Raw genomic sequence first — 144,179 nt, 5'->3', positions numbered from 1 at the left:
TATACAATGGATGTCAAAATGTTTACTGGGAAAGATCTTCACAACAATTAACAAAATTAAAATTTGTTCAGAATGCAATGAAACTAGCTCAGATGCTCACAAATTGACAGTAAAACGTGATCTGTGCTTTATACGGAATATTCCGCGAGCGGTGATAAAAGAAAATCGCGGCTCGCGGAATATTCCGCGCTCGGTGATAGAAGACGATCGTCATGCGCGAAATATTCCGCTTATGGGTGCAAATGGGTTAATAGCTTACAACTAGTAACCCATCTTATACCGATTTCGCTAGAGTACTATCTTACTACTACTACTTCCTGTTTACAAGGGCTACTCAGCATAGCAGTCTCCTTAAAAATCTGTCGTTCCACAGCTTAGACTTCCCATACGGTGATTGTTCGGAATACCTTTTTTCTTACATAGTACACAACAGGCCATCCTGTTGCAATCCTTAGCCAAGTGTTTGGCTTCTCCGCACTTATAACAGTAGCCTGTCCTATCAGTTTTCGAGGCACACGCACTACTGATGTGGACAAAGTGCCAGCATCTGTAGCATTGAGTGGGCCTGTCAATGATCTCTGCACTTACCAGTGTCCAGCCTATTTTGATCTTGCCTTTCCTGGTAATTTTATCTGCCGCGATATATGGGCAATTTACATAGGCTGTGAACTTACCAGTCTTCGATTGCCTTATCCCATTGATTTTGATATCCTCTTGGAGGCACCTTCCGCTATCCGCCAAGACCTTCGCAACATCCAAGGAGCCAGCAGACACGTCGAGGCCAGAAACCCACATTTCTGAGCAGAGTTGCGGTCTGGATATAGTCGCTGCTTCACCGAGTACTCGCATCATCTCTTCTTGTAGGCGGTCAGCCTTCTTCTTGTTATCGGAGCCCATAACTTCAATAATGTACGCTCCGTTAGTCATCACTTTAACCTTGGTGTTGTCGATTCCAAGCTCCTAAATTTTCGAATCTTCTCTTGCGCTTTGCAGCGCCTCAGCGTACGACGTTCTCTTGGTATCGATTTTGATCAGTACCACAGATGTTTTTGCTAGGTGAGCCTTCTTTCTCTGTTGAGGAGATCTCGTGTCCTCGCTTTTCTTCAGCGATAAATTCCTTCCAGACGTAGTGTTTGATTCATCTGTTTCGACTTCCTTCGTTGCATGTTCCTTAGGTATCCTTTTAGGGGTCCTCTTGACCATCCTTTTAGGTGTCCTCCACTCATCAAGCTCTGGCGCGCTATTACTTCCTTTTTCTATACTCGGTTGAATTTTGAGTTCTTGTTGGGACTGATCCAACAGTACCCCAGAATCGGGAATAAATTTCCCTCTTTCCGATGCTTCACTGTTAATGGGAGACTCCTTGCACTCAATAGAATGGGGTTTCTTCCTCAAACTCGCTACAACTCCCTTTAGGCTTTCTACTTCCGTCTTAAGTTACTTAATCTCGTCCTCGTATTTGTCAGTCCTTTCTATGTACTCAATGTTTCTCTGTTCCATCCTCTTAAGAGTATCCTCCGTAGTCTTGTTAAAACTTTGAGAAAAATTCTTCGAATTCTCTCCTTAAGTACTTTATTTCATTCAGGATTGCTTCCTTATAATCCTTCTGTTCTTCTTTTTTGGCTTCCTTAGTTCCTCTAAGCTCAGCTCTCTTCTCTCCCTTAAGCTTGAGAATCCTAGAACGAAGTTTCTTATTTTCTTCGCGCAACGACTCAACCTCGCGAGACACGGCCTCGTATTTTTCCTCATTGCGCGTTACTTCCTCTACCAATTTTATTCCCCTTAGATGAAGGTTCTCAAATTTAAGACTTAAGTCTCCATCAGGGCAATCTCTCTCGTATAGAACTGCGAGTGCATTTATCATGTTATACACCGCATGACATCTTGTATTCATCCATGCCTGGTCTTTCTTGCTTACGTCCTTTCATCTTTTCATGAAGCGTGCAATCTCCTTGACCCAGAATTTCCCAGATCTCATCAAAACATCATAATCGTAAATGGCCATCTGTTCCAGCTCTACCGCATCCTTCTCACTAATGTACCTACTTAGTTCTAGGAGGACGACATCATTGTCCTTGTTCCTAACCTCGTAGATCATTTCGTCATCTTCTTCATAGCATGATGCTGCATCCTCCTCAGGAGGGGGACTTACCTTTACTTCGGCCATCTTACTGATGACAACTATGTTCTAACCTATAAATAAACTAATTCTAGGTGCTCACAACCCGATGCAACAGTGCACAAGGAGCTATATTGTGTGTCCACTCTACAATTGCGCTGCTGCCACCCAGCACTCTCCATTCAACGCACATGCGCACGGACAGGTAGTTGGCTCAAAGTCGAGGTTTTTAGGAAAACCACCGATCTGACTGGATTAATGCCTTCAAAGGGGGGCCCAGATAACGTCTATTCCAACGCGCATGCGATTTAATAACTCAAAATTTACTGCGCATCGACGGAGGAATTCCGACACCGGCAGCGCGTAGGGAGGGGGATCTATAAGGATCAGAAAACCCAAACGCGCATTCGCGGAAGTCCACCCAGTGCTACTGCGCAGCCACCAAAGTCTGCGCCAATGCTAAGCAATTTTAAACTCGCTATGCATTGGTGAACATTATCCCATAGTATAACTAATAGGGGCACTCCGAGCTTTTTCGGGGTTTGCGTCGATCCGTTCTGCGCATCTGCCATGTTTTTGGGAGGAACCAATCAGACAATTGTTGTGGTAATATGAAGTCTGTGAGAGTGCATTAGAGGTTATAAACTTGTGAACATAAAACGTCGAAAAATAATATAATATTTAAAATGAGTAAAACCAGAGGGTACAGAAATTGCAGTGTTAAAAATTGCAAAAATACAACTGCAAACTCAAAGTGTCATTTCTTTCGTTTCCTTAAGGATAATGAAAGGTATCTATATTCTAAAATATTTTTACGTACACGTGCTAAGAATTTTTTTGATAAATATTATAATAAAAAATAATTTCTAAATAATTTTAGGGCAAGGAAGTGGATAATATTTTGTAATCGTCCGGATTTGATGCTGAAGACTGCAGAATATTTATACGCTATCAACAGAGTTTGCAGCGATCATTTCGAGGATCGAACGTATGCAAACGATTTAAAAAATCGTTTGCTTCCTTCAGCTTATCCGACTCTAAATACGGACTCTGAAAATACAGAAAATGAAAATATTGCTGTAAGTAACGTAATAATGAATCAAAGAATAAATTAATATATATAAATAAGAAACATAATCTTTAAGTAAAAAATCATTTCAAAATCTTATTTTTTAGAATGCAGACCCTAATAATAATGCAGACTCTAGTGCAAAAACATATTTGTGAAAGTGATATATCTAAAGTTTGTCTATTTATCTAAATTAAGTGCTGTAAAGCCTGTATTAGACTACGCATTGAAGATTAAGATTCAAGATTGAAGATTCAAATTTGACCAACCAGGACAAAGAAATTTTTATTCCTTTTGTTTTAATTTGTCAAATTCTAATCTTTAATCTTAAATTTTCAATGCGTAATCTGATACAGGCTTTAGATATTAAAATATAAATAGATTTAAAATATTTTATTTTTTTATTTTACAGATTGCTCCCAACACTGGACAAAAAGTAGAAACAGAAATTGCAGTAGTTGAACCGACCAATCAGGTACAAATCTTTTGTCTTTTTTTTATTACTTGAAAGACAATATAATATAGTAAGAAATTATTGCTTATATATTCTCTAATTTTATTATTTTTTTTTCAGAGCGAAGCTAACTTTCATATAAAAACTGCAACAATACCTGATGAATTTGCACAAACTTATCCTTCAACATCATTCGCCAAATTGGTGAGTTACTTGCATAATTAGAAAATTTGTTTTATTTATTTTGATTTATCTCTTGATTTATATTAAATATTGATTTTTTATGATTGTGAATTTATGGCTGATATTCATATTGGCTTATTCCTATTTATACTTGAATTTAAAATAAAAAGTGTCTTTAATTATTTAATGTTACTTATTTTTATAATTATTTCAGAATTGTGAAAATATGCAAATACAAAAGAAGAAAGAAGAGTTTTCTATGAAGCAAAATAAGGTTCTTACGTCTCCTGTTCATCTCCAAAATATTGTCTGTCTGTCTCCAGTGAAGATTTCAAGTAATTTACAACACGAAGTATCAACGAAATTTCATAAAGCAGTTCAAACAACGAAAAATTTATCCGCTGATACTCCGAGAAAAATAAAACTGCAAAAAGAAAATATTTAAGCATTTAAAAAAAGAGAATGCTGCTTTGCGAAAAAAATTGAAAAAGCAATGAATGTAAGTAAAGATCAATTCTTAAAATGCGATAAATACACACCTCAGGAAATAGCACTGTTCGTAAAAGAACAAGTTTTTAATAAAAATAAAAGAATCAAAGGTCGGAGATATTCTTTACAATATAAAGGATTATGCTTAAATCTGTTTTTCAAGGGTCCAAAAATATACAGAGCTTTGTCATCTGTATTTTGTTTGCCCTCCAGAAGGACTTTAAATAGAATGACAACCAATGTCTTTTTTACGAGCGGTATAAATAAGAGTATATTTGATTTACTCAGTATTAAAGTTGCAAATATGCAAGAGGCTGAAAAATACTGCACAGTTATGTTTGATGAAATGTCGCTAAAATGTCATTTGTATTATGATACAAAGACTGATGAAATCATTGGCTTTAGCGACAATGGAAAAGAAAAACAATTTCAACCAGCAAAATTTTCATGTGTCTTTGTTGCAAGAAGCATTTCTGGCACTTGGAAACAACCTTTTGCATATGTACTTTCAAATACAGCTTGTTCAAATACAGTTTTACAACAATTACTTAAACAATGTATTATTGAATTGAAAAACATTGGTCTTAAAGTTGTAACTGTAGTGTGTGATATGGGCTCTACCAACATAAAACTTACAAAAGATCTGGAAATTACGTATAAAATCCCATATTTTACTTTAAACAATCAACAAATTTTTTTCATATTTGATATTCCACATTTGTTAAAAACAATTCGAAATATGTTTTTAAAATATATTTTTATATTTAATGAATTTTTAGCTAAGATGGAATATGTTAGAAAATTTTATGAGATGGATAAAAATCTACGTTTTAAGTTAGCGCCAAAATTAACTAGCTCACATATTAATCCAGGCCCATTTGAAAAAATGAAAACTCGACGAGCTACTCAACTTTTGAGTCAGTCCGTAGTAGCAGGCATAAACACATATATTCATTTTGGAAAAATATCGGATGAAGCAATTGGAACGATAACTTTCATTGACAAAATGGATAAACTTTTTGATATGTTAAATTCTACCGAGAAATACAAGGGAGAAAAATTATATGCCCATATTTTCAAAGGAGATGATTTTCAATTGGCATTTTTACAAGAATGTCTAATGTTTTTCGAGAAATTGAAAGTTATCAATTACAATAATCAAAATGTAACAAATCAGATAAAATTTATTGATGGTTGGAAAATTAGCATTTCTGCTGTACTGCAAATATGGAACTATCTTAAACAAAGGGTTTCCTTCTTTGCAAACGCGAAGATTAAACCAAGATGTTGTCGAAAATTTATTCGGGAAAATTCGTTTGAAAGGAGGAAATTGCTTAAATCCTCCAATCATCGCATTTGTTAGGGCGTTCAAAAAATTGCTGTTTTACAATTTTTTCAACAGTGAAAACGAAAACTGCGAAGAAGATTTTGATAACATTTTACTGGATTTAAACAAATTGAATGAACACGATTTCGTGGAAGTTGAGGAAAATAAAAAACGGATAAACGGGCTTATACCGGACTTCCCTAGGAATTGCCAGGGTGCTTTTCAGGTCCACCAATCCCCTTTCATCCTTCTCTACTCCTCCTTCCAAAAACCCTTTCTGTTCCCTCTAGCATATGACCGCAGAGAGCGTCTTATCTGCGGTCATAGGGACCTACTGTTTTATGCCGGTTCCGAGCGGCCTAGATAGAAGGAGTTCTCTTTCTGTGGCAAGATATACTCTCGGTGCCATTGCCTTCCGAGAGGTGGCGATCAAATAACATCAAATAAAAATTCGATGGTTCTGTTCGGATTTGAACCCGAGATCTTAGGCATAGTGAGCAGACGCTCAACTCACTGCGCCAGAACCGCACACAAGTTGAGGAAAATGTTGAAACAGAATTTTTTCATGACTTTACTCCGAACGATGTGGAATATCAAAAACTTGATTTGATTGAAAAAAAATTTGATTCGTTATGTATGCGGTCATTTAATTCGCAAATGTTTAAATAAACATTCCTGCACAGATTGCGAACAATATAGCATAGCACATGTAGAATTGATGGACTCAACAATTTCTTGTTTTTTTAAAGCATATCAAAGTGAAAGTTCCATTTTTGGCAACTTGAAAATGCCACATAACAATTTTATTTTTTACATATGGTCTTTAGAAGCGATTTTTAATGATAATTTTGAAAGCGTTATTTTACAGACAAATGTTATTAAAACATTTTTGACATAAGCTGAATTAATTACGTTTCAGTATCCGTGTAAAAATTTTCCACATTTATTTAAAAAAAAAAAAATTATTTTTTAGGATGCGTTTGTATTATACTTTAAAATTTATAAATCGTAATTTTAAATCTAATTCAAATAAATATAATTCAAATAAAATGATTATTTGGAGACATAACTAAAAAATTGTAATTGTATGTATATCTCTATATGTATGATGGTATATAATTAATAAATGATTGCGTGTAATAATTTGTTATTGCCTAATTCTTATCTTTATGTAATAATTATAATAATGATAGTACATAAATATAACAATTAATTTTCAAATAATAAAATATACAAACCATTTTATATTTTGTTTTTTATTTATGTATAAAATTGTTTCTAATTTGTATAAATTTGTTTAGATATATTTCTATTTTTGATCAATCTTAACTTATATATTATTTTATTCCTAATAAATTTTTATTAGGAATAAAAATCGCCGTTTATTCAGCTTTTTTTATTTAATTTTAATTTATTGATAAAAAACAGCTTTTATTTCTTCTATTTTTACATAATTTTTTAATTTAAAAAAATTTTTTTTAATTTATAAAATTTTTATACATCCCTTTTGCAATATTAATATAATGCTGGTTCCTTGAACAATTGATACGTCACTGGATGTTAGTCCAAAAACATGGCGGAATACCACGTGATCAAAGACAAAAAGATCAAAGTGCCGACAAAGAGTGCCCCTACTAGTTATACTATGATTATCCTGTATCGCGCTTCGTGATCCAAGCTTTAGTTCACGGAGTTTTCAGAAAAAACACTATGTTACTATACAGGGTGTCCCAGAACAACCTTCCGTCCGTAAAATGACGTATTTCTGACACAATTCTAAGACAATTTTTCCTTTAGCAAAATTTGATTTGAAACGTAGTTTTTGTGTTGTAAGCAAAAGTAGTTAGCAAATCACGCGTCGAGTATAGAAGGCAGGCAAGAGCGGCGCGGCGCACCGTCCGACGGGTGATTACCGCCGCATGAGTCGCTAACTATTTTACCTTATAGCATAAAATTATGCTTTAAATAAAATTTTGGTAAAAAAGAAAATGTTTTATAATTATGTCAGGAGTATTCCTTAAAATAACATTACTTTAATGACCAAAAGTTGTTCCGGATCGCCAACCGTCGGACGCTGCGATCAGCTGATTGCTACACGCGATGTGTGTATGTCTGAGTGTGTGCGTAAAAGGAAGGGACAGAGTGAGTGAAAGAAAGAGAGAGAGAAATAACCGCTTCCGCGACGGCGACGCTCTTTCGATTGTCATCGACATTGTCGTCAACGACTTCAGACTGATCGATATATTGATTTTCCGGCTCAGCTGAGAGACACATCGCGTGTAGCAATCAGCTGATTGCAGCGTCCAACGTTATTTTAAGGAACACTTATTCCTGACGTAATTATAAGACATTTTCTTCTTTACCAAAATTTTATTTAAAGCATAATTTTATGTTATAAGATAAAATAGTTAGCGGCTCATGCGGCGGTAATTACTCGTCGAACGGTCAGCTGCGCCCGCGCTCGCGATGTGCCGCGCCGTTCCTATCTGCCTTCTGTACTCGACGTGTGATTTGCTAACTATTTTTGCTTATAACTCAAAAACTAAGCTTCAAATCAAATTTTGGTAAAGGAAAAATTGTCTTAAAATTGTGTCAGAAATATGTTATTTTACGGACGGAAGGTTGTTCTGGGACACCCTGTATAGTTGTTTCTGCATGTAGATACAACATATTCTCGTTGGCGATAACCTCTCTATAATTATTTCTTGATTTGGGTCTAAACTCTCGGATAATTATCGAAAACACCAGATCCGCATGAACGCACCGTAAACAGGAGTGTCATACGAACCGACCGTTAAGGGACAATGTTTTCGGCCTTCTTGATACTACCGGTATCAAAGATGTTCGCCAATATTGGGCGCATTCAGCGCACAAAACAGTTGCGGATTTACGCGCTGAATGGTCTATGATCTGAAGCGCTCCCACAACATGTTGCGGTAGCGGACGCCATTTTTTCGAGCGAAAAATTTTATGCTACATTAACGCAACTGTTGAGTGCCCGTTGTTACATGTGACATCAAGTCATAATAGAGCAATGATGGATACCTATTATGAAAATCTATATATTTATAATGGACTAACTTATAATATCGTGGATTTGTTGGAGGTGCATAAAAGATTAAAAAATGGTATATAAAATTAAAGTATTATTTTAAATAAAGTAATTATATTAACTTTATTTTTAATAAAGTTATATAGTTATATAACCTTAAATAATAAATTTCACGTGTAATTTAATTGTGTATATCATACAAACGCACGAGTTTAAGGAATATTTATAAGAATAATTATATATTTCAGACCATATTTTTTTCCAAACTTATATGAAAAATAATATAAGCTGTTTGGAAGTTACCGGTTCCAATGATCTTTCAGCTCTGCCAGAAAGTGAACAAGCAAGCAGTGAGTAAAATATTTATGATATATTATTTTAAATTAAATTTAAATGATTAAAATAATTAAGTTTTGAATCACGCAATAAATTTAAACTGACATCAATCATCCGCATCTTTTATGCACACCCTTAAATATATATATAATAAATTAATTATTAATATTTGATTACACTAGTAGAATATGTTTTATTATGCAGATTCAACAGAAGAAGACAATAAATATTCATGGACAATAAACAGTACAAAACTATTGTTAGAACTATACAAAGAAAGAAAAAATAAGTTTCGTGACCCCAAAATTAAGAAAAGAAACTTGTGGACTGAAATTCTAAGAGAAATGAGCAAAAATGGCTATACAAATTTGACGGAAGACGCACTAGATCGAAAATTGCGAAATTTGAAAAAAACTTTCAGGACAATTAAGGATAATAATCGAAAAAGTTCGACGGGACGAGGACGAATTTCATGGGAGTATTACGACACATTCAAAGATATATTTTCAGATGATCAAACAATAAACTTTGGACCAACGATTTCTTCCATTAATTCTACTGCAGCTTCTACAACTCCATTATCATTATCTACATCAACAGAGTCTTCTGCATTAACATCCACCACATCTGTGCCTTCGATGAATACTACTGTTACACTGCCTTTAAGAACACCATCTCCTGTATCGGCAAGGTATGTGTATAATTCAACACCGATAAGGACATCCACGGCTTCAGCACTGACGAGGACTTTGACAAATTCTTCATCAGATTCTTTCGATTCGTTTATTGAGAATCCATTCGACGAAAATATTAACTTTCCTTACAGTGTAGCAGCAAGACATTCCAGTGAATCTGAATCTGCTTTTGGATTTTTTCCGGCTTCTGAATCTACTTCAAAAACTCCACGAAAGAAAGTAACTCAAAAGGAGACATATGATTTGCGAAAAAAATTGTTTTCTGTGGAAAATGAACGAATCGAAATTCTAAAAGATTTAAAAAAAAGCATAGACGACAATAACAAAATTCAGCAAGAAAGAAACGATCTTTTAAAAAAATTAATAGAAAAAATGTAAAATTACCTAAGAGAAACAGAAAAATCAAAATAATGTTTAAAACATTTTTTTTTTATTAAACTCACTGCGTAATAGAAAAGCTGTGATATGTACCGCAAACGTACAAAGATAAAAGAATATATATATATATATATATATATATATATATATATATATATATATATATGTATATAACTTATATTGACTAATATAATTAATGTTAAAAAATTTGAATTAATTTAAGAAATATTTATTAGAAAATAAGATTTTATATTTAATAAAAATAAACAATTTATGTAGAAATTATTTGTTTACAAATTATTTACAAATGGCATTCCTTCTTTCTATTGCTTGCTGCATTTGAGTTCTATTCTGAACTGCATTTTGCTCATTAACTTCAATTGCAGAAGCATCATCATTGTCAATTAATTTTTCATTGTAGTCTTCTATTTCTCCATTGTCAATAATAAAGTTGTGTAGCATACATGTAGCTGCTATTATCGTATTTCCAAATTCTGCATTGGAAATGTCTAAATATTTCAGGCGTCTAAATTTGACTTTTAATAGTCCAAATGCTCGTTCGATGATTGAGCGAATGGAACTGAGTCTGTTGTTGTAACGAACATGAGCTACAGGAAGATGTCCATTATCTCGAAATGGAGTCATTAAATTTAACATTAATGGATATGCGCAGTCTCCGATTAAATATTCTTCTCGAAGAAGTGGATTCTCTTGATCTGACAACATTTGAAAAAGTCTACTGTTTCTAAACACACGTGCATCGTGCATGCGCCCTGGCATACCTATGAACACATCTATGAATCGCGCAGAATGATCACAAACCCCTGGAAGAAATTTTATTTTCAATTTAATGATGTCTTTTAGTGGATTGCACAAAATTTTCAAATAATACCTTACCTTGTAATATTATGGAATGAAATTGTTTTCTATTAAAATAATCATTTGCATTTTGAATTGGCTGCTTTATTGGTATATGGCAGCCATCAATTGCTCCCACAACATTTTGAATGCCGCGTGAACGTTCTGCAAAAACCTGTAATATGTATATAAAGATTATAGAATACGTAAAAAAATTAAACTTATAAAACACACATTGAAATTCTCACCTGCGATGAAATAGCTTGACGTGCAGCGTCTGGCCATTGAACATATTGTGGCATTAATTCTGCCAAAGCACATATTATTGATTTGAATATACCATGTCCTGTGCTTGTTGGTATATCAAACCGATCTCCAACTGCCAGGAAAGACTCTGGCTTACTTAGTAACTAGATAGTAAATAATATTTTTTTATCCATGGAGATATTGGCATTTGACTTATCGCCTTGCATATGATTTCCAACTACATTCAACAATACCTGTTACAGATAAATATCTGTTAATGATGAATTTTTTTTCATATAAAATTACATATGTATATATTTCACAGTAAATTATAAATTTATTAAGAATTTTGTATATACCTCAAAAGTTAATCGAGTCATTCGAAAATGCTTCTTGAATTGATCGTCTGTATATGTCGGAACCGTCAATTCAAAATATTCTGCATTTCGCGCTTTTGCAGCTCGATGTTGTCTAGGGCGTATGCAATTCTCATCATTAGGTTGGATGAGATTATCAACAATATGTCGTACAATATTCATATTTAGCCTATCATCAGCCACAAATTGTAAAAATATATTTTCATGCATATCTGTCACTAAACTTTTATATGTCCTATCAGATGTAGTATTGAGCGCTCACTCAACAAAACATTCAGCGAAATTAAACGCTGAAAAATAGAGCGATGTCACAACTGTTTTGTGCGCTGAATGCGGCCATTATTATCACGAAGTTTGCACGTGTCAATGCGAGTTCCTTCGATATTCGTGATAAGTCCTACAGTGCATACCATATTTCCTCCGTTGCGAAAGATCAACCAGTACGCTCCCCCGTACCCTCGGTCACGCCCAGTAACCACAAACGTCTATTTACAGTAAGTGCGCGACCAACGTGTTATAATGTATATAACTAACATAACAAGTTGCTGTGCTAGTATTTCATGATTACACTATGTTTCTAGCAAATAATTTATAACAATCAGTCACTGTGACACTGCGTACATATCAAATGCACCAGGAGGGTGCATTGACGACGCTATTGCACCATCAACAGCAGCTGCATGTTCGCCTCAACTATGTAATTACAGTAAATATTACTATTTTATTATTCGTCTATATCTTGCTAATACTAATTATAGTTCTAATTGTTTTCTTTATGAATTCTATTTTTCAGCACTATCAACACTCATTGTCGCCTTTTTGTACCTAGTGCCGGAGAGACCATAAGCTCATCAACAGCACCAGGTTTTTAACGCCACTTATTTTATTATATTTCTCTATTGTTTTCTATTCTATAATATGTTCCACAGGTTAGCTACACACATCGCATCTGAAGAATCCACATATACAATCTGCAGATGCCTTTCATATTACTAACAGCTTATAGATAAGTATTGTTGCCTATCTGAGGATATATTTTTATATTTTCATCCCTGTATTACAGTATTTGCTAATTATGCTAATTATGTTTTCAGCGATGCGATGACATGCGGACATCTTGTTTAGTGAGCAATGGTCCGTTTCATCTGTCACTTCTCGTCTTCAGCATCATAACCTCGGAGATACGTGATTCCTAGATATTGTTTATCTGATATTTAATATTCTACTTTGTATAAAATATTCTTATGTATTATTGTTAAATGAATAAGTAATACGTCTATGATACAGTTTCCTATATTAGTTTAACGTTATTTCACTGTTTTCAGGTATCCCAGCAGAACCAGCACCGGAGAAATTCGATTCGTCGACGAAATCAAGTAAGTATTCCACGATACAAAGGTAATACCACTATATTTTCACTATTTACAGATTTTATAGCCATTTTGTTTCAATTTATACCTCAGGATCGGGTTTCCGTCAGTTCTTTGAAGATTTCTAACCTCACATCTGTCATTACAAGACTACACATACTTTAACGATATGTATTGCTTGATTATCGGCTTTTAGCTCTTTATAACTAATACTAATGACTAAAATGCTTGTTTCAGATAACTATTGGCCTTTTATACAAATGTACGTATACATCCTCTCGACGACTGCGAGCTATTTGTTCATCCAGCAGCGGAGACGAATAATACGATTTCAAAAGTATTCACACTAAGTCTATAATATTATCCTATTTGATAAGGTTTATTATTAATTAGTAACTAATTAACGTCTATTCATATCGCATGTCTTAAAATGTTTTTTATTTTCCAGTTCTCGAAGTCGGCAGAGGAGAAGGATGCTACGAGGGACACCACCACGATGAGCCGAACATACGTCCGTCGAGACAATCTCCGCACATCTACCGGATCTTCATGCGGCTTCCAAAGAAGAGACCGGGCGCGTACGATCCTCCAAATGGTAAGTTTCAGACGATCACGGTCGCGCTGTCATTCACAGTCGGACGTTTTACGCCGATCTGTAATATAAACCTCTATTACATCCACTTTTTCTCTTACAAGATACAATCAGCTTCAACCGAAGGAGGTGCGCTAATTTAACAGCACCAATTTCATCAAGAGGTATGCGATATTATACTATAATGCACATCAGAGTTGACAAGTTTTATAACCTAGACACTGGTTTTTATTTTCTAGGTTACTGTCGCCACAGAGTAAAAAAGAAAAACAACGTTCGCTTCCAGAAGAACACTTCAACTAATATTAAGTTCTATTGTAAATAAAATATTATAATCTGTTTTATTTCGTTCATTCCGTTTTGCTAAAATAATGGAATTATAAGAGATCATTGCACAACGGTCTCACGTCAATCACTATCACACCGTTATTCATCTAACATCCTAATAGTTCCTAGATCCTTAATTGGTAAAAAGTGTCATCCAATCAAACATCTATCCGTTATTTCACTCTGTGTCTAGTTGCCTACTGTTTTATGTCCTTAAAAATACTTTGTTTATTAACATTATCATTATGTAACATTTGTCGTCTGTCACCACCATCCATTTTTGTGAACATATCCGTGTTAAATGTTGTGTGCTCTCTGTCCATGTTACCATTATGTGGCGTGTTACCTTCTTACTACCAACCACCACATGTAATTTTCAGAGCACCTCTACCTACCAATTGTATTTCACACACTTCTGTTCCATCTGTACTATTTGCACTTGTGATTCGCATGAATGTAATTGCGAATATAGATGTTTAATAAATTTAACTCATAAGTCAATTCCTGCTAGTTATTAATATTGTTAGATTGTACACTCACTAACTAGTTAGCACTTCGTGCATTTCGTACATAATAATAACATGCTACCCTGTAACATTCTTCTACACTTATTCATGTGTGAGTGTCACTTCATGCACTCACCACTGTCGCCAGTTTTTAATGTTCTTTATTTAATAAAGATTAACAAATCGTCTTTTTCAATAAATCGTCTAGAATCATTCATTGTCGTAATGCTAAAGGCGCTGTTACCGTGGATGTACAGACACGTCACACCCTGACGTCATCACGACACTCTCACTTCCTTTTTAAGCCAGATTTAGCGGCATATGAATGTTTCCAGAGGCAAAACACACACTGTCACCAAGTCTTGACACGTATCCTCTCACCAAAGACCGAATTTAGCCATATTATTATTAAAATAACGGCACAAGCTATTAAGTAAGGTGACGTGGACGTGACGTCACCCGTCTTTCACGTACGCGACCGTCACCTTTTACGTTGAAAAACACACAAAGGAGAAACTTTACGCGCACTAGACCGCACCACTTCAGTTTTTGTAGCTTTACAACTTCACCTAGAGTAGTTTTTTCAGGCTGAAAGCCAGAAATAAGACTGCTGTTCTCTTAATCACAGCCAGCGTGTCCGTGACGTCACGTCACCGGCCCGCGGCAGTTTTTCGTTAATTAACACTGATTAATGAGGTACACTTCCGCAAAAAGTATATTATTTTGACAGCAGAAACACTCTAGAGCATAATTCGATCACCGAAAAGCACTTTATACCATCTTTTCTTTTGGTTCTTGGTGGAGCGATTTCCGATACGTCTGCTCTTGACGCCAGACACCACCGAACTTAACTTAACTTAACTTAACCTACTTAATTCCTATACGTCTTATATCTACTTAAACCTAAGCCTTATCTCCTAACCCTGCCTATACACACACACACACACACACACACACACACACACACACACACACACACACACGCTCTTTCTACCTTTCCTAATGGGTTTCCGTTTCCGTTTATAATCTCCTAATCTCATTCACTCCTCTCTCTTATTCCTTCCTCCCTTCCCCTCCCTGATCTCCAATTCCCTCAATCACTCCTCCCCCTGCCCCTCCTCCCCCAACACCTCCTTTACTGCCTCCTCCCATCCCCTCTCGTCCCCCCATCCTCCACATTCCTCCCAAACATGCTCCCATGTCTCCTTTCCCCATCCACATACTCTACATTTACACCCCAACTCATCCTCCCAATATCTGCCCCCCATCATTTCATTTCCCAGCCTAAATCTTGCCACCCTCCTCCACCTATTTTCCCTCCAATCTTTCTTTAAATTCTCCGGTACACCTCCCCCCTTCACCACCCTATACCATTTATTGAATTTTGACTCCCTAATTCTATCCCAGTTTTCTTCTCTTTGCATCTTCTTTTCCCTCTCACATATGTCCTCCCCTCTTACTCCTCCCTCGTCTCTTAAACCTTCTAACTCCTCCAATCTCCATCCCTTTCCTTCCCAAAATTCTTTTCTCTCTTCCTCCCATCCATTCCCCGTTTTTCCCTTCCTAGCCCTCTGCCTCATCTCCCTCGGACATTCTCCTGCCAGAACCTTCCTTCCCTTCTTCTACCCTTCTCTCGTACTTCCACGCTCTCATCCCTGCCCTCTCAACATATCCCTCTGAAACTTCTCTCTTATCATGTATCTCGGTACACTCCTTCCCCTACCATCCACCTCAAGTACCTATCTTGTATTCTTTCTATTTCCTTCCTTTCTCTCCACCTCCAAATCTCAATCCCGTAACTCACCACCGGCCATACCAACTTATCAAATAACCATAACCTCTTACTCCAGTCTTTCTCAAATTTCCTTTTCCCCAGCCTCCAAACTTACCCTAATATTGCTGCCCCCTTCTTCACTCTCTCCCTCACCTGTCTATCCTGCTTCCCATTACCCTTTATTACATATCCTAGATAGCTAAACTCCCTCATCTCTTCTATCTCCCTCCCCTTCTACTTCCATTCCACTTTTCTTCACTTTCCTCCTCCCTTCCTACACCTCATAACCTTTGTCTTCCCCATGTTTAATACCAAACCCTTCCTATCCAGATATTTTTCCAACTTCTTCATCATTCCTTTCATTTTTTCTTCACTCTCTGCCAGCAACGCAATGTCATCCACATAAGCCAACGTACACACCCTCCTCTTTCCCAACCTCATCTCTTCTTTCCTAACTCCTCATCTAAGTCCGCCAACAGTATCGTAAACAGCAACGGACTTATTGGATATCCTTGCCTTACTTCCCTAATCGTCCAAAATCTATCCCCTTCTTTGTCTCCCACCCTTACCTTGCTTATAGTTTCTCTCAATACTTCTTCACACCTCTCTATTAAACCCTCCGTTACTCCCCTTCTTCTCATCATATCCACTAATACTCCTCTGTCTACCGAATCAAAAGCTGCCTTCATATCTACAAACAATATCACCAAATCACCCACCTGCCCTATCTGTCTATTTATTAAATAATTCAATACATAAATATTGTCCACCGTCCCCATCCCTCTTCTAAACCCTGTTTGACTCGGCGGCAACATATTCCTGTCCTCCATCTCCCCTCTCAACCTCTCCGCCAACACCGCTACATATATCTTATACGTCGTCTGCGTTAACGTTATTCCCCTATACTCTTCCACCCTTTCCCGCTCTCCTTTCTTCACTATCGGAATTACTACTCTTCCCTCCACTCTCCCGGCCATCCCTCCCCCCTCCATACTCTCCTACATATCTCGAATATCCATTCTTCTATTTCCTCCCCTCCGTATCTCCATACCTCATTTGGTATCCCATCTCCCCCTGTCGCCTTCCCATCCTTCAGTCTTTTAATCATCCTCCTTACTTCCTCCCTATTCATTTCTTCCTCCACCCCCTTTTCTCCCCTTCCCCCTATCCCTCTCACTACCCTCCATTCCACACCTCCTAGTAACTCTCTGAAGTACCTGTCCCACTCTCCTATCTCTATGCTCTCATTCACCCTCACTCTTCTTTTTCTTTCTCTATTTAATATTTTCCAAACCTGTCCCTCCGATCTCACCTCCTCTATCTCCTTCATCCACCTTTCTCTCTCTTCCCTTTTCTTTTCCTCACATAACACTGCATACTTCTTCTTTTCCTCTCTATACCTCCCTCCATCCCCCTCCTCTTTTCTCCATCTCCTCAGCTCCTTCCATACCCTTCTCTTTCCTTTTCTACATTCCTCATCCCACTAACCTCCTTTCTGTTTCTCTTTTCCCATTTTCTCCAATGCCTCTTCTACCCTTTCTTTCAATTCCTCCCAACTTTCCTGCACCCCTTTCCCCTACCCTCCTTTTTCTCGAAATATTCTCCTAAACTCCTTCGTCCCCTCTTCTGTCCATACTCCTCTACCTTCTCTCTTTCTCCTGTCTTCCTTTCTTCTTTCCTCTATCTTTCTTCCCTTTTCTATCCACACCACTATTGGCTGATGGTCGGAGTCTACTTTCTTTTCCACTACCAACCTTCTCACCTCCTCCCTCATCCTCTCATCTCCAATAACGTAGTCAATAACCGATTCCTCTCTAAAAAAACTCATATATACATATATATATAATTGAAACATTTTATGTATATTTCATTCATTATATACATTTTATATACGTGTCTTGCATAAAATTAGAATAAATATTACATATTCTTATTCCTAAAATATTTTTCCTTTTCTTTCAATTTATATGTATAGTGGGAGGTTTCTTCGTACCGCGCGCTCCTGTCGGGCGCCGATTAGCTGATCTCTTATAATTAATATCTCATTAACTATTGCGAAAATTGCGAAATGGTACATAACTTTTTTACTCAGTTTAACCTACTTTACCTACACCTGGCGGGTGGTCCGCGAGTTATGGGACACCCTGTATATATATATATATATATATATATATATCAGGCTGTCCAATAATAATCGCCCCACCTCTCTAGGATAGATAGAACAGGTCAAACTGAACATAAAAGTTCTTTACCATTTTGGGATCTTCGTAATAATTATCGAGAAATTAATTAACAAAGATTGACAAATCCGCGCGAGTATAAGCGCGCGGCGAGAAGGCCCATCCCATTGCTACGCGGTTACTAGGCACGCTACTCATACACATCCATTGCCAGTCGTAGATCGCTCCTCCTATCATTCAATGAGCGCCTAGTAACCGCGTAACAGTAGGATGGGCCTTCTCGCCGCCCGCTTGTACTCGCCCGGATTTGTTAATCTTTGTTAATTAATTTCTCGATAATTATTATGAAGATCGCAAAATGGTAAAGGACTTTTATGTTCAGTTTGACCTGCTCCATCTGCCCTAGGGAGGTGGAGCGATTATTACCGGACACCCTGTATATACAGGGTGTCCCATTTTTTTAAATAACGACCTCAAATATCTCCCAAATAATACGTTTTACAGAAAAATGTTTCAGACAAAAGTTGTATGGTTTCGAGGAGGCCATAAGATGGTACCATTGGTTTGATCTTGAAAAGTCATTTGAAGGTCACTTCAAGTTTTTTAAATGGAACACCTTATATATTTTTGCATATTCTTGTAGCTCATCTCGAGAGCTTTCTAAAACACTTATGACAAAGTATTTTTCATTAAATATTTTTTGAGTTATAAGGCTTCAAAGTTGCAGTATTTTGACATAAAATACAAGATATCTCGTAAAATATTCATTTTTTAATTATCTTGCTCTAATACTTTTATGCACAGAATAATGAGACGAATCAATTGGTGTAAAGAAAACACAATTATGTTAAAGTAAAAATGTGTAACTTAGTTGCAAATTCAGATTTTTACTTTAACATAATTATGTGTTTTAATTATACCAATTGATTCGTCTTGTTATTCTGTGCATAAAAGTACTAGAGTAAGATAATCAAAAAATGATTATTTTATGAGATATCTTGTATTTTATGTCAAAATACTGCAACTTTGAAGCCTTATAACTTAAAAAATACTTAATGAAAAATACTTTGTCATAAGTGTTTTGGAAAGCTCTCGAGATGAGCTACAAGAATATGTAAAAATATGTAGGGTGTTCCATTTAAAAAACTTGAAGTGACCTTCAAATGACTTTTCAAGGTCAAACCAATGGTACCATCTTATGGCCCCCTCGAAACCATACTTTTGTCTGAAATATTTTTCTGTAAAACGTATTATTCGGGAGATATTTGAAGTCGTTATTTAAAATGCGGCACCCTGTATATATACAGGGTATCCCCGAATTGACGGATCAACTCTCGTGAGTAGATAAAACGTATTAAACTAAAGAGAAAAATCTTATATTATTTTGCTAAATTCACAATAATTAATGAGATATAAATTAATAAAAATCGTCCAATACGTGCCAGGATAAGCGCGCGGCGCGAAGAAGCCTCCTACTTGTTACTTAATACTAGACGCGCGGCGAGACAGTAGGCGGAGCGCTCTGCAAAGGACGTACAAAAAACATACAAAGGGCGTACTGAAAGAGACACATACAGTGCGCTCTGCGTTTATGTCTTACCGCGCGCCTAGTATCAAGTAACAACTGGGAGGTTTCTTCGCGCCGCGCGCTTATACTGGCACGGATTGGCCGATCTTTATTAATTTATATTTCATTAATTATTGCGAATTTAGCAAAATAATATAAGATTTTTTTCTTCAATTTAACACGCTCTATCTACCCACGAGAGTTGATCCGCCAATTCGGAGACATCCTGTATACATAGTTTTACTTAATTTATATATATAAGATATGTCAAAAAAGTATTATGTAAAGAGAAAAGTATTCTCGTTTATTAAGAATATATCTATAAGGAGAGTTTATAAAAGTCTATATTTTGAGAATATAATTTTTTCGGTATATACATGATTATATTATCTTTTGCAACTTTAAACGACTGAATGACGTACAATGCGTCTAGAAAACGATTATATAATATCGTACGATCCTAAACAAATATATGTCGTCTTATTTGCCAGTGATAATAATTAACCGGCAATAGGAAAGAATTATTTTTCTTCTTTGATCTCTGGCTAAAAATCGAGTCAGAATGAATATGGCCAGGAGCAACAAAGGTAGGTCCAACTGGCTAGGAAAGTACGTGGTCAAATACTGGCCATAATCACAAACTTCTATATATAACTAGACTGCTAACTCCGGCAAAATACATAACCCCGAAAAGTATGTACAAAACTTATGTGTATACGTCATCATTAGTAGGATGATAGTCACGCTGATTGGTTGAATTTAAAGCAATGTCACTCACATACGAGTTTTCTATAGTAGCCATATTACATATCTATCCCCTCCTTTTCTCTATCATACTAATGTTGTACATATTTTTCGGGGTCACTTTTTAGGTCTAATATATAAGGAAGTTAGCGGTCTAGTTATAGTATAGAAGTCTGTGACCATAATGCGCGTAACGAAACCACTCCGTGCCCTCGTTACCCGACCAACACCCGCCGGAAGCTGTTATCCGGCGAACACCAGCCGGACAATGGGCAGAGCACCCATTTTTAATCATATCCAAGCACTCTACGAGTCTCGAGCAATGACTAAGTCCTTTCCGCTCCCGGCCATCTTGTCGGCCACTCGAACGAACCGACGAAACCGCACCCAGCAAGAAACTGCCAACCGCGATGCACCCGCGGATCCATACCCGAATCGATACGCGCCGACATAGATCGATCGGTCGAGGTGTCGCGCCTACCAAAGTCGCACAACCCTGCGACACCGATAGCCCGCTCCGTTAATGAACCACGATCAGCGATACACACAACACCCACACGCACACGCACCCGACTACTCTGTAAAGCGACAACCGTACGCTCACACCGGGCTCACACACGTTCACACACACCAACACACACGACACTTGTAGTATATCATAGGCATTTATAATAAATTAATTTAACACACGAACTACCGCTCTTGTCTCGAAGCCAACCCTGTGATCCTGGCTGCCCGCTATCCGCGCTCGCAAGAACGCGTTACGAGCGTAAAAGGTATATGTAATCGTGAATTATCAAATCTCGCGTTATCGCGAATTCCTGATTAAGACTTCTCAAATTTGGTTTTATCAAGTTTTTGCTTGCATAATCAACAAGAAATAAAAAAATAAAATAAAGTAAAAAAAACAAAATTATAATAAAATTAAATAAAATTAAAAATTAAATTATAATAACATAAAATTTTATAAGTAAAATTATAATAAAATTAAATAAAATTTAAAATTAATTTAAATTAAATTTTAATATAAAATCAAATTAATTTTTAAAAAAAGAAATTACTGTAAAATTAAATAAATTGAATTAATATAAAAAATTGAGAAAAAAATTGTAAAAAAATGATTAGAAAATGAAAATTAAAAATTTAATTATAAAAATGTAAAAAAGTACTTAATTGTATAAAGTACATTAAAGGTAGATTATATAATATATGTATAATATTTATACCTCTTGTACATCTGTTATATAAAAATCTTTTGTACCTATATATACATATTCTATATTTATTGTAAATCTATAATAAAATAATCTATTGTAAGTTGCGCGAAATTGAACAAACATACACAATAATACGAAATTTATTGAATTAACATGATTCAATAAAAATTCAATTTCGATGATGAAGTAACCCTTAATATTAATAACAGTTATAATTATTAAATATTAACCTTTTATTCTCAAAATTTGTCAGTCGCGCTTTTGATATTGATATCGATCGCACAAAAAATATGAGTATATTCTAAAGTAAAATATTACAAAGTTTAGAATTAAATATTACTAATCGCGTACAACTATGTCAATTGCATAATCGGTATTAATTAACATTAATTAATAAAGTTTCTTTTCCCGAAATTAATATATCAAACGTCCTGCTCTTAAAATTATAAATTCAAAGCGACAAATAGATGAATTAAATGAGTCTAATGACTGATGAATAGAATTACAGTAATTAAATAAAATAAAATTATATTATAAATATGTATTCATATATTATATACAGAGTGTTTGGTAATAACCGCTTCAACGCTCATACAGGTAGAGCAGGTCAAACTGAGTAGAAAAGTTCTCTACCATTTTTCGATTTTCGAAATAATTATCGAGAAATTAATTAACAAAGATTGACAAATCTGGGCGATTACAAGCGCGCGGCGAGAAAGCCCATCCTACTGCTACGCGGTTACTAGGCGCTCATTGAATAATAGGAGGAGCGGTCTACGATTGGAAATGGATGCGTATGAGTAGCGTGCCTAGTAACCGCGTAACGGTGGGACGGCCTTCTCGCCGCGCGCGCTTTACTCGCGCGGATTCGCCGATCTTTTTTAATTAATTTCTCGATAATTATTTCGAAAATCGAAAAATGGTAGAGGACTTTTCTACTCAGTTTGACTTGCTCTACCTGTATATGAGCGGTTATTACCGGACACCCTGTATGTATATATATATTTGATCTTTATTTCATTTAATTGAATCTATCGATATCTAAAAGTTTATTATTGTATTTGTAGAACAATAATAATACTCTAAATTATTGAAAAAAAATTTTTTTTTCATATAAAATAAATTTTAATTTATAAAATGTAGAATGTAAAAATAGCGTTTAATAAAAGAAAAAGAATTACAAAAAAAATCAAGATGTTATTGGCAAAATTAGAATATTGGGTAATTATCCAGAAGAACTGCCTCACCTCAGATTTTGATCAAAATAGGCTTATTCGACGCGTTTTGACTCGATACGAACGAATCTGGCAGAGATAATCGTCGCTCTGTCCCGCGAACCGAGATATTAATTGTTAAAAATGACAGATTTCACGGTTAGGAAATCTGTCATACTGACTGAATCTAGCGATATGAGCATGCGCTGCGGTCACGCGCGCATGCGTTTTAGTAACTTAACAGCACTGCACGAAATTTTAATATGTAAATCCTTTTTAATAATGTAGTTATGTATGTTGCAAACCCATGTGGAATTGTATATGCATTGCAAAGTACATGCTTAGATAGGAGTGCATAGGGGGACGGAGCGAAACCCCGGGGCTTCGCCCCGTCCCCATAAAAAAATGACGAAACTTGAGAGCGTAGAAACTACTAAAATGCTATTTTTTTAAGCAAATTGCTATTTGAAGCGCTGCTAGGAAAATGGCTCAATGAATCGTGCATCGATGCATTCAGTATTTATTTTGTAAGATTATGAATAAAAAATTATAAATATAGTGTAAGAATTCGGACATAGGTTGAATTAAAATTTTACATTGAAACTTCCACACAGTACTGTCAGCCTTGGTAGTTTCTACGTTCTCAAGTTTTGTTAAATTTTTTTATGGGGACGAGGCGAAGCCTCTTTGCAATGCATATACACATGGGTTTGCAACTTGCATTGCAACATAAAAAAATTTACATATTAAAATTAAAAAGGATTTATTTAAAATTTTATGTAAGTTACTAAAACGCATGCGCGCGTGACCGCAGCGTTTCCCGTGACCGCAGCATATCCCTATAATCCGCGGGAAGAGCGATACCTTCTTTGCGAAATATGTTCTACTAATAACTCAAAAGCGAATTTTCGGGCATTTTAAGATATATTACTGCTCGTCAAGTACATTGCCGATATTTATGTAAAATATTTATTTAAAATATTTATGTAAAATATTTTATTAACAAAAATTCATATTTTAATCGAATAAATTAAATAGAATAAGCTATAATAAAAACAGGTACATCTAATAAAAAACTTTTTTTATAATAAACAAATATTAAAATATTAATAATTGTATTTAATAAATTAATTTTTATTGATATAATTAAGTGATAGAATATCTGTTCTTTTCTCTCTTTCTTTTTCTTTTTCTGATAGAAAAAAACAAACATACGTAATATATATGAATAATTAAATAGTTACGACGTAAGAGAGAATATGTATTTAATATATTATGACAAATTTCTATAATAACATAAAGTTATAAATATTTAATAAATGTATTTATACGCAGTAAATTTCTATTTTAATATTTTTCGATTTACGTTTAGTTATGTCTAATAAATAAATTTATGCGTGTGTCCGTAACTCCGCCAGTGGGAATAGTTTATCTAGGACCACTGCCAGTCCCAAGCCTGGATAAAGGAGGAAGGTTTGTGCTGATTCCTCATCCACAGTAAAAAAAACTCTTGTCGCGAATAAATAATAGAATATCTGTTCTTTTCTTTCTTCCTTCTTCTTTTTCTGATAAAATAAAACAAACATACGTAATATATATAGTAGATATAATAAGAGTTCTAATACTGGGATTGGAGGAGGGGTGAGGTAAGCGGGGCGAGGTAACCTCGGGGTGGGGTACCCAAGAATCTGGGGGGGGTGACATTAGGTCCACCCCCTACCCATTCACCCCCTCAATCAGGGGGGGGTTGGTACCCCCGCCCCATAGATATGGGTGCAAGAGAAAGAATAGAGAGGAAGGAGAGCACGCATGGTGAGAGAAAGAATAGAGAGGAAGGAGAGCGCGCATGGTGAGAAAAGGACAGCGCTATAGACGTAGGACAAGGAGAGTATGATGTGTAAGGAAAGAAGAAAGCATGATGGTAAGGAAAGAAGGTGACAGAAAAAGAAATATAAATGCATAAAAATTCTAAATTTATTTAAAATTAAAAAAATACAATTACAGAATATAGAAAATAATACTTAAACTATAGTTTTTAATGTAAATATGGGTTGTTTGAACCTTCATGATGATGATTCGACCACCAATTAAATATTTTAAATACATTTTGTAAAGCGCAATTTCGTACATGTCTATCGCAACGCAGAGTAGCATCTAATTTATCTAAAGCAGAAACGTCATCATAGTCGTTATCCAATGTCTCGATAATAAGACCGATTCTCGCATCGTCTTCCAGTAAATTTGCCAACTATTCTCGTTATTCATGTCCTTTGACATACATTCAAGAAGATGCATCTTTCAACGTCACAGCCTCAGTGATTAAACGTTTAGCCATGTAGTATGGAACGTTTCCATCTTCCCATTGCAGATTGTGATGTTTTCCAACCAACCATGCAACCTGAAATCTCTCAGACCTCGTGAGCAAATGGAATGGTGTAAGACTCGTAAAAATATAATGAGACAGTACAGATCCTTTAGTCAGAATCGCAATTTCTTTCACGATAAATTTTTTATCGATAATAAATCCTTGAAGATCCACAAACATTGGCACAACCATAATGAAAAGATATTGGCGAGAACTACGACAACGAATGACTGACGTTAATCATCGAGTATCGCTAGTTTTTATGTTATATGATCCAGTATGCGATTCTCCAATTTCCATTTACAGAAGATTTGAACGTTGGTTGGTTGTGTTGTGCCTCCAGGAGGGGGGCACAGGATTTTTCGGGATCCGTTCAGGGAAGGCCGGGGATACGGCGGGCAGTGGCTTCTTTTTATTTTAATATTTTTAATTGCTTACTTTCTTTGTTTTATTATAATAAATAACAGTTTAAAAGAAATCAATGGTTTGGTATTTTGTCACTGCTCCCAGCGTACGTATTTACACTCGTGTGTATTATCGGTTAAAGGGAGAGAGCGGTATCTCTCGTATACTCTGTCGTACAGGTAGTCTGATACGCGTCGGCTTATCTCAGGCGCGCGTATATCTCTTAGTTATTCGTGTATCTCGTTCTATTTAATAACTGTCCGTGACGATTATTCCTCGTTAGGATCTGATCAACGACTGCCCGTCGCTTCATCGCGGCGGGTGCTGAGCTTCCCTCCGAACTGCATGGTTTTTCGGAGAGGGTCCCTTAGCAACATGACCAAATATGGTTATGTTGCTGAATTCGCGTTTTAGTGCAGGCGAGGAAGTTCAAAGTCGAATTTCCTCGCTTGTACTTTTAGCAATTCGGCGACACCTTTCCGGTTTCGTGTTCGCGCTCGGTCTCGGGCGCGCGTGGCTCGCTGCGTCAGCGGCTCGCGCGATTATCGCTTCGCTCGCGATACATTCCTGCATCAATATAATTATATGTATATATATATATATATATATATATATATATATATATATATTCATTAAATCTGTAGCCTTTTCTGGGGCTATAACAGTTGATAAGACGAGCGTTCCTGCTCGTGCTGATTCATGTAATTTTACTACGTTTGTTAGAGGATTGTATTCGACAACGCGATCATGCAAAATGAGACAATAAGCGGTAGTGTTTGCCGGCACATTTTCCTTACAATCAAATTCTATTCTTACGTCTACGGTAGCATTTTTCATCGATTCGTTTTGTCGAGAACAATCGATGATTACAAACGGACCGTAAAGTAGAAACAGTGAGACAGTAGAGACAGTGAGACTCGGTTCGAAGTACTCGTATCCGTAATAGTTTTTGCAGAAACGCGCGTACGTGTCGTATAGAATCGACCATCTGTTTTTATCGAAATCAGATTCACGTCGTCGTACGGATAACATTCCGAGTTCAGATAAAGCTTCACGTTCGTTAATTTGCAGTCGTCGAATTTACTCATATCCTCGAGCAAATATTTTTCCGGCCTGTCTGCAGAGCAAAAATAACATATCGTGGTTTCTCCAGCTGAGTCGCGGTCTTAATGGCCCACGAATGCTTGGTTGTACGCTACAACAGCGGAAACTCGTACAGATCCTACGAGCGAAAACCCATGCTGAGGTAGCGTCCGCTTTCCAGAGCACGCAGCATAGACAGCTTCTTAATTTTATTCAACAGCACATGTATCGTTGCATTCGCCATTGTATCTTGAATATGTTGATCACAGGCTCCACCGTCGAAGCTCCAACCAGACAATTGTCATTGCGCGACTGTATTAAGATCAACTCGTGACGAGCGTTAATTACTATGCGTCTGTAATCCTCGCAAAATCCCAATAACATGTAGAGCGGTACGCAAAAATTAAAGTGCTCATTCACAGTAGTTGGATCAATCCAGCCAGCATTTCTCATAATCACGCTTCAATCAGATGATATTGTCACATAGTTTTTGAGCATACTTGTTATTCCCACGTTTCTGTTGCGATCAATCTCCACGCCATTAAATTCGTATCGAATCTCATCAAACATGAATGCGACGCAATTATTTTACAGTGCCACATTAGATCCGGCAGTTGGATTGTTTATCTTCAATTCTTCCTCGATGTATAAGAAACTCTTGTATGGCAATGTATACAGATCCTGTTGTTGTATGGGTATTCTTATCTCGTCACTATGTCCGAACGTTGTGTTGGCGAATGGGTTGTAGACGTGAGTCTCAATCTTGACGATGCGATCGTTAAAGATCGGTTCATCCGCGATGTGGAGAATGTCAGTCATCGTTCAAATGTTTTGCACGTTCACGTTGATAATGTTAATCGGCACGTCCGACTCGTACCATTTTCGCGGCTGTAGTATACGGTTCGAGAATCCTAGCAGCGATCCAATGTTGTTAGGCTTGCTAAAATTTATTCTGTAGGCGTATTTGATCTCGCTCCTCATCGTATTGTAATTAGCGCGGAGCACTATCGGCCATTCTCCATCCTCAAAGTCATCGTCGTCAGTTTGTTTTTTATCACCATCACGAACTGTGTGTTGCGAACGTTTTCGTGAAATTGTTTTTTTCAAAAATTCATGTATCACTTGCAGCTCGTACGATCACTCGGGAATCGTAATTTTCGCATCGTCTTTACCAAAGTAAAATTTATTATTCGAAGAATTCACGTTCGATATCGTGTGATAACTCTCAAAATCCCCTAGACTGAGCTCGTATTCACCATCGCTTAAAGCTACGGTGAGCGAGTAATTTGCCGCGAGAACGCTGCTGTTCCCAGTTAGCGTGAATGTCATAGACATGTGAACAAACTGTTTAACGAATACTAAATTAAATAGCGCAATGTATGTCTTTAAATTCGCGTGCATCGACTGCTCGGAGAAACTGCAAGCACAATAGAGCGTAGGACAAGGAGAGTACGATGTGGTGTAAGAAGGAAGGCGCTATAGGCGTAGGACAAGGAGAGCATGATGGTGGGAAAAGGGCAGCGCTATAGGCGTAAGACAAGGAGAGTATGATGTGTAAGGAAAGGAGAGAGCAAAGGAGAAGGCTGCAGTAAAAGAAATATAAACGTAACTTATTAAGATATTAAAAGTATTCTTGACACATTTCCAATATAATAGCTTAGATTAACTACGCATTTCGATTAAAAAATATATATAAATGTAACTTATTATTATTATATATATATATATATATATATATATATATATATATATATATAGGCTCGGGTACTCACTGAGTAGCGTATGCAAAGAGAGGGAATCGCTATATATTTTGACAGTTTTGGCAATCTTATATATATATATATATATATATATAGGAAGATATATGTATAGGAAGAAGGATAGGATTTTATGAAGAAGATACATAGCGATATATATGTTTAATATATATAATTTTTATTCAAAAATGTGTTTTCATACATATAATGTGTGTGTTAAAATTTAAATTTGCGTGCATCGACCGTTCGGAGAAACTGTAAGCACAATTGTCCGCAGATGCTTTGATTATAAGTTTGATAGGATGTGGATTATAATCTATTTTTGACACATTTAAATATCGTATCAATTCATTCGGCGGACGAAGATTGCCAAAACTGTCAAAATATATAGCGATTCCCTCTCTTTGCATTCGCTACCCAGTGAGTACCCGAGCCTTTAGCGTTATCCAAATTTATGATGCCGCTCTCGTTTCGATATATACCGCCGATCGGTAATGAGTCACGCATAAAAACACCTCTAAAATACGGAATGCGCATACGTTTTGCTAGTTGCAGCAGTTGTACGTTGATAGTTGCACCCTCTGGCATTTTTAGTGTCTCTTTGACGTTTTTTTTTTTTTTCTTCTTTCTCATTGAGACTCCTCGTCCGTATTTGTATGGCGCAAGATACAATCCGCGACCTTCCATGGCGCGATTGTGACGTAGCATCTCTTGAAACTGACGTTGCGTAGCTTTTCCATCGTTTACCATCTTTGCTACACCAGCCGCTCCACCAATCAGAGATCTGAGAGCACCCAACACTGGTAGAATCGGTAATACGCCCCCGCGTTTCGCTACCGGAAATATTCGTTTTTTCGTAATCTTTTTCTTCGTCGACGACTTTTTCATCCCCATACCCATTTTCGTCTTTGCTTTCATGACCGTCCAAACGGCCGTGGCGGCTGCTCTTTCACCAAAATTCGAATCTTTCGCGGTAATACGTTCTCGCGCCCTCGCAGCTAGTATACGATCCGCTACGTGTCGTTCGCCGAGGTCGTTGCTTCGCGAGTAAGCTAAATCGTGTTCACGACACGCGACGTCCAATGGGTTGATGCTTCGATCGCCTCTAGCCAATCGTTCTTGTAAACGAATTCCCAGTCCGCAAAACTGATATCCAGGAATATGTAATTCGATAGGGAGTACGTTTATCGCGCAATTCAACAGACTACAGCCTCTTACGGTTTTTGCTGACATTCGTAACAATCTTTTATCATCGGCGTTGGACCGTCAATGTGCGTTCGTTGCCATGGTCGATTGTAATGTTCGAAACAGCGACAATAGGTCTGAACATCCGAATCCGCCTTTATGTATTCCGGAAGTTTGTCCCACAGACGTTCCACGTAACGACCAAACTGTTTCAATAAAATAATCTTCGGTATATATTGCAACTGTTTTGAGGTAACGTTGAGAATATCACAGTCATCCGACAGTGAAAGAAACATGTTTGATACTGAGCGGTTTCGATTTGATGCGCATCTAAAAATAGGCTCTCCTCCCCCTCCTTCTCCTCAGAAAGTATCATTAAGTCTGATTAGACAAGTCATGCGATTCGTGCTACAACCAACGGTAATTAAAGTAACAAATTTTGACAATAGGCTAATGCCTGAAAAAGAAATACACAAACATGGAAAAATGTTACCGAATACAATACGCGGTCTCATTTGCGGCCCTTCGAATTGTGGTAAAACTAACTTGTTGATAAACTTGATAGAAAGTCCAAACGGCATACGCTTTGAAAATTTATACATATATTCAAAATCACTTCAACAACCAAAATATCAATATTTGGAAAATTTACTATCATCGATAGATGAAATTGGTTACTTTACGTTCTCTAATAACAGCGATGTCATTCCATCGAGAGAGGCGCTTCCAAATTCTGTTTTTATCTTTGATGACGTGGCATGTAACAAGCAAGATACGATAAGAGAGTACTTCTCAATGGGTCGACACTCAAGCGTCGATTGTTTCTATCTCTGTCAAACGTATGCCAAGATACCCAAGCATCTTATACGCGACAATGCTAATCTATTGATTTTATTTAAACAAGACGGTATAAACTTGCGACATGTGTACAACGATCATGTAAATACTGATTTGTCGTACGATGATTTTAGCGCGTTATGTCAAAAATGTTGGCAGCACAAGTATGGATTTCTAGTAATTGACAAAGACAGTTCAATGAGCAATGGACGTTACAGAAGAGATTTTAATGAATTTGCGGTACCGTAAAATGATCAGTTGCTATCGAAACATTGACAGAGCAACGTCTACATAAAAAACTTGAGTGATAACAGTGATCGTGAAAAGATTGCGCGAAAAATTGCACAGACGATCGAGTCAATTCGCAAAAAATATCGCGCGTTAAAAACTGGTAAAATTGAGGAAGATGTAGCGTTGGAGAAAGTTTAAGCCGATTTAAGGAACGAACTTAAAGAACGAACTAAGCCGAACTTAAAGAACGGTTATTAAAGGATGATAAACGCAAATGAGTGATAAAAAAGCAAACAACAAATGACCATCGAGAAAAACTGACAAAACAAACAACATAGTTTGGAGAGACAGCAGTTGGTAAACGAACTGCACGCGCCAGCGAGAAAAAATTTTCCCCGAAGACACGTCATAGTGCGGGGATACGATGATCTGTGACAAGCCGACATCGTCGAGATGCGTCTGTATGCTCGAGTCAACAAGGGATACAATTACATACCCACTGTTATCGATGTGTTGAGCAAGTATGCGTGGGTCGTACCGCTCAAGAGTAAAGGTGGAAGCGAGACGGCCGATGCGATTGCAGAGATAATTCGAGACGATGCGAGATGCCCAAAAAGTTTTCAAACCGATCAAGGAAAAGAATTTTACAATGCAAATGTACAAAACCTCATGAAGAAACACAATATTAATCATTATTCGACATATTCCGTCATGAAAGCCTCGATCGTGGAACGCTTCAATCGTACTTTGAAGAATAAAATGTGGAAAATGTTTACGCTCAATGGAAACTACAAGTGGATCGACGAACTATCGAGATTCGTTGAAGAGTACAACACGCAAAAACATCGCACTATTGGTATGAGACCTATCGATGTTACTCCAGCCGTCGCGGAGAAACTTTTAAATACGGTGTACAGCAACGTAAGATTGCGGTGCCGGCGAAATTTAAAATAGGCGATTCGGTGCGCGTGAGTAAATTCAAGACTTTATTCGAAAAAGGCTACACACCAGATTGGACCACCGAAGTGTTTGAAATTGTTAAGATACGGAAAACTAATCCCGTGACATATGTATTAAAAAATTCGCGCGGAAATTCCGTCGCCGGTGGATTTTACGAATACGAACTACAACGTGTTGCTAATCCCGATATATATCTTGTGGAAAAGATTTTGAAGAAGAGGGGGGATGAAGTTTTTGTGAAATGGTTGGGATTCGATAGTTCACGGAATTCTTGGATACATAAAAATAATGTATTGTAAAAATATAACAAATATTATATAAAGTTTACATATATATGACAAGCCACCCGGTAAGCGAAAGAACAAGTTGCTCGCAACCTTATACGATAAGAAATGATATGTAATACACTACCGTAATCTGCAGCAATGTACGCGACACGGTCTCCGCGTTACAAAAATTCATTGCATATTACAATTCGCGCAATCTCCATGGTTACGTACATATAAAAAGTGTATATATTTGAATATTATATATATAAATATATATAATATTCAAATATATACACTTTTTTCTTTTTACAACGGTATTCTGTAATGCCCCCATGGTAGCGTATCGATACTTTTAGGTATTATATACCGTTTATCATCATGTGGACTTAGAGTAATTTTTTTCTGCCGCATGGTATATACTTTATGCATTTTTGATCTTATAGTCGATTGCTGTCGCGTCATTTCAATTCCTTCGTTCAAACACTGCATATAATCGTCAAATGTTATCGTTTTCGCGACGCTATTCTTGACACCTTTTACCTTTTTTGTATTCTTTTTACCATCTACTTTTAGCGCATACATTTTTGCTCTAAGCCCAACAAATTCTGTCATTATCATACCGTTGTTTTCATCCTTCATTAGACCCGGTACCTTTTTATTCACGAGCGATATACCGTACGCATTGTCTATCGCATAGTCACTTGTGTCGAACTTGCCGATGTCGTGCTTCATATTCTCGTACACGTCTTCGCACTCAATGCGATATATGAGACTATCTGTGTCAGTGTACATGACTTTACATTTTTCTTTATAGATTGGAATCATGTAATCGTGATGAAATTCGTACAAACACATCTTGGATACATCAAGTATACACATACCTACATAGATTAGTTTGTAAAATTTCACCTCGAGTCTACGCAATTCCACAGCGATTAAATTTTCCGAAAAAACGCTCCTGCTATGAAAATTTGGTTTCGCGATCATTGCCTCTGCGCCGTACTTATCGTCCCATTTTGTTATAAGTTTAATATCTACGCGATTGCGCACATTTTCCATCGTTTTGCCGAAAACTGCATTATTCATTAATTTGTATAAATTCTTTTCAAAATCATTTTTCGCCATTGTTCTGAATTGCGTGTTTAATTCAATATATGTACGTAACCATGGAGATTGCGCGAATTGTAATATGCGATGAATTTTTGTAACGCGGAGACCGTGTCGCGTACATTGCTGCAGATTACGGTAGTGTATTACATATCATTTCTTATCGTATAAGGTTGCGAGCAACTTGTTCTCTCGCTTGCCGGGTGGCTTGTCACGTGTCGGACAAAACGATAAGTCAGTATGTGCGTCGTGAAGATGTTGCGGGTACTCGAGATCGACTTCGAGGATATAGCCTGTAGACGAATCGGACGCGATCGATGATAGATCAAAATTGCATATATTGTCGACCCATTGAAAACTAGCGTAAGGCAAAGGTTGACACATTGCCCATCCGTATAAATTATTTACATCGAAATACATTAGATACGATGACGGTTTCAATGGGCCGTATGACTGCATGTACTTGTTATTAGCATGCGCGTATCTGTTGGAACATTGACTCAAACCACCGCGTATACCTCGTTCTATAAACATTACCATATCGATGAGTGAGCAATTCAAACTTAATGTTTGTATACTTCAACATGGCATCCCACGTGTATCCGGGAAGAGTACAGTAATGCACAGGATCGAGCCCGTAACTCTTGATACAATTGTCACGAAAATTTTCAAAAACATCGGCTAATAACAAGACATCAATTTTTAAATATAGATCGCTATATTCGCCTAGCGTTCTAATGGAGAATCGGTTCCAAACATTCTCGGCGTGCGCGTAATCGCTCCCGGATACTGTGTCATCGGTCAAGGAACTGTAAAATAATTCGCGCGGAGGTAAACATGTATCGTGCAATTTATCTACACAATCGATATATTCGTACGGAAAGACACCTTTTCGCGTTAACAAATCAAAGTTTTCTACACGCAAATTTTGATATTCAGATTGTAAAATTTTTAATTTATCTTTACTGAGAAAAGATGCTAATTTGTTGAGACTTGTTGTGAGAAATTTAAAAGAATCGATGAAACGTAATTTAATGTAATTTCGTGATTTGTCTTCCGTAAGTTTAACATCTTTCGTAAATGAAATGTATTTTTCTTTAGTTATCGGAAGTAGATCGATTCTTCCTTCAAACGCTGTGGCTATTTCCTCGATTATAAAATGTGAATCATAACCGGATAAATTGTGGAAAATAATTAGAATATAAAAGGATTCCTTATAATTTAGATTGCAATTTGAATGCGCGGGTACCTCTGTACCGCCCAGTGAGGTGGCAATGATCGTGTACGCGCGTATCGTCTTCCACGAATGGTTTCTCACATATGACATTGAGTAGCGCTGTTAAACTTTTTCAATTCTTCACGCGTCAAATTTATCATGGGAAGATTTGTAGATAAAATTATTTTCACGCGCGTTGCTAAATTTTTTAATTCTTCAGCAAACCATGCAACGCAATTGGCTTCGCGACGAGAATGATACGCGGATAACGAATTATCGTACGAGCAATGTACATAATAAGCGATATTAAATACTTGATGATACTGGTATACATTTTTTTCTGCTTCTTCTTTGACCGTCTTTCTCAAAACACATTCCAGGTCGGCATATACGACGAAAGGAACCTGCTCCTTCCTGTTATAGTTGTTAAAAGCGAGCCACTTATCTTTATCGCTCGGTAATCGAATAACACAGTCATTCATCTTCCCGCAGTCTACAGTATGTGACTGTAGTTTCTCATTCAAATAAAAATAATGTAGACATCTATAAAAAAAGAAATAATAATTATATATATTTTAACATCTATAAAATAAGAATAATAATTATATATTTTGAAAAAAAATCAATAATATTAAATATACATACCGATCGCAGATATGTTTTTGTCCATTGTGTTTATTGAGTTGCGAACTCATGAGCCGGGATAAATTCTTGATCCACGCGAAATGTCCGATATCTTGCGCATCTTGAATGTAGAGCAAATTGGCGTGCTTGTCCCTCTTTTGCTCCGAAAGACGAACAGGAACAATATTTTCGTTTTCGATGATAAACACATTGATTGAAATATTGTTGTTAATTTCTTAATAATTTCTTCTAACTTTTTAATTTGATTAAGAGTCACTGGAAACTCAATGTCTCGAAGATTTAGCACATCTGTATAACGCGGGTACGATAATTCTCGTTCAACGCTTTTTTCAGCGGGATACATAGCAGCAGTCACTGCCCATGCAAAACATGCATTGTCTTTAGATCGCACGTTAACTACCGCTCGTTTCATCATTATCTTTCGCGGTAATATAATATGACATCCCGCACGCATAGGATTATATTTATTTATATTTACAGTCAAATTAAGTATACGCAATAATGCCCACCCACTATCACGTTCTTGAAATTCTTCGAGAGATGCTAAGGTGAGCTCGATAACACGTTGCTTGTACCATTCGCGTAAATCAGATGTACGATATAGTTCACAGTTTTTTGTACTTACACTTTTATTGTCGTACTTTTCACCCGCCACAAACTCACCGTTAAACACAGTATTCACTTTCACACTGCAGTGTGTTTTGATAGCGTCTCGCACATGTTCGAGCACGATATCACTCGCGTCTTCGAGAAACTGGCGAGGTTCGATATAATTGATATTGATTATCGCACCAGTCGATATACGATTCTCGAACGCTGTATCAATTTCTCGCCAAAATAGTGTAGCTTGATGCGCGCTGTGTCCGGTACCCGCGTGTACGAAACGTTTGCGCAACGCATTTTTCAGTCCTTCGTGTCTTTGCGATCAACAATTGTTGATATCCGATTGATATTCGCGATCGTTTAATTCGATTCTGCTCTTCCAACGACTTGATATATTCATCGCATCGTACCTCCCACGCAAAGTACTCCTTTACCGAATTTATCAAGGTGGATTGATGTGTTAAAACCTGCTCCATTTTTTATATATAAGGTACACTCGCGCAAGCTTCGACAATAATGGCAAAATGTGACTCTCTGTTCTGATTTATATCTAATCGTTATATTCTTTTCGCGTTGCGAAACGTTATTCTTTCGTGTAAACATCCGTCATTTCTATAATATCACGTCTCTTTATCTCACACATATTTCGAGGTAATGTAATATAATATGACATCCTCTGCGCATAGGATTATATTTATTATTTATAATCAAATTAAATATACATGATAATGCCCACCCACTATGCGAAACGTTATTCTTTAGCGCAAACATCCGTACTGTCGGCGCGTTATTCTTTAGCGCAAACATTCATACTGTCGGCGCGTTATTCTTTAGCGCAAACATTTGTACTGTCGACGTTCTGTTTATGTTATCATTTAGCAACAATTTTATCTCACGCTTTGTCGTATACATTTGTAACCGAATATTTCAATCATCGTATACATTTGAATCGATTTCATCATACGGCAGCCACACACGGCGCTCGAGAAAGCACGTGGGGACGCGATTTTTAATAATTTTTAGCAGCCTTACATTGGCGCTTGCAAAATTACGTCAGAAATACTCCCCTCCTCATTACGTTTTGCGATATTACAAATTGCTCGCAGTACTTTCAATAGTTTAATATCGCATCAGTTGTCCGTGCATAAGGTTGTGCTAAAAATGTGCTCCACAAAAAAAACCAGCAAGATAAATTTTTACATTCCGATTGAGAACGGTGAAATTCAATCAAAGAAAATCTAAGTTTCAATTATTTTTTAAATATTATTTTCTAAATATTATTTTCTAAATATTATTTTCTAAATATTATTTTTTAATATATTTTAATATTTTATATAGCGTTTCATCTCGTCGTGCGGTTTGCATATTTGGGAGAAGGTATATCTTGTTGTGCCCGTGTCGTGAGGATAGGGTCTTCCGGGATATTCGCCCAAAGGGTTGGAACTCAGGCAGCAAGTAAACGCACTCCGTACTTGTTTAGTAAAAGAATATATTTCGGTCGTACTGTTACACTATTCTCACACTACTGTTAACTCGCGTATTCGGTCGTCGTGTAGACGAACCGTGTCGATAGGTCGATAACTTATTTACGTGCGGCTCTCTTATTAGCTACTTTCTTACGAGCGACCGCGATGGGTCTCGCGATCGGTTTATATATCACTTTAATTTCGAGGGTGGAAGGATGAGATTTTCCGGGTCGGAGCGCGGGACGTGCTCCGTGCTCGGGTGTTGTAATGCTTATTCAGCTTGACCATGACTTGCTTTTTTTTTGGTCACGTCTTATTTTTCTTTCTTAATCTTTCTATTTAATTCTTATTTAATTTTCTTGTTTAATTCTTTTAATACTTTGCTTTGCTTGCTTGATTTAATTTCTTATTTCTTAATTTTATGTATTTACTTTTCCTTTCCAGGTAAGTGTCTCGGGTTACGACATCCTTCCCCCTTTAGGAAAAGAAAATTTACTAGCGGTCAATTTTCGTTACCTTATTTTCGCTTCTTAATCTATGTTCTTACAGTCTGTCTTATTAATATAACATGGCTGTGTTGTTTCCGTCATCTAGTGTTATGTCGGGTTGGTAAGGTCTGTCATAAATTTTTTCTCTTTGTACTCGTGGTATGCTTATTTGAATTGTGCTTATTTTGTCCTGTTGTTCTTTTTTCGTTTGCTTCCTTCTTCTTACTAGGTGAGTTAACACTACAATGCTGAGTATAATTATTGTTCCTGTGATACCTGATATCACGGGATATATTACATGTTCTCGTATCAGTAGACTGTCTTTATTTATCTGTCTGTCTGTCTCGGTCAGTGTGTTACTCAGTTTCATTAATTCGGATGGGTTCCGTATTATTTTTCGTAATTTTATGCTTTCTATCTTGTCTTTTGGTTCGTTCGTCTGTTTTTTCAATATATTTGTTAAGTTGTAGTCGGGTATCTTTGTATTTATATACGTTGTTATGGCGGGTTTGCTCGCTTTTATTATTATATCGGGCGTTACTAATTTACATTTTTCTTTTATTGTTATTCGCCCTGACCTTTTGATTTCGGTTTTCTTTGTTACTCCGTTACTACATGTTATTTCTATTGGCTGTCTTTTCCTAGCGGAGTATATCCACAAGTTCGCGTCATTCGGCGTTATCCATATCGTTGAGTTGGCGTGAATGTGTATTGCAGCTGTTTGTATGTGTGTCTGTTCGTACGTATGACTGTACCTCGTATAACGCTTGGCTGCTATGTGATGTGTCGGATGACTTCTTTCGCATACATATTGGTTGTCGTTTCGCATACATTTTTCTAATTCGCTTTCCGTGGTTGTAAATACGTTCGACTATTGATGTCTATCGCTATTATCGGTTGACTTACTTCTATACATATAAATGTGTCGTCTTGTTTATGGACGGGTAGAGGAATTGCTTTTATTATCTCGTATGTAGGGTACATTATTAATGGAAATCTTACTATCGTAATTATTCCTATACTATCGTAGTATGCGCTTATTTTTATAAGTTTCTCAATCTCCCCAATTTTCTGGTGCAATGTTGAACGGAAAGTGCGTTCCTTGCGGTATTTGTGCCGCGATTTCCTTAAGATTATTTATTATGGTTTCGATCGGTAGTATTCTTATGTTTATTATTCCGCTTTTCGCGCTATTTAAATGCGTTACGATATCGGTAATATCCGTTATTAATCTTCTGATGATCGCGTTTCATACGATGAAATGTTCGTCCATCTCTTCTCTGCGTCCGAATCCTGTTTTCATTTGTATCCAGCTTTGTCGCATTTTCTCTGTCACATTTAAAAACTTGTTTTCATTATCCTGTATTATTTTCTCTGATTCTTCTACGTGTGCAATGGTTGCGTTTATCACTTTAATTTGATTCTTCAACGCATGCTGTAGTGTTTGTTGATTTCCTTCTAGCATTTTCAATTGTTCGTTGATTACTTTTTCGTCGTCGGCAGCCATCGTGCCGAATAGCGTTTTGGTTATGGTTCCTAGTCCATCTACGAGTCCTCTCCTTGTTTTCTTTGCTAACTGATAGGTCGTTCTTAAACGTGTTAATAGAGTTACTGATTTTTCGTATTCTTGTTCTGTCAGTTGCAGTAAGAGGCTGCAAGTTCTTTTCATTTTTTCTTCCAGAGGTTTGTCATAGCATAACGCTCTCGTTTGCGCCATGTATCCTGCTAACTGCTCTTGTCGGTGCTCTATTGCGGAAATGTCCGTTTTGATTACCATTTTCCATGTGGACTCTACTTGATTGATTTTTCCTATCTTCTCGAAATATATGCCTGGTTCCTGAGAATCTTTCTATCTCCCAGGCTTCATCGGTGTCAACTTTTTCTGTCCTGACTGTGCTCCAAGTAATTAGACTCCTGTAATATAAATAGTATCATATTATATCACTGCGCTTTCTTAGAATGTTTCGTGCATTCTTTATTCGCGTTGCGCTTTTGTATATGTGGCTGCGTTCGCTGTTCTTTCCTTGCTCTTAGTTAGTCTTCAGTCGCGATCCCGTGCAGTTTATCCGCGTTGTCTTCCTTCTGTTCGGTTGTATTCATGGCTCCTAACGCAGGTGAAGTACACTTTTCGAGTGACCAGCAGGTTGTGCGTGACAGTGGTGATCTTATTTCTCGCGAAGAGCCCGCAGAAGACCACTTTTCCCGCAGTTTTGTTCCGCGACTGGTGTCTAGTATTTCTGAGGTGGTGTTTGAGCCTATCCCGAACGCGCCGTTTTCCTCAGTGCCTCCTCACCGGTGGTGGCTGTCAAGGCGCGGTCGCCACATTTGGGACCGGGGTGCCTTCAGGTATTACGGGAGACTTTATCGTCCCGTTCGCAGCCGTGGCCACGCTCGTCCCTTTTAAGGTAGGATTTATTTTATTTACATTTACTCTTCTTCGCTTCTCTATCGCCTTCCTCTACGCGCGTCGCCGTCTACTATCCTAGTTTTCGATGAACGCTTTCAATCGGTTTACGTATACGCATATCGTTCTTCTTCCCATTTTTATCGTATAGTTTACGTTCGAATTCTTCTCAATAATTAGATAGGGTCCGAGCCATAAGGAATCTAACTTTTTTGATCGCCCTCTACGAACCGTTTCGTCGTGTAGCAGGACTTTCTCTCCTACTTTGAATGTAGTTTCGCGTTCTTCTTGTCGTAATTTTCCTTCGCTTTTATTTTTTCGTTGCGTAGGTGTTCCTTTGCGACTTGTTGCATTGCGCGTAACTTTTCTCGCAGTTCGCTTGCGTAGTCTTCGTACGTATATGTAGATTTTGACGGCTGCGATAGAGTTGTCGGTAGGGTTGCTCTGTGTCCATAAATTAGTTCGAACGGTGTGAATCCTGTCGCTGTATGTGGGGTAGTATTATACGTGAACATTGCGTGTGGGATCCATTCGTCCCAGTCGGTTTGATTTGCGTTGATATAGTGTCGTAAATACTCGGCTAGTGTACGATGTGATCTTTCTAGCGCTCCGTTGCTCTCTGGATGATACGCTCTTGTTTGTATCTTTTCGATTTTTAACAATTTGCAAGTATTCTTAAACATCTCGCTTAGAAAATTTGTTCCTTGGTCGGTTAGTATTTTTTCTGGAATACCGTGCTCGAATATTATTTTCGTTGTAAATTCTTTTGCGATTGTTGCGGCTTCTTGGTTCGCTATTGGTATCGCTTTACTAAATTTTGTTAAATTATTTTAGAAGGTTAAGATATACTTGTTTCCAGTATTTGTAGTTGTTAGTGGTCTGACTATATCTAGTGCACATTTTCCGAATGGCTTATTGGCAGTATCCGTGATTATTAACGGTGCCTTATTTTTTCTTAACAGTTTATTTCGTTGGCATAGTTCGCATTTCGTTATATAATTTTCGACGTTTTTTGTTATTCCTTTCCAATTATGCATTAGTCGAATTCGATTTATCGCTCGTTCGATTCCTTAATGTCCTCCTAGGGGGGCGTCATGGTATTCGTATAATATCTTTTGTTTCTCATCTTCCGTGTATTCTTGCCTTGTTCTCGTGTCGCGTGCCTCTTCCTCTTTAATCGCATTGATATCCGCTACGTGTCGACTCAGCGCGTCAGCATTTCTATTCGCTGTTCCGGCTTTATGTATTATTACATAATCGTATTCTTCTAATTTAAGTCTCTATCGGGTCAATCGAGATCCGAGGTCAGTGACATTAAATAACCACACTAACGATTTGTGGTCCGTCACGACCATGAATTTGGTTCTATATAAGTATGGTCGAAAATGTTTAACGGCCCATACTATAGCGAGTAACTCTTTCTCTGTCGTACTGTAATTCTGTTCTGCCTTTGTTAGTACTCGACTCGCGTACGCTACGGGTCGATCTTGTCCTATCTGTCCTTGCGATAATATGACTCCAATTGCATAGTCGGATGCATTTGTCGTCACTATAAATTCTTTCGTAAAATATGGGTACTTCAGTACCGATGCTGTCGTTAGTTTTTCTTTTAGTAATTCAAAGGCGTTCTGTTGCGCTTGCGTCCACTCGAATCTGTTTTCTTTCTTGGTTAATTTTGTGAGTGGTTTCGCTATCTTGGAAAAATTTTCAATAAATTTCCAATAATATCCGGCCAATCCTGTAAATGCTTGTACATCCTTGACCTTTTTTGGCGTCGAAAAATTTTTTACAGCTTTTAATTTGGTTGGGTCGGGTGATATTCCGTTCTCCGTAATTATGTGTCCGAGATATGTTACTTCCTTTCTCAGAAATTCACATTTGTCGGGCTGTAATTTTAGTCGATTTTCCCGTAATCTTTTTAATACTTTGATTAATCTTTTATTGTGTTCCTTTAGACTAGTTCCAAAAATTACAATATCGTCTAAATAAACTAGACACTTTATTCCTTACAATCCGCTTAACACGGCGTTCATTAATCGCTGGAATGTGGCGGGGGCGTTTTTCAATCCAAACGGCATTCTGTTAAATTCGTAGTGTCCGTATAGCGTGGAAAACGCTGTTTTACTTTTGTCACTTTCTTTCATCTCGATCTGGTGATATCCTGATGCCAGGTCGAGGGTAGTAAAATATTTTGCGTTCTCTAATTGATCCAATATGTCCATAATATTCGGTAAAGGGAATGAGTCGCCTATTGTTAGGTCGTTCAATTTTCGAAAGTCTACCACCACTCTAAATTTTTGTTTTCCGGATGCATCTAATTTCTTCGGAACGACTATTAAAGGTGTGTTCCATTGACTCACGCTTGCCCTAATTATTCCATTATTCAGTATCTCTTGCATTTGTCGATTGACTTCCGTCTTTTGTTTTTCTGGGAGTCGATATGGTCGTACGTTAGCCGGTGCGCTATCTGCTCGTGTTGCAATTTGATGTGTCACCGCGTTCGTACATGTGAGTGGCTCTCCGTCGGTGTGGAACACGTCGCTGTATTCCTCGCAAATATCTCTTATCGCTTTTTCCTCTTCCTTATTTAGATGTCCGGTACGGAGCTCTTCTAATATTTTCTCGGTCCGTCGCAGGCTTTTCTCCGCCGTTGTCAACTGTGCGAGATTTATCTCCATTGCGTCTTCGGCTTCAATTTTCTCAACTGTTATCTGTGGCATTGTAATTTCGACTTCGTTTTCGCTTGTATTCATTACGCTCGCAGGGCATAAAAATTTTTCGGGTTTGACTAGGCAATTCCCTATAAATACACCTGGTATTATTTCCTCTGCTCGGGTTACTCCCATCATGTTGATTGTCGTTGCCACTTGTATTATCGTCTCGCTCCGAGGCTGTAATGTGATCTTTTGATAAGGGTATAGTCTCAGGATATTTCGTCCGATTTTTAGCTGTTTCGTTGAGTAATAGCATATCGCTTCTTGTTTTTTGAGAAAATCTATTCCTATTATCCCTTCATACTCAATCGGAAAATCGTCTTTTACGACATAAAATCTATGTTTTATTTTTTTATCTCGCAACTTTATCGTCGCATTTATTCGTCCAATGGTATATACCTGGTGTCCTGTCACGCCGTGAGAGTTATTTTATCTTCAGTTATCATTGTTTCTCCTTTTAGATTTCTCACTTTGATAAGAGAAATGGCTGCTCCCGTATCGCATAATAAATTTATTTTTCCTTCTTTTGCCTCTCGCATGGGTAATGCAACTAAGTCTAGGCCTGTGTGTGAGTGAGGCGTTCGTCTTACGTGTGATACGTGATACTCGGCGGCAGGTCGACGTTGCTTCTTATCTTCTTTCTCCTCCTCGTCGCTACTTCGAGCGGAATCAGATCTCTTTTTTCTTCTTTTATCGTCGTACCGATTTTTAATTTCCCGTGGCGGTTGATTTCGTTTTGTACGATTAGGCTGGTCCTTATACAGTCGTCCGTGTAATATCCAGCATTCTTCTTGCCTATGTCCGGTCCTTTTGCAATGGTTGCAATATTTATCCACGGTATTCACGCGCGAGGGTCGCTCCGGTTTTGATAATGAAAATCGCGTCGCATATCTACTCGTCCGGCATTCTCGTCCGTAATGCCCCATTCTTCCGCATTTCTGGCATTGTGCAGCTCCTTTTTCCTATCATCATGCACTCCTTGTCATACACATAGAGCGCTTTCCTTCTCACACCATGTCATACTCTCCTTGTCCTACGCTATATAGAACGCCTATAGCACCGTCTCCCTCTAACGCATTGCGAACGCCTATAACACCGTCTCCCTCTACCGCGTTGTGAACGCCTATAGCACCGTCTCCCTCTACCGCGTTGCGAACGCCTATAGCACCTTTTCCCTCTACCGCGTTGCCAACGTCTATCGCACCGTCTCCCTCTACCGCGTTGCGAACGTAATTATTTATTGCAAATATACATTATGGATAAATAGTAGGATGATTATTTTATCTATAACAGTTGACATTCCTCTTTCTCACCATCAGACCTCCGCAGTCAGTCGAAAAGGACACTCCCTCCACGTGCGAAACCATATGTATGCCCCCCCTCAATCAGGGGAGTTTTTGGTACCACCCTACCCTCTCAATCTGGGGGGACATTTGGTACCCCCCTTCCCCTTAAATCTGGGGGGATATTTGGTACCCCCCTCATATCAGTACCGGAGGCTGAGGTAATCAGTTCCCCGCTTACCTCACCCCCCTCAGATCCCTGTATTAGAACTTTCTTATTATATCTACTATATATAAATGAATAATTAAATAGTTACGATGAAAGAGAGAATATTTGGTAAATATCCTGTTTAGGGGAGGATGCTCCGATGTCTTTGATCTTGACATATGTTGTCAAGGTCATCACCCTCAGTAACGCTTAAAAGGTTTTAGCCGTCGCTCGTTGTTTACTAAAAAGTTACATACAAAAATTTACATTTTTTGCAATTATTTTATCAAATACTGAAAATTTTAAAAAATGTTTTAAATAAAAATTATAAGTCTCTTCAAAATACACGTTTTATATCCTATCCATTTTTATTATACGAGTGATAGTTTTCGAGAAAAACAACGATAAAGACTATAAACCTCATACAATATTAATTATAATATCATACATAATATAGTCCCACTGTATCCGCACATACACTTTCCTACCCACACAACAAATAGGTTGGGTTAGATTATTTTTTTTGGAAGTGGAGCCCCCCCGTAGGGGAGCGGAACCCTCTGTATCCACGCATACACTTTTCACGCATAGAAAGTCTACGCGCGGGCACAGTGGGTTCCACCCCCCTGCGGGGGGCTTCACTTTCAAAAAAAATAACCTAACCCAACCCATTTGTTGGGTGGATAGGAAAGTATATGTGTAGAAAGTATGCGCAGATACAGTGGGTTCCGCCCCCCTGCGGGGGGCTCCACTTCCAGAAAAAATAACCTAACCCAACCCATTTGTTGTGTAGGTAGGAAAGTGTACGCCCAGATACAGTGGGACTATATTATATATTATGTTATAATTAATATTGTATAAGGTTTAAAGTCTTTATTGTTGTTTTTCTCGAAAACTATCACTCGTATAATAAAAATGGATACGATATAAAATGTGTATTTTGAAAAGACCTATAACTTTTATTTGAAACATTTTTTTAAATTTTCAACATTTGATAAAATAATTGCAAAAAATGTCAATTTTAAAAAATTTTTGTAACTTTTTAGTAAACAACGAGTGACGGCTAGAACCTTTTAAGCGTTACTCAGGGTGATGACCTTGACAACATATGTCAAGATCAAGGACATTGGAGCATCCTCCCCTAAACAGGATATTTACCGAATATTTATTTAATATAATATGACAAATTTCTATAATTACATAGAGTTATACATATTTAGAAAATGTAATAAGTATAGGCAGTAAAAAAAAATTTGTACATATTTTTCATTATTAATTTATATTTAATTATTATATGTCTATAAATATATGCGGGTATTTATAATATAAATTTCTATCATTTTTACAAATAATTGTTCACATTATTGATATAATTTTCAACAAATATAAAGAAATTGTTATACAGTTATACAATAAGTCATAAGTTTGGTTTCGTTAAAGTATTCTACATATTTCGTAATCGCATTTCATGTATTTTAAATGTATCGCATTAAATCGGATAATAATATCATTTTAGTTAAGAAATTTTACAAATATTTTAGAATCATTTGATTGTACATATTTTAACGCGTTAAATTGTGTCACATAGTATAGTGCGTATTTGTTATTGTTTGGCGCGAGAAGAAAGAGAGAGAGAGAAAGAGCATATTCGACCTTGTCTTTGACGTCACGCATTCCTTAGTAAGAAAGGGGAGCCCGGTACGTACGGCGTATGTGACTAGTGACAGCCATGAGTCATTCATCTTACTCCGGCTGTCGTAGTGTGCGCACGTGTTTTTACTCCGATGTCGACGCCGGCGCCGGCACGTGCGCCTCGCGTTCGGTCACCTCGAGGTCGAGCGCGCCGTACACGTTTCTCGCGACGATAATATACGTAATAATAATACGAATAATATGCAATAATATTACGATAAATCTTAACGTGTTAAAATACGTCTAAAATGATTTCGAAATAAAATAATAACATTCGACCTTGATGACATATAGCGCGCTATTGTTTTTGACATTCGTCTCGGCTCTCGGCTCTCGGTTCTCGGCTTCATCGCGATCGCGGTCGTGTTTTCGTTCATATTTCCTGATTTCGATCACGAAATTATGTTGTTGGGGATCATATTTGATGCCGACTAACTGGGATTCTCTCAGTGTTGCTTTCCAGTGAAAAATGATTGATTGAGGAAGATGTTGTCAAATGGATGTCGATTATCGGCGTTTAATTTGCATTTTTTCAATCGTCATTTCTTACTGGGCAACAACATTTACACGCCTCAGTATCGCGGCTGAGGCAAATGCCGGCCGCGTAAGACGTATGTTCAGTATAGAGAGATACTTGAACGCGCGGTTAATATTGAGCTAACGCTCGATAATCGGTTGTTGAGAGCACGGTCTGTGCTTCGGCAACGGGTTTCAGTCCTAGTCGATTAGAGGTCGGTCGATTGTTGGAATAAATCGTTGATGGGCCCCTTTCCTTGTACCGTTTATCAGCAATACGACGTATCGCATTGAGGACGTCGACTGGAGGATTTAGGTCATGATTTACGCTCAGTAAAGAAGTTCGATCCAGTTGATAAATGTTCAGATTGTTGAACATTCATGAAATGGGTGTTCCTCTTGATCCGTCTACCAGCCCTGTGAGGTATCATGTGGACTGTCTGTATGATAGACACATATGCTCATCCGAAATCGTGTCTAATGAGTTTGAGTCGGTCTGAGATGCGGTGCTGCACGAACAAGAATCGAGCGTACCCCATTCGCGATCGATTTCCTCGATCTTCCGTCCTCTTCCGATTCGGACTTAACTCTTGCTTGGAGTTTGATCGCGCCCGACTTGTCGACTTCAAGTATGATTCTCGTGCGTGATGAAATGGGATTTTCGATCGTTCCGAAATTCGGAAGTGCCGTCAAAGTATCGCGCGTTTTTACTTTTGTACGGTTTAAAATATTGCACGATTTTATTTTTGTGCCGTTTCAACAAATTAAAAAAAGTATATCGCGCGTATAAAACAATAGTTCCTGACGTCCCTTACAATCTGAAAGGAGGAGGAGGCCTAGGAGAGACATCTTGCATCGGCGGAGCAGCCCCAGGGTAAATATAATTTATATATTATTATTTGTAGATTAATTATTATAAATCACGTATATGATTTAACTCAGTTTATTCAGTTGATTGATTTCAACAAGAGAAACTCAGAGATAAAGACTTTTACATAAATCTTATAAAAGTCTGTTTATTTAAAAAATAGTTTTTTTTTTAATTATATAATTATTCGATATTTATATATCTGCTTATTATTGTACGCATTAAATATAAAATTTGATGAATACATAATAATAATTTGATGAGTATATATAATAATAAATTCTTGAATATTAATTATTTTAAGCGCTGTTATAATTTATATTTTATATTTGTATGTTACAGACAACATATAGATTCAATATCAACAATTCCGCTGTTGCACATCAGTGTCGGTGAGTGATAAAAAGCTTTTATTATACTTTAAAGCAACGGATTTATGTAGAAATTTGTAGATGTAGATTAATAGACTTGTAGATAAAGATGTAGATTGTAGATAAATTCGTTGCTTTAACCCTTGGACGGCGGAATGCATGCATGCCGTACTCTGGGTCAATTTTAAATTATAAAAAAATTTTTTTTGTACGTATTCCAAGAGAAAATTTTATATTACATTTTTCATTTACTTTTTTTTAACTTTTGTTAAAATAGATATACCATTTGTATATTAAAATTGAAAGAAAAAGAAAAATATTAAAAAAAATTAAAATATATGATTTATTCCAGTTTTATGCAAGACATACATGAAATATTTATTTTAATTATATATATTAGATTTTTATAAAACAATTTTAAAGATACAAATGTTTAATGACCCGCCAACAGAGGGATTGATATGCATGCTAATATATTTTACATACACCGAAAAAATTATATTCTCAGCTTAAGAATATTTCATTCAACTTTATAATATATTTCTTTAAAATAAACATTAAGAAGATCTTCTTACAATTAGTTTAAGAGAGAAATCTTCTAAAGAGTACTTTCAGATATTCTTAGCAGATAAGAATATATATACTGAATAGAATATTTTCTTATCATTATATTATTTAATATTTGAGATTATGGATCCCAATAACAAAAAAAAAAAAGCAATTTTACAAATGGACATTTGCTATTTATTAAAATTTTGACAAGTTAAATATATATAATATATTAATATATACAATAGTTTTAATTTCATTATAAATAAGGTGTTTTAAAATATATCACGGTAAAAAATTATTCTCATTTATTAAGAATATTAAGAAGGCTTATAAAGTCTACATTTAGAGTACAATTTTTTCGGTATATACATGATTATATTTGTTATATATCTTTTGCAACTTTCGACGACTAATGATACGCATTTACAAAACGATTGTATTATAATATCATACGATCCTAAATGAATATAAGTCGTCTTATTTGCCGGTGATAATTATTACCGGCAGTAGAAGAAGTTATTTTTCTTCCTCAATTCTTGGTTCGTAGAAATCGAATTAAAATAACTATAGCCAGGAGTAATAAAGGTCCAACTGGCTGGAAAAATATAATACGTGGTCAAAATGGTAAACTGGCGAAAAGGCGTAAAAAATATATATGATCGTGATTTCCTAAATCTTACTGCGAATTCCCAATTAGGATCTCCAAATCGCTTTATCATGTATTTTTGCTAGTGTAACCAGCAAGTAGAGTGAGGTCTGCTATGACTATTAGGATATTGGAAAAGAAAATAAAATTTAATAAAATTAAATCTAAAGCTATAAAATTAAAGCTCTAAAATTAAATTTAAATTTAAGGGAAAAAATATAAAAATAATGTAATATTTTTTCAGAGAAATAAAAAATCATTAAATATAAATTATATATAAATCATAAAATATAATATATAAAAAAAGAAAAAGAAAATAATTATAAAAAAGATTATTGGATAAATTAAATTTATATTTATAATAAAATTTAATTTAATTATGTACACATTATATATTTATTAAGATTGTATAAGATATTATTGTATAAAATTACGTTTGCATTATATTTATGTATTGTATATGTATTGTAAAAAAATTCAATTGTAAATTACACAAAATTGAAAGACCACGTACAATAACACAAAATTTCATTAAAATTCTAGATTCTCTTAATTGAGAGAAACGTAATCGAAATTTATTAATAATTCTTTTGGTCGTGATAGACTATCAGCTACGTTTGATCTAAAAGCTTCTAATAAATTTTATATTGGACGTAGGTATATTGAACATTTTCGTGTAATAAATTATTTTGTACACTATTAAATTTCAAATTATATATTGTAATAAATTGTGTATCCTATTTTGTAAAATATATTTGTAAATATATTTGTAAATATATTGTAAAATATATAATTAATTTTATGTGTAGTATAAAATTACTTATATAATATGTATTTTGTAACACATTTTATAATATACTCTCTTGTTAAATGTTTTATATTAAATTTTATATCATACTTTGTAATATATACTTATGACATAATTAATTCTATGTGTAACACACATATAATACATATTTGTGTATATAAATGTATTACAAAATATAAGGTTTCTCCTCAGAAAATGCACTTTGAGAAACATAAGGGTTTTTAGTGGGTATACCACTTTTTATAGACGGGGGGGGGGGAGTCTCACACTCCCTCGCTAGACTGATCGACGAGAAGTGCGTAAATGCATTTTCCTCTTAAAAAGAAACCAAACTGCAATAAAATATAAATAATAATCTAATAATAATTTTATAATAATCTGAGAACTCAAAGAAAAATGTGTTGAACACATAAACGTCTAAATACATTTAATATGCTGCTATGAAAACTGTAGTAAAAAATTTATGACTAGAATGGAACATAAATTTTTCTTATTTTATAATGCTAATTATATATTATTTATAGATATAAAGAAAATTATCTACATTAATAAAATCTTTTTCTATGATTTTTTCTACTGTGAAAAATTAACTTCGCGATGAGAATTGTTCTCTCTGATAAATTCGGTTTTCCCCTTTCTCTGACTTATTTTTTTTTTTTTTTAGGATATATCTTTGTCTTTGTGTTATTTAAGCTTAAGTATCATTCATGGTACTGACCGTTTAAAAACGTTATTACATCATTACATTCACAATTTTTTTTCGGTCGCTTCTTTTCATAAAACTATTATGACGCTAAGTATCTAATATCTAATTTTATAAAAATGTACAAATGGATTATTCATTCGAGACTTAAGGTTTTTGACACTGATGAGAGTCCAAACAAAGACGTTTGTTATTTGCTTTTTTTCAAAATTTTTCTAAAATCTGATGTCTCTTACTACTTTTATATAATAATTAAAGTTGTTGCACATTAAAAATTTTTAAAATACTAACTCCATTTGTCTTGTTCCTTAAGCCTTTTCTTTATATTTAATTAAATATTTTATTAAACTATAACCAAAATCAAATTATAATTTTATATTAAAGACCGATGGATCTTACAGAATGTAGCGTGACTGAAAAAAATCTGGCTGCGCGCTATTGTAAATATATAAATCTCATTCAACTATTGTTTTATTTTAAAAAATATATAGATCTTTTATGTAGTAAGAACAACAAAATAATTGTTTTATTGTACTAATATTTGTCGTACATTGTTGATAACAAACCTGTAATTTGATATAATAAAACATTTATTATTTTTTTGAGCATTTTTTTATTTTACGTTTGTAATTTATTAATTTTTTATTAATTTTTGTACATCCGAGTTTATTTTATGTGTGATTGTTTTGTTTCATTTCTAACTATTCATTATTTTTAATTTTTGACATTGATGAGAGTCCAAACAAAGACAACGTTTGTTATTTGCTCTTTTTAAAAATTTTTCTAAAATCTTATGTCTCCTATTACTTGACAGTCATGAAATTTACCTAAGATTAACGATCTTTAATAATATCTTATCGATGCTAAGAATAAGTTGCCCGTATAATTATAGCCTCAGGTTTCTTTCTGTACTAATATTGCTATACGATTCCGTCATGGAGAAAGGAAAGACAATAGGAGCACAAAGTGTAAAGAACGCAAATAATTCAAATTTTTTTAAATAAAAGAACGCATTTATTTGAATGTTTCGGTCCATCTTCAACAACTCAACGTAAGAATATATAACACATTAAAACACTTAAAAGTACGCAGACACACAAAATGTAATAAGTTTCTTACCAAACACACAAAATACTGTACAAAAATGCACTTTCCAATATAACGTCGGGACAAAATTGCTGTACTATTATTATCTGATCAGCTTTTCCCAAAAGTTATTAACATGAATCGCATATTAGTAAACGCAAATAAATGCATTTACAGTGCAAATAAGGTATCGCTCTTCCCACGGATTTTAGCGATACCTTCTTTGCGAAATATGTTTTTCTAATCATTCAGGAGCGAATTTTCGAGCGTTTTAAGATACATTATTGGTCGTGAAGTACCTACATTGCCGATATTTATGTAAAATATTTTATTAATAAAAATTGAACTTTCGAGGATACTTGAAGACACGTATTACTAATCGTGCACGAGTAAGTCAATTGCATAATCGGTATTAATTAACAGTAATTAATAAAGTTTCTAATTGCGGAATTCAACAACGTGTCTTAAATAAGTATAACACAAAATGTATTTCAAATGTAAAATCTGCCTAATTATAGGTTTATGCGATTAACGAAAATAAACACAGAATAAATTTAGAAATTTAGAAAATAAGATAAAATAATTTACAGATATCATTATAATAAAATGACATTGTAATAAATATTCAAAGATTAAATAGAACAAAACTAGAATAAAACAAGTTAGCATTATTTTATTTATTCTTCCTATTCCTCTCTTTCTTTCCCCTAACCCTCCACTGTCACCCCTCAAAATAAGTGTGTAGACAAAGGAGGGTTAAAGGAAGAAAAAAGAGGAATAGGAAAAATTAATTCACTATTTATTAAAAGCAATAGTGCAGAAAATAATAAAATATAATTTTACGTGCTTTAATAAGGCAGAGTACATTATTGCAATATATCGAAGTAAAATTGATTTATCGATGACGCGTCAAAAATTTGGAGAAGAGATAGATAGTCTCCACAATGAAAAATATTAAATTTTAAAATAAAATAGTACAGAAAATAAAATATAATTCTAAATGCTTTAGTAAGGCAGAGTACATTATTACAATATATCGAAGTGATTTATCGATGACGCGTCAAAAATTTGGAGAGCAGATAGATAGAATCTCCACAACGAAAAAATACAATAAAATAAAATAAAATAATATACAGACATCATTATAATAGAATGACGTAATAAATATTCAAAGACTATAAGAACAAAACTAGAATAAAAATAAGATTTTTATGCTTGAGACAGATTTTTCAAATTAATTCCTAGTTTATGATAAAGTGTGCGATATCTTAATTAAATAGCTCTGTTTATTACACAGCAATTTTTTATTCTTTGTCTAGCAATTAAAATATGCTTATAAATTTAATATATAATACATACGCATACGCACACGTACAAATTTGTACATAGAATTCAACTATAAACGGACAGTTTGATTGTTTATTCGCTTAACAGCATTTCTTTACGGTTATAGAGTAAATAAAATTATTAATAATGCTAAAATAACTGATACATTTTTTTAGGTTAAATGCTCGATCTAATTATTATATTTAATAATCGATAATCAGATTTTCCAATGGAATCTTAATATGTATAATAAATTTTAGCTCATAAATAAAAACATCATTATATTAATGCAAAAGGAAAGTTCTATAGTTAAAGATAATCATTAAGCGTTGCAAGGCTGATTATTTTAATGAAAAAAAGATATCTTACACATATCAAAACATTAATGTTTTGAAAAATGAGATATTTTAAAAAATTTTCTAAACAAAAAAAGTAATATTACAATTGAAATGAACAAAAAATTAAGAAGCACATGCAAAACTAATATTGTTTAACTAATTCAACTGAATAATTAATAGCAACAAAATAGTTCAACCATTATGTTCTCATCGCATCTTTATAATTTTTATATCCACTCACAACATTTATTGTTATACAAGTATAAAAGCAATTAAAATACAGTAAATGTTACTTAAATTTTCGATGTAAGATAAAAAAACTTTGAAACATTGAAAATCTATTAAAATATATATTTTCTTTATTCTAATAAAATATATTCGTGACAATACGTGTTACGATACCTCTCAATACATGTAACATTTTTAAGGAGTTTTGTAACGTCCTAAGCAATATTTGCATCTCAAAACTGTATAGCTGATTGACTATAGGAACATTAATAAACGAGCGTCGTGTAAAATCCTTACACATATCATACATAAATCAATCAATCATAATAATCATAAATAAAGTGCGCTTTGTATATTTCATGCAATGCTCTTCATATTATATGTAGCATAGGTAATATGAAACGTCTACGAAAAATTATTAAGAACAAATATTTAACCTTCACTGAACATCAATCTTTACTTTATTCGCTTGCCACACTTTATGTTCCATGTAATTTATCCTTGCTACTTTTTACGTCATTTTATTTGCAATGTTAGAAAATGAAGATGAAAGAAATTGCAAATATATCAGACAATAATGAAAACATTTTGTTTGAAAAATTAGTTGACGATTACTTATCGTTTATTAGCAATTTCAATAATAGGAAACTTAATCAATAATATCATCATAATATAATTAATTTATATTATGCAAAACGTCAGCTCTGTACTTATACTTATCGATCGTTAAACTTAAAATTTATACTATATATATATATATATATATATATATATATATTGCATATGCGGATACAGTGGGACTATATTATATATGATATTATAATTAATATTGTATGAGGTTTGTAGTCTTATTTTTGTTTTTCTCGAAAACTATCACTCGTATAATAAAAATGAATAGGATATAAAACGTGTATTTTGAAAAGACTTACAACTTTTATTTGAAACATTTTTTTAAATTTCCAGTATTTGATAAAATAATTGGAAAAAACGTTAATTTTTAACAATTTTTGTATGTAACTTTTAGTAAACAACGAGCGACGGCTAAAACCTTTTAAGCGTCACTGAGGGTGATGATCTTGACAACATATATCAAGGTCATTGACTTCTGAAAGGGGTGACCTTATGTGAATATTTACCAAATACTTTCATTGAAATCATTAAAACATTAAATTTTATGTGAAATAAAATGAGCATTTTTTTATATATATATTGTACATATATATATACATATATATATTATATATATTACTTCATAATATATGTTAAAGTGAAAAAAGATCACGCGCAGTTGCAATTAATAATATGTAATAAAATATTAATGAATGTATATGTTTCGTACTTTTGAGATCCACAGTTATGGATCTAGCACGGACGCGAACCGCTGGAAAGTCGATCCACGAGCTACGTAGTTCCACCGGCTTTAAAATCGATCCAGTTAGCGCCACTGTACCGCGGTGAAACTGGATTCCCTCAAAAACGACTTTATGGCGTCTCTCAGGCTTCTCTCTGCCAAAACTGTGCATGTTATACGTTATCCATTGAGAACATTCGTGGACATTGGCTGTGTAATTCAATGTCCACGTTTTTATGTCCACAGAGGGCGTATCGCTTTCAGGGATCACGTAAAACCGAGCCGTGGCGTCTCTCAGGCTTCTCTCTGTCTAGCAACACTATTCTACGAGTAGGATTTCTGAACACATCCGAAAGCTGTACATGTGTACTATCATGTATGTATGTCGTCATATATAATACGTGATTGTACCAAGGAACACGGAACTGTCATGTGTGGTCATGCGGACGTGTCCGTCGCCGTCGTTGCCGCTTGCAATCTGTTGACGTATAACTGCACCTGGTAGTAAGGATCCTCGGGACGCGCGTGCACGTGGAGCAAGCTGAGAGGATGCTGCGATGTTAGCACGCAGACGTCACGTCGCAGGAAACGTGGTAGATCGCGACCTCGCAATTGCGAGCTCGAGTAACTCGCGATATCATTACGATGGAGACAAAGTGAACGACGAGCTGTTGAGCGAGGAGACTGTCAATTCAGCGGAGCAATCTACGACGACGACGACGATGACGTCTCGTGACAGGACCAATGAATTCGTCAACGCGATCCGCTCCATGCAGAGCAGAACCGTCGCGCGGACCACTGCGAACCTGCAGAATCCGCGTCGAGCGCGCCAGATACAGAGCTACTCAAACTTCATGATGATAGCAAAGAACATTGGCAAAAATATTGCTAGCACATACACCAAGTTAGAGAAGCTTGCCCTATGTAAGAATCTAATATATAAGAATCTGGTACCGCTTATATTGCGATTTTATTCAGTCGCAATATGTTATATCAAAGGAAAGATATTACAAACAGAAAAATCATATTTTTGTTACAAAAAAAACCTCTATTGTTATTTGTTTTGGAACAAGCCTCTTATATGCAAATCTTATATGGAAATTAATAAAATTTAACTGTAGATCACACCAAATTATATCGAGAAAACTATAAAAAGAAATTTTGTTCAGAAATATCAATTACAATTGAGATTATCAATGATAGTTGCTGTTAAGTTAAACCTTATCATTTGAGTTAATATACACAAATTAAATATAAATAATAAATTTAGATTAAAATATAAATATTTAGATTAAGCAATATATACTGGAATTATTTTACAATAATTGGTTTTCTTACATTACAGTGGCCAAGAAGAAATCCATATTTAATGATAGACAAGTTGAAATCGAAGAGCTTACAAATATCATTAAAACAGATCTAAAAAGCTTGAATGTTCAAATTGGAAAATTGCAAGAGCTTGGAAAGTCCCAAAGAGAAAGTTTTGGTTCCTCTCAGAGCCATCATATTGCTTCGCATTCTTCCTCAATTGTGATGGCACTACAATCTAAATTGGCAGACATGTCAAATAATTTCAAAAGTGTTTTGGAAGTTCGGTCTGAGGTAAGCTAAAGTAAATGATATTCTTTTATATTAAAAGGTCATAAAATATTTTATACTATAAATTCTTTATATTTTTCTAAAATTTCTTAAAAATAAATAAAATACATAGTGTAGATATACAATCAGATCATTATTTTATTTAAATTTCTTTACATGTATATTAATATTGTTGCAAATGAATTAAATATTTTAAGAGAGAAAAAGAATATCAAGTTATAAATTTTGTGAAAAATTAGAGAAAAAAAAGGATACATTTGATATACATAATATGAAAATATGTATTGATGCATAAATATGAAAATGTATACAGAACATGAGAGAGGAACAACACAGAAGACAACAATTTAGTCAAGGATCTGTATCTACTATGCTCCCCCCAAGTGTTGTTTCAGGAAGACAAGGTTCTTTATTACTACAGGAAGAGGTTTCTAGTAATTCAGTTGCGATAGACCTAGAACCAGTGATGAATCATCAGTTAATGCAACAAGTTATGCAAGATGATACTGTAAGTGAGCTAGTACATGTATAAAGAAATTTAATATGATATGAAATAGCACAATTACATATAATTGCTTTTTATAGGATGCATATGTTCAGTCAAGAGCTGAGACTATGCAAAACATAGAATCCACTATAGTTGAATTAGGTGGCATTTTTCAGCAATTGGCACATATGGTTAAGGAACAAGAAGAAATGGTTGAAAGGTAAAAAAAAATATAATTCTTGTCTATATTTCATGACAAACAAAAAATTGTCTGAAAATATTTTACCATTATTAAAACTTTATAAATAGAAATTCTTAATTGCAAAAAAGAATTTATTTACAGAATAGACAGCAATATAGAAGATACCGAGCTAAATGTGGAAGCTGCACATACTGAAATATTGAAGTATTTTCAGTCTGTAACAAGCAATAGATGGTTAATGATAAAGATATTCGCGGTCTTGATATTTTTCTTTATATTTTTTGTAGTGTTTTTAGCATAACACTCGGCACTATCAATTTATTATATGTATTTATATCATTACATTTTATCATCCATATCTACTATTTGTGATATAAAAAAAAACAGTTGCAAAATGATTTTTACAGAGCTAGAATCTTCATATATAGGTTAAATGAAAAAGATATTCTGTGCATTCCTCCACCCTTTTCCTAAATTGTGAATATTGTACATTTAAACACTTACCATTGTAAGTATTTAAATATTACGTTACTTGTACAATATATCTTACTGAACATAAAATGTAAAAAGAGAATATTTCTATAGATAATAAATATATAAATTTCATCTTATATATATATATAAAAAGGCAAACATTCAAATAAATTGAACGAGTAACGTTTTACAAAAAATATATACATTTAAAATAAAAAATTTGGTTATTTTATATATACTTATACTATTTATATCACTATGGCTGCGTTTGAGGAGTTGCTACTAGCATGTCCTTGTTCAACTTTCATTAACAAACGACATTTATTTTCAGTACGAAGCGTTTCCCCGAATGCACCCTTTATGTGTGTATAAAATATCTTTTAATTTAAATTTTAATTAGGTTATTTTCATATAAAAATAGAAGAATCATAATTTTCACACGTATATAATTTCTTTTTACCTAAAATATTAAATCTGCAATAATTCTGATAACACACAGCCATAATAAATTACAATTTATTTCAATATTTAAAACCATATATATAACAATTGTATCTTCTATTCTACATGGATTATATAAGAACTTTATTACAATATTTTATTTACTAAGTCGAACACCTAGAATATGCACGTCATTATTAGAAATGTAAATATAATTTAATTATAAATACTTTTTATTTTCACTATTTTGTTGCTTTTACAATGCAATCAAAATGTATAAGTATTTTCAACAATTTTTACAAATAATTAATTCACTATACATGTGTTTTCAGAATCATTAAATAAAAAAAGTCGTAATATTAATTTTCCAAATAATTGATAAGAAAAATTGTTTTCTTAACAAAATAATATAGGACAATTTATCATATAATAATCACAAATATAACAACACTATTGCCAGATAGTATTATTTAGTATTTAGTGATTTGATGATATTAATGTTTATCTTGTTAACGGAAAAGTACATTTTTGTTACATATTTATTTGAAATTGTTATACAATAGACTGTCACTGATACAGTGATTAGATTTGGCCTTTATACAAGTGTATTAAGAATAACAAGATACAAAACTTAGACTTTTCCATGTGCTTTATCTAGTGATTCTCCCGAAGAATGTAAGGAACCTGAAATTTAAAAACACATTTTAATAATAAAGTTTTAATAAATATTTTTTTATAACTTACATTTTTATTCATATTTTTCAATTACATTAATGTATATAAGTAAAAAAAGAATACATTTATGCTATAATTCAAAAAAAGCAGGGAGATTTCGTTAAAATAAAAAATTACATAAAAATAAAGAAATTTTATGAAAATTTCGAACTAATAATGCAATAAAGGAGTATCATAAAACATTAAAAAATACACATACATTGCATGTGTTAGCCATAAATAAAAATTAAAATCTTTAACCTGACGTGGCATCTATTTGGGATTATTTCCTTCCATAGTACTCCAAAACTGTCTTACTTTAGAGAAACGTTTGCGTCCTTGCATGCATAACAATAAAAAAAAGAAGAACAAATGATAGTAACCAAAATACTTCCCGAAAGGACAGGAAAGAAGAAATGAATCTGACTAATATTATAATATCCCAATGAATGTGTCGTCGCTCTGTGTCACAGTTACTATTTTCACAAACCTTTATGATTGCGCGCACGTTGCTCTCGTTGATGAGGATGGAAACCAGAACTGCGTGGGAGCGGCAGTGATTCTTCCCCCCAAGGATGCGTCGTTCCGAGAGGTGGAGGAAAACCAGGTGGAGGAAGAGGCGGAATGCGATCACCACCGAATGGAAGAGGTGGTGGAGATCTATGATGATTAAACGATGAAAGTAAATGCGGGGGGGACATCGGTGGTGGTGGAGAACTGGCGTTTTCGTACCTGCCGCCAGAAGGGAGTTGAGGATGTAACGGTGGCGGTGGCATCGGCGGAGGTGACGATAATCTGCCACCGAGAGGTGGAGGACGTTGACTGATATCATATGGAGGTAGACCGGAGGTAGTGGGCGGCAAGGGTGGTAAATATGGTGGGAAACAGTGAAGATAAGAAGGCGGTGGAGGTGGAGGGACGCCCGAGGAACCGCTAAACATTACTGGAGAGCTGGATGATTCTGTTCCTATGAACAATGGCGGCGAAGTCACTGTTTCTCCATTTGCTTCCAACCCTGTTTGAAAATCAGTTTACGAAAATAAAATATTCGAACAGAAACATACGAACTTGCAGTCGTTTCGACGCGTAATATCTTGCGTGATCCACCGTCTGTAGATGAACCTGAATACATTTCTGACGCGCTAATTATATCTCTATGATATTATTACATTGATTTTAATTACTACTTTTGCTAAAAAACTAGATAATCTTATTCTACAGATTGCAACATTATTCTACACAATTGTTTCTACAAAATCTTTATAATAGATTATTATTTGCTTACGAAAAGTAATGTTTATGGATACATGTGTGAATACACATGTAAAAAGAATTAAAAAATTATTATTATAATAATAATCAAAGATAAATTTTATAATAAATATCCAAGCTAAAAATTATTGAGTTTTAAACTTTTTGCTAAATATATAATACTGTATATAATACATATCTTGTAATAAAAATACTTACGATGTAGCTTTACTTCAGGATCGGTATCGTTTAGGTTTAGATTTTTTTCTACGAGAGTAAGACGATTACGCAATTGACCGGCTTCGGCTTTCGATTCTTCTAAACGACGCTCATTTTGACGGGCAGCAACCTTATAAGATATAGTATATGTATATTTATATTGTTTATATATATATATATATGTGTGCGTGTGCGTGTGTATTTATATATATATATTACCCATTGTTCATGTGCTTTCATTTCTAGAGCAGATATTTGATTTTTATATTCTCTTTCCTGATCTACGATCTCTCGTTTTAAGATTTCTATTTGTTGCCTGAAATAAAATTTTCTGTGATGAATTAATTATAGTTTAAAAATTTATTAAACGAGAATTTTTATAATCAACGATATATTTAAGAATATTTTAACTTGTTCTAAATAATAGTGTAAATGATATAAATTTTAATAAATCAGATTTATTTCTTTACATTGTTGAGTAATCTATTAAATTTATCAAATCGTATACTTACTTATAATTTTGTATTTCATTTTGCATTGTATGTATCCTTTCAACCGTCGATACAACTTCTCCTTGTTTTTGTAGCCACATAGCTTCGTCCCTAAAATAATTACAGTATTAATAATTTATCTAATAATAAGTGTAAGTAGAGTACATTTTTATTGAAATTAGTCATTCCTTACTTCTGACGTTCAGCTTCTTTTTCTTTGAAAAACTTCGACAATACCTCAAGCCGCGTTTCTGCATCTTTCTTCTCCTTTTCAGCTATTTTACACTGATCACTTAGTGCAGTTACCTCTTCCTTAACAAGTTTCATATGTTCTGCAATAATAAATTTTGTTATTAATTAAATTTAGTTAAAGAAATGTTATGATAGGGTAGATTAATTCAAGATTTCTTATTTTGATAAAACACCTTCTAATAATTGATGAGCGCCTTCAACATCACTTAATCGTATCTTTAATTCGTCTCTTTCTTCACGTAGTTGCAATGCATCAATTTTAATATGAGATACATCATACAACTTTTCCAAGTCCAAATTATTTGATTTAACCTGATTGATGACTTCCATCAATTCCTTAACTTCTATTTCTTTGCCTTTTAACTCTTTATATAATGATGATTTTTCAACAAACAACTAAAAAAAGTAAGAATTATGTATATATATTTCTCTATAATTAAAATTAGTGTATATATATATATACATATATATATATACATATATATATATACATATATATATACATATATATATATACATATATATATATACATATATATATATACATATATATATATATATACATATATATATATACATATATATATATATACATATATATATATACATATATATATATACATATATATATATATATATATATATATATTAAATCTTATTAATTATTAAGCAGATTTCATACACATATGTAATTTTCATTGAGGTATGCAATTGCAAACTTACTTCATCTAATTGTTCTTCTAAATTATGTATTTTATCTGTTAATGTTTCTTCTATATTATTCTTAAGATTTCTTAGAGTCGCCAGCTCGTCTTGAGTTTGTGAAAATTCTATTTCAAGTTCCTCACATTTTTTTTTAGCAGAACCAAGCTCTGCTGATAAAGTCTCAATCTATAATAAAATATAAATCTTTCTTAAGTCTTATTGTTAGTTAAATATTATATACTTGTATGTAAAAATTATCTGACAAAAACTGATAAAATAATAAATAAATACAAATAAAAGATATACATATAAAATAAATATAAAATAAAATAAAAAAAGATAAATGTATATATTAATATAAATAACATTTTTAAAACATATATTCACACATTAAAACATGTGTTAACAAAGCTCAATTTTATCAAACTCATGCTGCATAAAAAAACAAAACAGAAAAATTAAAGCTATTCTACATAAAAAATCAAATCCAATAAAAATTAATTTAACATCAGAAGGACTGTTTTTAACATTAACATGTAAACAAATTATTTTCACCTCTTGAGCTTTAAGATTTAATGCGTTCGTCAAGGATTCGTTTGCGGTTTGTTGAGCGTCTAATCTTGCTTGAAGGTCTTCCACTGATTGAGCTAGCGGATTAATTTCATTATTCGACGATAGAACTTCTCTTAGCATACGTTCGAGTTCTAATCCAGCCTCTGTTGCATTTTCTAAATCTTTTTCCAACACAGATACCTGTTCTTCCAATCTTGTCTTTTCGTGCTGTAACAGAGAAACATAGATAGAATGTGCAATTTTCAATTCATACAGACATATAATAAAAATGAAAGGTACTTATGGACATATACCTGTGATGATACTAAATCAGCTTTTAACGATGTAGCTATGTCTTCAGAATGAAATGAATCATTTTGCGTAGAAAGTAACTAAAATGTTTATATATTTATATTTTAGTAAACATAAAATTGCATTTAAATAATGGAAAAAGAAAATATAGCAACAAGTACGCAGAGCATAAATTTGTATATACACTGTTTACCTTTTGTTGGATAGATTCTATGTAGAAAGTTAAGTCTGACTGCTCTTTCTCAAGCGTATTAATTCTCGCTATGAGTTGCCCATCTCTTTTAATATTCTAAAGAGAAATAAAACACAATTAAAACCTGTATTCAATATTGTTAAATGCTTTGCATGATTTGATATGTACAAGCAAATATTAATTTAGAGCATAAATTATTATATACAATTAATAAGATTTTAAAAACAATTTCTCTTATACTTGGAATAAATTTTTTAAATTATAAATTTGTGTTTTTGAGCACGACAAAGCTTAAAAATAAGCAGTATATATTATTACCTCAATATAATAATATCCAAGAGTAAATACGAGTACTGTAACAGCTGTTACACATAAAAACATCAGTGTTTTCCAATAATTATGGTCCAATTTTATTACGTCAACTAAATTTTCTTCTTCACTTTCTAATTCTTCTTCCTATTGCAGAACATTATGGTATATATGACAAAAAATATATAAATAATTATTATAAAAATATTTTCTGCAAGACTTACTTGTTCCAGAAATTCAGTTGTGGCCTCAATTATGCATTCATCAAGTGAGCAAACTTTATCTGCACAAAAATTACATGATTATATTTTGAAAACGTTAAGTACTAAATATTAGTAGAATAAAAATTGTAAAATAGTAAAATTAGTAAAATAAAAATTAATACCTTCTATTTCATCTGGTATAGGCTTTGATTCTGACTTCAAGTTGTTTTCTTCTTTGTTATATTCATTTTTGTACAAAACCTTGTCTTCACTGTTTATATAATCATCATATTCAGGTAAGGTTTCGTCTTCTTTTACGGAACTGACAAACTGATCTTTTTTATGTTCCAATTCTCCATTTGATAAATCTTGATTCTGCAGAACTTCATTGAAATTTGTTATTTGATTTGTGATTTCTTTCTGATTAAAATCTAGTGATTGCTCTGGATCAAGAATCTCAGGTGTAACATTATTAGAAAATTCGTTAGGTTCTATAGGAACATTGTCCGAGCTAGCATCTTTAACTGAATTATCATTTTTATTTACACTGCTATGTACAATGAATTTTTCAGTAAGTGGAATATCTGCAGTATTGTGATTTAATGCCTCATCTATAATCACTATATTTTCTCTAACAGTATGGCTCTCAGAGAATGGTTCTTTTGTGATATTTTCTGTAATAGTTGTTTCCATAATGGGTGATAAGTGAATAATTTTATTATCAATAACTTGGACAAATGTTTCCTTATAACTAACATCTTCTGTATTTTCTGAATACGTTTTATCATTTCCTGACAATTTCTGTTCAATATTACTACTGCTTTGAGTAGAAGTGCTTTTTGTGGCTGCAGTTTCTTTCAAATCAAAGATTGATTCTTTTCTAAAAGACTTAACTATATCTTTAATATTTTCTGTAACTTTTTCTTCTTTACTTGTTTCTTGTATTTGAATATTTTCGACAAGGCTAATATCAATTTTTGCAGAAATGGAACTATCATCCACTACAGTTGAAGGTATTGTTGGCAATTCTTTGGCAGCATCTTCATGTACAAAATTATTGGATAAAGGCACGTCACTAGGAGATGTAGCGTTTTCCAAAGGAATAACGGGTACTTCTTCTGTCTTTATCTCTTCATTCAAAACCTTTACATTGTCAATACTATCATGTATAATTTCTTGCTGTATTTCTATCTTTTCTTTATTTATAAGACTTGGATCGATGTTTGAATCCAATTCTATCTGAATAGTTGGAACATGTTCCTCAACTACAGTATTTTTAACTTCAAAATTTTCTGAAATTTGTAAGTTATTCTCAGCTGTGGCAACAAATATATCATTATCATTTTGAATAGTGGTGCTCTCTGTTGTTGTAATGTCTCGTGAACTAGATAAAATATTAAATGTTTTTGTAAGTGAGGCAAATATACCTTCGCTTTCAACATTTTCTTCTTCTTTCTTATCGTCTTCTATGTTTTCTCCAACGTTATTATGTACCTCAACTTTATTTTCCAATTTTTCTTTGCGTTCTAAATTTTTAGATGCTTCATCTTCAGATTTAATACTTCCATCAAGTATTAAAGTGTCCTCTTTATTCACTGTATCTAAAGTTGAATTGATTAATGCTTCTGAACTCTCTAACAGTATCTCAACGTTTGCCTCTTTGTGATTATCTAGAAATAATTTAATTTCTTCAAGTTTACTACCTGCATCATTTGCATCTGGTTGTATTTCTAATTTCTTATTGTTGATAAATATATTTTTGTCAGATAATTCTTTATGATCAGAATTTATTTTAGAATGAATAGAATCTTTTTGTTCATTTAGCAATGTAGTAGCATGCGCAACTTCAGACACAAAGCTAGGCTGTATAGATGGCTCATTGTCAGAATAAAATGTAGTGCCATCTATCACTTCGTAAGGAGATGTTATGCTATCTACATTGATCACTTGAGATTCCTGTACAATACTTTCATCTATAGAATTTCCTGATCTTGGTGATGCTTCATTATCATTATGAGGCAACTTATTTTTCAATAGAGGATGTGTTTTATGTATTTCATCTGTTGTTGACTCAAGTTTCTTGGGTTCAACTTTACGAACTTCACCAGTAAACTTATAAACAGGCACTTCATACTGCAAGTTACGTTGCAGGATTTTATATTCATTTAGAAATGACTTAGGTGCAAATCCACGTTTACCATTTATCTGAAATAGAAATAAGTATATAAAAAAAATATATTCTTATGAAAAATAAAGTAAAAATCTAAACAGCAATAGTGAATAGTTAACAAACAGTATATCTAAAAAAAATCTCGAAACATAAAAATATTACTTTTCAATAACATTCAATAATTTTTCAATTGACTCAATAATATTCAATATGAAAAAGATGTACCTCAACACCCCATAAATCAGTTCTCTTTCCAGCACCTTTACTGAAAACCTTGACATCTGCATTAATACCAAATGACATTACCTCATGATCATTTGCTCTGTAAGCAAGTACTGTTCTGGCTAACGAAATCGGTTCTAAATAAAAAAAAAATAAAACGCAAGTTATAATAAATATGCGATTGAGTAAAATATAGAAAAATGTGTTATGGTTTTAAGGCTAAAGTATGGCTTCAATTACCCGAACAATCTGGGTCGTAACATAATTGTTTGTCAGATAGGGCGGCTAAACATTGCGATATGATAGAGAAGATTATCACGACCAGAGGAAATAAAAGATTCGTAAAGGACTTGATTTCCGTCATATTTTCACTATTGCAAAGCTCCACATCACTACCACTAGCTCACGCAATGACACTACACCCACCACTTTGGACTTCGAATGAGCAACGTGACACGTGACCACGAACTATATATATATATATATATATATATATATATATATATACACATACAGTCGGATCTCTTATCCTACGACATTTTCGGTCCGGAATCTTCTCCTTAAACCTCTGATCCTACGACAAAAATTTAAGAGTGGGGATATAATTTCCCTTTCGCGGTCGTAGCATGAGAGGATTTTTTGCACAGACTTCTATATATAACTAGACTGCTAACTCCGGCAAAATACATAACACCGAAAAGTATGTACAAAACTTATGTGTATACGTCATCATTAGTAGGATGACAGTCATGCTGATTGATTGAATTTAAAGCAATGTCACTCACACACGAATTTTCTATAGTAGCCATATTATATATCTATCCTCTCCTTTTCTCTATCCTACTAATGTACATATTTTTCGAGGTCACTTTTTAGGTCTAATATATAAGGAAGTTAGTGGTCTAGTTATAGTATAGAAGTCTGTGACTTTTTGTCGTAGAATAAGAGCATAGACTTACTAGAATAGACTGCTCATGAAGATAGTGGGGGTATCCATCACTGAGAAAAGGACAGTTGTCGTTAATATGAGTTTCTATCTCTTTCTAACGCAGAGTAGTGGGAGAAGTATAGCGACCAATAACCGGTGTCAGAGCGTGTTGTCATAGTATGCGTGTTGTTGATGTGAGTGTGTTCCATGCAGCGCGCATGCTTTGCTACGTAAGTCACGCCCACTAGAAAGAGATAGAGACTCATATTAACAAAGAGTAAAAAGAAACAGAAGGAAATGTATCGATGGTAGGGGCTAGCCAAATCGCTGATGGAAGCCGCCATCTTGAGTGTCTACTTTTTTGACGCTTATTAGTATCGTCTGCTGCTGTTGTCAGAGAGACACGCATGCGCGTATTATTTTGCACAATTATTAATTCTAAAAAAAATAGTGAAATAAAATTATGGTGCATTGTCAGGCCTGTGGCATAACAACAGCGCGAAATTATGGGATAACATTTTATCGGTTAATAATTGTTATCAATATAATAACAAGAATTTAATGTTTTATTTAGACATACTATTTAAAAGACAGTAAACAATGTATTAAAATTTCAATATTATTAATATATATTATTTTATTTGTTGCATATTAAAATTATATATTTCAATTTAATCTTATTAAGTTGATTTTATTAAAAATATTAAGTATATTCCATATTTATATTTAAAACTTTATTCTTCCAAAATAGCATCTCCGAAAAGCCATTCAATTTTGGCGCCCATAAGCAGCCATTTTGAGTATTCACTTTTATGCTGGTATATATACATATATGTAATACTACTATATTGCTAACACCTATAAGAGGAAAACAGAAAAAAGATATGCTGAAAAGAGACAAGTATAGCAGGAATTTCTGCCGTGCTGCACATGCGTGACGTCTATAGAGGCGTGGCTTATTATACGCGGCTTGTCGAGAGATATGAATAGACACATATATATATATATCAGCACATGCGCAGATTGCACAATACTCCTTGCTAGAGCGAGACACAGCTCCGTAAAGTTAGCCGAACCACTTTGATTTTTTTATAATTAAAATTAACTAACCGTTTGGAAATTGTGTGGAGATGATCAGAAGTCTAATTAAAACGTTTGGAGATTCATCGCTTTTTTTAAATTAAATAATTAAAATTTCGATGTATAGTTTGCCGAACAATTTTATTTTTCGTCCAATGGAGTTAAACAAGAGTTTATTCGATGCAGAATCGTTAGGTGGTCACGAATAAATTCTTCACAACGTTTGGAGGTCCATAGTTTATCCGAAAAATGAAAAAAATCATGTGCGGTAAAATTCCAAATTCTTTTAAGGCTCATTCACACTTTGGCAGAAAAACAGAAAGCAAAAGTCAATCAAAACTCGCATTGGCAACTGGCTGTTGAGTAAAAAATTTCTAATAATTACAAAATTTTATTTTAAGGGTCGAGAGGACCCACGGTGGAGACCTCATGCGGAGACTTCGGAACTACAAATTCTTTTTGACGATATTTCGGCTATAATTAAGAAAGAATCATATATTTAACAATGATATTCTTATTCAGGAGGATTTTTCGCAGCCCGCTAAAGAGCGATTTTTTGGAAAAAAGGCTTAAAATAAAATTTCATAAAATTGACATGAATAAGGTATACTGATCGTGAATGAAGTATATAGACCAGGTGCACCGATTGTAGTTATTATAAATTTTTTAAAAGCCAAAATGCAAAATTCGACTCTTTAGCGGAGTAATAAACTTTACAAGGAATGTAGCAAAAAAAGTTTTATAAAGAAATACAACTTCTTCGAGGCAAAATATTACCGAATAGAATATTGTATCTATACCTAAAGTGCAAGTACAGCTAATTGTAAGAAATTGAATTGACAGCACCGCTTGCTAAGGAGAAACAATGAAAGACAATAATGTCGTCTTCGTCTTCCTTAAAATGCAATGATGTTTGTACGTATGCAGACATACACCAATCATTGAATAAGAATTCATTTCTCAATGTTGGTGACAGTGACGTTGGAATTTTCTCGTCGGTCCTGTCGTCCCTTAAGCCCTTTTTCCAAAAAGTCGCTCTTTAGCGGGCTGCGAGAAATCCTCCTGAATAAGAATATCATTGTTAAATATGATTCTTTCTTAATTTATAGCCGAAATATTGTCGAAAAGAATTTGTAGTTCCGAAGTCTCCGCATGAGGTCTCCACCGTGGGTCCTTTCGACCCTTAACTTTTGTTGTTTCAGGACATCTATTGTAGACCCGGCCTTACGTTTTCCAATATTGCCGATAATATAGAATACATGCAATACTCTTGAAAGATCATAGAAATTATTAGAATATATTTCGGTAAGATGTAGAGCGCGATAAATTAAAACAATTTATGAATTTAGATTTCACGATTGAATGTATGATATTAAAGATAAAGAGGTTATTCGAACACTTCTTATCTCTTTCGTATCATGTTCTCCTAATATCGAAATGTTGACCGCAAAATTCAGATTCTCATGTTCGTGAAAGATGCTAGCAGCATAATTTCCTTCAATTCATATTCTCCGCTTCAATTACCCTCTTATCGAAATATATTTTCCTATTAGTAACTTGGATGATTTTTTAAAAATAAAAGCTGCATCTTTTATTTTTCCTTACCAGTGAACTGTATTCTTTTCACGGATTTTGACAGCGAATAGCAGTAAACAAATTAATAAAACAAGTCGAATCGATGAAAAGGATTGTAATTTATATTATTAAATACACTTTTCTTGTGTTTATCGGCTCTTGTTAATAAACACTTTCTGCAAAGGCTGATATAAATCTAGTAGCTATAGGTATGTATTATTAATTTGTTATAAAATATGTAACTACTTTTATTATTTTTTTATTACATTCATTATTTTAAGGTATTATTTGTTCTACGATATTTCAAATGATTATGTTTGAGCAATGTAACATGTATCTCAATTTTATTCCAGGCTAAAGATGTAATAATGGCTATACAGGCTGTATATAATTACATGAAGATGGAAAATAAACCTCACAGTTTGACTGATATACTTACAAATTTAGATAACAAGTATAGTAAAACTGTGGTTCAAAAGGCTGTCGATGAACTAGTGACAGATCAAAAGCTGTTTGAAAAGGTATAATAAATAATGCACATAAAAGGATATAAAATATTTTTAAAAAATAATTGATTCTTATTTTACCTTTAGGTCTATGGCAAATATAAAGTCTACTGTATTGTCCAAGATTCAACTTATGATACCGATGAGTCATTGAGGATTGATAAAGAAGCACAATGTTGTGCCAAGGAGAATAAATATCAAGAGATTTTGAAAGAGATGAAAGAACAGGAGGCACTTTTATTTTCTCTAAAATCGAGTTTAACATTGGAAGATGCACAAAAAGAAAAGGTTACATTACAACAAAATATAAAAGAGTTAACGCATAAATTAGATGAATTGATAGAAAACAGCAGTACTGTAGACTTACACGATCACACAACAGCTAAACGAAAGGCACAAGAGACTTTGGACGAATGCTCACGTGCATATTTGAAAAGGAAGAGGATAGTCACTGAGATAATAGATTGTATTTTAGATAATTATCCTGGTAATAAAGACAAACTGTATGACGAAATAGGCATAGATCCAACGACATAATAAGTCAATGATAAGAGTTATTAGTTTTTCTGGGTATTATTTTGTCTTTAATTATTTTTTTACATTTTGTTACGTTCTCTTACATAAAGTAACATTTCTATATAATGCAACAAGAATGAAGTAAGTATTTTATGTTAATAATGATTAAAGTTTGTTTCTAAGTGTCAAGTTAGATATTAAGTATTCTTAATTACATATTTAAACAATGAATACACATGAATACACTATTTATTTATGCCAAGAGATTATATGTCAATATTTATGCTATTATTTAAATAGAATTTAAGTTGCTAAATATTGTACATTGTCAGTATTATTTAAACATCCAATTTGTACAATAGATAAGTCAACTTTTATTTTGTGTGCATTACATTTTACTTTATATACTTTTTTTTATTTTTGATTTAAGTGTGCATATTATACCTATATAAGGTATTCCAGAACTATTACATTCTTTGTATTTGTAGAAATAAAAGCATAATAGTCGTTACGTAAAATTAAAAAAAATTGTATTTTTTTTTTTTTTTTAAGAAAATATTAAAATCTTCACATTTTTTTTAAACAGAATTTTTCAACTTCTTGTTCGGCCAAACTTTGGTTTACGATTTTATGATACTTTGATTACGATTTGAAAATATCAAGATATTTAATGTAGAGAATATACAAAATCTGGATCAAGTATGATTAAATATATATACTAGTGAGAAATAAAAATTTGTTTAACAACGTGAAAATTGAAGGAGAATATGGAATAGTTGCTGGATCCTTGATATATATTCTGATAATTATATGCGAATTATGCGTACATACATAATTCCTCCGACGTATTTACAAACGTAAACTACTATGTACAAAATTTTAACCAGAATAGAATATAATAATATTCTTAAGAATATGTGTCTTGAACATTAAATTTTTGTTCGTATCTTTTTTTATAAAGCATTATTAAAACAGCAGCAACGTAAAATACGACGATATATCAGCATATATAATGTCCTGTAAAACACATAATACTCATTTTATAAACTGTTTATCAAAATCTTACTTTCTGCTGTAAAATTACAATTACGTCAAGTACATATTACATGTAAGAATGAAAATAAAATGAAAAGTTTCTTTCGACTTTGAAAGTATAATTATTTTAAATAATCTTTTAAGTACATATTCACGCTTCTTTCTTGATACAAAATCAATAAATTGAACTTTAATTTACCTTAATTTTTTCTTATTCTTAGTTTCTTTAGTTTTTTCAGCAAATTGGAAATCCACGGAATTTCCTTGATCTTTTGAAGATTGAATTTCGGTATATACTTCTTCTTTGGTTTCTTGACCATGGTTCCTTCGAATACACACTTGCCATTCAAACAAAACTAAAAAAAATATCGAATACAATATTAGTAAGCATATTATAGTTAATAATCATTTTTTTAACAATTAGCAGCGGATTATATAACAGCAATTTGCGTAATGAATTAAAAGTAAAAATAATTAGAATTATGATTATAGTCTCACCAAACCATCTCCGCATGGTGATCCTTCTGCTGCTGGAGACGTTGCTCTACAATAGCCTTCATGCTGAGGATATTCACACTCCAAACGAGTGCAGACTGTTGCACCTCTCTGTAAAAAAAAATAAAAATATGAACTATAAACTCGTACAAACAATTCACATATTAGAACATTTTGCGCTTACATTGCACGCCGATGTTCCAAAGATCCTTTTACATTGTTCGTCCAGAGACATCAGTTTCCCGGGTAAAGTCCGCGACACCTGTTTACCCCAAGCATAAGGTTCGTTGTAAAGACACTTGGCTCTGTCCTCGCTGAAACAAATCATTAAATTAATATCTACACATCTTTCATACACATTCATTTCAAAACTAAATAAATGCATCAATCATTTAATGTATGCATACTTGATAAAATTGTAGAATGAGTTTATGCTGCACGGGGACCATTCGAAGCCTTTTTCGTCTAACATAAGTCCACTGCTCATAATAAAACCATCCAAAGCCGGACAATTTTTAGTATCCTGGGCCATGCCGTCATGACGTGCTCCTATTCTGCAATTCAAAAAAAATTCATCAAATGATTTTAAATTAATAATTGAGCATATATATTCAATGGCAAAAAATATGTTTTTTATTTATGTTTATATGTTTTACACAATGCAATTTATAATACCAAAAACAAGCGTGCCAATTAATCTTTTTGATAATTCAAATTTTGAATTTATATATATATATATATATATATATATATAATTATATTGACAGAATTAAATTACCCAGTAAACACAAAGCAACGCAGTAATGTAACATCAATGTTATAATTTCCCACTCAACAATATAAATGTTATATTATATAATAATATAACAAAGCATGTTATATTGCTATTATATTGTTGAGTGGGAAATTATAACATTGATGTTACATTACTGTTGCTTTGTGTTTACTGGGTAATAATTTTTCTCTACTTAATCTCAACAACCCCTATAGCACGATATATTGATGAAATATCGTTTTGCAAGATTGGAATATTGCATTCAATATTCCTGAAAGCTCATCACAATATAGATATATCCACTTCCAAATTATATTGTGTAATATTTTTATAATGATGCTGATATATTTCAAATAGTATCGCATATATATTTCTGCAACGTGAATACAATATTTACAAGATATTGCAGAATATTTCTTATTTGCAATAATACTTTTTTCTGAATTCCCTGTATTAGGATTGTACATATCAGAAATTAAGTTGATAGAAAAATATATTTAATGTTACTAATTGTATTTGTAGGTTTTAGATAATTACATGAAAAAACTTGAATATGGAATAAATAACGCAATAGTGCATCATAAGCGGTAAGCAAACGAATTAGAGAAAGATGTGTGATTGCATTATAATATAACAATATTTTGCAATATCCAATAAAATATTAAATTTATAATATTTGGAGAATATTGCTGCAATATTTCTAATACATCGCAATATTGAAATGTTCATGCCATATTTTAACAATATTTCGTGCTGCAGAGGATCGTCAATTCTCTATCAGCATTATCTTTCATCATTTCCATCAATAATTAAAAAATGATTCATTATTGTGAGCAAAAGTGAACTATAAAAGATGTGAACATTGACTCACAAATGAGCAATTTCATGAGCCGTGGGGATGATCCCATTATATCCTCCATGGTCCTCGGCGATTCCTACAGCCTCGGACGAGTTTTTCGTTGCGTTTCTGTCGCATGCACCAGCTACGTACGCGAATCCTGCATTATACAAAATATTTTTTTACCTTTGTAAACAATTAAAATTAATGTGTTATACACTACGCAAAAAATTAAAGGGTCACTTTATTTCATATAAAAAAAGAGTAATTTTCAAGTAGTTACAACTTCCTTAAAAATAATCGGAATAAGATCAATAAAAAACATTTTAAAGCTTGAAGTTTCTAATTTTAGAATCTTCAAATGAATTTTAATTCTTTCTATTCGTTACAAAATTACATTGTAAGAAAGCGACGTCCGTCGATTAAACAAATTATTCAAAAGTTTGTCCAAGAATACCGAAAAAAAAATCCTAGCATGATTTTATTAATTGGGTGTTACAAGAGCAGAGTTTTAGCTTTAATTTTTTTTTTTTTAACGAATGTTCCATGATTTTTTTTCGCCGAGATATTCGTTATTAAAGCAAAATCGAGCTATTGAACTTTGAACGCTTATAACTAATAAAAAAATGATCGTTAAATAATCATTAATTTAAGTTTTTTAAATGTACATAAAAAAACACTTCGGCTACGAGTAACTGCAATGCTTTTTACTTGTAAATGTTGAATTTGTAGAATTCATAAAAATTTTAGCGTTTTTGCGTTAACTTTCATTGATTTAAATAAAAAAAGATAAAAGTGCAATTTTTACTTAAGTTTTAAGTAACAATTATTTTTTCTGTACATTTGAAAAACTTAAATTAATGATTATTGTACGATCATTTTTTTATTAGTTATAAGCATTCAAAGTTCAATAACTCAATTTTGTCTTAATAATGAATATCTCGGCAAAAAGTCATAGAACATTCGTTAAAAAACAAAATTAAAGCTAAAACTCTGCTCTTTAATATCAAATTAATGAAATCGTGTTAGAATTTTATTTTAATTTGGTATTCTTGGGTAAACTTTTGAAAAATTTGTTCAATCGGCGGACGTCACTTTCTTACAATGTAATTTTATAACGAATAAAAAGAATTGAAACATTTAAAGATTCTAAAACTAGAAACTCCAAGCTTTAAAACGCTTTTTTATTGATCTTATTCCAATTATTTTTAAGGAAGTTGCAACTACTTGCAAACTGGCCTTTTTTATATGGAAGGAAGTGGCCCTTTAATTTTTTTTGCGTAGTGTATATGACAAATAGGAATAGAATGTTCAATAATAATTCGCTCACCCAAAGTTGACTCGTCGCACCACTCGGGGACGATTATATTGCACATATCCAGTCTGCAATTATGAATTGTGTATTATTGTTTTTATCGCACATTGTACGATTTTTTAATATAAAACTTTAAGAAAGGAAAAAATACATACGCCGTCAAAGCAATCGCCATGTCGTAGAAATCTGTTGGAAACCGACTCTCGCGATAAAAATAATCTGCCATACCGCGTAGAGCGAGATCCGCATTTACTAACGTTTTGTTGTAAATATTATTTTGTAAATACGGAGTTGCATCGTCATCCTAGAATGAAAAGATTATGTTAAAAAGAAAATATTGTATATATACGTATATAATTTTCTTATATTTTTTTCAACATATATCTATATATATATATATATATATATAAATATTAAAAACGTTAAATCTCACATATACATACATACTTGATTAAAAAATTATTTTTTTTTGTTTTTGATGCACAATAACTAAAGAAAAAATTTATGTAAAATTATAAATGAATATGAGAATGTGATAAAATGTGTACACCACGTTAAAACGTACCAAGGCTATAATTATTCCTGCAATGTTACATCGAATTCTAGGCATGGTCAACAAACGGTATCTCAAGTCAACACCGTTCCAAAATGAGACCAGATATTTTACGGCCTTCTCAATACTTTCACCAAGTAATCTACAATATTATAATATAATAATTAAAATATGTAAAACAAACTCTGTAATTACTAATCATAGAAGGGAGCTTAACCATGATTTTGACTGGGATAACGTCAAAATACTTGATGAGGCTCCATATTATACTAAAAGGCTAATCTCTGAAATGCTATTTATCAAAAAACAAAAGAAAGGTCTAAATTTACAAATTGATACGGATAATTTACCAGCTGTCTATCACGATATTGTTGGCGCTCTTCCTAAAATTTAGTGGTGGGAAAACATTACATATAAACATATAACTTGTAGTATACCTTGACATTTACGATCGAACTCCACAGTACACAAGTCAACAATTTGGTCACCAACCGTCACTAATATTGTTAAAGAGTGAGTGAACTTCATAACAATTTTTGAACAGTGATCATCAATACATAATTTAATTAATTATATTAAAAACATCACCCATTCTTACAGATATCAACGAACATTGATATTCACACACAATATTATCAGATCAGTGGTTTCTTTTATTGTTGACTATGTTCGTCTGTAATAAACATCTGTCGGAGTAGGTTCACACAACTAAGACAATAACGTTTTACATTTATACTCATAACACATTAGTAAATATTCTCGTTTTAATTTGTAAATTTTTATATTTGTGATTTAATTTTTGCGCTGATGAAGACTCAAAGATTGAGCTCGAAACGTACGCATCCAAATAATTATATTATTGAATTGTAATTTCTTGTTAACATTTGTCGGTTTAATATCTTCGTATGAGTAGAGTTACGTAAATGCGATATAAAGATTCTCTTAATATTTGTAATTTTTGATATGAGGATTGATTTGCGTTATGATAATGCGATATAGAACACCGCTAATAGTAATTTTATTATTGAAGATTATGCGACATATGTAATAGTTATTGTCATTTTTGATATTATCTATAATATACCTTATTATTGTGTTTTAATTACTATATGAATGTTTAATTAAGACCTAACTCGTTTAACACGACTTAATTTTTGCTCTCTATTGCCGTTTTTAACTTATTTAATAATTTAAAATATGTAATTAATATATTTCTCTGATAATTTACGATAAATTACCATTAGACATTATTTTAACTTTACTTGTATTCTTTGTAATCAATCACTATTAAAAATTCCGGATAAATCACTTCCGGAGCGTTACGTTTTGCTCTGTGACCCTCAGGATTTGCAATCTCTGAAATGTTGAGATATGTTAATTAATATATTAATTATTAACACATAAAAATAGAGTTTTGTAAATTGAAAAATTCGAAACAGAATATATATTCAAATTCTCATATACAATAGATATTTGCAACAGCTTACTGAAATCATTATATTGACTTGATGGAGGCATTTTGTACACCACGTGATGATGTGTGTAAGCGAATTCGTCATCGTTCGTTACATTCTTCATATGATGTGGCTCGTAGAGATTATGTCCTCCGTAGGCGACCTCGTTTAGGATTCTATCCGGCAAAGATTTTATGACAAGTGAATTGTTGAGCACTCCGTCCTGCATATAAGAAATCAAACGTAAAAAAAGTGAAAATTTGATACAATAATATGTTGACAGATTCAAAATTCCTTACAAAATGCACTTGACCGTTGGCAGTGGGTGTTAATACAACTGCGCTCGAACTATACACATCTTGAAGCGGTATCCCTATATATTTCATAGCCTAAAACAGAGATAATTAATCGGTGAATTTTTTATTTATTTTTCGAGTATAGAGATATAATTGAAAGATTTTTATGCTTTTACAAATGGCAAATTTTAATGACGAAAAAAAATACATACCGAGGGTATTTGAGTGTACTTCAATTTTTCGGGTGACTTTAAATCGGACGTGACGGTCCATACGGGTGTATTCTCGCTGGCAAGGAATCCTTCCGTAGGATTTAAGTACAAATTAATTCTTTCATTGAACGCTTTCAACTGTATCTCGGATATAGGATCCTCATCCTCGACGAGTCCTAACTTCTTTTTTAAACGATGCAACACAGACACTACTTCGTATTTAGGTACTAAAAGTTTGAAAATATTATAAATTAGTAAAAAAATAATTATACTAAATATGCATATATATTATATTATATATTATACATATATTATATATTATATATATTTATTATATATATTTATTATATATGTATGTTATATATATATATATATATATATATATATATACAATATACAGCCATTGACAAATTTATTAGGCATCCTTAAATTTTCTTAGTGTATAAATACTTTTTAGTATTTCTTAGTGTATAAATATTAAAAAGATTAAAAAATTTTTAAAAATTATCAATAGCACGTTAAAGCTGAAACTGCAAGCTTTAAAATATTTTTTTAATTTTTTGTTTGTGATAATTTTTCGTCGAGTATCGACATTTCTGAAAAATACAGATTTAGTTTCAAAGTTATGTAACTTGGCCAAAAAAATCGTAGGAAGCTTTAAAAAATAGGGTTTTGTAGGTAAAATGTTGCAGTTTTTTGGAACTTGACTTAAAACTCTCGAGAAAAATTTTTTTATCAAGCTGCAGAGTGTCAAAAATACATAATTTTAAGAAACAAAACAAAGGAAAATATAAAAATTTTCTAATGTACCGATAACGCATTAAAATTGTTTTTGGTAATTTACAGTATATATATATATATATATATATATATATATATATATATATATATTATATGTACAGGGTGCTTCCGCAACATACAGATCAGTAAGTTGGATTGCCTATCTGACGATAGGCAGGGGCATGTTTTACCGACTTCGCATAATCGAAAATTAATAAAACCAGGGGATCGATTACGCAATTTTTTCTTTGTGAAAAGTGAAAAAATTATTGATACCTTAAATGCAAATCCGGTAATGAATGAGAAAACTGAAATCGGCTTTTAACATACAGTATAATTGTAATATTTAATAATATAAATAAAATAAGGTAGATAACACAATTAAAATATATAATAACACAATTAAAATATAATAACACAATTAAAATATAATAAGACAGATAAAATAAGAAATAAAATATTTTTTGTTTAAATTTATTACTGATCTGTATGTTGCAGAAACATTGTACGCAGTGTTCCCGGGTTAAATGGCTAAACTTGAAATTTGAATTTAGGACTTTAAAACAAAAAAAAATTTCCTCTGGAAGTATACTTGCAAACGCATTGATCAAGAGATATTGACTTCTTAAGTTAACTATAGGAATGAATAATGTCAAAGTGTCTCTGTTTTTGTTTTTAAGCGTTTAAAGTTAATAGTTTGACTTTGCTTTAATAATGAATATCTCGGCGAAAAAAATGATAAAACATTTGTTAAAAAAAGAAATTAAAGTTAAAACGCTGCTTTTTGACACCCAATTAATGAAATCGTAGAATTTTATTTTAATTCGGTATTCTTGGACAAATTTTTGAAAAAATTTGTTCAATCGACAGACGTCGCTTTCTTACAATGTAATTTCGTAACAAATAGAAAGAATTGAAATGTATTTAAAGATTCTAAAACTAGAAACTTAAAGCTTTGAAAGGTTTTTTTATTGATCTTAATCTGATTATTTTTAAGGAAGTTGCAACTACTTGAAAATTAGCCTTTTTTATGTGGGAGAAAGTGGCCCTTTAATTTTTTTGCGTAGTGTATTAAATACTATATGTCATATATATATAATATTATTATATGTCATATATATATATATATATATATATATAAAATTCGAGTTAACAAGATTCTGTATATTATAACAATTATATTATCATAATTATATCGAATTATATCAATTATAAATAATAAAGATACAAGTAATCTTTAACATCACTAAAGAATTAATTAAAAACAGTATATATTGTGCATGATGGAATATTATAAAAATGAAATAAAAAAATATTTTTTATCAAATAAAAATTTCATTACTTACCACGATGAGGCAGAGTGTGAAAAACGGACATTACTTCGCCCGGCGTCATGTATTCGTGAAGCTGAAAATATGTTCTTTAATAATACTTTCCGGTTTCTCGATCGCGACAGTTGAATCGGATATTACTTTAATCATTAAAATTACCTGCTTGCATTGTATAAACGGTACTCCGCTCAGACACAACAGAAATATTGCGAAAAGCATTTCTACTAATCGCGAGAAACGTGATTTTTAGAAATTTCTCGTAAATTAATTCCCGGATAGAATAATATGTAATTGAGGATGCACTCCAAGTGAAAATGAATCTGGATTGCAAACTGCGATCTCTCTCGCACGGTATCTCGGATATAATAAAATATCCGCGGTTTATCCGACCTTTTGCAAGAGAGTCCGTAGCTCGAATACTTGAAAAGGACTTATTTCGCGTCCCAATATAAATTAACTGGCAAATGTTTGATTTGCTCGCGCATTATACAACGAAACACTTGTACATATACGCACTTGTGAGAGCCGCCGATTATCAAGCATTTTATATAAATTCATAATTCTCTTATATGACAGATGACATACGTAAAGACACAGTTGTGAATTGAACCAGATTCTAATGTCAAGGATTGCATTGACAGATTGTTTGCCTCGTGCTTTTCAATCACTCAAAGCAGCATATGTTTTGTAATAAAAATGTAGTTTACCGGATAAAAAGTTTACAAGAAGATAATCACAATTAAAGAATAGGAAAAACTGGACGATTTTTATGCGAATTAAATAAAAATAAGATAAATCAATCTTTCAAGATGATTAAAGAATGAATAAACAGAGAACAGCTATTCGCGACATCTTAATCGGTTTTGAAGTTATTAATAATGAACTATTAATTTTTATGCGAATTAAATAAAAATAAGATAAATCAATCTTTCAAGATGATTAAAGAATGAATAAACAGAGAACAGCTTTCGCGACATCTTAATCGGTTTTAAAGTTATTAATAATGAACTATTAACAATTAATATTATTATTATTATTATTATTATTATTATTATTAATATTATTATTATTATTATTATTATTATTATTATTATTTAATAATGTCGGTAATTTGCGGATAATTTAAGAAAAAAAAAGAAATTAATTAGGCGATAATTGTGTCAAAAATTCCTCATGTGATGTTTAAAACATCCATGTGTATGATTAATATACGACGCTTGTCCAACAATTCGGGAGATCACATAAATATAATTATTTTTCCCGAAGGACATCACGTATGTCTTTCCAAATTTTTTCGACCTCATTATAGCGTTTATGACGTTCGCACGACATATTTTTTATGGACCTGCTGATGGCTGTCAAATAAATCGTTCATCATGCGCTACGAACACATATACCTTCGTACAAATATATATGTATATATATATATATATATATATATATATATATATATATATATATATATATATATATATATACCTCGTAATTGCAAACTCGCGTCACACAACCGCATACGTCATTGTGTTTACAAAAAATGTCGGTTAAAAAAATTTAATATTGCGCCGTACATACGATATTTGCCCTTGTCATGTCATGAATTATCGATCGTCTGCAGCTACTTTACTGCAGATTTTAATGATTGTAGAATCTGTCATCAAAATTTCTCACACTAATATAATTTTACTTTTGTTTACGTAATCAGCCGTTTTATTTAGTTCCAGAATGCTCTTTTATATTTTCACTTGTAAATTCCTTTACTTTCTTATCTTACATCCTACGTACACATATATCCATGCATTTATATAACTAAAAATTATATAATATTTACAATAAAATTATATAATAATTATATAATAATTATATATATGTAATATATAATGAGTAATATTTGTTCCGCTTCGAGAACTAATATATTATCATTTATATGTTTTTTTAGTGTTGAAAGTTAGCCGCTATTAACTTTTTACTTTTAGTCTTACGATATTAAAAGAACACAATTTAAAAGGAAATTATACGAGAAACAGTGATTATTTTTATTTCTTTCAAATCATGCACTCCTAATATCGTTAAATCAGTCACAGAATTTAAATTCGCCCTCATTTTCGTTTATAGTTATCTTTTAAAATATATTTCCCGAATTATTTTGAGACGATTTTTATGTGCATTCCACTACGGTCGCATGTTTTTTGTATGTCCATTCTGGCATCACTGAGCGAAAGTCACGTTGCTTACGTTAAAAAAGTAATGCAATAGCTCTAATTAATCTTTTCTTATCTATATGTATATTTCCAAAAAACCAAATAAATATTCTTTTTAAAACTTTGTTTATTTATTTTAAATAATTATTATTGTAATGTAATTAATTAAAATAATTACATTATGATAGATACGATTGAAAGAAATAATATTCATACTAATTATATTCTTTTATATCTATTTTCAATGATTCTTGTCATAAATAATAATTATAGGTTAATAATAAATACAATATTTCATGAAATTTTATTCAACTTATTCTTTTAGATCTATTTCATTTAATAAAAATATACGAAGTGATAATTTCTTTCTTTCTCTCTCTCTCTCTCTTTCGCTAAAATGTTGAGAGCGCGATACAGATATTTATACATCTATAAATTAATAATTATACATAGATGTATAAGGTACAAAAAAGACCTTTTCATTATTCCCATTTATTGTCTTGCGCTATACAATTTGCACCTGTGCCTGTAACAAGTCCTTTGCGAAATCGCTTCTTACATCGAATAAATATAAACGTAGCTGAAATATTATTACCAATAGTTGACAGTCCGTCTTGCTTTTTTACATTTACATGTATATTCGCTACATTCGATACATGTGTTGCGAAGCTTTCGGGATATTATATTACAAGGTAACAAATTATATTTAATAAAGGTATATAAGTTACTTGGAGAGTAGTCAATCGGACAAAGATATAAAGACATTGATTCTTGCGAGAAAAAGGGAGAGAAATAATGAGAAGAGAAACAAATCCTCTATTCAGGCTTCTTCCTTTCTGTCAGTGCTTTTTCTGGATGCGTCGAAAGGATAACATGTTTGACAGTGTCCCCATGGCGGGCACTTTAAGCTGACGTCATCGAGCAACCTATCGAATCGATTTTTCTTTTTTCTTTTTTTCTTCATGTCATTACATATTAGTTAGCACAGATAGCTTTCAGGGACGCGCAGCAGCGACTCTTCACAGATTGTAGATGGCACAGCCATGTTCTCAGCCTGTCAATCATCTCCGCGCAATCTGATCCTACGTCCGTGCATTCATCGGCCTCTGTTCCTGAAAGCAGATGGGGGATGATTATTACACAATAATTCTTATATAAAAGACGCAATTTTTATAATGCGTATTTAACAGGATGCATTCGATTAGTGTCGTTATGTATATTAGCCTAGACAACAAATTATAAGTTTCATGTAATAACGCAAAAAATATTAGTATCCCATAATAAAAAAACCATTATACTGTTTTTTTCTGTACACAGGGTGAGAAAAAAGTATGGAAACCCTGAAAAATCTCGAAAAATCTAATTGTAAGTTTTATGGAAAAATGTTTCAGATAAAAGTTGTATGATTTCGAAAGGGACATAAAATAGTGTCATTGATTTGACCTTGAATAGTCACTTGAAGATCACCTTCAATTTTTTAAATGGAACATCCTCTTTTAATTGCATACTCTTGTAACTTATTTTGAGAGTTTTGTAAAACATTATAATTAAACTTCTTTTAGTTAAGAATTTCCTAAGATATTTTGAAGTTTGTTATGATACTTTTTAATATAAAATATGAAATAAATGAAAAAAATAAATAGATCTTGGCCATAAATAATCGGATCCTTCCTCGATCTTGTCTTACAATTAGATTCTTTTTCTATAAAACTTATATTTTTCGAAATTTTTCAGGGTTTCCATACTTTTCCCTGTACATACATATATATATATATATATATATATATATATATATATATACATATGTGTGTGTATGTATATGTGTCCAGATATTATATATACAGATAGTATGTACGTTTTTCACTGTCTTACTAGTGAATTCGATGGGGAGAAATATGAAAAAGAGCGGAAATATTCTTATACACGTTGTAATATGCTTATGTGCATTTTTGTCAAAGAAACGAGGCTATATAAATATTTTACACTTTTATTGGACTGATTAAATTAAATTTGTTTCTACTTAATTTTAAAAAATATGCGATTAAAGACTGATCTAATAAAACTGGAAATACTGTATATGTATATTAAATATAGAGATATTCAAAACATATGTAAAAGGGAATGAATTGTATTACAAACTAGGAGTGAGACCAATTTTATATACATATATATAGTTTGTATATATTATATTTTATTATATTATAATTTTATTGATATTATTATCTTTTGTTTTTAAGATAAACTTGAAAACTTATGTTAAAGGAAATTAACGATAATCATTAACGCAGACTCTTATTGATTTATGAGATCGATCGCATTTAAGATAGAAATCTCCAATATTTTTTATATTCCATTAATAACACAGAAGAGACAAAAGTAAAACAAATATATTATACAAAATAATGAAAATGTTTACGAATAAAACCAACAAAACAACCTAGACCAGAGACGTATCGGAACTAATGTCTCTCGAAAAGTTCCTCACAATTCCAGAGTTCGTTATCGAAGAACTGTAAATAGAATAAGAGAGATATACAGGAAGAGAAAAATATCAAATTCCGCGCAGACGTTAACGACAATAAGAGATGATATCACATGCAAAAGTTAAAGATACGACCCTGAGGAGAAAAAAAAATAACGTGGTGATGCAGATCTAATTCAGAATTCTCTTACCGCGGCCGTCATTTCGAAGGCCGTTCTGATATCCTTTGGTCGTCGTGGAAAGTGACATCACGCTTTTATACTTGAACGGATTAATTTTCGGGCCGTTAGTGACCTTTGGACTGACAGTGTAGTACGAGTTGAAGAAATTGGTAACGCTTTTCCGGGTGGTGGTGCTGATGCTGCCACCAGTTTCGCTATTATTATTATTATTATTTTTATCATAATTACTACTGTATTTAGTCTTATATTGATCGGTATACAAGTTAACGGTTGTCTGTGTATATTTCGATACCGTAGTTATGACTGGTATTGTGACGCGTTTGTAAGGATTAGTTGACGATGTCGTTATTATCGTCGGTATCGTCGACGCGATTATACTTGATAATGATGTGCTCAGTGTCGTTGATCTTCCTGGATACCTGTGTAGCATATCATTATGGCATTACTACATAATGCACTGTAGCATAAAGCTGTGTATTTATGTACGTTCCATTGTATTCTGTTAAATAACACATCAACAGCTGTTTTTAATCATATATAAATACGTTGATTCATGTTCGATCCTTAAATCAAGGATATGATGCGTTTAAATGTGTTTAATTTCTAGTTTGTGATTGTTTAAACTCGCATTATATTAAAGGGTTAATAAAAAATCTATCTACGCGATGCGCGGTTCCTGAGAATGGAAAGGAAAAATCCACCTATATTACCTATAGTCTGTGTTGTTATACTGAGCGAATATCGGCCGATTATGCAGCGTAGGATTGAATATACTGTCTCGGCGTACGTAGGTCGGAATGTTCTGTGTATAATCCGGTATTATGTTCTCGTGCTCCGCCACACACTTTCCATTCAGGCAGTACTGAAAATCAACATCGGTATGATTAAACATCTGTGCAAAGAAATTCCGGGATAACATATATATACATATGTATACAGAGTGTCCGATAAAGATTGAATCAACGCTCGTAAGCAGGTAGAGCGCATTAAACTGAACATAAAAGTCCTTTAATATTTTGTGATTTTTGCAATAATTATTGAGAAATTAATTAAAAAATATCGATCAATTCGTGTGAGTATTAGCACGTGGCAAGAAAAGTCAGCCCGCTGTCACGCGGTTGCCAGACACACGCATTGTAACCGCATAACAGTGGGCTGTCTCTTTTTGCAGAGCGCTAATATATTGGTGTGAATTGCTCGATATTTTTAAATTAATTTTTCAATAATTATTGCGAAAATTGCAAAATGGTAAAGGATTTTTCTACTGCTCACGAACATTGCTTCAATCTTTACCGAACATTCTGTATATAGGTATACATATATAGAATTACATTCTCTCGACTGTAAAATTACACATAACGCAATAACGTGCCATTAATTCACGTATCTGTCAAGATTTATGAGCTCACTGCTGTTGTTAATTACGCGTTACAAAAGTATGCGGTAGCTATATCATGACATTATACAAACTGTATTATTAGAATTTTTTTAGAAATATAAAAGCAAATATTTTTTCGAAGCGAGAAAGTATTATATTATTGTAAAGCATGCAAAGAATGACCGCAAAAATTGTCCATTTTTGGTCTCACGATTTTGGAACTAAATTATCTGCTAAATGATACTTTATGATGAAAAATTAATCACAACAAATTTTAAAATTGAGGTGACAATTAGTTTCAGAGATATGGGGGATCAAGGTAGTCAAAATTTATTAACGCGTCAGTTCATTCCCTTTGAATTACAAATTTTTATCCGTCCGATAAATCAAAACTTCGTATTCGGAGGTTTTTCTGGCTACTAATATTAAAGTTTGAAGTCAGATTTTCAAAATTCGAAATGGCTGATTCATTGTGGTAAATTAAAAATTCTACAATGATTTAATTTTCATGACGTGAAAATCAGGAAGATTTTTTCATAGATACGAAATTCGTGACTCAAAGAGTTATAAAATTGATTTTGAAGCTCTAACGAATTTTTAAAATTCCCTTAAATGTACGCATTGTTTGAATGATAATAATAATTGAAATTTTATATTATTATATTATAAATTATTATTTTAATCATATTAATTTTATAATTACTCTTGTTTCATCATTTTAATATTAAAAATAAACTAACTAAATCTCAATAACTGCTCTGTTGTCGATTTACAGAACAAGATTCGACACAGAGATAGAGACAGGGACAGACAGAGACAGTGACAGAAACAGAGACAGACAAAAACAGAGATAGAAATAGACAAAAAAAAACTGATAGAGATAAAGACTGACAGAGACAAAGATAAATGAAGAAATAGACAGAATTGAATAAAAAATGAAAAATTTTTAAATATTTGACTTTAATGTCAGCAGCTAAAAAAACTTTCAGGTATGAAATTTTGAATTATCAGACTCACAAAATTCGTGTTGCAAAGCGGGTGAGCTGACGCGTCAAATAACTTTGACTAATTTATCCTTTATATTTCTGAAATTGTCACCTCATTTTGTGATTGATATGTAATTAGAAGGTATCATTTGGTACACAACGTAGTACTAAAAATTGCGGGATCAAAAATAGGCGAAAAAACTACTGATTTTGCGTTGTCATTCATTTTATTTCGCTTTACCTGACCATCCCCGCAAGGTGAACCTTCTGCTGCTGGACGATACGCCACGCAGTATCCAGATCCAGCGTCAAAACAGAACAGCTGAGCGCAAACCCGATCGTCTTTCTAAAATCGTAAACGAAATAAGGTAAGTGCGTAAAGTGTAACTAAGAAGATTACTGTAAAATTTGTAGTGCATAAAGACAATAAAAACGTACGAAACAAGCGCTTGTTCCACGATCTTTCCGACATTGCGCATCTAAGGATAAAAGTTTTCCCGGAAGTACTCTGGGCAATGCCTCGTCTTCGTGAGGCGCATTGTATAAGCAGGTCGCTGTATCACCACTGAAAATCAAGAAAACTATTAAGAGAATAAAACGGATTTATACATATATTAACTTACCATTTGTTCTTTTGTAAAATCTAGGAATGGCGTAGATATTATTTTTTAAAATTAATTAAATGTATTTATGCTACTTTATAATAATAATGAAGATTTTTACACATATATCATGTCTGTTAAAATAAAAAAAAAAGAAAAAATAAACAAAAATATAGAAGAGCAATAAAGAAACTTATTTATGTATAAACAATTTTTCTACATGATAAATTAAATTTTAGAACCAACATTACACGAAAATTACCTACTTTAAAAAGTGATGGAAGGAGGACACGCTGCAGTGCGACCATTTGAAGCCTTTTTCAGTGTGCCTAAGATCGCTCATGATGTATCCGTCTTCCCATCGACACTTTTCGGCACCTGGTCCACCTAAATAACTCGGCGGTGGTGAACCGTCGTGAACAGCGCCCAAACTGCAATGTAATCGTTAAATTATTTAATTATAATTAAATTATAATTAAAATTATAATTTAATTATATTTAAAAAATAAATAATTTAAATTATATTTAATTATAATTAAAATTTTAAATTAATTTATAGATTGATTATCCCATGAAGTTTTAATATAAATGTTTACCTTAAATTAAATTTCATTTAAAAATTTACGATATTTTTCTGAGATAAAAGCACCAAATTGACAGGTGTGTGTAAAAACTGGATGAGAAAGATCGGAGAAAGATCGGAAAAAGATTCGTGACCAGAATACAATCTCGAATACTTACAGATGGCCCACCTCGTGTGCAGCGACGATGATACCGCTGAATCCACCGGTATCCTCGATGATAGCGACTGAATTCACCTTCTCGAGGCGCTTATTCACGACGCACGCCCCGCCGACGTAGGCGAATCCTGTACGCAAAGAATATCCTTTAACATTTCAGTATTTCGTTCTCCAATGCATATCTCAAACAGTACGCTAATTCGTTTTACTACTAACAAGGAAAGGTATGGAAGTGTCCAACTCCGATTTTAATGTGCTTTGAATATGTTGTAGTCTAGGTCAAAATAGGAGACACGTATTTTTTTATACGTGCTTTTTCGGCCGTTAAGAGGATGAAACACCCTCTTGAGAAAAATCGGTTTTAAAAAGCACGTATAAAAAAATACGTATCTCCTATTTTGACCTACAACATGTTCAAAACACATTAAAATCGGAGAGACACTTCAATACTTTTCTTTGTAAGATTGTTGGCGTTAAACAAGCTGTCTCATTAAATTAGTATATAACCAGCGAAGCTGGCGTAAAAGCGTATCTCCACCATAAACTCGCGCAAGAATTTGATTACTACAAATCAATTGGTTTTATTAATTAAATGGCTTCGATATTTATATTCAGGATGAAGAAGCGCACTTGTTAATTTGCTATAGATATTATTATATCTGAGAGCGTTCGAGTTATGAGAATTAATAATAATAATATTAATTTGCTCGAGTGAGTGTGTTAAAATTAAATAGTCATTTATATACATATATATGCGGCATGCATCCGGCATTAATTTTTGCTAATTAGTTAACGAGAGAGTTAGCCGGAATAGAATCAGAGATATCATGTAATTTAAGGGGTTTTTGTGCGGCGAATCGAACGGATTAGAATGTCATCCCTTTCGCTCCCCTCAATTTCCTCCTGATTCGATATCGAAGAATGAATAGAAAATACATCTGTCGATGTATTTATAGAGTTGCTGTGATTTCAAAGACTTACCAAAGACCACGATCCGTGACAGTAATGCAGCCAAAGATACAAGAGTCGTGAATTATTTTCGGGAGAGATTATTCAGAATAAAGAGTATATAAGTGATGTAAAAAAAAGAAGAAAAAGACGACAGAGAATTAAGTTTCGAACGATTTGATTTTCTCTTTTTGGCGATGACGTTGCGAGCGAAACGTGTGTTATCAAATTCAAAAACCATTTTCAATATACAAGACTGTGAAATAATAAGTATGTACATAAATGCGGAAATATAGTAATAGTTTATGTAAAAGATACAGTGGCGGATTAATATATATTATTGTATATATAATCGAATATTAATTAAATAATATATAATAATATATATTAATTTAATACATATTAATATATTAATATAATAATACATATTATATATATATATATATATATATATATATATAATTGAATATTAATAAAAAATATTTAATTAAATTTCACACATTTATTCTTTTTTATATTGATTTTTTTCTAATAAAGTATTGAAAATATAAGAAAATTCTCGAATTTTATAATTGAAAGACTGTCGAAATGTTTCAGATCCGCCATTGTATAGACATTGAGACCTAGCATGTATGCAATAGATATAAACACATATATAAAAGTAAAGTTTAAGCGACTGTGTGAAGGAACAGCAGAGTTCGAAAGAGGCAATTGCTTGACGTAATTCTCATTGCTGGATTGCAACCTGTATGATTTGCGTATAAAGTAGAGAAGAGTATAAGACACACCCATTAGAAGAAAATAATATTTAGATGAATAAATATAAAAATAAGTAACAAATAATATAAAGCAAGCGCTTTGAATAATTGTTTCCTAAATGTCAAAAAAATTCAAAATGATAAAAACCGAAATATTGACATTCTAACAAAATGTAACAGATTTATTTTTATATTTTTATTCAATTTACTATTCTTGTAAATATTTCTCTTTCTCGAACGGACATCTGAAAATTCAGATAAGATAGTGCGCATGTGCAAGACTAAAAAGTTGGGAAAGCTAAACAAAAAAAAATTTCTTTCTTCTTGATCCGAGAAAAGAACATACCTGCGGTTCCTCTATTGCACACATCATTCGCGTATTGCCTCCTGCACATATCTAATCTGCAATGCAATAACAAAAATACTCTTTATCATACAAATTCATATTCGGCAAATATTTCTGACCTGGTCACGGGACAGACGGCGGAACTCGCTTAAATCAGTTCTTTCGACTGTGCAAAATAACAAAACAAAAAAAAGAGATAAAATAAATAAGCATAAATAAATAGAATTGTCATTCCATCATCAGGACGGAAGCTGGAAGATGAGATAAACGATTTTGATTCGTATATTTTGCTGGATTTCTTGGAATATGAATGATAATCATCCTCTCGAGAAAACCGCTATAAAAAGTGTAATATTACCCTGCATTTTGAGAAAAAAAATCGACGGTGCTTTTGCGACAATCAATAATGCCGATTTGCGTGTGATCGAAAGCAACCACCCGCGAAGCGAAACTGTCGCAAGACCACGTCGTTTGAAACTGGTATAATTTTGGCGAGGCGACAAATTTCGGTACTATTGTACAGTAAAATAAATGGCGTCCATAGTTATTTTCGTGACGATAAAATCATTTGACCGATTTTTGCGTAACATCAAAAATTAAACGCACCGAAATTGTACCGGTTTCAGCCTTTAGTCGCAAATTCTTTGCGTAATTTTTTTACGTTTCTTCTCACCAGGAGGCAGAAAACATGTACATCTCAAAGATACACGCGTGTTGCGGAAGCATATGTGTGGCTTGAAATATTAAATAAAAAATAAAAGTGAAAACATACTATGCAATCCTGATGTGTAAATAAATAAATAATCGACGATCAAGCGACTCGCTTTCATCACACGTGCGCGCGTCGAAATCGATTAAATAGTTTTGTGCGATCACGAATAATTCGCGAGATTTAACGTGTAAACTCCAATCCATCATAATTCAAAGAGGGATCATAAAATTATTTATCTAACAAGCTGTAATCGCATTAGAATAAATTAAGATTTAATGTAAATACAGATTGCTTTTTGTTGCTTCGCTCATTTTATTAATTTGCGAATTGATTTAGAATGTAATAATTATTTTACTTATTTAAAATGATTTTAAACATAATAATTATGATGTAAAAAATCTGAAACACGATGCAAACTTTAATTGAACAAAATTCAATGTTTAGTAAGATAATTTTTAGATTTTTAAATTGTAGTCTCTTATTAGATTAATATTTTAACATGTTTTATTTTTTATTATTTACATATTCTTACATTTGATTAGGTTTGTTAATTTTTGCTTTAAAATATTGTTCATATATATATTTATAATGAATAAAAAACAAATCCATCATAAAAAAGAATAGCTTATATTACAGTCAGCTCTTAAGGGGTTAGACCACCTTGACACTTTCAAAAAATCGAATTTTTTTTTGCTTAAAATATTCCTAATGATTTGAAATTATATTCGGCTCCAATATTTACAAACATGATAAGTTATACTCGGCGATGTGAGCCCATGCGCGGATGTTGATGCGTAAAGAAACTGCGTAAAGAAATTAATTCTTTTCACGAAAGAATTTTTAATTAATACCCAGAGCACATATTTTCTAGATTCTCATTTTTGAGACCCCTAAAAAACCCGCTCTATAACCCCCCAAAGAGATGTAGACGAGAAAAAATATCGATGGTAAGAGCAGTCGCCCGGCAAGCGAAAGACTCGGGTTCAATTCCCGATTCAGCGACTTCGCCCCGATATTTTTTCTCGTCTACATCTCTTTGGGGGGTTATAGAGCGGGTTTTTTAGGGGTCTCAAAAATGAGAATCTAGAAAATATGTGCTCTGGGTATTAATTAAAAATTCTTTCGTGAAAAGAATTAATTTCTTTACGCAGTTTCTTTACGCATCAACATCCGCGCATGGGCTCACATCGCCGAGTATAACTTATCATGTTTGTAAAATATTTCTTATAGTCTTAAAAATGATATATATTAGAGCCGACTTCGAAATCGCAAAGGAAAATGATATTTCGAGTGAGTATAGTGAAGCGCGTCACCGAGTTGCGCTACGTCGTGTAAGCGGCTTATTGAAAGAGCCTGTTACCTGCAAAGGGACACTTATTCTTATGAATTTTTTTTTGTACCTGTACATGGCTCTGGCAAAATTTTGACCGTTATTTTATACACGAGGTCAGTTATAGAACGAACAGACAGCCAAACGACGCTCAGCGTCAAAAATTGTTACAAAAAACTTTAAACGCGTTTTTCTCGAAACAGCATTTTTCAAAACGGTGGGCAGCATAACTTCGCCAATTTTTATCCGATCGACTTGAATTTTTACCCAGATCTTTATTTCAACATTATCTAGGACTGTACGTAGGATTTTTGTGATATCTTAAAAATTCTAGCCGCTATCGCTTTATTTCATTCAAATTTTTGAAGCCAAAAATGACTTTTTTTTCAAATCGTTGCCATTTTAACAAAAATGCATATTTTTCAAAACGGCTACGTACATCCCTAGTTTTGAATATGTAGAAAATAAATATTTCTGTTTTTTTGTTCTACGACTAACCAGTGCTGAGTAATCGTGCCCGCCGTTTTGCATGTCGATCAAAACCACGTACAAAAAGATAGCCATCACGCGCTTAATTTTTATATTAAATACTTTAAAAAATATTTTTTATATTCTTCAATATACTCATAATAAACACCAAAAAAGAATTTTTCCTTGTATAGTATAGTTTTCTTTAAAAAAATTCTTAAAAATGCTTTAAAATTTGAGGCTCCAAGGTGGTCTAACCCCTTAATTCACGTAGAATTATGCAATTTAGATAATTTATATTTATGTACATTATACTAATAATTTAAATTATAAATCACTATATAAAAAGTCACAGAAGATTCAAAAGTTGATTTTTACGACTTGTAAATGCTAAAACGATGTTGCGCAATATTTTTACATTAAGCATATATTTTTTTCATAAGTTTATGGACTTCCAGAAACATTTTTGTACGCGAATCTTGTGTTACGATAAGACGTTCGTGAAATAATCACATTGTTAATTAATTATTAAAAAATTAATAAAATTAATATTAGTGGTACCATACCCGCTCCTCGTTCGCTCCTCGTTCGAGCGTGTGCATAAGAAGCTCTGGTGATTCTGGTGCATTGTCACGCAAATTGATTGTAATTTCACTCGTTGCTTGTACATTATTACGAAATCACGCGAGGAAGATATTCTTGTTGCAAGAGTGATACATTTTTTCTAACATGATGCAGCACTCGTCTGAATAAAATATTAAGCAATTCTTGCATAAAAAAAAATATCTTCTTCGAGAGACTTGTCCAGGACGCTACTAATACCCGTTAGACACCATTACTATCCCAGACAGCGCGAAATATTAATAAAATATTTACAAAATATTTATAATTATTTAAATATTTTGTAAATATTTATTAAAATATTTTATAAATATTTTTAAGATTTTAGATTGAATAGATTATAAATATTTACCACAAATATCCTAGCAAATATTTACAAAATATAATTACTACAAATATTTATTTTTTACTTATTATAAATATTATACAAAATATTTCATCTATATTTTAAAAATATATCAAATAAAGTTTTTATAAAATATTTATATAATATTAAAAAAAATACAATTTCATAATATAAATATTTATAAATATTTATTATAAATATTGTGTGCTATCTGGAGTGTGTACCGTCAATAATACCGGCAAACTATATATAAGCTAGCGAGGATGCTGTACCATAGAAAATATATTACGAAAGTTTAGAAAAAAAATAAAGCGTGTGTGATCACTATGTAATAAACCATACCGGCAGTTCCCTTAGTGCAGCGGCCGCCTTTCCTACGACGGCACATATCATACCTGTTTTGCGGAATAAAAATCGAGAGTATGAAATCATCATGAATAAAACGTGAGAGTTATAAATAATATCGTTTATATAGAAACGGAGATAATATTGAAATTAATTGTTGTGTACATTTATTAAGGAATCCAATGCTCAACTCACGATGCATTACCATATCATATGCTTCTCTCGTTATATCACAGAGTTAATAAAGTGCTCGTTGTTGGAAATAATAAATAAACAAAAATCTGGATTAGAGAACATCGTTTTTTTTCAGCTGCGGGCACTCTTTTGTGACTTGAGTTAATGTAGTTGATGTAATATAACGCGCTTTATATGTGAATTGGACACTCTTACTTTGTAACGGCAACGGCAATGTCGTACACAGGAAGTCTCCTCTCCCGGAAGAGGTATTTGCCCATGTCAGTCAGAGCAGCTGCCGAGTCAATTGCGTCTCTTCCCACGCGATTTCTTTCCAAATACGGTGTCGCGTCTCGTCCCTTTGGAATATAACATATATAATATATATTAATTTTATAAATTAATATATATTATTAACATATTAATTTTATAAAATTTTATAATTTTATAATATAATTTAAATATAATATATAATGTCAATTTTATAATTTTAATAAATAGACATTACGCAAAAAAATTAAAGGGCATTAAAAAAGCAATTTAAAGAGAAAAGTTAGCACTTTAAAATGCTTCTATCCTTTTTTCAATCATTATTCATTTATAAAAAGGTAATTGTTACTAAAAATCAAGTAAAAATTGCACTTTTATCTTTTTTTATTTAAATCAATGAAAGTTAACGAAAAAACGCCAAATATTGTCATGAATTCTACAACATTTACAAGTAAAAAGCATTCCAGTTCGTACAAAAGACTGAAGTGTTAAGTTTTTTTCTGTACATTTCAAAAACCCAAATTAATGATTATTGTACGATCATTTTTCGCTAATTATAAGCGTTCAAAGTCAATAGCTTGATTTTGTCTTAATAATGAATATCTCGGCAAAAAAATCATAGAACATTCGTTAAAAAACAAAATTAAAGCTAAAACTCTGCTCTTTAATATCAAATTAATGAAATCGTGTTAGAATTTTATTTTAATTTGGTATTCTTGGACAAACTTTTGAAAAAATTTGTTCAATCGACAGACATCGCTTTCTTACAATGTAATTTTGTAACGAATAGAAAGAATTAAAATTCATTTAAAGATTTTAAAACTAGAAACTTCAAGCTTTGAAACGCTTTATTATTGATCTTATTCCGATTATTTTTAAGGAAGTTGCAACTACTTGAAAATTAGCCTTTTTTTTATATACAAGAAAGTAGCCCTTAATTTTTTTGCGTATTGTATATTGTAATTTTATAATTTTATATTTTATTTGTAAAATTTTATGAACTATCCTATCTATCACATTTTATTTGAGCCGCAAATTTTTGACAAATCAAAAACTGTTTTTATGAAACTTTACAAAATTGAAAATAAAATAAAAAATTTGTAAATATAAAAAAAGTCGATTTATCGTAGAATAGAAAAGATAGTTCATTAAGTTTATTATAAATTAATCCCATTATTGTTTCTTACCCGTGAAATAATTATTCCCGCTATACTAATGCGTATTTTTGGCCCTTTCAGTAACTTATACCTCAGATCTACTCCGTTCCAAAAGGATACGAAGTATCTCTTTATCTGTACGTTATCACCGCCGTGCAATCTGAAATGAAAGAGATGATTGTGTCTGTTTAATCGTTTAAATGTCAATGCAAACTTTGTAGAATATCCGTACAAAGAAAAGAATATTTATTATTTAACCGAGAATATTTAAGTGCTTTAAGTAGCTTTAATGATATATTAGTCGACTCACCTATACCCGTCGTAATCCACAATGCATAGGATTTCCGGGTAAATGACGTACGGTGCTTCTCGCCTCGATCTATTATTAATCGAACGCTTGCTTCTGTACTTCTTGGCTAAGTGATCCGGCTCCATAAACGCTGCGAAACATTCGCGCTTGTATTTGTAATTTTACAAAATGTTTTTTTTCAATATTATTCAATCTAATATAAAATTTAATTTATGTTTATATTTATAAAACTCAAATGGAATCGATGTAAGAATTAAGATATAATGTATAAGTGTATAACTCACAAAAATCGTTATACTCGTCGCCGACAGGTCGATCAATTTTTTTGAAAATGACATGATGACTCGTGCGTTTTAAGTTTTCGCTTCTAGTTACATTGGGCAGTAAGTCGGGTTCATGGAGGGCTGATGCCTCATTCACTACTTCCTGTAGAACTCGTTCTGGCAGTGGTCGAATAACTAATTCTGAACCGATGGTTCCATCCTGAATGAAAAGATTTAATTGTTCAACACAAATTGTCATTCTTAATATATTTTTGATATATTATTGCAAAATTAATATATATTTAATTATATTATATAATATTTAATTAAATATATATAATTAAATATATTTAATATAATATTGTAAAATTTATTTTAGTTTGATGAAAATTGAAGAAACCCTAGTGGAGTATTATAAAGAGATCCTGAAGATAACTTTTATAATTTTGCGACTTCTTTCAATATATAGTGAGACACACAGAGAATAGAATCTTATTTTTGAACATTGCACAGTGTGTCGAAAAATTAGAGAGTCATGTTTTTTGAAGGTGGTTTATAATTAAATAGCATAATTATGTTTAAATAACATGTGTTGCAAAGTAAATTTCTTGTAATTAACTACGGCTTAAACTGCCATAGTTTCATATATAAAAAATATTCCCTTTCTGTAAATACATTCTACACGAAAAAGAAAAGACAATGATAAATAAAGAAAAATTAAAACAAATACAGTTTATATAAAATATTGCATTTCAAACGAAATTAAATATGACTGGATTGTAGTTGTTAAATTTTGAAATAATTTGAAGCAATCTTTAATCGTCAAATTCGACATTTTTCGACATATAAAAGCGATTTATGTAAATGTACATAATTTAAAATGTAATGTATTTACATTTATATAATACATATATTTAAAATTATCTCAGATTTGTCTTTTTGTATTTCATATTCTTTGAATTTTGTAAAGCTTAAATTCTATATAGAAATATTATAATATATAAATTACATTAGAATTATGATTTATATGTTATAATACACATATTTTTTGTTGTCAATATTTGAACTGTGCGTTAAATGGAACATTTCCTTAATAGGTTTTTGAATAAATGTTTCGCAGCGAGATTTATTTGCGAGCGCGATATTTCCGATCTGGACAAGATCGAACCGTTCAATCTGCGAGAAGTGCATTGGTCAGATCTCAAAGGAGGTAGAGTGAAAGCGAAAGGTCAGGACACTACGAGGGGTCACTTAGAACAACGCTTTTATACGGCGTATTATGTAACCAAGTGATATTACGTGTACAAGCCCGTGTTTGAACGACATTACGGGGCTTCGCCTTCATTAAAATTTCATCGAAAACTCCCACGCACGAGTCGCCGTTGAGGTGCAAGATCGATCGATCGGTTAATCGCCTCGGTCACCGATCCTTATGCAGGTGTGATGAATGGAAGAAGTTCTTTCGTAGTTCAAACGATTAACTTTCACGAGTCCCATAAGGTATAACGCGCATAATTGTAATACATTCGTGCGTTCATCACCCCCCGCGAGTACATGCCAGATATATTACTCACACTTATATCGCGACATAATGATCTCGCTCGTAACAGCTTGTAATTTAGAGATAGTATATAACGATCTTTTCCCGATAAAATACGCGCATGTTCCAGAATTGAGAATTCACGTCCTTACAAAATTTTCGAATTGAAAATCTTGATATTATTTAACATAATTAAAAATTTAAAAAACAATCAAATATGTGCATGAACTTATTGATATTAAATCAAATCTAAATCTAATAATTAATAAAATAATAAAATATGTATGATAATAAAAAATATAATAATAAAATACCAAATAATAAAGGAGGCTAAAATGTCCTGATTTTTGCCCAGAAAGTGTAACGTAAATTATATGTATTTTCTTATAGTTTTTGAATTGCTGAATATGAAAATATTCGTTTTATTGGTCTAATCCTGTAAGAAAGTGGACAAAATTCGCCTTAAGAGAATAAGTCATTTTTAATAGTAATTCGATTAGTGTCAAATTTGCAATTTTTTAATTATTTATATTATAGTTTAAATTTATAATTTCTTTTACTGAAAACTAATAAAGAAACACTCTTAATGAAACAACTTTAAAAATGGTAAATCTAACACAGCAAAATCAATATAATATAAAAATTAAAAAATAAATAGACAATTTATTCAAGAATCTTAAGTCTCATTAGATGTGTAGCTTATAAAAATGATTAAATGTTGAGGAGAGAAATGTCAAAAACAGTAAAAGAGATGTAGGAATAGATATTTCGACTTATATAACATTAGTGGAGCCGATCAACTAAGAAACTGACAAGATTAAGATTCTGATGACGAATAAAACGAGACACTATACAGTATAATACGAAAAGTCACATAATAGGACTTCAGGCAAAGGTCTATAAAAAACTTAACGCACCTCTAAGTGGAATCTCTATGGTAGTGAAAGTCCATTTTAAGATATTTAAAACTGTACAATGTATACAGTTGCATCTGATGAGGCTTAAGATTCTTTGAATAAACTGACAATTTATTTTTTAATTTTTATATTATATTAATTTTGTTATGTTAGATTTAGTATTTCTAAAGTGTTTCACTTTAAAGCGTTTCTTTAGTTTTCAGTAATAGAAATTATAAAACTAAAGTATAATATAAATAATTAAATAATTGCAACAAAATCGATACTAATCGAATTAATATTAAAATGACTTATTTCGATTACTTAAGGCGAATTTTGACTACATTTCCACGGGCTTAGACTAATAAAACAGGCATTTTCGTATTCAGCAACTCAAAAACTGTAAGAAAATATTGTAATTTATGTTACATTCTCTGAGCAAAAATCAGCACATTTTATCCATTCTCCTTAAAAAACAATCAAATTTGTATAAACTTATTAATGCTAAATCAAATTTAAATTTAATTAAAATAAAACCGCAGTTGTTTATTGCGCGTGCATTCATTAATATCAAATAATAAAAGCCTCTCCATGTAAACGTTTCGATAATTTAAAACAACTAATTAAATTACCGTCACAAAATGCGAAGACAATCAATTTGTCTCGTTTTAAATAGAATGAAAATTTACATACGTAACTTTCAAAACTTTCAGAGCTTCAGTATTTTGTAAGAGTTCCTCGCTTAAGTCATTATAGAAATCATTGCAATATCTTCTACCACAATTAATTAAAAATTAAATAATAATAATTTTATATATATATATATATATATATTATACCTTTAATTTCTAAAATTAATATTAACAACGTATAGAAGACTTTGCATCGCTGAATTTATGTATGTGTTAAATACAAATATGAGGAAAATATTGCATATGACGTATCGCTTCCTTATAAGAATAGCAATTAATAATAACTTCGTAAGAGAAATCAAGTCACGCTTGTTTGAACGCGGAATTATTAGGAACAACATCCTTCTCTTCTTTCTCTCTCAAAATTGCAGACCGCAGCGAAAGGTAAGGATAGATGCGGAGAAGTTTTATTGGCTTCTATCTCGCGGACACACCATATATCTTCTTCTTCAGGTAGGACTTTATTCCCAGAAGAAAACATCGGTTGCGAGCGCAAAGGGGAAATGTCAAAATCGCGGTATTTAAGTAACCTCGCCTTGTATGCCTCGCTGCACATCTCGCGATTATAATGTGTGACGATAATAAGTATGATTATGCAAAAGCAGCCACGTAATTTAATTTTAATTTTCAATATCAAATATTGATAGATGTGTGATTGAGACATAAGTCGAAGCTTCTTGAAGGAATAACAATTACAAGGCTAAATCGTAAAAAGATTTTCTGATCATTTATAACAAAAAAAAAAATCGACGTTAAGTTTATGTCTCTAGATTTAAGGAAAAAATATGAGTGTTTACTAAGATTGCTTATTAAATTCGTTGGGATGATTATGAGAGCACTTTACGACTGTCTCGCGCGAGAAAAGTAAAATTGCTAGATTATGTATTATTATCCATAAAATATAATTATCATAACTCATGACTACTATACTCCGATAGCCGTATTCGATGGGACGGCATTCCAGAAATTCTGTATACAAATGTTCGGCGACAGCGAGATATAAACTCGCCCTAACATTTTAATTACTTATAATAAATCTCCACGATATTCACCATATTCGCGATCGTACTCAGTGTTAATCGGTGGCTCTACCATAAACCAGTCTTACAACGCAAGATAAAAAAGCGTTAATTAATTAATTTTATTTAATAAGAATCAATAAGTTAAATATTAATCTGTATTCTTGTAAATAAATTAACAAATTTGGTTTTACGTGATTTAACTTGGCTGTAAGAAAATGATTCAATAAATCGCTATCTGATAAATTATATCAGTGACTATTTTCAATAAATCGCTTTAAAAATGTTACAGCTATGCGATATAGGACGAATTGCGATATTGCTATAATTATAACATACAGGCCCTAAGCGAGTCGTGTCGGATTGACGAAAGACGACCCGTAATAATAGGGTGGTGACGAAAGGAACATTAAGAAAGAATGGCCACTTACAACGCGCACTTTCCCATTCGTGTCCTGGTGCAGTAGAATGGAAGCCATGTTCTCCGTGTCTTGATAGATGTCACCGATATCCACATCAACCTAAAATGATAGAAACAATTAGAAAAACTTAGTGAATAACACTAAATAATATTAAATAATTAAATAACTCTCCAAAATTACATATTACATTTTTTTCGACTAATAAAAACATTTTGCAGCAAAAAACTAAAGATTCCAGAAATAGCGACTAGTTTTATATTACATAAAAATATCTTTTCGTAATTAAATTTTTTTGAATATTCTAGACTGATAGTCGTTAATATTAGAAGAAAGAGGATTTAAGTTTAATAAGATCCCGATAAAAGAGATCACTTACATCCTTTATCCTCTCATAATGAAGGCCATCGGGTTGCGACGTATTTCTGGTGACGGTCCACATTGGCAGGCTGTTGGCCGTCAACAATCCTTTCGTGGGCTTTAACGAAAGGCTGATATCTTTACCGAAGGCCTTCAGATGAATCTGTGGTTTCGCGTCCACACTCCTTTTGTGCACCGTATGTAACACAGGCACGACTTCGTATGGTGGCACTATGGTGAGAATATTATATAAATTTTATATAAATTTTATAATTATAATATTAATATAAATATAGTATTAATATTTATAATTATAATATTAATATTATAAAATTTCTAATATTTTTAATTTATAATATTAATGTAAATTTATATGAATATTTGCAAAACGCTTGTGTTTATATATTCACCTGAAGATTATCTCAACACGAAGTATGTTAAAATAAAAATCTCTTTCATTTAAATACTAAGATATGTTTTGAACAATATGTTTTACGCATCGTATTATATTAGTATAATATCACTACTTTATTGGTATCGCAAGTTACAATTGAGTGATTTTAAAATTAATGACTCTTTTCACGATGGATTTTTCATGGTGTAGCTAATTACAAACCCACGGTCACATTTAACACGAGAGGCTGACGACAGGAGACCCTTTCTAACGTCTTCGGTGTATGATGATTCTCCAATTATATATTCTCATACAAATAATGGAGTCGATAAATATTCATCGAAAATGATTCACGACAGAGAATTTGAGTTTAATGGTCCGTCATCGAATATTGAAAAATATTTTGTGTCTCTAATATATTTGGATTCTTTGGGATCTAGCCCATCAAGTATAGGGAAGAGTGAAAAAAATTTTTCATGTAGGAAAAGAGTCTTAGGAAAAATTGATTCAGCTGATTAAACGCGGTAGATTTTATTTCAACAAAATTTTAAATTAATTAATTATTTTAATTAAATTTTAAATTAATTTAATTCACTTATTTAATATACTTAATTGTGTGAAAAATGTGACCTTCCTTCGATATTTTTTGATTGAAAAAAAGCTCCAGATTTCACGAGGAGCAAATTAATTGTGCATATATTTTCTCTTAATTTCGAAAGATATCTTTCATAGAAAATTAAAATAGACTATTCAATTATTTTTGACGCGTCCCCCCCCCCCATTAGTGTTAGAATCGCATTAGTTGATGACCTGATGTTTTAGTCATTTTGTTTTATTATATCTCCGGAAAGAACGGGATGTTAAAAGATAACCGCGCTTGCCACGTGAGTTACTCTGTTTTTTTTGTTGTTATTACCGGACTCGTGTCCCGTGTAAAACACTGATAGCATCTCTTCCCTTGTCATGTGCTCATGGATCTGAAACACAAATAAGTTTAGGTGAACATGAGTATTGCAATTTCTTACGTAATCGAGATCATGATCGTCGTAATATCGCACGTTCTAATCGATTCGTGAATAAATCCGCGATGTTTGATATGGCAAGCGATAAAGCTGTAGATCGATATCAATTGTAAAGTATGGGGTCAATTTCTCAAATATAAACGTATATATGTATAACAGATGAAAATGTAAAAATGTACAATACGCGCACCACGTGCAACAAAAAATTAGGTGCGGCTTTTTTTTCTTGCGCATAAAGCGAAGTAAATACATAAATTCAAAGAAATTTACTCAAACACTGTAATTATTCGAATGAGGAAACGCGACTAGAGAAAGAGTTTGCGCGAGACATCTCGCAAGCGAATCCAACTTCCGGGATTCGCAATTTCATCATTATTTGTCATTATACCATTTCGACGCTTTTTTTTTCGTTTGCGTGTTTCTCGACAGTAGTGTGAATTTAATTTAATTTTTTGCTCGATACATTTTTTTTTTTTTTTTTTTTAATCAAAGCGATACTTTTTCAATCGCGTTGTCTTGCCAATACTGTGGGAATAGTCGAGAACAAAATGCAGTAAAATGTAATCGGGAATAGTAACGCTGCCGGTGAAAAGACATCACGTTTTGTGTCGTAAAAAGTTACATCACAGACGGTAGTACTAGCGCGCGTGGAATTACTTGTAAATTAATCCACAACTTGAAATTTTACATTTCACAATACGTGCTATTAAGCTGAGTAATTTGTTAAATATGACAAATTTAACAATTATAGTACTAAAACTGTCAAAATTTTTAAATATATATTGTATTATAATGATACATTAATATTACACTATATATTGATATGAGAATAAGATAAACCAAAGCTCAAAGCCTGATTAAATACAATAATAATTTTATATTTTAATATAGATAAGTAATGCCTATTTAACAATAATTAAAGTTTCATAAATAATAATCAATTATTAATAATAATTATTAAAAACTAATAAAAGTTTAACAATAATTAAATAATTAGCTTTGCATTAATATGTAAATTTTATTTAATATAGACATTACGTTTGCGACTTTGCAAACATTGTAATTGGTCGGTAGGCTTTGTACAAACCAAAGCGATGATTTTTAAGTATTCTGAGAATTACGACTCATCTGGTTTTACAGCGACGGTTCTGCGTGCATATTCTGTTTTCCAATCGCATTTCAAGGTCTTCTTCTACCATTTAGCAGCATTTACTTACACGTGATATCGTAGAAATCGAGTTGCAGCGAATCGATCAAAGGGGCTCTGGGGCTTCTAAGGTCGATCACTTTCGCTCATTACTTTACTAAAGCCTGATCGAGAGTTGATCGATTTGCGCTCGTACAAACGATAGTTTTCCTAGCAAATCATCAAGTGTATTTGTTTCTTCGAGAGTGTCTAAAAATAAAGTTCTTTCCACTATAATTGCAATTAATAAATATCATATTTTCATAAAATGTATAACTTTTGTAATTCTTGAAATTCATGAAATTTTTAACTTTTACATGAAATATTACTTTTCTTAATTAACTCTTTACTCGATATAAATTCATGAAATTTTTAACTTTTACATGAAATATTACTTTTCTTAATTAACTCTTTACTCGATATAATTTAGTTTTTGTCATGCATTTGTCTTGAATCATATATGACATCGGCGATTCCGTGTCAAATCGTACAGGCCGGGTAACTGTAAATTATAGTAAATTAAATAATCATTAATTATTTATATTAAAATATAAAGAGAAATAAAGAGAGTGTTATATTTATATTAAAATATAAAATTATTTGAATTTAACTAGGGTTTGCTTTATCTCATTCTATTAATATAAAATGTAAACAATATTAATGTATTATTATAATGCAACATATATTTAAATTTCTCATGACAACAATAACTTCTTAACAATTAATTTTATAATATTTATTAACTGTAACTGCGAGTCACCCATTTTAATCGTATAATATATTTCACGCATCTACGAGCGCATAATCGTCAATCGATAAAAACACCGTTATTGTCCCACTTCATGAAAAGTGAAAAGTGGATTACTCTCTCGGAGCTAGGAACGTGCTCCGGTTTCGCTTTCAGTCTTTTCCGGCCAACAAACACATCTCGAAATCATGTAAATCATGTGGAACAGCTGCCGGAAATAACGTTTCACTTTGGGGAGTCTCTAAAGAACGTAATTATTTGTATAATTTTCTATATAATAACAACAAGAGATTTACATAAGTCGGCGGGCAATCGATGACCAACTTTGCTTAATCGCAATAACATGACGACCATTGACAGAAAGCTTTTTGTCTAGTTATAGTTATTTAACGTATCAGGATCTTTTCTCGTCTTTCGCGCTTTGCTGAGCAAACGTTCACTTACGAATGCCAATCATAAGGCGTATTGATTTTTTTATTAATACTTGTGCCCAATATAAAATATAGAATCCAGATAATTAAATATATTCTATTACCTGGCCAAGTGTATTTCAACGAGCTAGCATATAACACTATGCAAAAAAAATTAAAAGACCACTTTCTCCCACATAAAAAAAGCTAATTTTCAAGTAGTTGCAACTTCCTTAAAAATAATCGGAATAAAATCAATAAAAAAATGTTTCAAAGTTTGAAATTTCTAATTTTAGAATCATTAAATGAATTTCAATTATTTACATTTGTTACAAAATTACATTGTAAAAAAGCGACGTCCGCTGATTCAACATTTATCAAAAGTTTGTCTAAGAATACCGAATTAAAAAAAAAATCAACACGATTTCATTAATTGGGCATTAAAAAGCAGCGTTTTAGCTTTAATTTCTTTTTTTAATGAATGTTCTATAATTTTCATTTGCCAAGATATTATTAAAGCAAAATCGAGCTATTGACTTTAAACGTTTACAACTAATGAAAAAATGATTGTACATTAATAATTAAAAAAGCAATCTAAAGAAAAAAGTTAGCATTTTAAAATGCTCTTATCGTTTTTTCAGTCATTATTTATTTTTAAAGTGTAATTAAAAATCAAGTAAAAATTGCACTTTTATCTTTTTATACTTAAATTAATGAAAGTTAACGAAAATTTTCATAAACTCTACAACATTTACAAGTAAAAAGCATTCCAGTTACTTGTAGGCCGGTGTGTTAAGTTTTTTTCTGTATATTTCAAAAACTTAAATTAATGATTATTGTAACATCTAATTAATGAAATTGTGCTAGGATTTTTTTAATTCGATATTCTTGGACAAACTTTTGAAAAATTTGTTCAATCGACGGACGTCGCTTTCTTACAATGTAATTTTGTAACAAATAGAAAGAATTAAAATTCATTTAAAGATTTTAAAACTAGAAACTTCAAGCTTTGAAACGCTTTATTATTGATCTTATTCCGATTATTTTTAAGGAAGTTGCAACTACTTGAAAATTGGCCGTTTTTATGGAAAAAGTGGCCCTTTAATTTTTTTGTGTAGTGTATATTAAGACCTTTTTATAAATTATTATCTGTATTGTACATATTACTTTTGATTCATAAATAAAAGTCGCACTTCAATACTTTAATAATTGCAATCTAATAAAAAAACGTCTTGATAGATGCCAATATGAAATAATGATATGAGATACGATATCAGATATTCAAGTAAAAATATTATAATTATTATATTTATTATTTGTTATTAGTGTTTTTCACAACGTTTTAATGAATTTCAACTATTTAAATATTCGAGTTATAATTTTTTTCACAAAAATTTAAATTAAATTCTTAGTTTGTATTAAATTCACAAAAAATTAAAACTTATCAGTTTTATAATAGTTTCGACATTTTTTTCACCTGACTATTTATCTCGATTGTTTTCTTTTCTGCTTGTTAATCGTTATCTCACGTATGTCAGAATATCATTATCAAAATCGCGCAATTATTATTAACGTTTAAATTTTTCAAAAAAAATTGAAAGCAAGATGATACAGCTAAAGAGTATCAGACGGTTCGATGATTTTATTGCAATTTCGCACAAAGTTCTTACGTAAGTTAGAGGAGAACCGGCCATTGACCACGTTCGTGATGATTATCTACGACAAGATGACGCGCTCGACCGACGCGTGCTGAATCGTAACGTGCCATTAATCGTAAGCCTTTCGTTTTTCACGCGCTTTCTTAATTATGAGGCAATCATTGATAGCGTAATCCTGTTTATATCTCTTGTTAACAAGTGCCATTTTACAAGCGTAAAAATAAATGTTTGTGTGTGCATTTATTGTATCGCCGATCTCTGTAAGAAAAAAATTCATACATCAAAAATAAAATAAATTAATGTCAAAACAAATATATGTCTAGATTTTAAAATTAAAATTAAATATATCTAGTTGTATCTTCCATTTATATGATATTTATATACACATGATTTTTAATAACATACTGAATCAATTATCGAGAAAAGAAGAAAAAAAAATAAATTTATATAAGTGATTTTTTATTTTTTTCGATTCGATAATTAAAAATAAAAATTTCATATAAAAAACGGAGCGAGTTACGACAAATAGTTTACAAGCACGTCGATGATCGTCGAAGTAATTTTCTCGTAAATACTCGGCGCACCCAAGCGTTTACTACCAAGCAATCTGCAAAGTTATGATGCATCATTAATTTTCCTCACCCACATTACCAAGCTTCAAGTTAATTAATTCCTTGCGTGCCGTAACGCGCTAAATAATATTCGAATGTTAAAGTATATGTGAATTAATATTCGCGTAAAGGAACGTATCATAAAGAGTCCTTTGAGAACGAGACGTTCAAAATTATGTTGTGTAGAATTTACGCGGCAAAACGAAAATAAGGTTTTATTTAAATATGTAAATAAAGATATGTCTGTAAGTCAGAAGAGATACTGCTTTGCATATCGTAAATTTTCCTTGTTTTAGCGACGATTAATAATTAGAGTCGTCATCGCACTTCGCGTAGTCGTTTTAATTCGTAAAATTATCTCTGTGCACGCGCACTCACACGCACGTTCTTTGTCTTAAAAGAAGTAATTGCATATAGGCAATAACAACGTTTGTCCTTGAGTGTCTTGACTGCGATCTTACCTTGTGGCATCGTAAGAGAGGTAGAATGATGGCCATGCAGAGAAGGACAAGGGCGCGAGCCATTTTGTATAAAAATATTCCTGGCTGGTTGCGTCACATCGCTGAAACAAAAAATATCGTTGTCTCATAAATGAGAACGCAAATAAAAATAATTAGCGCTTTACAGTAAATATCTCGCTGCGAAGACGCGAATATCTTAAAGTCACGTCTCGCTTTTTCACCTTTATTCATATTCTATATAGGTTTTTACATTTTCTATCGTTTTCTTCGAATTATTGGAGTTGACATTTATATTTAGAAAAATTTGTTAAAATTAAAGAATGACCGCAAAAATAAAATCAATATAATTAAAATAATAGTTTATAATATAATAATATATTTACAATGATTATTATCATTAAAACAATGTATATTTAAAGGAATTTAAAAATTTGTTAGAGCTTGAAAATCAATTTTATAACCCTTTGGGTCACGAATTTCGTATCCATGAAAAAATCTTCCTGATTTTCACGTCATAAAAATCATTGTAGAATTTTTAATTTACCATAATGAATCAGCCATTTTAAATTTTGAAAATCTAACTTCAAACTTTAATGTCGGCAGCTAGAAAAACTCTCGGGTATAAAATTTTGAATTATCAGACTAACAAAATTCGTGTTTCAAAACGGATGAGCTGACGCGTCAATAAACTTTGACCTAATTTGATCCCCCATATCTTTGAAATCAATTGTCACCTCAATTTGCGATTGATGTCTAATCATAAAGTAGCATTTAGCACACAAATTAAACTCAAAACCGCGAGACCAAAAAATGAGCGAAAAAAACCACTGATTTCACGGTCGCTTTTTATTACTAAAAATTTAATTATAAATTAATTATAAATTTATTAAAAATTTATTAAAATTAAAAAAATTAAATTAAAAATTAATATATACATAATATATAAGTTATAATTGGCTAATTTTTCCATTGATGTATACAATTAATATAAAATATGCTTGAAGATGATATTGAGACACTTCATTAGATATTCCATATGATAATATATTTGCGAAAATAAGAATCGTGTTCATTATACGAGCAAATGAAAGAGGCATGTATAGCCCGATGTGAGGAAATTTCGCAGTTATATAATTTTCACCACACCCGGTTGCGGCGAAATGCGAAATTGAAGAATTGAAACTAACCTTCACGATGAATTCACGCGTGCATGTGAAACTGAAAACTGCACGAAGAAATGAGAGAGTATGTATGTGATGTTGAAGTGGCGTGCAAGTGCAACGACGTCGATCCCGGAAGGAAAGTTTAGCTAGTTGCATTCATTATTAACGCTGACGAATTATAATACCGACGGATTCGCGCCAAACGCTTCAATATCGATGAATAAACTCGTATCTTGTAGAAAAAAATTTTTTAGAAATTAATTTCTTTTTACGGAAAAGAAAATTAACTTGTAAATAGATTTTAAACTTTTCTAAACTTTTCAAAAAATGTTACATTTTGAAAAAAAATTTTTTTTTAAGCCATGGCAAGTCGCGGAAAATTTCAAGATGCAAGCCGTCGAAAATTTAATTTCGAAAAGTCAAACATGAAATGCAAAATAGCATATAACTAATATATAATTATAAGTTTTTTGATGTTATAAAAATATATGAAATATCAATTAAAGTTAATTAAGATTCTGTTGTCCTTTTTTTATATAAAGCTAAAAAAGAATCGTGAATTAACTATTATAAATTTCAGTCAACTTTGATCAATATTTATGAAAACGATGTTATAAATTGTTAATATTATGATTACCATATTATGTGTATGCCAAAAGGTAAAATTAGAAAAACTACAATCATTAAAAATAAATCGCTACATAAGATCGTTCAAAAGCTAACTAATATGTATATGCCAGCTGATTATGCAAATTAATTTTAAATCATAAAATGTGTTATGTATATTTTGATCTTTTGTAATTTAAATGTGACATATATGAACATTTATCAACGATCAAAATGTTTACTATTTAATTTAGTGTTTAATACAATTATATAAATTATGTATCAAGATATAAAATACATTAAAATTAAAACATATTATCTATGAAAAATATTTCAATTTATATAAACACTTATTGTAATAAAATTTACGGAAGATTATGTAATGTCAAAGATATTAATTTATGTCCTTCTAAAGAAATATTTTGTGTCTTTATAGTAATTTAATAGTATAATTTTTCTAAAAAAAGACATCTAATTAAAATAGTTTCTTCTTCGTCCTGAGCAGTTTACTTTCTACAACGCATATCCTTTCTAAAATTCAATTGTAAGGAAGAATTAAGGCCGCAAATCAAAGAGAATAACTCGTGGACGGAGAAATCTATGAGAGTAAAAGCAAAAAAAAGTGTGTCTTATTGTTTTAATAAGAAAAAACTTTCCAAGTAATATATTCGACCTCCGTGTGCAGCATATAAGTAATTTATAGATTACTCTAGATACTTCGAGAATCGAGATTCGCATGCTGTAGAATGCCATAGACAACGTGACTATAGAAAGGAATCCATTGTGTTGCTACGTAAAGAATGTTTTTAATTGAAAGTTGTTTGTTGTCATTAAGTAATCATTATTGCATTTAAGTATACCGTGTGCATATCTATCATTATTCTTACTAATGATCAATTTGCGATATCTAGAAGAAGACAAACATCATTAACTCTAAAAAATATATGTTTATATTGATAAATAATTTATTTTTTAGCCCTTAATATTATTTTCCTGTAAAAGAAAATTATTTTTGCTTAAAAAAATTTTATATCAGTTTCTGTCAGCTTTTTACAATGAAGATTTGTTAAAAAAGGAAATTAAAGCTAAAATTCTCTTTAACATTCAAATGAAATCGTGCTAGGATTTTTTTTTAATTCGGTATTCTTGGACTTTATAAATAAATGGAAGCAACAAGAAAATCGTAAAACCTTTGATGTATGTATATTTTAATTTTATAATACAGTCGCAGCTCCTTAAAAATATAAATTAAATAAAACTTTAATAATTATATTTCTATAATTTATAGATCTATTAGAAAAATACATTGTCATATCGTAAAGATCTAAAAGTCTAGAACAATAATTAGTCTACAGAAAAAGAAATGCTTTCACCTAGAAACCTGCCGAACAATAGAATGTAAATTTAGACCATTGTTCGCATTCTCAGCACGTTGACATTTAATTTGATTCATTGGCACTTGGCTTAATCATATCAGATTTTAAAATTTCGTGTAAAATAAAATGTATCACAAAATGTGTTAAATTTCATAAAAGAGACAATTCCAACAATATACGAGATAGTAGTCAGAAAAAAATGAAAGAGAATGACTAATAATTTGAAAACAATGAGTAATCGAAATTATAAAGGTAGAAATCGTATATAATATATTAGTTTTTACCTGGCTTTGCAAAAACGAGTTTGCGTAATTGCTTGCATTATCAGTGACATTTTATTTATCTTATTACTACTTGGTTTAGTCGAGCTAATAAATATACCTACTTTGCGCAGAAGTTGATCCGAGAACAACTTTAAGAGAGAAAGAGCAAACTATCCTAAATTATGTAAATAAAAAACAGTTTATATCTGGACAAATAAACATCTAATTTAGTTAACTCGATCATTACTCGGTTTCGTGAAATTAGATTCTGCGGTTTGTAGATAAGACAAAGTGAGTACTTCACGAAAAGACGATCCCGTAATCACTATGAGAAAGTGATGACAGATATTAAATTATCCCAAATGCATTAAAATAAAAATTGCAAAGGACTGTCACTTTCGCCTGACCACAACGAATAAATTTCGGTCATTGTCTGGATCCCTGATAATGCCTAATTTGCTATTTATCGTATGTTTCATAAATAAGCAAAAGCGAATGTATTGCTGCGGTCATCATTCTACGTGGCGTTAATTAACACGGAGAGTAATTGTGGGTTATAAATGTCAACGTTACACTCGGAGAACTGAAGACGAAGTCAGGTAAAGGGCAACTGGTTTCATCGTATTACATGCAGCCGAGAAGAGAAAAGGAAAGCGAGAAGAGGGCATCCCGATTGCGAAAAATAATTCTTCCTTGTAGAAGAGGCAAGTAGTGTGATTTTATCCACCATCTCGACGAGGAAATCGAGAAGAGGATAAAGTCAAGTAGGTTTTACATATATTGTTGCGTATGTACCATACTCGATCTCGCTTTCTTTTCGGATTAGAATATATATATATATATATATATATATATATATATATATATATATATATATATATCTATATATGTATATATAAAATAGATTGTGAACAGCGGATTAAGCAATGGAAAGTGGTTCCCGAGATCGACGGTCATCGATATCCGTATGAAATTCTTATCTATCCGCTTTCCATGCCACGTAATGTTAAAAAAGAAAACGTTACCTCGTAACGCAACCTCCAAATGTATATAACTTATACATTACAATATCATATCCTGTATGTGCAATAGGGGGGGGACCTGTACTTATGTAGAGCAAAAACCGCGAATTGCGACAGGTAGATTGTGAGTTATTGGCACCATATCAAGAATTAAACTATTCTATGTTCACAAAATTACGGCTATTACTAAATTTAAACCGGATATACATGTATATAAATAAAATTCTAAAAAGCAAACTTATATAAATGTATGAATACTGACATTATATTATATAAAAAAAATTTTAGAATTTTAAAAGATTATTTTATATATACTACACAAAAAAATTAAAGAACCACTTTCTTCCATGTAAAAAAGGCCAATTTTCAAGTAGTTGCAACTTCTTTAAAAATAATTGGAATAAAACCAATAAAAAAGCGTTTCAAAGCTTGAAGTTTCTAGTTTTAGAATCTTTAAATGAATTTCAATTCTTTCTATTCGTTACAAAATTACACTGTAAGAAAACGACGTCCATCGATTAAACAAATTTTTCAAAAGTTTGTCCAAGAATACCGAATTAAAAAAACATCCTAGCACGATTTTATTAATTGGGTATTAAACAGCAGAGTTTTAGCTTTAATTTCTTTTCTTAACAAATGTTCTATGATTTTTTTTCGCCAAGATATTGATTATTAAAGCAAAATCGAGCTATTGACTTTGAACGCTTACAACTAGTGAAAAAAACGATCGTACAATAATAATCATTAAAAAAAGCAATTTAAAGGGAAAAGTTAGCGCTTAAAAATGCTCGTTTTTTCAATCATTATTTATTTTTCAAAATATAGTAATTGTTATATAAAACTCAAGTAAAAATTACACTTTTATCTTTTCTTATTTAAATCAATAAAAGTTAACAAATGAAATCGTGCTAGGATTTAATTCGGTATTCTTGGATAAACTTTTGAAAAATTTGTTCAATCAATGGACGTCGCTTTCTTACAATGTAATTTTGTAACGAATAGAAAGAATTGAAATTCATTGAATAATTCTGAAACTATAACCTTCGAGCTTTCACCGAAAAAATCATATTCTCATTTTAAGAATATATCACTTATTTTTAGAATATCTTCCTCTAAAATAAGCGCCAAGAGGATTTTCTTAATTAAAGACAGAAATCCTCTAAAAAATAGAAAAGTATTAGATATTCTTAATATGTAAGAATATATACACTTCTAGTTTGAGGCTTTCGTCGTGGCTATTAGAATTGTTTAAACTGGGGACTTCCGGATGGATGCCGCGTGATTAAACAGCGTAATGCACGCAATGACGTTTCGCAAACGTTGCAGTTTGCATTTTCAGGGCTAAGAGCCCCGATACTGAGCTCTCTTGGGTTGGGGTTCTTCTATCTTGCGAGAGGTTTTTCTATCTACAGGAAAAATATACCGTTATGCCCTCTAGTGGTGTGAGCGCAAATAGGGTTTGTATGATACAATTTAAGAATATTTTCTTTATTTCATATACTATTCTTAATAAAAGATTATTAGAGGGGAATATTCTAAATTTTTTAGAATATTTTATTGGAGGAAAGCTTTAGAAGGAATTCTTCTAAAATAGAGAATACAATTTTTTCAGTGTTGAAATGCTTTTTTATTGATCTTGTTCCAATTGTTTTTAAAGAAGTTATAACTACTTGAAAAGTAGCCTTTTTTTATATGATAGAAAGTAACTCTTTATTTTTTTTTTTTTTGCATAGTGTATATATATATATATATATATATATATATATATATATATATAAATAATAATCTTTTAAAATTCTAAAATGTTTATATATATAATATATATATATATAATTACACAATTTTATTAAATGAAGGTATTTTATTTCTTGCCGTCTTAAGTAATCATATTTTATAATTCTCATAGAACAATTTATTCACTCTTAATAATATACAATTTTTTGTTGGAGATTATTTTCTCGTATGCAGAAGCAATCTATCAAATTTTAGTTTCCTAGAAGCTTCTAGTTTCATAGACGTCAAGTCTCCTAAACGAGTTTCACTTTTATTGCTTATATTAAAATTATTCGATACATTTCAAACAATGTGACCTAACATAGATTTATGATATTTACTTTATATCAGAGGCATTTTATAACCAGAGAGAAGAAAGAATAGCTAATTTTATTACAATGTGAACGTGCTCGTTTTCTATTGGCAAAATAAACGGATACAATGTAGTGAGCTAATCGACAGTAGCTCACTACATCCTGCGTTCAATGACTTTCCTTCAGTCCGCGTGCTTACGGATAACAGGAAGTAATGCAAAGTACTTACTTCCGGAAAGCGAAAATGCCGGTCGGGATAGATCGAGTGTCGTGAGAAATCACGACAGCGATCGTGCTTCTAATTACTATGATATTGCTGAAACTTTAGAATTTTAACTATATAATTTGCTGATAAATTCTATTATTACGACATCGTTACATCGTTAAAATAAATGATACTTAAAATTGAAATTGAACAGCGAGGGAGGGAGGGAGGAAGGATTCAAATTTCTTTATTTTAAATATTTTTCGCGGAACATTTTTCATTTTTAATCGTTTATAACTGGAAAGTTATTGATATTTTGATTAAACTGTGTAAAAAAATTATTTTCCGTAATAGTAGATAGTAAGCGAATGCTCATCCTTCATTTTATTAATGTGCTACGATACTTCGACGCAAATCATTCAAGAAAAAGGATTAAAATTTCATATTCATTTATTTCAAGTATCTTTCACAAAACATCTTTCATTTTTAATCGCTTATAACTGGAAAATTATCGATTCCAATTTCATTAAACCGTGTAGAGAAACTATTTTCCGTTCAGTAATATATAGTTATAAATAATAAACGAATGCTCATCCTTCGTTTTAAGATGATACTTCGATGCAAAATCTCTCTTTCGATTTCGCTGTAATCGCGTAGGTATACAGTCATTCGATCACAAGATCTTTATGATGCATTACCGAATGCATTACTGTTTCTTTATAAAAATGCGATTGGATCAATCAGATTCTCTCTTTGCTTTCTACTCGCGACTACACAAATTACGCATTATCAAGAAAGCAGCCGAAATAGCGAATGTTGTCTATGCATGTTCGTCGTGTTTGTGAATCAATGCATCGACGACGAAAAAAAAAAGAAGACTGAAGACTGAAGAAGCGAAGCAAGATTGTATTATGCAAAGTAAGAAGATATTTCGAGAACGCGCCAATGCCACGTTGGAGAATTAAAGTGAGGTTCTTAATACACGCTGATGCCGGATGACGAGCCTCGAATAACAATTCCAATTCGCGAGACACATGTATCGCGTTTCAAGGCTATTTTATAACAGCTATTTCTCTATTTTTTTATGTCGAAACGATTAATTCTGCTTTCATAGCGTTATTTCGTAGCGATTTTATCTGCGCGGCTGGAGGAATGACTCTGTAAGAAAGGGTAGTCATGCCGAGGTCGGATTTAATCAACGATATGAAAAATCGATACTCTCGAATAAGATACTGATAAGTAAGAGTGCCTACGAAACGATGACTTACACGTATTAATCGATAAATATTGAACTAAATAAATATTGAATTGCAATTATTAATTAAAATCGGTATTTTCATATCTCTTTCTTTTAACTTATTGTAATACCGATGACAAAAATATCTTAGAAATGCATATTATTATTTTTTATTTATTTTATTTTATAAGAAAATATGAAAAATTTTTATTATATATTTCACACATTTTATATTGTATGTTTAAATACATTATATTATATATTATATAATACGTGCAATATATTATAATATATTACGTAATAAGAAAATATGAAAAATTGTTAGTATATATATTTCAACATTTTATATTATATATTATAATAATATATTATATTATATATTATAACACATTATATATTATGTATTATATTGACTAACTTATATACAATCTCGTGTATTTGTTTAATTAAATATCTTTGGCAATATGTTTCCATTTAAGGATTAAATATGCAATGTGTTGTAGTTCGCAAGAGACTGACAACATGCATCGCGCAATATGGTTCACTCATGGTATTAACGCAAAAGTCCAGCGGACTTTCTCTTATGGTCTAAACGAAAGGACAGTACCATAAGTGGCATTTGGAATACATAGCCGTTCTCGAGAACGCTCACAGCCGTGAGGCATCGATTTCCGTGCGTCTCCGCGGAACATTAATTTATACGGATCTGTCTGGTCTCATCACGTTTCCGGTTTATCAATAAAAATAATTTCTTTGTGAGAGCATCTCTTGTGATCGAGCAGAAATGCAATTACGCCCGTGGCGTGTGACTATCACATTATATTGTACAATTGACGGATGGAAACTTCAACTGACATTTGCCAACGACAATAATATTTAGGTATCTTTATATAATAGAAAAGAGCCTTAGAATATATTAGAAAATATTATGGGATATTAGAAAATAATATTGAAGAAGAGAGAGAGAGAGAGAGAAAAGAAGAAATATTGACTTTTCTTTCATCATTACATCTACATAAATTAATATTAATATATAGAAAGAAATATATCTTGTAATTCTCAGAAATTATAATTTATTTATTTTATTATATATATATATATATTTATTTATTTATTTTACTTTAATTATTGCCCCTTCGTGCCATACATATGTATATATAACATACAAAATATAAATTTTATTTTCTTGCATAAAATATTTCAATTTTGTTTAGAGACCTATTATATATCTTAAGCCTGAAAATTATGTGTATGTGTGTGCAAGCCTGTGTGTAACATAGAAACATATCAAGATTATGACAAGTCTTTGTGTTGCGTTGACACCTGGTATTCGATGTTTAACTGTGCGTATTTTACCTCGAGTCGAGTTACCCGTCTGGTTTCGCTTCTGGGAACGCTTCCGGTTTATATAAAATAAACGTTTAAACGAGGCGTGTATCGTGACAAGATTGTGTGTCGTTAGAGATAGTCTGTTGTGGTTCGTGACTCGTGACTATAATATAAGCGCATTTTGAATTGAATCTCGCTCTTCATTTCGCTACGTCTCTCTGTCATTTCTCTCTCTCTCTCTCTCTCTCTCTCTCTCTCTCTCTCTCTCTCTCTCTCTCTCTCTCTCTCTCTCTCTCTCTCTCTCTCTCTCTCTCTCTCTCTCTCTCTCTCTCCCCCCCCCTCTTCTAATAATTTTGATTAATTTTTCTGTTGATTTTTTCAAATTTGTTATATCTCTTGCAATATTAAATCAAACAGATAAATATTTGTTTACTTATTGTTAGTTAAAGCTACCTGACTGATTGAATATATTTTTATTAAATTATTATTGAATTTTTCCCTACATCAAGCTAAATATTTTTTGTAATGGCGTTCTTTTTCTCTCTCTTAAAAGCAGATAATTATCTCAAGCTATCTCTCTCTTTTTATCTTTGTCGTTTCATCAGGCCGTATCTTCTGTCCTTTATCTCTCAGGGACACATTTGCGGACTGAAAACTCGCGTTCTTTCCCGCATTTCGCACGCATTCCGCAACTTGGCGACGTGGCCAATATATATATATATATATGGGAACCACTCTGCCTTGATGCATTTTTCAGGTCCGACCTGGCTGACGGTTGACAGCCACGACCGGCGCTGAAGGAGCCCGGAAATCGGCTTTATGAGAATCACGAATGCGCGCCGTTCCCTCGAACACATAATCATCGAGGTCCTGTCGTTGATCAACGGCCTCCCTCGAATATATATATGTATATGGGAAATGCGTTTCAAACGAAGATAATAGTTAGTACGAGCTTCCGGCAAAAGAAGTTTCCTTTCACCTGCGTGAAGTCTCTGAGAGACTTTCCGATTTTTAGTCACCTTGCGTTTTCTCTCACATGTCAAATTGCATTCAAATTCCGCTGCATAAATATGTGCAATTTACCTTTATTACTGATCGATTATTGAGAAACACGGATGTTGAAATTGTTTTCATTTGCAGTAGAATGATTACTTTGTCGTCTGTACTTTACGAACATTTTAACACATCATAATAAAGATAAATAAACTTGTAATATCAATAAAGAAAGTTAGAGCCAATACTTGTCAAACAAATATTTAATCTGTTTAATTCTTTTCTCTCTTTAAAATGAAAATAAAAACGTTTTTTTTAATTAAAAAATTTGTTTTAATAAATTATATTTTTTTAATAAAATTGATTTAGAAATATCAACATTTCCAGTATAATCTTCCATCTTGCTTATCAATACGTTCAACATATTTCCACTACATGCGTTAAAATTGCTAGAAACTTTAATGAGCGATTGGCGACATCGGTGCTAACATAAACGTATTCGCGAAGCGAGAAAGACTTTAATGGGCGTAATAACAATGAATCTGCCAGTACTAGTAAAGTCAAGCTTGAGTAAAAACTCAGTCGTAAAAATTCATCTTGCGCGATATTTTAACAATGCTCGTCGGCATTTAATATTTTTCGAGTCACGAACCGTCCGTGTTGAAAGATTATTCCGTATTCGGCAGCATTAAAAGAAACAGAGGATAGGCGATTAATGAATTCCTTATCTAAAATCGGAAGTCGTGCGTGCATAATGACGTACATTATTTTTATACCATGATTAAACGGCGGCGGCTCTTCATCCTCTATCTGTGTCACCACAAAACCGGTATCAACGATGATAACGATTCGTGATGTTTTTTTTTAAACTCGCTCGAGACCACGATCGAGATATTGAAACGTCCTTTTTTCTATAAAAATCTAAATTCTTTTTCTAACTGCGCACATCTAAGCTATGTGCGTGCCGTTAATAACTGCTTATAAATAATCATCGATATCGTACACGTGTGTGAATGTATCTCCATTACATACATCCGGAAAGAATGTATTACGCCATCGCGTGATATTTTTAAGATGTTTATAGAAAAATAATTTTACACTCATATTAATTTAATCGCGTATAGCGATAAAAAAATTTTGAATATTTTTAATTTCCCAAACGCATGTACAAAAAAATGTAAAAATTTTCCTACAATAATTATTGTTAATAATCTAATTCTCTTTTCATTATTTTTCTTACATGTGCGCGTTTGTGTTAATAAGGAAAAAATTATTTAAATCTTAAACGAGAAAAAACGTACCATGTGTTTCTATGATACATGATTTCAATTTGTATCGTGATCGTAATGAATGGCAAGCTAAACTCTGTTATCCACACCTCGAATGAGGATCAGTGGCATCTACTTATCATTTCGACAGGATAATTCGTTATCTCAAGTTCCATTGAAAGATTTGCGAGTCAATGAATATCATGACCACCGAAAATTTGCAAATCTCATTAAAACCGGTTTTTAATGTAGGTATATATGTATGCCTCTCGAGGTGGGAAAAAGAAAGGCGTATTCCAAATGGAAATGCGGTGACTAAACACCAATTTTGCCAGTTTTACTGCTGATTGACGCCATATGCTGACGCTCCATCGACCGGACTTGGGATTCTAAGAAATTTAAAAAAAGATACACGTAAAAAAGAGCGATACCGGAGACGCGGTTGTCACTAGACAACCCGAAAGAAGCCGCGTTAATGCATTCACTTGTATTTAGTGTCGTCTCCACATTATGGATCGTGCGACAAAAGTTTAGCCCTCATTAGTTAGTCAACGAGAGACGGGACATTATTCCAGGTTAATGTCGGCGGTTGCAAGAAAAAAAAAAAGAGATCGTGCGCAGTCTGCAACGGGCACCGAACTGTCTGAGGATTCGCAAAAACATGTGATTATAATTTCGTGTCCTTCTGTGTGTGTGTTTTTTTTTTTTTCCTATCACATATTTCACAGACCGGTTGTTTGCGTTTCACGGAAAAGTACCATTTCGCAAGAATTTCGCTCCTGTTAGGATATCGGCTATCGAAATAGCCTATATTTCATAGGCGCAGTATAACTTATTTTTATATCCAAGATGTGAGGAATTAAACATCGCATTCACTATTTTCTTTTATAAGAATTTCACAGTAGTGAAAATTATGAATTAGAAAAATTGGAAAAAAGACAATAATAAATTGAATAAATATGTACATACGTACATGCACATGTTATCGTTACATAAGTCAGATAAGTTAATGCAGATTTCGTGAGTCGCGACAAAGCTTTCTCTCTAATGAAATAAATGATTGTGCGTTTATATAAGAAATACCATATTTATGACTTTAACAAATAAAACATAATATGCTGCATAATAGAGAAATTTAATCGCGTTTTAAAATGTTTGTCCACATATTTAACGCTCATGATTTTGTTATAATTACTGTACGCTGACTATAGTCTTAATAAATATTACTTTCTTCTATAAAATGTAATTTCTATAAAAATATAAATGTTTTAGAAAATATATTTTGTATTAATTCAATTCTGTAAAGAATATAAATGTGTGAACGAAATGAATAAGACAGATTTATTTAATTTTAATAAATTTATGATCACACACAACATAAACTTGATTTGTTTTGACGAAATAAAGATTTATACATAATTTAATTTTTAGAATCTTGTAATTATATATATATATATATATATATATATATATATATATATATATGTGTACAAAATTGTCTTTTTTATATGGAAGAAAATAGCCCTTTAATTTTTTTGCGTAGTGTGTGTGTGTGTATGCATATATATATATATATGCATACACACACACACACACACACTACGCAAAAAAATTAAAGGGCCATTTTCTTCCATATAAAAAAGACAATTTTGTACATATATATATATATATATATACACTACACAAATACATATATATATATATACTACACAAAAAATTAAAGAGCCACTTTCTTTCATATAAAACAGAACAATTTTCAAGTAGTTATAACTTCAAAATAATCGGAATAAGATTAATAAAAAAAGCGTTTTAAAGCTTAAAGTTTATAGTTTTAGAATCTTTAAATGAATTTCAATTCTTTCTATTTGTTACAAAATTACATTGTAAGGAAGTGATTGAACAAATTTTTCAAGTTTATCCAAAAATACCAAATTAAAAAAACAATTTTAGCACAGTTTCATTAATTGTGTGTTATATTCATTTAAATTTCATTAATTGCATGTTAAAAATCTTAGCACGATTTCATTAACTAGGCATTAAATAGCAGCGTTTTAGCTTTAATTTCTTTTTTTAATGAATGTTCTATTTTCTTTTGCCGAAATATTTATTATTAAAACAAAATCGGGCTATTGACTTGAAACGCTTACAACTAATGAAAAAATGATCGTACAATAATCATCAAAAAAGCAATTTAAAGAGAAAAGTTAGCACTTTAAAGTGCTCTTATCAATTTTTCAATCATTATTCATTTTAAAGCGTAATTGTAACTTAGAATCAAGTAAAAATTGTACTTTTATCTTTTTATACTTAAATTAATGATTATTGTAACATCTAATTAATGAAATCGTGCTAGGATTTATTTTAATTCGATATTCTTGGACAAACTTTTGAAAAATTTGTTCAATCGACGGACGTCGCTTTCTTACAATGTAATTTTGTAACAAATAGAAAGAATGGAAATTCATTTACAGATTCTAAAACTATAAACTTCAACCTTTGAAACGCTTTTTCATTAATCTTATTCTGATTATTTTTAAGGTAGTTATAACTATTTGAAAATTGGCCGTTTTTGTATGGAAAAAGTGGCTCTTTAATTTTTTTGCGTAGCATATATATATATATATAATATAATTGTAAATAAATCTTGTAATTATATATATATATTTGTAAACTCTTCTCAAATTCTACTACTTTTCTTCTACTAATGATGTTACATACTGTTGATAAGAAGTGTACAGTTAACTTAGCAGTTAAATAGCATTGTCACTTCCTAGATTCGCAAACAAGTTCGCGTGCAGTTTGAAGTAAAATAGTACAAGTCCGTTCGCATTAGTTCTTGCAATGAAACATTTTGACCTCTGTAATTCGATTTTTCGCGTCCGTCTATGTCAGATATACCGTTCTTCTGAGATAGATCGACATGTATGATATTACAGAATTATTATTATCAGAATCTTGCGTTGAATCATTTACGCAACGTACGTCACAAGGCCAAATTTTGCAAGAGATAAAAATCTTCATGCTTATCGCGATTGCGGAAATTAAGTTTTCCATTCATTTATTTTTATTTTATATATACTTTATGTTATGTTATATATATATATATATTTATTTTGCATTTTATATATTTTATTTTATTTTATTATGTATTATATATTTTATTTTATATTTTATTTTTATTTTATTTGATTCTTTTTATTCTATTATATTAAATATTACAAAATGTAGTTTTAGTTGCCTTTTAAAAAATATTTTGTATGTATTTTAGTTCAATATAATCTTATCCCGTTATCGTTACTTTATTCACAGATTTTCACAACGTTATTCGTGCGACTAATTCAATTTGTTTAACAATCGTATTTGGCGACGACAATGTCGAAGCAAGTGACACTCTTTATTTTTTTCTATATTTCTGTTCTTCTCTAAATTTAATGAGTCTACATTATAAAAAAACGCTAACCAAGTTGATCGCCTTGAATACAGATTAAAACTTGGGCCATTCTTGCGCGAGAGAAGTTGTATGTGTAAATCACGATTTTTTATATCTGTTTGCTGCAGATTTAATTTAGTAGGTTTATCAAGCCCTAACATATGTTCTTTCAGACGATCAGAACGTGGTCAATAGATTTTTAGATTATCAACAGTGTTATTGATTTACAGAATGTCCTAGACCTACCCGACACAAGTTTTTATGTATGAATTATTTGACTAGTCGAGATTGATTTTTTTCTCCGACGCGTAAACATGTAAGGAGATTAATAAAAGCTTCAAGTTACAAGCAATTAAAACTTATTTATTTAGCATTAATTAAATATATGCAAATAGATATTGTAAAAAATTTTATTCTTTGTTTAAATCTTAAACAACCTTAACAGATTTAAATTCGAAAATCAATTACAAAGATGTTAAATGTTTTGAGAACTGAAAGTTTGCAATAAATAATAATAGGCCTTGATGCCTTTTTGTGTTAAGAAATAATCGATTTTAGATTTGTCAAAATCTCTGTCAACAAGAAACAATTTGTTAAAAGTCATTCAATATTTGTAAATTGAGATTTCAATGAATCTTGGATATGATAGAATAATCAGAATATGTAATAAGACTGATGAGATAAAGAGACTCACGTAATCGACGATACTTATACGATACAGTGTCGGACTTCAGGAGAGACCTATCCGAGTTGGATTGACAGACATGAAGACACTATTAAGATTTGTCAGGTCTCTATTACTTATATATACGTGCTTCTATGGTTATATTTCGCGAAACACGTGATCTGAACATCACCCACTGCGCATGGCAATTAATTTTCGAGAGACGGATGAGACGAGGACCCGAGGAATGATATAGTATTTGTGGAAAGTGTATTTTTTTGCTCACGCGCGTGAACTGGTTCTACCCGTTTGTGCACTCTCGGCACAATAAAGCAATCGACTTTTTTTTCTTCTTCCTGCAGATTGCTCTTAACCGCAAAATGGGATATAAGTCGCCGATCGACGGCAATTTCCCTCGAACAGTGTTCTACGAATCAGTCAATAATATTCTAATTAGATTCGCTTAGGGGAGCTTGCCTCATATCCTCCGCCACAAACGTGTTTCGAATTGAATTATTAGGAAGGAGATAAAAAAAAGAGAGAAAGAAAGAAAAAAAAACTTGTCTCATCGTCCCGCGACGATAAGAAATTATTTAAGTATACTTCGACTTTTTATACATTCGCTTTAATTAGTCAATTCGTCGAGTCATGCCATTAATATTGAGATGTCTGTCTCTGAGATTGACTTTTGTAATCGTGAGCCGTTGATGGAGCAATAAAAATGTATCTTTTTGTAAACTGCATAAAATAAACTCGTCGAGTCGCGTGCATTTTATGTGTATATTTTATCGGAGTCCATTAATACGCATAATATCGTCGTGTTAACGCATAATATCCCACGATTCAAAGTACATTCTGCATTTTCAATCCTTATCCTTATCTTATGTACTTACATCTAGAATTAGAGATTATGCTACTCTTTGTGATGTTATTTGCAAACGCTATTGTACTTCGTAACACATGACAAGCACATATGTATATGGAGTTTTGACGCATAACTTAAATGTAAAATAGTGGAAGATAATGAGAGATATTATTTCGTGAATTAAGTGATAAAATAATAGCTGCAAATAACACCGGTAATTAAAGAGCGCAAATTTTTTATTAATACTTTCATTCAAAAATATGCATTAAGTACACACATATTTAATATATATTTTTGAATAAAGTTAAATATTTTATTAATATATTAAAAATATTAAATATTAACATATATATATATATATATATATATATATATATATATATATTAAATATTAATATATAATTAAATATTTTATTAATATATAAAAATTTGCGCTCTTATTATCGCGTCTCGACTGTTATTTGCTACATTTTTCATTTAGTAATGCGTAAATTAATTTACGGTATATGCAATAACATGTCCGTATCGGCAACGTCCTATCGTGTATATCGGCACCTCATCGTATTAATTATCTCGACAACTTTGTCTGATTAATTTCCGCAAATACCTTGCTGTCAATGTAATATACGTCTAGTCGCTTCTCGGACGACTTGATATGTTGTGTGTGTGTGTGTGTGTGTGTGTTTTGTGTGAGTCGAACGAGTCTAACTACTTTGTGCAAGAGGTAAGTGACCTTTCGTGTACGGTAATCGGGTGGCTTCAGAGAAATTTGCGATTGCGTAAAGGATGTCAATGGGGGGACAGCATCGTCACCTCCACACACGAGCACGGGAACGCAGGGGCTGCACACCCGCAATCACCTCGCCGTACGTTATGTAAGATGCAACGATGCAAAAGTCACTCATGCGGGACCTATCTATGCAAGGACACTCTCGGAAACCCGCAAAGTTTTCAGTTTGCGAGCAATGCAATCGTCGTTTGTGCAACGTTAAAGACCTCGACAATGAGGACAGATATGCGGCCAATCAGTTCACGTTTATACACGCGGGATTGATTTACGTCACGCTGTTCGGTTTTATCGCGCGCGCTTTTTTTTTTACGAAATACAGTTTACTTACTATAGGTAATAATCACGAGCGTTGCAAAAAGAATGTAGTTTCCTTTAATGAAATAGATAAAAAATTAAAATGAACTTTTTACATATTATATATATATTTGTCATTAAAAGCAATTTTCATATTTTAACATTAATACGGAATTATCATTTTTTTAAAACTCTTGTGTAATTTAATGAAATGAATAAGATTCACAAAGTTTCTTGTAAAATGAGAGAAAAATCTTTTAAATTACTTTATGTGAAAGACAAAATCATAATCTTATTAATACTAATAATCTAACAATGAGTCAAAATATAATTATATAAACTAAACAATGATACATGCCTATTGATTGATTACGAAAGTGCAAGACAAATAAAAATGACTTACATTAAATTTAGTTGGTGTAATTTTCCCTCTGTTACAACTGAAATACTCAGATTCACGAATGCTTAATTAATCTCGATGTGTGTTCGTCAAATTAATTGGATCAATTTGGCAGATCGATCCGCATTGTTAGCCCAGGGGGGGGGGCTATCATCGTTCCGATGCTACAACCTTGACCCATATCAAACTAGACCGATCGTTAAAGTAGGTAAGTTAAGTACGTATGCATATTTCGCAACGCTGTTTCCAACACCAATTTCACTTCGACCGTGACTCGAGTCGGAAAGCGATGTGGCCTCACGCGTGCGGTATTCTCGTTCTTTTCATATCACAGAATACGTACCTTTTTCAAAACAGTGATTTAAGACATTTATGTAAGCATTAATACGAGTTGGTTTGTTTTTTTTTTTCACCTAAATATAGTCGCGAATTTTTCTATTTATAATTAATAGACGAATATCCGATATCTTGGATTTTTTTTCCACTTCTCGTAGGAAGAAATTAAAATTTCGCCATAAAGTCACGTCTTTTTTTTTTTCTTTGCGCAAGATCGAATACTCGCTAATCGTACAGTTTGCTTGCATTGCACGATGATGAAACAGAAATACGTCAGGATAGTACTAATACCGCGACTATTTAATCTTCTCAGTTAACAGATTATAATTAGGATGGCGGTGTGAAACACTCCACGTACGTAGCGTAATGACAATGACGACATTGAGTATTGCCGATGACATATTGCTGTACGATTGCGATTGTTAACAACACACAGCAAACTGACTCTTTCAACATTCGAACAGGAAATTCAATGCGTATGAAAATTAATAACCATTATTAGTTGAAGATTGAAGAAGCCACGATAAACGTCCCACGATTCTTTGGCTAAACAATTTTAATTTAAGAAAAACATTTGTTGCGCTTATACACTTACACGATGTAACAAAGATTGAACGTCTCTTTCCTTCTCTCTCTCTCTCTCACCATCTAAATTTTTACATAAGCTACAATAGCGGATAAGTTAATTCCACCATTTTATATAAATTTAGGAAACTGCAAATGCAACTGCATATACGAACGAACGAAAGAAAATAGCCATCCCTAATAGTCCCTTTAACATTCACATTTAATTCACGTTTCAATTTTTCGTATTTCCTTACATGCTACTTTATGCTACTACACGTCTATAAATCCCAGTGGAAAACAAGTCGCACACACATTTGCATAAATAAATTTTAATTCCTTTACGGCCAAACTTGTGTACTTTGGCGAGTCACGTCGTCATTCATTGATCGACACGCGTTGTAGAAAAAAAACCAGTGCCAACCATCGTAAAATATTTTTCCGTCAATTTCCTGTGCGAAGATTAATAGCAACAACCATAGTTTTTTTTTATCTTCAGACTAAGCAAACACTAAAATCTCTTTTCAATCAGTGCAGTGATTCTCAACCTTAATCTGTATTCAATCACCGTAAACTCATACTCAAATTCAAACCAGTATGCTGAAACAAATATGCATTCCTGTATGTAATATGCTATACAGATTATTCATAACACAAGCAATTAGATTTCTATAACATATTGAAAACAAAATGATAGAAAATAGAAATCAGATATGTATCCAAATTATGTGTAATACTGGATAGTAATAATGGATTTAGGAAGAATAAGTGTATATATTTTCAAAAGGTCAGAGAAAAGATACATATTAGCATTAAATATATCTTTCACTTTTCTAAGAGAATAAAAAATAAAATATTTCGATCACACATATAAACGTAAAATGTATATATAGTTATGTATATATAGTTTATATAATACATTTTTAATAAAACATATTTTTAGATATAGAATATTATTATATAATAATTTTTTATTAAATGATAGAAAAAACATAAATTCTTATATAATAATATTTTATATGTATATATCATTTGATCGCTTAAAACTCAAATATATTTTTATTTTCTTAGAAATTTTAAATTAAAGATTAATTAAAAGAACACAAGTTTTTATATAATATATATATATATATATATATATATAAATATATATATAAATATATATTTATATATTTATAAATATATAAATAAATATATATTTATATATTTATAAATATATAAATAAATATATATATATATAAATTTGCACTATATATAGAAGCAATTAAATAAAACAAAAAACACAAATTCTTATATAATAATTTTATATATTTAAAAGTATACATATATTTGATTAATGAAAAATTATTATGTAAACTATATATATATATATATATATATATATATATATATATACATATATTTGATTAATGAAAAATTATTATGTAAACTATATATATATATATATATATATATATATATATATATATATATATAGTTTACATAATAATTTTTCATTAATCAAATATATGTATACTTTTAAATATATAAAATTATTATATAAGAATTTGTGTTTTTTGTTTTATTTAATTGCTTCTATATATAGTGCAAATTTAACCGTATATTTTATAAACACTATGTACCTACATGTTCACAAACCACGTACGAGACGTGCGATGAACAGGAATGAAGGACGTAGCTCCTCGTCGTTAAATTGTGTCGAGGATCTAAGATGATTATCTTTTTCGGTGGACTTTTGTGGTGGATTTAAGAGCCACGCTTGATATGTAAGTCGTCGCACGCGCAAGACACGAAATCCGGCGGACGAGCGGCGCGAAAATAAATCTTCGAGATTCACGTGATTTCGCATTTCTATGATTTAAAAATTTGAGCCAATATTGAGCCTCAAGATGATCAAATTTTGTAAAAAGACAAGCCAAAATTTTATATGAAGAAAAAGCTTCTTGATTATATATTTATTATTCTAGCTTTCTCTAAACACATATGTATATTTTGAATGTTATCCATCCTGATACTTTCCCCGAGGTAAAACTTCCAATTGCAATCTGATTTACTTTTGTGTATCCATCTGTCATTTTATTATAGTATACAATAGAATAAGATTTTTTTTCGTAGAAATGTATGAAGAATAGATGTTGAATGTTCGTGTAAATAGTCATGATAATGATAAATATTTAGATGCTAGATTCGCGAATAGATGCAGGTATCTCCTCTATAGAATAGTGACTATTAAAGAAATTGCAGTTGCTATCTATAAATGCAATTCACACTATAATGACAGTGTCCTAGCAGTAATGATAGACAAATTTATATATAAAAATAATAATTTCAAGAATGTGTGTAGTTTGCAATATATATACATTTTAAATTCTTGTTTAAGGATCGACAGGAGACATTGTGGGGACTATTGTCGGCCAACTGCAAACTATGGTTTCGTAAAAACATTATTACGTTAAAATACAAAGAGAATCATAATAAAATTGTGATACTCGTAATCAGTAGGATCGTCCGCAGGTAGCTACAGAGCAATTTTTTCAGAAAAAAATCAAAATAAAATTTCAAGTAACGTATAACTAGACACAAGTCAAATATAATTAGATTATGAATCCCCTTATCTCATTTGTTATTTTTCTGGGCCAAAATGCAAAATCCGGTTCTGTAGCGACCTGCATTATTGTATAAAGAATATACAAAAAAAGTTTCACGAAGAATTATAATTTCTATATAAGCTAAATGCCGCACTGCCAATACGGATATTGTTATCTGCACTTAAAATACAGCTAACGGATCAATGTTGGTAGCATAGTTTGATAAGGAGAGACAATGAGGGACAATAACGTCGTCTTTGTCTCTCTTGAAATGCAATTCATTTTGCATTTCATTCTTGTCGACCCTTAAATCCAGGTCAAAATTACAACGCGCACATTCAGCAATAATAAATAGCATTTTAGAAGTTAAAAATTATTGTCTGTACGATTGTGAATGGTGTTCCGAGAGATAATGTCTCTATTACTGAAAAACGAAAATTGCAATCTATTATTATAATTTTGGTTGCTACACAATCGAGCTGCAATCTTCTTTAATAAATCTTCTAAATGCTCTTGCTGAGTAAATTTAAATCGCGAGATGAATAAAGCATAAAAGTGAAATAATTCTATGAAACGGCATAAAAAGAAACAAATTTTTCAATAAAACTCTCTGAAGATAACTTAATTTCAATTTTGCATTTAAATTTTATATAAATGAAATTTTTTTGTAATTAAAATTAATTTTATATAATTGAAACTTTTTGAATTCAAAATTTTTAGTTATAAATTTTTGGATTTACTCTTCATCTAATTTACTTATCTAATTATGTTTTCTGTATTTATATTATATCACATTCTACTATATACATGATTATATTTATAATTTTTATAGATATGTGTGTTTTTTGTATTTCTTTTTTTATAATATATAATACAATGATATTGTTAGATTCATATAAAATACATGAAATAAAATTATTCGTGCAAAAACATCACACACTCGACCTCTATAGGCCTTTGTGCTTGGTTAAACATGATTAGATATCTCATGATATCTGTGATCTGCTTGAATTCTCTCGTTAATAAGATCACATATTTTAAATGCAGAAAATTGCTTTGCGCGATTGTTATCTTCGCTGTGTAACGTACTAGCAGTTTCTTGCAATCGAGGACATGTTATACATATCGAGACGCAATGAATTAATCGTGTATTACGCGCAAATTATAATTTGTGCCTCTTGGTATTAAGATAACAAATTAACACCTTCACTCTAATGTGAGGGTCGTGATGCTTGAACTACTTCTGCGTTGCAAAGTTTGCATACAGATTAATAAGTTGATCTTGTATGTTACATGTATATCTCATTCTATAAGAAATATCTAAACAATATAGAACTGCCAATAAATTATAAGTGTTTTTCATTTTTCACAATTACCAAAAAAATACAAAAATAAAATCTATTATAAAAAAAAAGAGTCAAAGGATACTATATTATATTTGAAATTAATAAAATTTATAGAAAAACATATTAGAGAAGGAAAAAATGTACACGTATATTATTTGCTTCTTTAAGGGGTCATGCTCACGACAGAAATTTTGAAAAAATCGATTTTTGAGTTTTGACATTTTCTGTAAATATAACATTTGAAAATATTCCCTGTAAGTTTCAAGTTAATCCGAATAAAATTGATGGAGTTACAAACATTCAAAGTATGCTCGCTCGATCATTAGGAGCAAGTATAGTGCAGTAACTGCACCCAGAGAAGAATACTTTGTCGGCAGCATCAAATTGATATTTTTTTAGACTACAACTTCTTCCGAAAATTTGTTATACGGGCCTGAAATGATTCTACGTAAGTTAAAAAATGAATATTTTATTTAAATGTAAACCTGTTTTGAAACTTTAAACGTGTTTTTCTCAAAACCTCATTTTTAAAATCGGTGACCAAGATAGTTCAAAAACTATTGCATTAATTTATTTCAAACTTTACAGGCTTATTTTAGATATAAAAAACTAGTCTTTGAACAAAGGATTTTTTTACATGTATAGTTCTTTTTAATTGACGAAAAACGATTTTTCATTGAAAATCGAAAGTTTAACTTTAGACGTCCGCCATTTTGTCCCAAATCAATATTTCGAAAAATTGTTCATTTAAGGACTAGATAATTTAATATATTAAATAAATCTTTTCGAATTTTTTATTTTGGATAATCCAGATCCGAGCAGCAGTGGCCACCGTAAAACAAGTTTTTAAAAGGACCTCCGAAAGAATTGTTATATCTTTTTTATTTATTAATACTTTTAATAAAAAAAATATGTGAAATTTGTAAAAACATACTCTCTTCAAATATAATAACTTTTGTTTTTTTAAGTTTTACAGTTTTTGAGAGAAAAAAATTCTCAAAAATCACGTTTTTTTAGTTTCTTGGCTGAGCATGACTCCTTAATTTAATACTGTTTTTCAAATCAGCTCTATATATATATATATATATTGCTCAAACCGTACAAGGAGTTTTAAATTTAGAACACACTTCTTGCATTATCAATTTAAAAATGCGATCAACGTTTATGCAAGTTGTGCAGAAACCGAATCGAGCTCGGTACCTTTCCGTTAATTCAAAAAAACAGAATAACTTTATGTAACATTGTTATTTAATACAACCGTACTATTCACTATCCACTGGTTACACAATTTCTACAGCAATAATAGCGGGTAGAAAATTTTTCCAAGGAAAATAATAAAAACTTAAAAAAAAAAAGGATGAAATTATTGCAATCTTGTTACAACAATAGATAATTACATAGATAATTTACCGCTACATAGATGATACGTTCAGGAATGTTTCTCGAGACGATCGATAATTCTGTGCATACGTTAATATCATTTTGATTGCAGATTTCACAATTAGGACTTTAATAATCGTTAATTCATTCCAAATAAAAATTAGTAATAATAACAACGCAACGTATATAATATTTCTTAAGTGTCTTTTAATTTACGAGCAATCGTGACGTTTGGTTCAATTTTTGCGTACTTACGAGACTTCTGTCAATATAATCTGCGCGTGTCTCGCCGAAGAGATTGCAGTCTGGAAGGTGCGTGTCAAGGTCACGCACATTTTCCCGACACTGAATATTTAAAGCGCGTGACAGTCGATCGAACAGTTGCCAGACTTGAATATTTGAGTCACGCAACGTTAACAATCATTGACTCTGAACTGATTTTTTAAAGTCACCTCAAACGCGTTTTCTCTCTCGCTTTCATTGCACAAAGGAATAATAGCGAGCGTAAAATTACGATAAATTGTGATCTTTCTCCTTTCTCTTTTACCGGCTCTTAAAAATTTCTTTCCTTTTTTTTATCCAGCTATCATTCCGGTTGTCACACGCCTTCCGCCAGCGACACGTGATCTCATACACGGACAAACTATCTCGTTCACAAAACGAGAATCTTACAGAACATAGGCAAGAGGAAAAAAATGTATTCTAGGTGCGCCTACCATTGTGTGCTGTCGACACGAGGTTCTCTTTGATTACAAGAGATAGAGAGAGAGACAGCTAGAGTATACCCGTCGAGAGAGACAGAGAGAGAGAAAGAGAGAGAGAGAGAGAGAGAGAGAGAGAGAGAGAGAGAGAGAGAGAGAGAGAACCAGTGTTGGGCGAACGAACGAATGAACGAACGGTTGCAACGGGCAATACCATGGAATGGAATGGAATGGAATGGAACGGAACGGAACGGAATAGCATGAGCGTGTTACAAAATATCAGCTTTCACCATATCGGCGCTACGTTGAGAGACACAGAGAGCAACATGTACGACGATGACGATGACGACGACGATGACGACGGCGACGATGTTGCCGGCGACATCGTCGTCATCCTTGACCCGCGGACACCACCAAGCAGGATTACACGGGCCGATAATTGATCTGTCAACATAGCTGCCGTTTTCTCATGTACATCGTTGTATACTTTGCTGAAAGAGTATCCTGTTTATTATTTATATGTAAAGCGTAAAGAAAAAAATAAAAAATCAAAGAATTAATAGGGAATAAATAATTGGAGTAAGAGCTGTCGAGAAAATTGATGGATGTTCCGTAAAACAAACATGTAAGATCCAGAAAGTAAAGTGACACATCGTGACACTTAATCATGTTGATTATTTTTAATTAAATTTGAAAAAATTATACACTTTATTGGAAAGTATTTATAAAAAATACATGATGCGTCGGTGCAGACACGATTTGCATACGATTGAAAAAAAAAAAAAAAAATACGTTGCGTCGTTTCGCGAGTAAACATCTTTGTGCATTCGGACCGATCAGGATGATTGCGTAAGAGAAAAACACATTCGTTTGATCGAAGTCGCGAAAATACATCGGAGGAGAGTCTCACGGTACTCATCACATCCCAAGGATCCCGTTACGGGCCGTAGACATTCGCGGCCGTAAATCCCTAATTGCAGGTGAGGCACTGCTCTTTAGAACGGCCGTTCTCGCCACCTACGTTCACGTGGTGTTCCACGTGAGCGCCGTGGCTCAATGCTACGGCGATTGAAAGTAAATTCTTTTTTTTTTCTAACGAGTTGTACCAGCGAGAGAAAAAGAGAGAGAAAGAGAAATACTCATATAAATTGATACTGATATTTACCAATATTTTGCTAATCACGCGAGGGACCATTTTTACACATTAGAATGTATATTTTTGTTTTTTTTTTCTTTATTTTTTTTATTTTAATTTTAACTATATTAATAGATTTTTATATTAGATCTATTCTAATAAACATACCTAAATAATACGATGATAAGGTTCAGGTAAAAAGACTTACTTAAAAATTAAATTTTTTAAGACAAAGGAAAACAAATCAACGTAAAATATATGAAATATTAAAAAATATATATATTTATTAATTAAAATTTATACTTATGTAAATAAATTTTGAATTAGAATTTATCGAAAGCAATGTTAAATTTCATTCTTTTCCTGTATTTTCTTATTTATTTAATTAAATATGTGACGACGCGTGTATAAATTGATTAATCGAGCTTAATCATTATTTGTGATATGCTAATGCGCTATGGAATTAGTTGTCAGATACGGGTCAATGCCCGTGACTCTTGAAATACCTCGTCCGTCGTGCTGGCACCATTCTCTATCTCTCTCTTTCTCTTTTACGGAACGACGTCGATCAAGTATGGCGAGAGCCGCGATTCAGTCTCGCGGGAAAGGACTTTCGACGTTCAAGAAATCGCCGATTCACTTTTGCAATCATCGAGCGTACGATCAGCACCGAGCGGAGCGCACAGCTGATCCAGCTGGTCGCGCCAAGCTCGTATACGACGAGTCGTAATTTTCTACTTGCCGGCAATGGCGTTTTTAACCGTCACCTACATCGCCCCGTTACACCAAGACATTACCAGCAGTCTCGAGTCTCGAGTCTTTCAGAATTGCAGATTCTCGCACGAAAATTCTAAGCGGCCAGAATATTCGCGACAATGACAAAATCTATCTGAGTCATAGATTCTCTCATTTATAATCGTTACACCATCATCCATTGTCCTCACATTCTTTCCTTTCATCTAAGGATGTTTTTCCAACCATGAGTGTCAAAAAATATTTAAATAAGAATTTAAAAAAAAAATTTACGTTTTCTAGAAATTTGATGGATTGGTATTTGATAGATCAAGCTATTAACCTGCCGGCGAAGAAGCAGTTACGAGATTGCGAACTCTGCAATATTCAACCCCTTTCAAAGATGCGGGTGCAATGGAGCAAGATTGTGTAATGAGGAACAGTGACGCAATCGTAGTTAAAATGGCGATTTCAATTTGCGATATATCATATGGAACGTGTAATATCTCTTAGTCTTTTGCATCATAAATGCAGTTCTCATATATAATACCAATATTGCTTATATTGCATGACAATTGGTTTTCAAGGTTTCATGCATTATATTAGAATATTTAGAATTGCAATTTATGATTTAATTTGTTTACGATCATATCACGGATTTGAGGCGTACATTTTATTCATCCTTTATGCATATCTAATAATAAATGCATTAATACACTATGGTTAATGATACGGTTGTCACTCAGAAAACACGTAGATTTTTCGTATATAATCATTGGTTTACAAATTAATTTCCTTCAATCAGTAAATAATATCTAATCAAAGAGTATATTGCTAATATCAATTCAACTCACTATTTATGATAAGTATGTAATACTTCCTTGTTTATATTAAATCCTACAAAACATATATATTTTTTACATAACTGTTACGACAAAAAAAAATGTGAAAAAAATTTATAATTATGTTTTCAGAAAAAAAAAACAGATTTTTTATTTAGTAGGCAATGTAAAACGTTATAAGTTGATGTCTGTGTAAATTTTATCACAATATGATGCAATGATCTTGTTTAGAGCAATGAAAAATATACTTTCATTTTTTTATATACGAGCTGCACGTGAAACGCTTTTCGCGGAAAATATAACAAAGGCAAACATAAAAAAAAAATACCTGGATTATTCATGCCTTAATCAAAAGTATAAAATTCTAGACGACCGCACGAACGTAACCTTTTCCCGCAGAGTGGACTTATTACTCAACAATGATTGTCGGTGATGTCCTTTACGTGCTCGACAGCGACGTACTTGTCAGGGAATTGCAAGCAGTCTCGGAGATAACTGCCAACCCGGACGTAACGTTCATACACGTGTCTTTTATTATAATATTATCAGGCAGGATCGCTTGCGCAGTTTTCCCATCATTGACACGCCGTCTCGAGAGATATCGAGTGATAGACGATGAACCGCGATTGTTCGATAAGATGGATTAAGGATAATATTCCACCGCAATGTTTTGTAATTCCAATTCGTTCTCTCGAAAAAGTTATTGCGTTAATCCTTTTGCGCCCAGCATTATATTATTTATATTATTTATATTATTTATATTATTTATATTATTTATATTTATTTATATTATTTATTATATTATTTATATTATTATTATATTACAAAAACTTTAAAATTAGAGCGACTAAGAGCCAGACGCGGATAGTTATTGTGCGTTGATTTCTCAGAAAATAATTTTTCTGTGAAACTGATAAGTGCACAGGATACATATTTTACTTGGTGTATTTACCAAGACATAATATTTATAAAATCTCTATATTTGGGAATTTTATAAATCCCCTTTATCCCCCTATATATTATTATTAATATTATATTATATTATTTTCGATATGTGAACAATTTTAATTAATCGCATTATTATCGAATATATACGATAAATATGTATTTATAAGACACTTTCATTGAAACATGTATTTTATTAAGAAACTTTTTATTGAGAGAAATAATATATACCTCAAACTTAAATATATCTGTACGATAATTAAAAATTTAAATTTCTCCTTTTTACTACATTAACGCGTAAAAAATAATCGATTTATAACAAGACAAAGAGAGAGAAAGAGAGAGAGAGAGAGAGAGAGAGAGAGAGAGAGAGAGAGAGAGAGAGAGAGAGAGAGAGAGGACACACACGGTATATAAAATTTCTCAAAGAATTAATAAAGTCCGACGCAATACTTGCGTGTCCTACTTCGTATGTGAACTATTCACCGCGAATACTTATCGAAACGTTGCTTTTCTCCCTGGTGTGAAAGTGCCTCTCTCTCCCTTCTTCTCTTTCCCCCATCGTAGAAACAGCATAATATATTTTTAAATTAATAATAATGTATCAAAATTCTGATTTCAGAAGCCCGCGAGACGCGATACTAGGAAATGGATTGCCGAGAGCGGAAGGAAACTCAGCACGTTGAATATTTCCGCGCAATTAGTAACAGCTTTGCCCGTACGTGAAAGCGGCAGTAAATTAAATCAGCCGTTAGAGCAAAGAAACAGAAAGCAAGCCTCGGCGATATAGCATCGCATATATCAACCTATAATTGCGTAGTCTTATGCAAAAGTGAATTAACTTGGTATGATCATTTTGAGTAAATTAAATTAAAACACTTACGTCCGAGTACATAATTTATTTTTTAATCATTATATCTGAGAATATGTGTAGAAGAAATGGACTTTAGTATGGACTATAGTATATAAATATGAGAAACATGCATGCTAATTAAAATTTTATTGTCTTTTCTTCTTCCCCTTTTTTCTCTTTATGTCTGTAGTTTTTTTATTTATTTCAAGAAATTTGTAATTTAATTAGTTTTTGTATAATATCACGTCTATTAAAAAACATTATCAACGTGTCGCAGATACAAAATACGATTATGTAACAAGTATCTTATAATAAAAATTATCTTGTTTTATCGTTGATTTTATCGAGTTTTAAGACTTTAATGGAGCCGCGATTGACTAGCTAATACTGTAATGTAAAACTTGTAACGCAAGTTTAGGTAATATTGTACGGCCAGACGGTCATAAATAAGACAAGATGACAAAAAATCAGCACTGTTTGAAAAGTATAATTATTGTACGCAGCTCAAATCGCTGCTAAAATCGCAGTTTTCTTTATTTTCTTCATGGTTATTTAAATTCCCGGATAATTTTTTTTCCTTTCAAATAATATATCACGAATATTTTTATTTTTCCAGTATTTCCACTTCGGAAGTAGATACTTTGATTGTATGATTAACAATTCTCTAGTCAATGGGAGCAATGAGCGTAGGAGCCGTATAAATACATATCTATGTTATACAACATCGATCTGCACCGGTTTCGGTTCGTGCATACGAGGAGATTGTAAATATTGAAAACGAAAGTTTTATTCTCCACTCGTCTTAAACGTACTGCATTTCTCTTCCTATATCCGCGCTCTCTTACGTATTTGTTCTTACGTTGCTCATATAACTATACAATTAGCAGCTACTATGTGCAAGGGACATTCGCAGATTCGTAAATAATCAGAGATATCAAAAATTGGTGAAAGTGTAATTATGCGAAATCATTAAGGGGATCCTGTTCTATATTACCGACAAAATCTAACATATCATGCAACAATATAATTGCTTAATATAAAAGTTGCAATTTATACACATACAAATAAAATAGCTTGTAAGAATTGCATGAAGGAATATTTGTCAACTTTTAGAAATGAATTTAGAACCCTAATAAAAAACATTTTGCTATACAACATTTTTTTCAACTAAATATTTTTTTTATTTAGGCTAAGTTGATATTTAAAAGTTCACTAATATTCCTTCATGCAATTTATATCTGGAACCTATCACAAACTGCAAAACATTCGTATCAAGCAATTATTGTTTACGAGCTGGCTTCAGAAGCCGATAAGAAAACTGTAATTTCTTAACTGTTTTCTTTATTAATATAAGATTGCATAGGTTCCGAAAAGGTTTCGGTGTACTTTTATCGTAAAAAAGAATTTATCATTCTGTACAACCAATAAAAACATTTTTGTATAATAAAAATATTGATAATACAGGACGGTTCAGATTTTGAAAATCTTTTTTTTGGTTACGAGAATTGATAAATCCTTCTCCACAATTAAAGTACTTATAAAAACAACACGCTAATAATTTCATATGAAAATGATGAAAACCTAAAAATTACAGTTACGTCGTAACAATATTTATTTACTATAAAAAGTTCTATAATATGTCCGTGCAAGAGATATAGTGCCCACCTTTGGAATAACATAACAGAATATTAATAAACTTTTGAAAATGACTTTAGAAACTTACAATTAGTAAAAGATTTTTAAAATCTGTAACAAATTGCTCTGTGTTTGTGCGAGATCGAAACACAAAGTCACGTCAGACGTTATTTCTAAAAGTTCACAAACATTCCTTCATGCATTTCTTAAAGTGGGAACCTATTTTATCTTATGTATATAAATTGTAACTTTTACATTAAGCAAATATATTGTCACGTTAAGTTAAATTATGGTCGGTAATATAAAAGAGCTTTAGGATCCTCTTAAAAGAACAAACGCGAAATTAATCTGGGTTGCGAGGACAACGGGACAACGAAAAAGAAAGAGATTCCGCTTCCTTCGAAAAAGTACGACACGCAACACGTTCTTCGTTAGATGTAGAAGACGCCTCGGCTGACAGAGAGTGGTGAGAAGAAACGAGAGTGATTAAATCTCGCTTTCGACGCTACGCGTGCACAAACGAGTCTGACAACGGAAGAGGTAGGTGCTCTCTTTCTTGTAACGCGAGACCTGAATCGCTCGAAGCACACGATTGTTTGGCAAACAACTGTGCTCCGTGCGACCGCCACGTGCTTCGCGATCAAGCACGTACAGGTAGCAGCTTTCAATTCTTCATGACATACATCAGTAGAAATCAAAGGCAATTTGGTTAATAATATTCGATTAATAAGAATTCAACGACGTACATATGTAAATTGAGAAGAGAGTCAGGATTTTTGCAGACATTTTTTAGCAATTACACTAAAAATAATCATATAAAGTCGCACACGTCTTTCCATATTATTTTTACGTAAAATGCAAGACTGCGGAGGCGATAAGTGACATTCTTCGTTGCATTCCTCATCAATAGTTTTGCAATGTTGCTAAGAATGTTATCTGTTAGCTCCTTTAGGCTCGTAATTTCATGTGATACTTTTAATCACGTATTTATTCCAACTATTCGCTCGTGATATTATGTAAGAGTTGTGCTAGATAAACGCACTCTGTGTGGTCTATGGAGTATAGTAAATTGACTTATTCGGATATTATGTGTAGAAATCGTTACATGTTTAGCAGGTTTAATGCTAAAACGTCCAATACTGTTAAAAAAAAATATTCTCTAATATAAATATAAAATTTATAACATATATAGAGATTTATAATAACTGTGACGTTAATTTGGTTTACTCGACAACTGACAATTAAATAAATATAATCAGATTTAGAATAAATAGAAGTCGTGGAAAAACATAAAAATCTGCTATTAAATTCTAATTAAAATTCTGTAAGACATTAAGATTTTTTGCATAAATCTGATATTATTGAAGTTAATTTTTTTCGTATAAAAATACTATTTATAGTTGTAATTAGATGCAATATATTTTGGCCAGTTGTATCAAACAACTTTTTGTAAGATTTAAAAATGATGCTTTACATAAACAACTCATATAATTAATGCAATAAAAAATAAACTGCTGGTATTTTGCATTTTGTTTCAATTATAATTATATCCATCGTTAATCAAAAAGAACTTATTTCGAAATCGTTAAATATAATATAATATACTTGAAGTAAAAAGAATGTACACTTACATATTATGTTATGTACGCATAACCTCGATTTTTCAAAATACATTTTTCTAATTATAAAACGATTTGGAAGTAAGCTCTACGATTGTACGTCCCGTATTCAAATTTCGGAGATGATAAATTTTGTATTAATTATATGCGACTGAGAAGAGTACTTACGTCATTTATAGTCGGTAGGAGCAAAGCTTCGTCGATCGGATGCGCGATCTGTCACGGTCCTCATGTTTCCATCGCCGCGACCGACGAGGTCTTCAACATCCTCAACCCGATGACGAAGGGAGAGTCGTCTAATGTAAGGCTGCTCTCCTCTCCACACGTATGGCGCACGCACACAGATGCGTGTGATCAACGTTTTGCGTGATTCTTCTTCCGGCAGCTCTTTTCTCGCTTCCGCGTGTGATTCCGTACGCATCAATTTCCGTATGATCACTGCACACCAACACACTGCCAGGAGAGAGAGATGGTTTTATCCCCTCGCGTACGATGCGATTAAAATTCACGATCGTCGAATTTCGCCAAACTCGATTCTTTGCATTCTCAGAAAATCGGCCTAGTTGGTGATAATCTCACACGAATGACGTTTCTTAATAAAAAATACAGGCGTAAATATGATGAAAATAAGAAGAAATAAAAGTACGCGAAATACAAAAATTGATGGAGATTAAACGCGCGGATGTTTTATGTTCATTGAAGATATCCCGATGCCAGAATGCAAAGAGTCAAGGAAAATTCGAGCTTTTTATCCATGTCTCCGATCAGACGACGCGGGAATGGAGAGACACAAAACTCGATTAAGCGAGGGAAAAGAAAAAAAAATAAAGACGAACGATCGTTTAAAAAAACTCGTCTTCCCAGTTACGCAAAACCGCGGACGTTCGGCCAGAAATAAAAGTCGCGGCGAATTTTACGTCAAAATGCAGAGAGGAGAAATGCGTCGTTTGTGTTCCCGTCGTGCACCATCGTCTCGCATTAATTACCGGAAGAAGATTGAAAGTTCAATCGCAAAATCTCTCGCGAGACCGATCTTTCTCATTCTCGGTCAGATAAATTTTTACATTTTTATATCAGCTGTTTTATTGTATATTGCTTGATATTATTTTTTTCTACATTGATTATTTAAATGTCTCTCGAAATATCTCCAATAACTTTAAAAATGAAATTTTTATAACGAAAAGTTGATTTAGCGCGTGAAAAATATAATCTTACAAGTTATGTGCAAGTCAAATTCATCTCGCGTTGAGAAAAGTAAATGTTTCCTCCTCAAACGCGCGTAAATTTATTTAGTATTATATATATTTTACTCTTGAATTTCAGAAAGCGACATGTACAAAATTGTACGAGTATCTTTATCTCCTTCGATAATGTTATAGATATAATTGTTATGGAAGCGTCCCAAGATTTTTTCCTTCGTTATCTCCTTTCTGTTTTCACTTGGGACACACGATTTTCCAGGAAATGAGAAAAACTCTCTCTCTCTCTCTCTCTCTCTCTCTCTCTCTCTCTCTCTCTCTCTCTCTCTCTCTCTCTAATTAAAGATGAAACTTTTCAGTGAATCCGATTATCGATGTCACAGATATATAGATACGAGAAAACGTGCTTTAGATCGCGCGCACTCGCGCAATCGCAGACGCGATGATTTTTGTCGCGAGTGAGGAAAACGCGATTCGAATCGAACAACCCTTTAAGGTTCGTTCCTCTGATAAGTACTCGTCACATCGACAATTCAAACTCACCGTAATCGCGCCGATTATAATCCCTCTCGATCCATAACCCAGTACGTTAACGTATCACCAATCACACGTCGTTCTCGTCTTCCTTCGATGCGAGCGACTCGTCGTACGCGACGCGACCGACAACGGGCATATCTTCTCTCGCCCGATGACACCCTTACCGAAGAGCGACAATCGATAATCGCCGAAGGACGACGCGAGAGACGGACACGTGCGCTCGCACTCGCACTCGATCACGCGCGCAGCACCGGTTTGAAAATCCCTCGCGAGAGACTGGCGTTGGCGCGCGCGTCACCGGCGGGGAAGATCGGTGGGGAAAGGGCCAAGGGAGGGGGGAGAGAGAGAGGGAGAGGGAGGATGGACGACGCGTGGTTGGAGTGCACGTGCGCCGCGCCGATTCGAAATTTAATGCGAATGCGCGAGCGGACTCGGTGTAACTGCGGACGACGGTGGCCGTCGACGTCGGCGGTCGGTGGGTGGCCAAGAGTCGCGGAAGGAGGTGGGGACTGGGGACCCCGAACGCGGTCCCGAGTCCCGACTCGACGCGACGGAAGACGTGGGGAAGGACCCCCGATCGTGATCGTTATACGGTCGTGCGCGCGCGGCAGAAGGCCGAAAGAGAGAGAGAAAGAGAGACGCGTCGTCACCGGCTGACATGAAAGGAGCGCACAAAGAAATGTCATCTTCCTTTTTTATGAAACTAGAGTAAAATGCGTCTAATTTTTAGCTTAAAAAAGTGTTTGCAATATGTAAATGCATATTATATCACTAGATGTATGTATAATAACTTTTTTAAAAACAGTTTTTCTTTTTTAAATGCGTCACTCTCTTTATCTTATTTATAACAATTACAATAATTATATGCATATGTATACATATAATTAGTGTCATTTTTATAAATAAAAAAAGAGAGTGGCGTTAAAAGAAAAAATTATGTAACCTTTAGTAGATTGAATTATAGATACTTGCACTTCTCGACGTTTTAATATAAAATAGCTCTTCCTTTGAATTCATCGATGATGATCGAAAGATGCGCAGTTGGAGACGATACGTGAACTATTGCGCAATAATCGATAAAGTTCCATCGATAAACTTAAAACGTTTGATACTTTCATAAGATAGGTATTCTTTTTTATTGTAACTATATATATGGTAGATTATATAATTGCTGACATAAATACATCTTAGAAATACCTGTAGAATTATAAAAAATTTTAATTTTACGTATATAATCAAAAAGCACATAATTATATATAAATAAATAATATAATAATTTTATATATATAAATATTAATATTGTCAAGAAACATATCATTCTTTAGAAAATTAATCTTTTAAGCCTATATTACCTCGAAATGAAAATAATCAATATACTGATAAATGTATTCACTGTATTGATCTCGGAAAAAAATTTTGCACGTACATAATAAAACATTAATTTCTTTATTCTCATGTAATGTACGATTACTCTCATTCCAAGGTATTGAATTATATAGTAATCTACTTTAATTACATCGGAAAATATATGTATAAGAACTATATGTATAAGAATTTAGGAGAAGGGGAGATCAGAAATGAAGAGCATCGCGAAAACTTTAATTATCAATAGTTTTTCATCTACAAAGCAAATTACTTATCCACGAATTGTATCCACGGTTGGACGGCAATTTACAACGTTGCGCAACAAGAAGTGGCTAATAACTTCGAATTGAAAGATTTCCTTTCGATTTCGTGTCACAGAAATATATACGGATGACGGTGAGCAGTTTTATTGAGAAAGCGTTTCCGCGATAACCATATACCAAGACAGTCCTTGTAGAGTTTAATTTTCAATTTTATCTATACGAAAATTTTTACGTCAAAAAGTGATTCGTTGAGCAGAGTCGATGAATGTTTACTTTTATTTTGAAATATATAATATAAACAATGTAAATAAAAATATAATCATGTAAATATAATATAAAACGAATTAATTTTTTTGCCTGTATCTCTTTATCATTTTGTGATCAAAAACCACCTTAAAAATTGATCTCGCACATCAGTGCTAATTTAAAACCAATATTGATCGCGTGATAACGTCCGTCTTCCTTCTGCGAGAAAGGAAACGGATTGTGGGATCGCAGAATTGCAGGTTTCGCGTAGCCGGAAGTGTGTCTAAACTTCGCGTGACCGGTTGCGCGGCGAAGTCCGCGTAGTGGTCGTCGAGGTATAGAATCTCGTGGATATGACTCTCTACGAATCGAATACAATGGCGAGGGTGTTGAGTGAGCGGGGAGCAGGGAGGGGGAAGAAATGGATAAAAGATAAAAGGAAAAAAAAAGAATTACCAAGGAGTGGTAATGGCTTTGAGTCCCGGTGATCGTTTTCCGGTTTTCCGTTCTCGCAAGGCACAATTCTACCTGTGTCCTTCTCTGCCTCTCCCTCTCCCTTTCTCTCTCTCTCTCTCTCTCTCTCTCTCTCTCTCTCTCTC

The 144,179-nt window shown here is 32.4% G+C and overlaps 7 protein-coding genes and 1 long non-coding RNA gene across 13 annotated transcripts; 4 read left to right on the top strand and 4 right to left on the bottom strand.

Moving 5' to 3' along the window:
- Positions 1–8,516: 8,516 nt before the first annotated feature.
- Positions 8,517–10,164, top strand: LOC140668092 (uncharacterized). Its single transcript, XM_072896689.1, has 3 exons — positions 8,517–8,769; positions 8,942–9,043; positions 9,234–10,164. Exons 1-3 carry the CDS (start codon positions 8,676–8,678, stop codon positions 10,100–10,102), a joined length of 1,065 nt encoding a protein of 354 aa, XP_072752790.1. The 5' UTR covers positions 8,517–8,675; the 3' UTR covers positions 10,103–10,164.
- Positions 10,165–13,178: 3,014 nt separating this feature from the next.
- Positions 13,179–13,796, top strand: LOC140668029 (uncharacterized). The gene is made up of 4 exons (XR_012047109.1): positions 13,179–13,290; positions 13,402–13,548; positions 13,650–13,709; positions 13,785–13,796. It is a non-coding gene; the product is annotated as an uncharacterized lncRNA (long non-coding RNA).
- Positions 13,797–32,472: 18,676 nt separating this feature from the next.
- LOC140669472 (uncharacterized) lies at positions 32,473–33,021 on the bottom strand. The gene has a single exon (XM_072899348.1). It carries the CDS (start codon positions 33,019–33,021, stop codon positions 32,473–32,475), a length of 549 nt encoding a protein of 182 aa, XP_072755449.1.
- Positions 33,022–55,121: 22,100 nt separating this feature from the next.
- Syx5 (syntaxin 5) lies at positions 55,122–58,067 on the top strand. Its single transcript, XM_072887426.1, has 5 exons — positions 55,122–55,709; positions 56,131–56,387; positions 56,698–56,892; positions 56,970–57,091; positions 57,215–58,067. Exons 1-5 carry the CDS (start codon positions 55,343–55,345, stop codon positions 57,372–57,374), a joined length of 1,101 nt encoding a protein of 366 aa, XP_072743527.1. The 5' UTR covers positions 55,122–55,342; the 3' UTR covers positions 57,375–58,067.
- Positions 58,068–58,513: 446 nt separating this feature from the next.
- On the bottom strand, positions 58,514–66,426 carry Tango1 (transport and golgi organization 1). Of its 4 annotated transcripts, none has more exons than XM_072887391.1 (17): positions 65,822–66,426; positions 65,585–65,718; positions 63,372–65,394; positions 63,211–63,269; positions 62,996–63,133; positions 62,678–62,773; positions 62,487–62,564; positions 62,176–62,400; positions 61,639–61,806; positions 61,089–61,311; positions 60,857–60,995; positions 60,685–60,774; positions 60,392–60,503; positions 60,173–60,302; positions 59,193–59,717; positions 58,964–59,040; positions 58,514–58,672 (listed from the first exon to the last, which is right to left on the bottom strand). In XM_072887391.1, exons 1-16 carry the CDS (start codon positions 65,943–65,945, stop codon positions 58,976–58,978), a joined length of 4,329 nt encoding a protein of 1,442 aa, XP_072743492.1. In that variant the 5' UTR covers positions 65,946–66,426; the 3' UTR covers positions 58,514–58,672; positions 58,964–58,975. The 4 variants fall into 4 exon arrangements, with proteins under 4 accessions (XP_072743492.1, XP_072743508.1, XP_072743500.1 ...); XM_072887407.1 differs by having other exon boundaries at positions 60,392–60,488; positions 65,822–66,425; XM_072887399.1 differs by lacking the exon at positions 58,964–59,040 and having other exon boundaries at positions 65,822–66,417.
- A 2,189-nt stretch (positions 66,427–68,615) lies between these two features.
- Positions 68,616–70,915, top strand: LOC140667831 (homologous-pairing protein 2 homolog). Its single transcript, XM_072896110.1, has 4 exons — positions 68,616–68,894; positions 69,198–69,373; positions 69,518–69,685; positions 69,758–70,915. The coding sequence occupies exons 3-4, from the start codon at positions 69,533–69,535 to the stop codon at positions 70,205–70,207; spliced, it is 603 nt and encodes a 200-aa protein (XP_072752211.1). The 5' UTR covers positions 68,616–68,894; positions 69,198–69,373; positions 69,518–69,532; the 3' UTR covers positions 70,208–70,915.
- Positions 70,916–71,106: 191 nt separating this feature from the next.
- LOC140667823 (A disintegrin and metalloproteinase with thrombospondin motifs like) lies at positions 71,107–79,686 on the bottom strand. Its single transcript, XM_072896099.1, has 15 exons — positions 79,430–79,686; positions 79,286–79,346; positions 77,160–77,386; positions 76,951–77,040; positions 76,685–76,874; positions 76,460–76,553; positions 75,210–75,339; positions 74,800–74,948; positions 74,660–74,712; positions 73,363–73,489; positions 72,124–72,270; positions 71,901–72,030; positions 71,720–71,827; positions 71,421–71,577; positions 71,107–71,203 (listed from the first exon to the last, which is right to left on the bottom strand). Exons 1-14 carry the CDS (start codon positions 79,487–79,489, stop codon positions 71,422–71,424), a joined length of 1,722 nt encoding a protein of 573 aa, XP_072752200.1. The 5' UTR covers positions 79,490–79,686; the 3' UTR covers positions 71,107–71,203; position 71,421.
- Positions 79,687–81,809: 2,123 nt separating this feature from the next.
- Sona (sol narae metalloprotease) lies at positions 81,810–142,171 on the bottom strand. 3 transcript variants are annotated; one of them, XM_072887297.1, is made up of 18 exons: positions 141,713–142,171; positions 140,139–140,423; positions 107,303–107,403; positions 102,123–102,183; positions 100,832–101,043; positions 100,465–100,554; positions 95,908–96,106; positions 95,624–95,753; positions 95,344–95,473; positions 94,103–94,245; positions 89,891–89,946; positions 87,840–87,966; positions 87,365–87,529; positions 86,935–87,061; positions 86,738–86,842; positions 84,843–84,994; positions 84,142–84,551; positions 81,810–82,580 (listed from the first exon to the last, which is right to left on the bottom strand). In XM_072887297.1, the coding sequence occupies exons 3-18, from the start codon at positions 107,363–107,365 to the stop codon at positions 82,444–82,446; spliced, it is 2,307 nt and encodes a 768-aa protein (XP_072743398.1). In that variant the 5' UTR covers positions 107,366–107,403; positions 140,139–140,423; positions 141,713–142,171; the 3' UTR covers positions 81,810–82,443. The 3 variants fall into 3 exon arrangements, with proteins under 3 accessions (XP_072743398.1, XP_072743404.1, XP_072743413.1); XM_072887303.1 differs by having other exon boundaries at positions 140,139–140,408; XM_072887312.1 differs by lacking the exon at positions 89,891–89,946 and adding an exon at positions 93,710–93,762 and having other exon boundaries at positions 81,811–82,580; positions 84,142–84,326.
- Positions 142,172–144,179: the final 2,008 nt, after the last annotated feature.

The sequence above is a fragment of the Anoplolepis gracilipes genome, chromosome 1 (assembly GCF_047496725.1).
Source record: "Anoplolepis gracilipes chromosome 1, ASM4749672v1, whole genome shotgun sequence".
Lineage (NCBI taxonomy): Eukaryota > Metazoa > Arthropoda > Insecta > Hymenoptera > Formicidae > Anoplolepis > Anoplolepis gracilipes.
The sequence above is the reverse complement of the archived record's forward strand: the minus strand, read 5'-3'. Positions and strand labels throughout refer to the sequence as shown.

Coding starts and splice junctions, on each gene's coding strand:
- LOC140667823 (XM_072896099.1), bottom strand. CDS start 79,489: ATGCTTTTCGCAATATTTCTGTTGTGTCTGAGCGGAGTACCGTTTATA. Junction 74,949..75,209: donor CAGGAATAATTATAGCCTTG/GTACGTTTTAAC, acceptor TTTTCATTCTAG/GATGACGATGCAACTCCGTA. Junction 73,490..74,659: donor GTGCGACGAGTCAACTTTGG/GTGAGCGAATTA, acceptor TGTATAATGCAG/GATTCGCGTACGTAGCTGGT.
- Syx5 (XM_072887426.1), top strand. CDS start 55,343: ATGTTAGCACGCAGACGTCACGTCGCAGGAAACGTGGTAGATCGCGAC. Junction 55,710..56,130: donor GTTAGAGAAGCTTGCCCTAT/GTAAGAATCTAA, acceptor CTTACATTACAG/TGGCCAAGAAGAAATCCATA. Junction 56,388..56,697: donor TTTTGGAAGTTCGGTCTGAG/GTAAGCTAAAGT, acceptor AAATGTATACAG/AACATGAGAGAGGAACAACA.
- LOC140669472 (XM_072899348.1), bottom strand. CDS start 33,021: ATGTGTTTGTACGAATTTCATCACGATTACATGATTCCAATCTATAAA.
- LOC140668092 (XM_072896689.1), top strand. CDS start 8,676: ATGATGGATACCTATTATGAAAATCTATATATTTATAATGGACTAACT. Junction 8,770..8,941: donor GCATAAAAGATTAAAAAATG/GTATATAAAATT, acceptor TATATATTTCAG/ACCATATTTTTTTCCAAACT. Junction 9,044..9,233: donor AGAAAGTGAACAAGCAAGCA/GTGAGTAAAATA, acceptor TTTATTATGCAG/ATTCAACAGAAGAAGACAAT.
- LOC140667831 (XM_072896110.1), top strand. CDS start 69,533: ATGGCTATACAGGCTGTATATAATTACATGAAGATGGAAAATAAACCT. Junction 69,686..69,757: donor ATCAAAAGCTGTTTGAAAAG/GTATAATAAATA, acceptor TTTTACCTTTAG/GTCTATGGCAAATATAAAGT.
- Tango1 (XM_072887391.1), bottom strand. CDS start 65,945: ATGACGGAAATCAAGTCCTTTACGAATCTTTTATTTCCTCTGGTCGTG. Junction 65,719..65,821: donor TTACGACCCAGATTGTTCGG/GTAATTGAAGCC, acceptor TTTTTTATTTAG/AACCGATTTCGTTAGCCAGA. Junction 62,565..62,677: donor TAGAATCTATCCAACAAAAG/GTAAACAGTGTA, acceptor TAAACATTTTAG/TTACTTTCTACGCAAAATGA.
- Sona (XM_072887297.1), bottom strand. CDS start 107,365: ATGGCTCGCGCCCTTGTCCTTCTCTGCATGGCCATCATTCTACCTCTC. Junction 100,555..100,831: donor ATTATGAGAGGATAAAGGAT/GTAAGTGATCTC, acceptor CTATCATTTTAG/GTTGATGTGGATATCGGTGA. Junction 86,843..86,934: donor GTGGAACAAGCGCTTGTTTC/GTACGTTTTTAT, acceptor TTACGATTTTAG/AAAGACGATCGGGTTTGCGC.